Below are 144,179 nucleotides of genomic sequence, written 5' to 3' on the forward strand. Positions count from 1 at the left end.
CGCCGTATCCGGTCGGCAAAACTCCGAACACATCTTCCCTGTTTAAGAATGACTTCAGTGCCGTTCTTTTCTCAGAGAAAAGCTTAACTCCTAGTCTTCCAGAGTCACGGTCAAAGCTGATTCGAAAGACCGCCGTTTGCCAGTTTCTGTGTTTACTAGAAGCACACAAACGCAACTTGGCCGTCGTCATTATGGCCCTGCCCACCGACTCTATACACGATGTGATTGGCCCGGCAAGAGTTAGGCGAATACAGCTCAGAAGGGTAATGAGAGTTGCTAGACGACTCTCGCGGGGGGATTAAATTTGCTGCCGCTAGGGTGCGTCTAGATTTCTAGGCTAGTTATTATCATCTTCAGGGCATAATATTATCCAAAGATTCAGCGAATCTGGAACAATCTCTGTGCGTTAAGGTCAAGGCTGGAAAACTATATTGGATGCCTGTGATCTTCGGGCCCTTAAGCCATATTCGGATGGTAATTGTTTCTCATGTGGACGGCCGTAAAAATACATTTGCATGCCACCTCCGTGATAAAACTTGTGCATTTGGAGTGCATATAAGTTTATGAGATTTGTAAATTATTCCATTCCTTTTTTATTCACAATTTGTACAGCGTCCCAACTTTGTATAGCATGTATAAAGAAAATAGAACAGGACCCAGGATGGAGCCCTGCGGAAGCCTATACAAAACCGGTGGACGAGATGATGAGTAATTGCCCATCTCTACTGAGGAAGATCCTTTAAATAGAAGGCAAACCAATTAAAAACACAACCTTGGATCCTAATTTGCTTTAACTGATTTAAAAGCCATGAGAGTGTTAAATGGCACACTAAGATCTAGCAGTATTAAAACAGGACATTTACCAGACTCAAGAATCAGAAATAAGTAATTTAAATCTTTAAGCAATGCAGACTCTGTACTGAGCTGTGATCTGAAACCAGACTGATATTTATCCAAAATATAATTTTCCTGAAATGGTAATTAAGAGATGGGACTCTAGAATGATGAATAGGAAAAAAGAAGAATATTGTTAACTTCTGATTGTGTAAAACTCTTTGTCTCTACCGTTTCAGGGAAAAGACAGTTCACTGCAACTTGGGGAAGAGGTATGTGTGTGTGTGTTGATCTGTCTCATTCTTTGTCCTTCATAGGATCTGGACTCATAGCAGCAAGGCGGGAGACAAAACAACTGTGAAGGAGTCAAAAGACCCATATGAGAGGACTGAATATGAATATGCGGTTGCGTAAGCATCTGTGGGATGTGCCAAAAAAACAAATCCGATCCCTGGGGACCCATGCTTCGATGGGCCAGGGCTGTTTTGGCAGCAAAAGGGGGACCAACACAATATTAGGAGATAATGTTATGTCTGATACCGCTGTCTATACCAGTGCAAGTTGCTTTCAGATAAAAACAAAAACAAAACACAAACGTGCATTTTATTCTGGGACACAACTAAAAAAAAAAACATTTTAATTTAAGTAGTACTAACGGGTATGTTTTGTCACAAACTGACACTTGTCAATCAGCATTTCATATAATTGTAAACCAGCATGAGAAAAAATGCCACAAACCATTATAAAGTGGCATATTGAATTATGAAATTAATTATGAAGTGTGTGCTGGACCTTGACACTGGCTCTTCACAAAGCAGAGTAATGTAGGTCTGGGGATAATATTAAACTGGATGTCTATAAATGATTTGCCTACCGCAAGTCAATTCATTATCAAAACATTTAGGCATCTTCAGAAGGAATGCATGTTTACACTGTTAAAAAAATGGTTGTATTTATTTCTTAAAATGATTTGCAAAATATCTAAGACATAGACGAGAACCCCTAATCACAAATTAAATCTTATTTATTTAGATCAATGTCAGATTACTTTGTGTTTTTGCTATAGTGATATATTTATTCTGTGTTTCCTAGAATGGGCAGTTTGTGTGATAAACAACATACAGTAGCATTGATGTTACAAAACATTCAGTGACTTATCAGCAATATCTTATCAATAGCCCCTTTAAAATTAAGTCAAGTAAATGTAAGGAATATTACCTTTTTTATATGTTTGGTTTACTGATCAGTAAACACTTATGGGGGAAATTGCAGGATGTTGAGAATTGTATTTATATTATTGGATATTTAACATATTTCCAGTCATTGTCTCATCCCAAACTACCTGGTAAAAACAAAGGACTTTCACTATTCATCAGTGATCTGTAACTGACTTCACATTTACTCGCCTGCTTTGTCTCTCAATACCTGTTTGGGTTTGACAGTAGTAATCCTGTCTCTGAGTCTGGTGTTTCTTTACAAATTCGGCCTACTTATTTCTTCTTCAGAAATTGCGTGGAAAAAAATCCATTCGCTGCAGTATAATAGCCTTTCGTTTCATAGTTGAGTAAAAAAGATGAGATTAACCAATTAAATATTTAAAATATATACCATCGTTGTTTAATTTAGAAAATTATATAAAATATGTAGCTCATGTACTTCCAATATATGAAATATATTAACACATCCTCGTGCATATTGCCTATATAGGTTAATGGTTATTCATTTAATCAATTAAAATGTATTATTATTTAAAAGTACTAAACGTTCAAATGAAAATAAATGTAATATCAGATAAAATACATAACCAAATTATGTTTTTTTTGTCAGTAACTAATAAATTAAGTGTAATATAGGTAAAAATATATATCTTTCTGTATTTCTCTCTCTCTAATAAAGTATCACGCAGACCTTTTTGATAAAGTTAAGTGTTGAAAAACGTGAACGTCGACAACAGTATTTTAGAGCATGCATTTTCTGTTAAACATGCGTATTGGGCAAACCATTTACAAGGATTAATTTATATATTATATATATATGTATAGGACCATTATACGTTAGTATTTTTATAATGTTGTTGAAATAAATATAGTAAATTATTGTGTGCGCCTTAAAAACATTATGGCACGATTTTCAAACTATATGTGAATGTGACATTACAAACGAAACACTATATCAGTACACAAAGCATCATCGACCTGTACAAAATATAAGACGAACGACCGAGCAAGAAAAGAGCTATCTGCTACTGCTTGTTTGCCTGCAGCCTGTGTCCTGTCCTCCCTGAGATATCCGAAATAACGCGAGAAGAGAGATGATTTGCATCACGTGAGCTTGATCATATGACACAGTCACTGCAAACGCGGCCACTGGGAGGAGTTTACGCGAAAACAACATTAATCTAACGAGGCCATAAAAAAGGTTTTCCTCGCGGAGCCTATTTTTTAATTTATGAAATAAACATTATTTTTTATTGCATTGGACCAAGTTATCACGTAAAAACTGACGCCCCCCAGTAACAACTATCGTAAGTAGCTGCCGTGCCTGCGCGAGCTGTTACTGCTAAACAATTGGCTTCCCATAAGTTAACCAATAGAGCTGCTTTGGCATTCTTCTGAGTAAATGCATGATTTCGCTGCTGGATATGTCAGCAGCAAGTAAATATGGCCATAAAAATATAGCCATATAAGCCGAGCTCCAAGGGGCTCAGGCTTAAATTTGATAACAGTAAACTCTCAATATTAACAAATAAAGTGCACTGTAACTCTCAAACAAACCGATAAAAAGAGCACGTCACTGAAGAAGAAGCAGATATGAGTTTAAACAGTAAGTACGTGGTTAACAGTATAAACAAATAAGACTTGGCTCACACAAAATGTCAAAATTGCTTTGTTGATGAGTTATGATTTTTAAATGTGAACGTTTTAAGAAATGTTGCATGAGAAAATGTATTCTTTTGTTTCTGTTTTTTGTACGTACACTTGCATACATTCTATATATATATATATATATATATATATATATATATATATATATATATATATATATATATATATATATATTGAGAGAGAGAGAGAGAATTTTGTTGACTTGTCTTGTGTACTAACATTGTCCCAAATGTTTCCAAGAATGTTTAAATCCAGAGAAATAAGCCATTTTAACCAATACATAGACCAAGCGTCAGTATATCAATGACTTCACCCACGTAATCCTCAATTTCTGTTTTATTTAGTAGAAACCATGGAAAGACCTAAGATGCTTTAATATATTACATGTTTTATTAGACAAGGGAACAACTGTTTAGAGACATTTATAGACAGAAAACTAATTATTGTACAGTAATACAGCATTTTCTCTGTCATACAACATTTACCAACATAAGCCATCACACATTTATTATTATGATATAATATGATCTAATATTGATCTAGCTTACTGCAGTGTGCAACAAGTGTCTCATAGTAGGTGTGAAGCAAATACACAAAGTAACAATATAACAATGTTCAACACACTCAGATGTTTGTAATATGATAAAACACTGCTGCGTTACCCCACATACACTTGACCGGAAGGAACGGAAACGGCGACTAATATAATAAGTTATGCTGCTGTCAGTGACAACTCCCAGTATTCCATGCTCAATCTCGCTATCATCAAGCTACGACTTTGTCTTGAATAGTTTGTTGGATCTGTCTAATTTCATTTTGTTAAGCATGTTATTAACTGTGAGGGCAAAAAAAAGGGGGTAAATAAATGGATAAAACTTAATATTGAAATAAAAACAGCTAATGTAAATAACGGTGTGCTTGCCCTGTGTAAATTCAAAAACTTTTTTTTGTGTGTTTTCCTTAGGTCTGACACCTCAAGTGCAATTCACCAGTAAATGTCGAATAGTTTTACCACCCTTTAAAAAATGATGAAGTGTGTCCAGTCAACCAGGAAAAACTAGGTGTAACAAATGAGCTCTTCATAGTGTAATATTGTAAAGTTGGTGTTTATTAAAAAGGAGACTGAAGATATGAGCGATCCGGAGCCATCGCAAATAGAGAAAGATGACGACGATGAGGAACAAAAGGGTTTGTGTCCAGACTTCATTTGTTTGCTGCAGAGTAATGTTATGGAAGCTTTTTGTCCTGTGCACAACGGAATGATTATCACGCACACTTAACGGCAGCATTTTTTGGCACGCCTTTGTGTTCACACCCCAGCAATTTTTCACTGGCGATGCACCACTTTATACTGAAGAAGAGAGACGGTATTTACGTGCTTGCAAAAACCATTCACACACTTTTTGCTAACTGGCAAGCAGCATTAGCAGCTCATCTTCTTCTTTGTCTACTTCCTCTTCGCTGTATCAGTGTGTGCTTGGCAAAACCATTTTGTACTTTGAGCCCCACCAAGTCGTATTTTAATGTAACTTCAGCAGCTCCAGGCAGGTGAACAAAAGTGTTGATCTTATAGGTCGGCCAGTTTTTAATGCACCACGTCAAAACAAAAAAACAAACCCAAGGCGTTTTTTTTTTTAAACGGCGCTTTTACGACTGCCGTCGGTGTGCACACTTACATTGGCGCCCTTTGTTTAGTCACAAGGCATTAAACACGCACGAAAATGTTCCCTGTGTGGAGCTCTGAACAGGCCTTTACTGCCAGTTTTTATCTCCCATGTTTATCTTCTTACCCCTAGGGCGTCCAAGATGTAGGTGTTTTTTTTTTTTTTTAGTAGAACACAAATGAAGATTTTTAACTCCAAAAGTTGCTTGTATAATGCATGTCAATGGGGTGTATTTCTATGAGAGTAAAAAACACAGACGTACGAATCCATACCCTGCAGCTCGTGGCAACACATTGATGTCTTAAGACACGAAACGATCGGTTTCTGCAAGAAAGCGACGAGTATTTGTTTGTTTTTTACCTCATATCAGACGAATCTCATCCAGTATTCCCTATGCCACTATTTTTGCCGAAGGTCAAAACAACGGCACGATTATAGATATGTGTACAAAGATTCCTCATTCGACCGATCCGCGCAGGCACTAATGATATATACATATATGATTGCGCCAGATTTTGACCTTTTCCAGCGGAAGTAATGTCTTTGGGAATATTAGATGAGATTCGTCTGCTATGAGGTAAAAAACAAAAACAAGATACGCAGAAACCGATTGTTTCATGCCTTAAGACATCAATGTATCGTCACAAGCCACAGGGTTTAATATGGATTTCTTCATATTAAAAATCTTCATTTGTGTTCTACTGAAGAAAAAAAAACCTTTATCTTAAAGCAGATAAATAGAACATTTTAATTTTTGGGTGGACTATGCCTTTAACTTTAACTTCAGATGTGTCCCTCTTTTACTGAATTTTGACTATCCATTTGTTCATTATAGATACAGTTGAAATAACAGAGGAAAGCCAAGAATCGGATGAAGAGGCGTGTAACCATGAATCGGACCATCAGTATCAGAAACCTCAGAATGCCACAGATGGAGAAAAATCATTGAGTTCATCACCGAACACTGACAAAGACAGAACTAAGAGAAGCGAAGCCAGGCCGTTCACTTGCCTTCAGTGCGGGAAGACTTTCAAACGGGCCACGGATGTCAAAGGTCACCTTCGCTATCACTCCGGCGAAAGGCCATTTACCTGTGATCAGTGCGGTAAAAAGTTTATTTTGGCATCGCACTTAAAAACGCACCTGTCGATTCACTCGAACGAGAAGCCCTTCTTGTGTTCCATCTGCGGCAAGAGCTTTTCGCGCCTCTGCACTTTCAAGGATCACGAGAACATACACACCGGGGTGAGAGATCACGTGTGCTCTGAGTGTGGCAGCACCTTCATTACAGCAAACGCACTGAAAATGCACCAGCGAGTTCATACTGGAGAGAAACCGTACAAATGCTCACACTGCGGGAGGAGATTCAGTCACTCGGGAGCCCTGAAGAGACACGAGCGAGTGCACACCGGAGAGAGGCCGTATCACTGCCCGCTCTGCGGGAGGAAATTCACACAGTCCAGCAATCTTCTGACTCACGTCAAAAGACATTGTCCAAAGTCACGCTGATCAGTGTAAATTAGGGCAACTGTAAATAGAGTTAAATTAAGAAATACAAGAATCACAGACAGAAAAACTCCAGATGTGCCATTAGTCAATGTCAGTTTTTATATTTCTGATTACCTGTTGTCGATTATTGCTGATTAAACTTGTGAAGAAATCAACAAGAGTATGTCTGATTAATTAAACCAAATTTTGATCAATCTTATTGATAGTCATCAGAAACATTGACCGGTCTCTCTGCATGATTAATGGCACTTTTAACAAATCAGTTTCACACCGCAGAACACTGAAGTCAAGTCACCTTTATTAATACTTTATACTTTATAATACTATATATAATAAAGCTTTATACAATACTGATTGTTTCAAAGACGCTTTACAATGATAAATAGGAAAATAATGATTTAATAACTAGGTTTCCATCCACCTATTTTTATATGCATTTTGGGATATCACATATAAAAATCTGGATTGAAACACCAAGATGAACATCAATTGTAAAAATTTACATAAACTACAATGGGAACGCATTTATTGAATCCCTCAATGTGCAGGAAAAAAAGTCTGATTTTGCCTCAATACAGGCTGTGATTGGGTAACGACCATCCAATGGAAGCGAATCCGAGGCCAATTTGATAAGGTTAAATTACTCATCATTTAAATAGTACAACCACAAGACATAAATGTAACACTTTACACTCATGTCAGGGATCTCTCCTCAACCACCACCACCAGTGTGCAGCATCAACTTAGATGAAGCGACGGCAGCCACAGTACAATGGCGCTCATCACACACCAGCGATAGGTGGAGAGGAGAGAGGGTGACAGAGCCAATTCAGTGGATGGGGATTATTAGGAGGCCATGATTGGTAAGGGCTAATCGAGGGAATTTGGCCAGGACACCAGGGTTACACCCCTACGCTTCACGAGAAGTGCTGTGGGATTTTTAATGACCACAGAGAGTCAGGACCTCGGTTTAACGTCTCATCCGAAGGACGGTGCTCTTTGAAAGTGCAGTGTCCCCATCACTATACTGGGCTGTTAGGACCCACACACACCACAGGGTGAGCACCCCCTGCTGGCCTCACTAACACCTCTACCAGCAGCTACCTAGTTTTCCCAGTTGGTCTCCCATGCTCTGGCTCAGCCCTGCTTAGCTTCAGTGGGAAACCAGTCTTGGGATACAGGGTGATATTCCTATAGCTCAGGGTGATATTCCTATTGGCTTTCCTTTAGCTCAAACAGAAGAGCATGGCGCTAGCAATGCCAAGTTCATGGGTTCGATTCCCAGGGAAAGCAAGAATTGACAATTGACAATAATGTAAAATGAGTACCTTGAATGCAATGTAAGTCACTTTGGATAAAAGAGTCTGGCAAATGCATAAATGTACATGTGATATGCCTGCTGGAATTGTTATATGTAGTTCCTATAGTAATAACACTTATATAAATTATAAATCATAAACTATGCTTAATTACATGCAACAGAACCAACTAACCCTATAGTAATGCTGTGTTCCAGGCAGTTTTTTGAGACTGTAAGTTACGACTTCAAACCACGACTTACGACTGTGTAGCATTCCAGACAGTCATGCCAAACTGCCTGAGCATGAGGGTGAGTCAAATATAAGGAAATGTTCAGTTTGAAGTGAACTAATCCTTTAAAATAAAGTGTAACCAGAATGAACAAACATGTGTAACTACTACTGTACCATCTCAGTGTAAAGTACAACTTTGTTACAATGACAGTGTTACAACACCTCAAATCAAATGTATAAACAATTATTTAAAGGGTTAGTTGATGAAAAAATTAAAATTTGATGTTTATCTGCTTACCCCCAGTGCATCCAACATGTAGGTGTATTTGTCTCTTTAGTAGAATACAAATGAAGATTTTTAACTCCAACCGTTGCCGTATGATGCATGTCATTGGCTTTTTTTATATCAGAGTAAAAAACACATACATACGAATCCTTATTAAACCCTGCAGCTCGTGATGATACATTGACTTCTACGAGAAACCGAACAGTATTTTATTTTTTTTACCTCATAGCAGACAACTTTGATCTAGTGTTCCCATCCGTCAGTACTTCCGTCGAAGAAGGTAAAAACCCGGTGTGATTTTATATATATATATATATATATATATATATATATATATATATATATATATATATATATATATATATATATATATATATATATATATATATATATATTTATGCCTCATTAGTGCATGCGTGGATCGGTCGAATGAGGCATCTACATACACATTTCTATGATCGCTATATAATTCTATATATAAAAAAAACTGACATGCATTTGATGGCAACGGTTGGAGTTAAAAATCTTCATTTGTGTTCTACTGAAGAAACAAAGAAACCTACATGTTGCAGATAAACATCAAATGTTTATTTTTGGGTGAACTAACCTTTTAATAGCTTTACAGCTCAGGCAGTTTAACACTATTTTAATAAAACAATTATTGTACGTGTTTTTATATAATAATAATTATCATGTTTTTTGCTTTCAAATCATCCATAGGTTCCATTTACTGCCAGTGTAAAGGCCTTACCTTAACTTAGATTTTTCGCTTCTTCATTTTTTGAGCTTAACTTATTAACGTATTGAACCTGTGGACCCACTTTATATTCACATCAGAATCAGAAACATTGCCAAAACAAATATTACCATTAGGACATCAATGTTCACACACAAACATTTAAAGAAAGGATTTAAATATATAATTTTAATAGGTTTCACTTTTGTTACTTTGTCACCCTTGGTACAAATCCTTATGAACTTGATACAGTCCAGATGTGAACAGATAGAGTTGAGTTGTTTTACACCACATACAGTAGGCTACTTCAACCTGGATGGACCATTTTCCATCTTCCTATTTTGGGAAGTGGGTTCTTGTGGCGCAAATTGGAACGCAAAAAAATATATATTATCGTCTCCCATTCCCCCATTAAGAATTATACAGTTAAGCAGTAAATAATGAGAAATGTATGCAGTTTTTTACTTTTCTCTAAATGGGTGAACAACACCATAAATAATAAAAACTTGTTAGTTTATGCAAAAGACTACAAAACAATGAACCTGAACACGGTTAATATAAAACTTAAGGTCATCACAACATCCAAGATAGTCCAGCAGAGACTAGCTCAGTTTCAGAGGCTTCTTTGTGTCTTCACAGCTTCACAGAGAGACGGTCATCATTACCCATCTTCTCATCTGCTTCAGATTGCTGATGTATTGGCACCTGAATGTAGAGCTTTCCGTCAGCCGTGGAACAGCAGGTCACGTCCTCAGGATTCACTCCTTCAGGCAGGTCAAACACCCGTCTGAACTCTCGGATTCTGCATGAGTACGAGCCCTTTCCATCATCCTCCTGCTTCTTCTGGCTTTTCCCGCTGACCTGCAGCTTCCTGCCCACCTGCCTGACTGACAGCTCTTCTGGGGAAAAGTCTCGAGTGTCCAGTGTCAAAGCAAAGCTGCTTCCCCCATTCTCCATTGTGCAGGGGATCTCCTTCTGTTGGAACTCCTCAAAGATCTCATGCTGGAGTTTCTCCAGACTGCTCCTCGCCTCCAGCAGGACATCTGTGATGTCCCCATCCATAATCCCTTTGAATGGACTGAGGGAAGGCTGGAATCCATGCAGGCTCAACATTTTCAGTGGCTTTCGTATTTCCTCTTAGGTGGCGCTGTCGTTGTGGCTTTTAGCTTTGACTGGAGCACTGTGAGTCTCTCCTCTTTATACTGTGTGTTCATCAGTGCCAGGCAGTTCATGAACTTTCCAGGTAGTTCTGGATTCGTCCACTGGTGGGCAGTGTAGAGTCAGCTGAATGATGTCACATCCTCATTCAGACACATGCACTGCCTTGCCAGGCATTTTACATTTAGGGCCAGTTGTTCAAAAGTAATCGGATCGGATTTTGTCTATCGGCTATGATCAAATCTTGAAAAAGAGTTAAAAGGCGTTTTTAATTTAAAGTGTTTTTTTTCCCCACACAATAAGACCCTGTCAAAAGTTCTTTGCGTGAACCAACTTACATGAACCTTTTCTTAGAGAGCGCAAACGTACTGAAATGTTGTTGTTTTTTTCCATCTCAAATTTTTTCCATCCCGATGTCCCTTTAGGGGCTCCGTAGGGCACTAGTAATCTAGATTTGGTAATCTAAAGAAATGTGTATCTGGATCAGGTTGATCCAATCCAATTTGCTTTAAAAACCAGAACAAAAGTAAAATGGATTACCTGATCCTGGAAAGCAAAACATGGGATTTCCAAATCCAGATCATTCTGATTCAGATAAAATTTATTTGAACAACTGGCCCTAAATGACCATTTATTTGTATTTATTAATATGTTTAATATGTTATTTTTTCATTTAATAGTTAGTGTAAGAGCCATACATTTTCCCTCTCTATTTAATTATTTTGAATGTAAATATAATATTTAATGGAAGTGCAATATTAATTATTTTTTAAAAACTTTCCAATTAAAACTGATGCCATTGATACTTTTTTTTTTTTTAAATAATTTATATAATTATAATTTAATCTTTATATAAGATTGGAGCAATGTAGTTTTTTGACCATGTAACATTTCGTTTCCAGTTAATTTTGTTAAAACTTTCTTAAAATAAGTGACTGTATTAGATGTTATTCACACTCACATATTACAGTAGTGCAAATAATTGAAAATCGGATGGATTAATGCCATAATTAGTATAGAAGAGCATGAGAGTTGAAGCACCGTTACTGAGGAATGTGACTAGACTTAACAACTTTCCTAAATAATTTATATAAACTATCTACATCCCGGATCAGAACAAAATATTTTAAAGGGGTTGTGGTGTGCATTTTTAAAAATGATTATATTCCTTGAGTTTCATTTATAATGTTTACTTAGTATTCAGGGTCATAACAAATTTATTAAAACTCAGTATGGCAACCAAAGAAAACATATCTAGTCAAAATGTTATGTTGGACTAGTGAACCTCCACTGTTGTGACTGTGTTGAACTCAATGAAATACTATTCAGTTCCATTTCCCGTGATTCCAATTAATTCCAAAAATGTACAATTATGAATTAGTAAAATATATAGAATACACAGACAATATATACATAGTTAGAATTATTGGTAACCCTGGTAAATATAATTAATGATCTTTCCCCCAACCTTTAATTGAAGTGTGAAATGAATTAATAAAAGGAGAAAATCACATTATGAAATATATGTTTTCTCTAATACATGTTTGCCACAAATCTTGACCCATAGAAACTCTTAAATACCTTTGAAGCATATTCCCTTCATATGTACATGTTTCCTTTTTTTTTTTTAGCACATCAGGGTGACTAGGAACATAAAATTGTCCAGCTATGATTTCCTGTTCCACAGGAGCAGAAATATGAGGAATCACAAGGGCCAAATTCACTTAATCATTCATCACAATGAGTAAAACCAGAATATGGTTCTGATGTGCAGCAAAAGATTGTTGAGCTTCACAAAACAGAAAGTGGCTGTATAGCTAAAGCATCAAAAGTTTTCATTTCACCCATCAGGACAATTATTAAGTTCCAATCAACTAAAGACGTTATGAATCTGCCTGAAAGAGGACGTGTGTCTATATTGTCTCAATGCATGGCGAGGAGGAGAGTTTGAGTGGCCAAAGACTCTCCAAGATCACAGATGAAGAATTGCAGAGATTATTTGATATATAATAATTCCTAATCTAAAGTGTGACCATATATATCACTGAAATAAGGCATTAGCTATATTGATAAACCGAAGAAGGGCGCTTTTCCTATGTAGAACTAAAGACTATAAACAGAAAATGATTTCATAATAGAAAAAAAAAACATTTTAATAAAACATTAGATATACCTTTTTTAAAAACATACAGATGGGTGACAAATCTGAAAAAACAGAAAGAAAAAGAATCCCACATTTTTTCTTGAGTTTCGGTTCATTTATCGGATGCGCTCTAGTCCTTGATTAGCGCCATTATTATATTGTCTGTTATATTTGCATATTATTTATTAAATCTAGGCAATTGGTCGGGAAAAAAAAATCTAAATGAAGATACACTTTATACAAAAAAAAAGTCACTTTAAAGAAAGACTTTCTACAAAACTTAGGGTGGATCTGAACATTTTTTGACCACTTTATGTCTTACAACATATTGTGCATCTTGTGTGTCCTTTACTCATGCTGTTCACTTTTCATAATCAAAAGATTAAATTATATAAAAACAATATTTAAACATACATATATAATTGTTTTTTAATGGCTACAATTTCATGTCGGAGCGGGATTTGAGGGACTGTCGCTTTGCCAGTGACCGTTCGCTTGGGCCTTGAGCGATTAAGTGAAGCACGCTGGTATAGAGCGGAATATTGAGCCGAGTGTCACACCACTCCGCTTCGCTCAGCATGCTGCACATGATCACAGCCGTTGAGCTCAGTAAAGCTGCAGTTTCCTCCTAATCTCCTCCATATTACTTTAAAATACTAGCCTATATATCTAGACGCACCCTAGCAGCAGCAAATTTAATTTGCCCGCAAGTGTGGTCTAGCAACTCTCAATTCCTATCTGAGCTGTATTCCTCAGAATCTGGACGGCCCAATCACATCGTGTATAGAGTCGGCGGGCGGGGCCATACATGCTCTTGAGTAGGTTGGGGATGGTGGGATGGGGGGTTCGTACGTATAATATGCCATAAAGTGCGTATCATAAGCACGTGAAAAACTGTGTACCATATGCACACCAAAACTCATTTTAGCATATACATTCCACAAGATTGCACACTTATTTATACTTATACGAATTTTCATGAGATCGGCTGTCTGCACAAATTTGAAAGGCGGGACATGTTTACTTCCATGCAATCCAGCTAAAATAGAGCTCTTGGCTGGATTTTGAGGGATCTCATTAATTCAGAAAAACAGAACAAAATTTTTTTTTTCAAGAAAGAATTAAGTCATTAATTCAGAAAAACAGCAAAAAAAAATGATTCATGAAAAATTATCTCATAATTCTGAGATAATTAAGTCATTAATTCAGAAAAACAATAAGCTTCCGTACCTATTGGCTTTCCTTTAGCTCAAACAGTAGAGCATGGCGCTAGCAATGCCAAGTTCATGGGTTCGATTCCCAGGGAAAGCAAGAATTGACAATTGACAATAATGTAAAATGAGTACCTTGAATGCAATGTAAGTCACTTCGGATAAAAGAGTCTGGCAAATGCATAAATGTACATGTGATATGCCTGCTGGAATTGTTACATGTAGTTCCTATGGTATTAACACTTATATAAATTATAAATCATAAACTATGCTTAATTACATGCAACAGAACCAACTAACCCTATAGTAATGCTGTGTTCCAGGCAGGTTTTTGAGACTGTAAGTTACGACTTCAAACCACGACTTACAACTGTGTAGCATTCCAGACAGTCATGCCAAACTGCCTGAGCATGAGGGTGAGTCAAATATAAGGAAATGTTCAGTTTGAAGTGAACTAATCCTTTAAAATAAAGTGTAACCAGAATGAACAAACATGTGTAACTACTACTGTACCATCTCAGTGTAAAGTACAACTTTGTTACAATGACAGTGTTACAACACCTCAAATCAAATGTATAAACAATTATTTAAAGGGTTAGTTGATGAAAAAATTAAAATTTGATGTTTATCTGCTTACCCCAAGTGCATCCAACATGAAGGTGTATTTGTCTCTTTAGTAGAATACAAATGAAGATTTTTAACTCCAACCGTTGCCGTATGATGCATGTCATTGGCTTTTTTTATATCAGAGTAAAAAACACATACATACGAATCCTTATTAAACCCTGCAGCTCGTGATGATACATTGACTTCTACGAGAAACCGAACAGTATTTTTTTTTTTTTTTACCTCATAGCAGACAACTTGATCTAGTGTTCCCATCCGTCAGTACTTCCGTCGAAGAAGGTAAAAACCCGGTGTGATTTTATATATATATATTTATGCCTCATTAGTGCATGCGTGGATCGGTCGAATGAGGCATCTACGTACACATTTCTATGATCGCTATATAATTCTATATAAAAAAAAACTGACATGCATTTTATGGCAACGGTTGGAGTTAAAAATCTTCATTTGTGTTCTACTGAAGAAACAAAGAAACCTACATGTTGCAGATAAACATCAAATGTTTATTTTTGGGTGAACTAACCTTTTAACAGCTTTACAGCTCAGGCAGTTTAACACTATTTTAATAAAACAATTATTGTACGTGTTTTTATATAATAATAATTATCATGTTTTTTGCTTTCAAATCATCCATAGGTTCCATTTACTGCCAGTGTAAAGGCCTTACCTTAACTTAGATTTTTCGCTTCTTCATTTTTTGAGCTTAACTTATTAACGTATTGAACCTGTGGACCCACTTTATATTCACATCAGAATCAGAAACATTGCCAAAACAAATATTACCATTAGGACATCAATGTTCACACACAAACATTTAAAGAAAGGATTTAAATATATAATTTTAATAGGTTTCACATTTGTTACTTTGTCACCCTTGGTACAAATCCTTATGAACTTGATACAGTCCAGGGGCCTGTACCATGAAGCTGGTTTAGCAGGTTATCCAGATAAGTTTAAGCTTAGTTTGTGCTAATCCTGGGTTTTAGGTACCATTAAAGTGGTTTGGCTTTTAGCTGTGTTCATCGCCATAGTAACTTACACTCCACGGCTAACCTGCTCCAGGGCAGGTTATGTTCTGGATAAGAGATCTCAATCTGAAATTGGGCCAATCAGCTGTGAGTAAATTGACACAACTCTGATGCAATAAAGTCACTCCCCCTGTTTCTACTTCAAATTAAAGGTCACTACATAGCAAATGTTTTTAAAGACTAAAGCGTCTGGCTTTTACCCATGCTTATTTATAAAAATGATAATTTTTAATGATTTAGATATAATTTATGTAATTATTATACCCTTACTTAATTACACATTTATCATTTTAGTTAATCAATCATTAATAGGCACTTTGTTAAAATTAATATAAATAGCCTACATAAAGTCATACAAATATGATTAAAATCAATAAATAAAGCTATTTAAAAAAAGAAGTTTACTGAGCTTAAATGTTCAATTTTCTTTATCAACTATACTAACTTCATAACTTTTTTATCAACTAAACTAACTTGTATTGACATATAATATTGTTTCTTTAGTTGTCCTCTTTCATAGACAGCTCTTTTCTTCTTGCTGTGTAATTTTTTTTTTAAATTCTTAATATTTTTCAATCATGTAATAATCTGCAGAAGAGAGAAATGAATCTCAGTTTCGCTGATCCACAGCGTGTGATTGGCTGTCCCCTGCTGATGTCACAGCTAAACTCCTGAACTCAGGATCAAAGCCTGACTTGACAGAGCGAGCTGATGATCAGCATCATGGGACCAACAAAGCCAGAATAGATTGGTTTGGTTTTGTCAACTCAAAACTAATCCTGTAACCCTGAGTTTGTTAAACTACCATCATGGTACAGGCCCCAGATGTGAACAGATAGAGTTGAGTTGTTTTACACCACATACAGTAGGCTATTTCAACCTGGATGGACCATTTTCCATCTTCCTATTTTGGGAAGTGGGTTCTTGTGGCGCAAATTGGAACGCAAAAAAATATATATTATCGTCTCCCATTCCCCCATTAAGAATTATACAGTTAAGCAGTAAATAATGAGAAATGTATGCAGTTTTTTACTTTTCTCTAAATGGGTGAACAACACCATAAATAATAAAAACTTGTTAGTTTATGCAAAACACTACAAAACAATGAAACTGAACACGGTTAATATAAAACTAAAGGTCATCACAACATCCAAGATAGTCCAGCAGAGACTAGCTCAGTTTCAGAGGCTTCTTTGTGTCTTCACAGCTTCACAGAGAGACGGTCATCATTACCCATCTTCTCATCTACTTCAGATTGCTGATGTATTGGCGCCTGAATGTAGAGCTTTCCGTCAGCCGTGGAACAGCAGGTCACGTCCTCAGGATTCACTCCTTCAGGCAGGTCAAACACCCGTCTGAACTCTCGGATTCTGCATGAGTACGAGCCCTTTCCATCATCCTCCTGCTTCTTCTGGCTCTTCCCGCTGACCTGCAGCTTCCTGCCCACCTGCCTGACTGACAGCTCTTCTGGGGAAAAGTCTCGAGTGTCCAGTGTCAAAGCAAAGCTGCTTCCCCCATTCTCCATTGTGCAGGGGATCTCCTTCTGCTGGAACTCCTCAAAGATCTCATGCTGGAGTTCCTCCAGACTGCTCCTCGCCTCCAGCAGGACATCTGTGATGTCCCGCTCCTCAATCCCTTTGAATGGAATGAGGGAAGGCTGGAATCCATGCAGGCTCAACATTTTCAGTGGCTTTCGTATTTCCTCTTAGGTGGCGCTGTCGTTGTGGCTTTTAGCTTTGACTGGAGCACTGTGAGTCTCTCCTCTTTATACTGTGTGTTCATCAGTGCCAGGCAGTTCATGAACTTTCCAGGTAGTTCTGGATTCGTCCACTGGTGGGCAGTGTAGAGTCAGCTGAATGATGTCACATCCTCATGCACTACCTTGCCAGGCATTTTACATTTAGGGCCAGTTGTTCAAAAGTAATCGGATCGGATTTTGTCTATCGCCTATGATCAAATCTTGAAAAAGAGTTAAAAGGCGTTTTTAATTTAAAGTGTTTTTTTTCCCCCACAATAAGACCCTGTCAAAAGTTCTTTGCGTGAACCAACTTACATGAACCTTTTCTTAGAGAGCGCAAACGTACTGAAATGTTGTTGTTTTTTTCCATCTCAAATTTTGTACATCCCGATGTCCCTTTAGGGGCTCCGTAGGGCACTAGTAATCTAGATTTGGTAATCTAAAGAAATGTGTATCTGGATCAGGTTGATCCAATCCAATTTGCTTTAAAAACCAGAACAAAAGTAAAATGGATTACCTGATCCTGGAAAGCAAAACATGGGATTTCCAAATCCAGATCATTCTGATTCAGATAAAATTTATTTGAACAACTGGCCCTAAATGACCATTTATTTGTATTTATTAATATGTTATTTTTTCATTTAATAGTTAGTGTAAGAGCCATACATTTTCCCTCTCTATTTAATTATTTTGAATGTAAATATAATATTTAATGGAAGTGCAATATTTAATTATTTTTTAAAATTTTCCAATTAAAACTGATGCCATTGATACGTTTTTTGTTTTTGTTTTGTTTTTTCAAATATAAGATTAGAGCAATGTAGTTTTTTGACCATGTAACATTTCGTTTCCAGTTAATTTTGTTAAAACTTTCTTAAAATAAGTTAATGTATTAGATGTTATTCACACTCACATATTACAGTAGTGCAAATAATTGAAAATCGGGATGGATTAATGCCATAAGTTGGAGCACCGTTACTGAGGAATGTGACTAGACTAAACAACTTTCCAAAATAATTTATATAAACTATCTACATCCCGGATCAAAACAAAATATTTTAAAGGGGTTGTGGTGTGCATTTTTAAAAATGATTATATTCCTTGAGTTTCATTTATAATGTTTACTTAGTATTCAGGGTCATAACAAATTTATTAAAACTCAGTATGGCAACCAAAGAAAACATATCTAGTCAAAATGTTATGTTGGACTAGTGAACCTCCACTGTTGTGACTGTGTTGAACTCAATGAAATACTATTCAGTTCCATTTCCCGTGATTCCAATTAATTCCAAAAATGTACAATTATGAATTAGTAAAATATATAGAATACACAGACAATATATACATAGTTAGAATTATTGGTAACCCTGGTAAATATAATTAATGATCTTTCCCCCAACCTTTAATTGAAGTGTGAAATGAATTAATAAAAGGAGAAAATCACATTATGAAATATATGTTTTCTCTAATACATGTTTGCCACAAATCTTGACCCATAGAAACTCTTAAATACCTTTGAAGCATATTCCCTTCATATGTACATGTTTCCTTTTTTTTTTTTTTAGCACATCAGGGTGACTAGGAACATAAAATTGTCCAGCTATGATTTCCTGTTCCACAGGAGCAGAAATATGAGGAATCACAAGGGCCAAATTCACTTAATCATTCATCACAATGAGTAAAACCAGAATATGGTTCTGATGTGCAGCAAAAGATTGTTGAGCTTCACAAAACAGAAAGTGGCTGTATAGCTAAAGCATTAAAAGTTTTCATTTCACCCATCAGGACAATTATTAAGTTCCAATCAACTAAAGACGTTATGAATCTGCCTGAAAGAGGACGTGTGTCTATATTGTCTCAATGCATGGCGAGGAGGAGAGTTTGAGTGGCCAAAGACTCTCCAAGAAGAATTGCAGAGATTATTTGATATATAATAATTCCTAATCTAAAGTGTGACCATATATATCACTGAAATAAGGCATTAGCTATATTGATAAACCAAAGAAGGGCGCTTTTCCTATGTAGAACTAAAGACTATAAACAGAAAATGATTTCATAATAGAAAAAAAAAAACATTTTAATAAAACATTAGATATACCTTTTTTAAAAACATACAGATGGGTGACAAATCTGAAAAAACAGAAAGAAAAATAATCCCACATTTTTTCTTGAGTTTCGGTTCATTTATCGGATGCGCTCTAGTCCTTGATTAGCGCCATTATTATATTGTCTGTTATATTTGCATATTATTTATTAAATCTAGGCAATTGGTCGGGAAAAAAAATCTAAATGAAGATACACTTTATACAAAAAAAAGTCACTTTAAAGAAAGACTTTCTACAAAACTTAAAGTGGTCAAAAAATGTTCAGATCCACCCTATGTCTTACAACATATTGTGCATCTTGTGTGTCCTTAACTCATGCTGTTCACTTTTCATAATCAAAAGATTAAATTATATAAAAACAATATTTAAACATACATATATAATTGTTTTTTAATGGCTACAATTTCATGTCGGAGCGGGATTTGATGGACTGTCGCTTTGCCAGTGACCGTTCGCTTGGGCCTTGAGCGATTAAGTGAAGCACGCTGGTATAGAGCGGAATATTGAGCCGAGTGTCACACCACTCCGCTTCGCTCAGCATGCTGCACATGATCACAGCCGTTGAGCTCAGTAAAGCTGCAGTTTCCTCCTAATCTCCTCCATATTACTTTAAAACACTAGCCTAGAAATCTAGACGCACCCTAGCGGCAGCAAATTTAAAATTTATTTGCCCGCAAGTGTGGTCTAGCAACTCTTAATTCCTATCTGAGCTGTATTCCTCAGAATCTGGACGGCCCAATCACATCGTGTATAGAGTCGGCGGGCGGGGCCATGATGACGACGGCCGAGTTGCGTTTGCGTGCTTCTAGTAACACAGAAACTGGCGAACGGCGGCGGTCTTTCGAATCAGCTCTGCCCGCGCCTTCGGAAGACTTGGAGTTAAGCTTTCCTCTGAGAAAAGAACAAAGAGCGGCACTGAAGTCATTCTTAAAAAGGGAAGATGTGTTCGGAGTTTAGCCGACCGGATATGGCGAATGTTTAATCAGTCAGCGAGCTTCCCTTCACCGTCGTTGCTCCGGTTGGTGTAGCGCTATCCTATCGCGTGCAGAGGGAGTTTGAAAGACAACCGTTTATCCCGCCCCTTGGATTGAGCCCTGTCTATGGTGAGTTTCCAGACCAAACATCTTGATCTGGGTCTGGCTTGTCAGGCTATTAAAATACAGTATTCTGTGTAGAATTCAAAAGGATCATATGATCCTCTCTTTGTCCCTGGAACGACTAGATCACATTATCCTCTCTGTGCTATCATGTCTCTAGACCGACTAGATCACATTATCCTCTCTGTGCTATCATGTCTCTAGACCGACTAGATCACATTATCCTCTCTGTGATATCATGTCTCTAGACCGACTAGATCACATTATCCTCTCTGTGCTATCATGTCTCTAGACCGACTAGATCACATTATCCTCTCTGTGCTATCATGTCTCTAGACCGACTAGATCACATTATCCTCTCTGTGCTATCATGTCTCTAGACCGACTAGATCACATTATCCTCTCTGTGCTATCATGTCTCTAGACCGACTAGATCACATTATCCTCTCTGTGATATCATGTCTCTAGACCGACTAGATCACATTATCCTCTCTGTGATATCATGTCTCTAGACCGACTAGATCACATTATCCTCTCTGTGCTATCATGTCTCTAGACCGACTAGATCACATTATCCTCTCTGTGCTATCATGTCTCTAGACCGACTAGATCACATTATCCTCTCTGTGATATCATGTCTCTAGACCGACTAGATCACATTATCCTCTCTGTGATATCATGTCTCTAGACCGACTAGATCACATTATCCTCTCTGTGCTATCATGTCTCTAGACCGACTAGATCACATTATCCTCTCTGTGCTATCATGTCTCTAGACCGACTAGATCACATTATCCTCTCTGTGCTATCATGTCTCTAGACCGACTAGATCACATTATCCTCTCTGTGCTATCATGTCTCTAGACCGACTAGATCACATTATCCTCTCTGTGCTATCATGTCTCTAGACCGACTAGATCACATTATCCTCTCTGTGCTATCATGTCTCTGGACTGGAGCTGCATCAGTTTAATGACACTAACGTGAAACCAGACTTCATTTCACACCAATGGAAAGCTTATTTACACTGTTTGATCATTCAATATCCCCTATATAGTGCACTATGTTTCATTCAGCATGTAGAAAATAGTATTTGTGTGAAAAAGTGACTAATTTCAACCTCAGATTCAGCGTCTGTTTATAATCTATGGGGCGGGGCTTCAGATTGTAGAGAATATTTGATTGGACAGAAAAGCTGATGTTTTGAATGCTTATATCATTATCATTTTGGAGAACACTAGATTATAGATAACAGTAAGACTAACATTTAACATATTAAAAGCCAAAAAACCTCAGGGGGACTTATTTACTTATCTCACTACATTAATGAGAGTGGCATATTTAATATAAATGTGTATCAAATGGAAAATAGTTAAAAATAGGGCTGGAACTAACAATAATCCCCCACCCCACCATCGGCATCATTGGGCAACCTAAACAGCACAACAAATCAACGTATTCCACGCAAATCGACTAATTTGCATCATCAACGTAAACTTTTACACCGGCTTGCCATTCTAGCCCAAGTTAAAAATAAATTTATTTACTCCATTAATTCATTCACATAAGATTAACGTGCGTCAAAATGGTCTAGAGTGCGCACAGTTTATTTTTTATAGAGCTCTATATGTGTGTAGAAAATTGTGTATGCATATTTCAATGCCCATTTTGTACGTATGCAACATCAGGCCCCAGATCTCCGGTCGAATGGACACAGTGCAACCACCTCCACCAAAACACCACATGAAGAAAGAAAGGCGTTTCCTCTAAAGGTCTTCTGGAGAAACTTGCTGACTCACTGTATTACTACTTCTATCCTGGTTTTTCATTTCATTTGTCACCCGTCTGTATACCAGCATTTAATTAGAAACAAACCCCTAATAGACAAATCATCATACAATCATAACATATGATCCTTGAAAATAAGGCTGAGACAACTGATCAAGTTCAGGAAAATATCAGTTGCCATAAACAGTCAGTAGGAGTCCATTATGAACTCGAATGAAATGGCAGAAAGACGTGATATGTGTTTACAGTATTATAAAAAAAATTGTAATCATCCATTATGCTGTAGCATCCAACGCATCCAATCCAGTAAAAAAATAATACACTGTGCAACAGTGATGGATGCTAATATAGCTAAAATATTGCACGGCTTTGTATTGGTTCACCTTTTGATGAAGGTTGGGAGGGTTGTACAGACACCCCATTGAAGAACATAATTATGACTCTCATATGGCGGTGTTTCAGGGGACAGCAGCAGCGCCTTGAGGCTTCTCCAGCAGCTCCAGGAGGACGCTAGATTTGATGCAGCCCTCCAGCGCACGGCACAGGTTACCCACGGTGATGCCCAGCAGACCCTCCTTCATCTTCCAGCGCTCTAGAGTCTGGTGCACCTTCTCGGCCAAGCCATCGCGGTCATAGTCGTGCTCAATGGTGTCGACGTCTATGTCGGTCAGCCCCAGTTTACGAGCCACTTGCTTCCATTTGCCACCAACGTTCTGACGAACAAGGTCCAGGTGATCTTCAGTGACGGGGAGGTCCTCTGTTCATCACATCACGGACAAATGGAAACATTTATCAAATGTGGAAATTGAAAATTTAAAAATCTCTTTTATTGGTTTCCCTAAATCTGTGGTTGTCTTTAAAAAAAATTCTAGATTGTGTTTTTGGTGTAATTCAATTGAAATGATCAATAAGAATGTCTAGTTAATTGAATTCATAAAACTTTAATGGGTCACAACTTTAGTTTAGGGTCCAGCTCTTACAAAAAACTAACTAATACCTTTCCCTCAATAAACTCCTAATTATTGCTTATTAATAATTAGTAAGGTTGAGTTTAGGTATTGAGTAGGATTAGAGTTGTAGAATATAGTCATGCAGAATAAGGCATTAATAAGTACTTATAAACAGCCAATATCCTAGTAATAAGCATGCTAATAAGCAACTTGTTAATAGTGAGAATTGGACCCTAAACTAAAGTGTTGCCCTTAAATTAAATAATTTATTAAAATTGTAAGAAAAGTCATATAAAGCAATAGGATTTAGGCATGTAAATTAGACAAAAAAGACAAACCTGCATTTTTTTTTATTAATAAAGAAATACTGCAAAATACTATACTATTTCAGCAATACATTGTTGTACTGCAAATTTAAAAGTTTTTGATAATAATAATAATGATCATATTATAATACAATGTTTTAATAAAAATATTAATTAAATTGTTAAATCATATTACTGATTTTATTATTATAATTTATTACAAGAATATAATTAATTAGTATTATATTACTGCTTATTTCTATTCTATTTTACAGAACAACAGCAACATGACAACACTAATAGGGTTATACTAATTTCTTTGCTTTCAAACGTTAAACCATTGAGCTTTTACTTTGGTGGAAAACTGAAGGGAGACCTTAACGCTTCTCTTTGTTGACATGATGAATTTCGGAAGATGGCTGGCACGTGCTTTGTTTCCAAAAGTAAATTAAGCTCAAACACACAGCAACTGCAGAGAAGCATTTACTGCGAATCGAAACTGAGAATGAACAGTGCTGTGCTTTACTCTGAAACATGCAGCGCATCTGACTATATATATATTTATATAATTACATCACAACTTTTGCGATTTGATGATTGGACTAAGCCACATCACATCCTCACAACCAAATATTGTGAAAATTAATTTAAAAAAAGTTACCGGGCCAATTCAACACCGATTTTAAATCGCATTTAGCTCTATTGGACCCATTTTAGATATCTGGCTAACATGCTACGGGTGTCCCTCAGATGTCGGCACAAACAAATGTATACGTTTATTTAGTAATTGTTTACGCTTTTCACGATTTCAATCATCATACACATTAGTGCTCAGATTACTGAAGCAAATCATTCTAAGTCTGTGATTGTGCATGAGCAGTCTTTGCACAAATCTCAAAACAAGTCGTTCTTGAGAGGACTTTGATATTTTACAATAAATGGTAATAGTTATTTTCCCTGCTTATTTGTTGTATTACCCTATTCTGAAGAGCTGTGCTTAGAGTCCATATATTCCTGCATCCGAGTTGGTGGACCTGATGCAACTTAACTAGTTATACAGGACTCCCTCAACACTGACAATAGCTGCGTTTGCACCGCAGGAACCTACTCCATGTCTTTGGGATGGTACTCTGTGTCTTTTGGCTGCAGGGACCAGGGTCTAAATTAATTTCCGGGTAAAAATTCCCCACTCAGAAAGTCCCTGCTTGCGAGGTAGTACTTTTACAAAGTTCAGGAACTTTTGCGGGTTGGACTTGGGTGCTGAATAGCAGCATTTTTATTGGTTGACTCCACACAGCATTTTATTTCAAGCACCATTTTAAAAGTCTGTTGCGGTGTGTGCAGTAAGAGTTGTTTGCTATTCAAATCAACAATGGAGTTTAAAAAAAATGACCAATGCATCGACAGTGAGGTTCAGGCTTTATTAAGCTTATATGTAGAGGACGAAATCCAGCGCAAACTAGAAAGTTGCATGTGGCCCTACGTCACCGGACAAATCTTCAGGGTACATTAAACCGTAAAGGAAAAAACGTTGCTGGGTGATTTCGGTAAAAACGCAGCTTATGACAATTCAGATGTTTGCACAAAACTAATAGTAAATACATTTGACCAAAAAACATAAAAAGATAAACCTACTAAAGAAGCAACACTAGAAAATTCTTACAAAAAATATACCAGTTTTGGAGAAGTATTTCACAGTATTTAGATTGTTACTCAAGTAATCTAATGAAATGTGTTACAGATTTATGTAATCTGCAGTGGAATACATTTTAAAAGTAACTCTCCCAACCACAAAATTTACACAGGTATGAAGCAGAGTGAGAATGTCTTACCGTGCTTCAAAAGCAGCTCATTATATCTGGCTCTGTTGGCAGATCCAGAGGACGATGAGCTGAAGAGGCTGCTATCAGACAATCGCAAATTCATTGTGTTCCAACTCCCGATTTGAATTGCACTGGCATTCGAGATGTTGACAGGCCATGCTAAAGGAAAAGCAAACAAAGCAGGAGAAAAGTTCAACATTACGGTTCCAGTAAGGAAGGTGAAAGGTAAAGATTTCAGCCTAATTAATATTTCAGTATGCTATATAAAACTGGTCTAGACCAAAAATGGCAGACGTGTTGAACGAAAATGCTAATTTACTCTCTGACAGTAGGTGACGCTTACGCAAAAGCATAAATACAGCGGTTACGCCTGCTTATAAACACTACTTTATTAGGCATCATGTGGATGTTAGATGAAAAGAAAATGCATTTTATTTAATATGACTAAAACATGAACTAAAATTAAAGTGAAAACACAAAATAAAATCCAATTCTAAGTATTTGCAAAAGATTAATAAAATGTTAAACTTTAAGGTGTCCTTTTTACAGTGTAATAATGTAGTAATATGTTATGTAGTTAAAGTGTAAGTACTAAGTAATATTAATTAACTACAGGACTTACTATAGGGTTAGGATTACATTTGGTCTAGGATTCGTTACATGTATGTGTATATGTAATGTGTAACAAGGACATTAACTGTGATTAAGTGTTACCAAATAATATTACATCAATGATACTAAAATAACACTACCTTGGATTTGCACATCACAAAAATGTATATTTGCTTGTATGAGCTGTTAATTGTTAGTTGTACCCGAGTCAGATGGAGGACATATGACAGGTGAGTTAAAACGCAGGCCAGGGTTTGAATCCAGCCTCAGAGACTCTGCTGTAGATCCATCTGGGCAGGACTTGAAACGGTCATACGGTAGATGATGAGGATGATGAGTTCTGTCGTACTCTGAATGCGGGACTGATAGCTGACTTGCCAATCCTTGCCTTTGAAAACCGTCAAATGAACTTGCAGCAGGTTTCGGATAGAGATTGTCCGGTGGTATTGGGTAAGTGGTGGGTTTCACAGAGGACATCTGAGAAGAAACATCTCCGGCCCACTTGCTACTGGATGGTTGCTGTGGGAGCGGATTATAGACGCTGTATGAGGCCATGTCTGGCTGATCGACTATAGGATGACCATATTTGTGATAGTTGTACTCTTGTGCCAGTTTCAGCTCCAGGTGGGGAGAGCTGGGAGGTGCTGCGTCAATCTCTAGAAAAGACTCTTCAGATGACCTGAGGTCTTCAATGCTGGCCTCCACCGGCCCGATATCTGAGCTCCTCAAGGGCCCTGGAGAGTCTCTAGAAGATGGCGAAGGGTCTGCGGACACAAGAATCATTGCATTCAGGGCTTGGCATTCACTTTTTCCCCCACCAGCTGCTGTGGCTACTGGTTTTCTAAAGTTACTAGCCACTCAGCATTTAATGAAAGAAGCGTTATTAAGTATAGGATCTATTCTAAGCCTTCACTTTGAAATTACAAGAGCAAATTGTCCTATTTTACTATTCTCACACACACAAACACACACACAGACACACACACACACACACACAATTATATATATATATTATATATATATATATATATATATATATATATATATATATAATTTAATTATTTACCATGCTGTTGATTTCCTATAAGGCTTGGCTTAGAATTATAAACATTGTTCCATAAATCAGTGTATTGATTCATGATTCAGATCGCGTGCCAAACTGTTGAAATCGCGTGACACTGACGATCCAAATCATTGATCGATTCACTGATTCATAACCATTTGAATCTTTATTTGAGGATTGAACACAAACAAAGAAGAGAAGACAATGCTGAATGAAGTTGTAGTTTTTGTTATTTTTGGACCAAAATGTATTTTTGATTCTTCAAGAGATTCTAATTAACTAACTGAGGTCCAACATGATGGACTACTTTGATGATGTTTTTATTCCCTTTCTGGACGTGGACAATATAGTGTGCATACACTTGGATACGCTCTCGGACTAAATATAAAGCATCTTAAACTGTGTTCTGAAGATGAACGGAGGTCTTAGGGGAACGTCATTAGGGTGAGTCATTAAAGACATCAATACAATTTTTGGGTGAACTAACCCTTTAAGCCTCTTAAAAGTCCTTTTCCGTGCTCCTAACAAATTTGACCTTTTAAGATGCTTTCTGAATTACTTTTTTCTTTACTAGGATTTTTGTGTTAATTTTAAAAATAAACGCTGACATGTCTAAGAATTTTCTTAGAACTTTGTCACTAGGAACTACTCTTTGCATTAAGATTCTTCATGAAAAACGGGCTTGATGATGCCCAATTCCGATTTGTTGACCATATCTGAATTTTATTTATTTTTTATGACCAGCTTACATCATCTTTTAAAAGTGACTTTTAGCCAATATTTTCACTTACATTATTCACTTGGCGAAACAACCCAAAGTAGATGTACTGACCCAGAAAAGCTTAGGGTGGAAATGAAGGAAAAACGGCATGATTTGCAAAGGACACAAACAAAATGATCATTCAAGCTTTTGTACACCATCCACATCATCTTTAATTGTCAGCAAATCATTAGGCTGAGCCTCTGACCTTGACTGATCATTGAAATGTGATCGTGGTTGGTGTAATTCGGACTCGCATTTGGGAATATCTGATCTGTCCGCTTACATGGACACAAATGCAAATATACAATTCATATCAGATTTATTTCCACAAATGAGAATATCAGAATGTTCTTTTTTCCTGCTTTTAGGTTCGTAGGTCATATCTGATCTGTGCCACATGGGAGGGAAAACAATCTAAATCGTGTGAGCTAAAGGAATTGATTTATTAAAGGTCCTGTTCTTCGTGATTCCATCTTTCAAACTTTAGTTAGTGTGTAATGTTGCTGTTGGAGCATAAATAATACCTGTAAAATTATAAATTTCAAAGTTCAATGCCAAGCAAGATATTTTATTTAACAGAAGTTCCCTTTCAAAGCCTACAGCGAACGGCCGGTTTGGACTACACCCCTGCACTTCCTTCAGGAATGACGTCACTAGAACCGTTTGTTGACTAACCCTCCGCCCACAAGAACACGCAAAATAGGGGGCGTGGTCTCGTCGCTCTCCCACGTGGAGAAGAGCGCGAATTCAGCGCTTGCATCTCCCCGTTATGATAAGAGGCGGGACCCTCCTGGGCAAAGTGCGCTAAGCTGCTGTCAGTGGTGGAGGAAGTACTGAATCTCAGTACTTAAGTAAAAGTACAAGTAACCAGAAATATATTTACTTTAGTAAAAGTAGAAGTACTACAACGACAACCCTACTTAAGTAAAAAGTAAAAAGTACCTGATTTTAAATGTACTTTAAGTATTAAAAGTACTTGCATAAAAATGTATTCTCTTAATGTCTAGTTCTAATAATTAAAAAGAAGAAAACAGTATGAGCGGTGGCATTTTAATTTAGTTAGTTTTGGGTTAATGTAATTGTTCTTACCATCTGTTGCCTAGTTTACATTCTGACTTACAATTCTGGTTATCTGCAAAGTTATATGTCATTTTTCTGAAGCAACATTCTCATCAGCTTTAATGTATTTAAATCTTCATATTTATAATATTTTTACCTTTTATAAAGGACATTTTCTCCTAATCTTATTAAATATAGGCTTTGCTTCAGCTTTCCCTTTATATTCTTAAATTTAATTAATAAATTAAATTAGAATAAGATACAATAGGGTTGTTACCAATCAAATTAAATAATTAACACTGAAAAATTACAACTGCACTAAATAATGCTGAGATTGTTTTAACTAAAAAAAGTTAACTAAACCACCAGTAGATGGCGGCAGGTGAATCCTTATGAGAGAGTCATTGAGTCGATTCGTTCAAACGGCTGATTCGTTCATAAATGAGGCAGTCGTTTATAAATAGGGCATTGAATCTTTGATTCAGTAACGCAACAATACGTTATGGTTCGGATGTGGAAATCTGATCTTGGAAATATTTTCGCTGCTGAAATAGAACAAAAGCAATAAAGCAATCAATCAAATTTAAGTGACTTGATGTTAATTAATTGTTTGTGGAACTGTCAAATGAAATCAGTGTCACATTTTCTGTCGTGATGGTATTCAGGAAAACTACACTCGTTGGTCGCGTTTTTTTAACTGTTATAAAATATAAAAACTAAACATTTTGAATTTTTAATATAGTATATTACTGAGTTTCTTTGTGTGAGCTGGGCTGATTTGTTTCCATTTCTCCTCAAGGGCTGCGCGAGCCTCAACAGCGCAACCGTCAATTCATTAGCCTATAACGTACATCATATATTATTATCCGGGCAAGCCTTAATCTCGAGCCCTGAAACTGATCAGAAAATGTAACGAAACGTTGTAGAAATGTAGTGGAGTAGAAAGTATAATAATTGCTGCAAAATGTAACGAAGTAAAAGTAAAAAGTATGCACTATTTATTCTACTTAAGTAAAGTACATATACGTGAAAAATGTACTTAAGTAAAGTAACGAAGTATTTGTACTTCGTTACATTCCACCACTGGCTGCTGTCCAATCACAACACAGGAAGCGCTGGCCCAATCAGAACTCGTTACTTATTTCTGAAGGACGGACTTCATAGAACAAGGAAATCATCAGGCCGTTTTTAGGACAGAGAAGATAGCGGTGTACAGATAAGTAAAGTGTGTGAAACATACTGTGTTTTTTTACACGCGAAACATGAACTCATGCTATATTGCACACTGTAAACTTAATCAAAGCTTCGAAAACACGCAAAGAACGGGACCTTTAATTTAATGTTAAATGTAATCTGCCTCCTAATCTGAGTTAGTGCTGTGAGACTCACGCGGCGACTCGATCATTATATTGAACAGACATGTTCAGTATTTTAATTATAGTGTCTGTTCTCTAACTCAGTCACTGTAATCCAGTAGGTGGCTTTGGGAATGGCCTCACAGGGCAGCGAAGCATTCTGGGAATTGTAGTCTTTCATCCCCATGAGACAAAAATAGTCTTTTCTCAGTCTAGAAGTTCAAAAATAATTTCTACTACATTAATGACCCAGTTTAAATATTGATTTATCTTTCCAGCACTGAAGTACCCCTTTAAAGGGAAACATACACAGTGTCCACAAATGCCTACTTCCATACTATAAAGTACGCTAAAAACAGTATGTGGACAATTTACAATTCCATGAGGCCACGGGAAGGGATTTGTGGATGTAGCATTAAACTACTCAACAAATAAAATCACAAACCTCTATCATTCAGTGCACATAGATGTCACAATGATAAACAAGAAAAAATGGCACTTCATGTCAAATGGTTGCTGATTACCAGTGTAAGTAAAACAAATCAACAACATGAATGTCATTTTATTAATATATTTGCTTACCTTCAGGAGTGAGTGAGTCTGTTGTGAGGGATTTCATCTTTTCTACAAGATCCTCAGGGCCCTCATACAATTTCTGTGCAAAAAAAGGCAATGTCATGAAATAATACTAGCACAACTGTCCTGTTTCAGGCATCCTGTCTAACACAAAACATTATTTAACATTGCAAATGCCAAAAATATAGTAACAACTAATTTATGATTGAACCATACTGAGTCTGTTCTTTTCAAATACCCGTGTTTGCATGGACCCTAACAATCCGATTATAATCGGACAATTAGCACAGTTAGAAATGAAAATGTCCCGACAACTAGAATTAATTTGCCAAATTTAATTAATAATATTTGCATTGTAAGGGGTAGTTTAAACCTTTTCTAATATGATCGAGAGGACACGCTTGATCAGACTGAGAACCAAAACGGGAAAGTGCTGCGCATGTGCAATGATGTGGAAATGGTGTAACAACGTATTACAAACAGAACAAGCAGTTGTTGTTAAATAAAGTGTCATACATGACTGTCAAGTATTGTCAACTAAGCCACTTTTCAGACCCCTTTAGCGACTTTTTTTCCAATAGAGCGCCTAGTAACAAATCTAGTGACATCTTAAGACAAACCTTTTTGTTTCTAAGACTCGCCAGTGCTGCTGATTGAGCTCAAGGTCTTGTTTTTTTCTTTTATTGCTGCACACACGTATGACGCCATCTAACATTTAGCGATTTTTCGAGTAGGCTTTAGCGACTTTCCATTGAAAGAAGCCAGCAACAAATTCTCCTTCCACTTATCGTCTGTGAAGTGGAGCAGGAATATCATTCCTCGCTTTGGACTGTCATTCAGCTGGTTTTGGGCTCGGAAAGGGCTAGGGCTGTAACGATATGCGATATGAAATCGAAATCGCAATACGCAGGTCCACGAACCTGTATCGCGATCTAAGAAGGCAGAATCGCGACACACCCCTTCCAACTCCCAGAATTATCCTTCCTGTCCAGGTCCAACTTTTAAGTCAGCAGTATGGCAACATTTCAGCTACCCGGTGGAGAACAAAGATGGCAATCGTGTAGTTGACAAGACCCACACAATTTGCCGTAAATGTTTCAAGAAGCTTCCCCAACCGGCTGGCAAAGTGGTGTGAGCGTGGCGTTTCTGTTGCGTGTCATCCGCGGGGCGGCTGCGTGGCGTTTTCTCTTTCTTTGCACACCAGAAGCGTGTCTGACACGGCGCTTCTGTTGGTATTGATGTACAGGAGGCCCTATACTTCATGTTAAATATATATTGCCTATTGGTACCGCAAAGAAAAAGTCGGCAGTAGCCTATTGACCATACAGATATATGGTATTGACGGCAAAATAGGCTACAGAATACTGTACAGAATAAAACTGTTTTGTCCCCCCCATATCGAGGTTTGTATCGTACCGTGGGTCAAAAAACGTGATACGAACCGAATCGTGGGTTTGGTGTATCGTTACAGCCCTAGAAAGGGCCCTTTTTTTACTGTTTGATAAATATTAGCACCACGGGACAAAACTTCAAGTGCTCATTGCTTCCTAAATTAGGACCCAAAATAGATAAATATCAAGCCTCTTTAAAACAAAGAAAAGAATTTAGGAGAATGGTTAGTATGTGCAAACAGCGGGGAAACTCAATGCGGTGCAGTGTGCCTATGTCAAAAAATCAAGTCAGATTTTTGAAGCTTGTGACATAAATACACACATCAACCCGATCACTTTAATTAACGTTCATGTAAACACTATGTTGGGATTCCTCAACAAAATGTGCCCATGTAAACGTAGCTAATAAATCAGTTTGCGAATCAGAGTGACTCCACTGGAAGGGCACTCAGTTAACTCACTTACTTAATGAATTAATATTTTGGTCATATCCAACTCTAAAAGAGCAAAGAACTGGTGAAAGAAATGATCATGCTTATGTTCCTCTATTGTAAGTTACACTGGATGCAAGCAAAATTTGACTGTGTTACTATAATGCAGAGAGAAGCAAACACATACAGACAACAATATCATAGAACAGTTTTGTCAGTGTACAAAAAAATGAAAGTAAAATAAATAAATAAACATGTCTTACATCAGAGAGTATTGTATTTGTAACAAACAAACAAATAATGTCTAAGTCAAATAATGGCTTCTATGAAAAGGTGAGTTGCTTAATTCTTATAATTGCTTGTATTCTTATAATGTAAGGAGTTGAAAACTGATGGATATGAATTGATTTCATTTGAATAAAGGCTTACATTTTGGTCATCATACAAAGTTTAGAGGGTGAGTAAATAATGACAGACTTTTCATTTGTGGGTGAACTAGCACTTTATGACACAAATACAAAATATATAAGATTTTTAAATCTTAAATTTTAAATGCTTTACTTTAGTTAAAAAAACATAATACAAGCAACATGTAGAACTGTGATGATTATGAGATTTTAGCAGGTAATTAACTGCTTTGTATTGTTCATGTCAGTTACAGTTTAATACACACACTTTAAGAAATTATATAAATTTCTTAAAGCAATAAAAGGTTTGATTTCTAAAAAGCCTCTAAAAGGACATGGTGATGAAAAAATAAATAAGATGGGAGGGAAATTATATGTTAATGCATTTGTGTTGAGTTTAGTAAACAAACGCAGTTTCCCATGCAGGGGAACGCAAATGTTTTGAGAGAAAATGCAAAAGCACTGAAATGTATTTTTTCCTCCTACCCCATATTTTTTCCACCACCGTAGATTTCCTTTAACAATCATAAAACAAATATTTAATTGCAGAGGTTAGAATAAATAGTATACTATTACAATGTTTTATTATATGGTAAGTATAAATACATATACATAGATACCTTTATTTAGTATAAAATAGCTTAAAATATTAAAAATATATATTTAAGTATGTATTTATTATGTACATTTTTGTGCATTTCTGTCCTCAGGCAATTATGTAATAATCTCAGCATTCCTAGTAACATGTTTAAGACCTAATCAGTTACAATAATTGATTAATACAATAATTGATATTAATTACAATTTATACAAACATTTCATTTTATAATAGCAATAAATCAAATAGTCTGTGATGAGCGATTGGGTAAAAGAATAAATCAGTCAACTTTTGGACATCCCAACAATGAGAGATCCACCCGACACAAGCTGAGAGAAAACAAACCAACAACAACAAAAAACCTCACCATAAGTTGTTCCAAATCCACTTTTACATTTGGTTCCAGCTTCTCTTGGTAAAAAGGTAAAAATCTATTATAGCTATCTGTAAAAAAAGAAAGAAAAGGAAACAAACAAACAAATAAACAAACACATTTATAATCAGTTCAGTAGCTTACATAGATTCTGGATACAAAATTACTCCAATGTGATCCAGGCCCAAAATTAACAGTCAACAGGTGCCAAATAAAAAGTGGCTTTTGCAAGCAAATAAAATAGAATTTAGGCCCTTTACACTATGAACAATAATTATAATGAGAACTATATAAGCATCCATACCAAGGAATGATCCTTCAACATCAGTGCAGCATATACTTCTTTAAGATATCTTTTTTTGCCTTTTTGAAAAATCCAGGACAGTTAAACAAAAAGGAAAAAGGCGCACAAGAGTTACTGTACATAATAAGCTTTTCTTTTTGACACTACCAAAATTGTCAACCAATTCAAAATGTATTATATGCTAAGCTAATTAATGAATCGCAATTAACCCCATGTATCAGCATTTGCTAGTCCCCCCGTTAATGAAGACTTACTGTATTGTTTTTTTTACATCTTCAGCTATCTTTAGTGTATAATGTTCCTGTTTAAGCATTAAAAAGGTCTGCAAAGTCCCTCCAGAAGGACTTTTTCGCTATATCAGTGTCACTGTTTCTGAACGCCCAGAAACGCCTCCATTTTAGTCTCAAGTTTTCTTCCGGGAATGAACACGTCACAATATTCATATATCCTTTAAATAATTCCTGCCCAAGGCCCAAAATAAAGGGGCGGGGCCTGGTTGAATGCGTTAGTAGTGTTGAAACTTTTCGGCAAGGGGCGGACATTTCCCGAACACGCTGGAAATGCTTGACCAATCACAACACACTGATCCAGCTGACCAATCAGATCAGACTGTGCTTTTCGTAAGGAGGGGCTTCATAGAGACAGGAACTAAACAGAGCGTTACTGACAGACTGGAAAAAGAGGGGTTGCAATAAAATCAAATTTGTCAATAATAATGTGTATTTGAACATTCAAGCATGAAAATGTCTTGGATTGCATATGCAACCCAGTTTCCTGAGAAGGGGAACAAGAAACTGCATCTGGTAGTCACGCTATGGGGAACGCCACCGTTGTGAAATAAAAACCAATAATCATTGGAAGACGCAGTCTATAATGTCACATGTGGAGCACCCGTAAGTATAAAAGGTACAGGTCATTAACATTGTCTGAGGGTGACAAAAGAGGGAACCGGGTTCTCAGGGAACAGGGTTGCATATGCAACCAAAGAAATTCCCTTTTGAGGTGGAACTTTGACACTCCATCTGGTATGGATGCTATAAAGAACCAATACCCACAATGCCATGCAGAGGGAACGCCTGCTTCAAAAGGCTGTGAATATGCACAACATAGTGGGCATAGCATAAATTGACTCTACAGTAGAGGTCTGTGTGGGACTGTTTTTTTTACATCCCGCACCCACTAGGTTCTATTCAGCAATTGTTACAATTCACTCTGTGCTCACCCACTTACCGCTTAGAATGATTTTCATTCGGATCCCACTAAATTTAGATCTCATTTCCAGATTTGAAAAAAAAGTGACTGGGATAACAAATATAAAATTTTGTCTATACATTAATTTTATTTGTTATTTTTGTCATGATACTATCAACATCAACTATCAATTTCACAGAGAAAAATAGGCTAAATCAAATACGACATGTCACTAAAAATTATAAGCCAAAAATACAATAATATAAATGAAAACTGTCGCTTAGAATAGAAAGGGAACCTATTCTAGTAGAGCCCCCCCCCCCCCCCCCCAAAAAAAAATCAAGACTTAGAAAAAGGGCATAAAAAGGTTTTAAAAATGTACTTTTTTTTTTTTTTTTTACAGTGATGCAACAGAAGAACCATTGTTGGCTCCCCATTGTACTGTTTTCAAAATAACCATTATTTTCTTAGTGTAAATAAAATTTGAATAATCTAAATAGCCCTTTTCTACTATAGAGAAACTTTTACGCAATGGAAAGGTTTCATGGATGTTAAAGGTTCATGGAACCATCGATGCCAATAAAGAATCTTTATGAATATTTTAAGAGTGTAAATGAACGGGTTAAATTGATATAAATACTGTGAAATATGTATCACATTATATATATATATGTATTTATTTATCTTTTTTTTATTTTTTTATCACCGGTGGTAAAGATTTTTGGTTGGTAAATATTCTCAATTCACTCACATTGGCAAGTGTGACAAAACATTAAATTTAATACTTAATATGTTTCTACCTTTAAATGTGGGACGGTTATGAGACTCCTTATTCCAGCATTTCTTCATGAGTTCTATGATCTCTTGAGGCGTGTCACGCGGGATTTCTGCCTCACTGGGCCGTTCCCCTCGACACACACAGTGGCAGATTTGTTCCTCACTTCTGGCATCTGAAGTAACAGAAAAAAAACACTTTCTGGTTAAATACTGGTCGTGAGCAGAGGTGTCAAGTAACAAAGTACAAATACTTTGTTACCTTACTTAAGTAGGGGTATCTATACTTTACTGGAGTAATTCTTTTTCAGACTACTTTTTACTTCTACTCCTTACATTTTCACGCAATTATCTGTACTTTCTACTCCTTACTTTTTAAAAATAGCCTTGTTACTCCTCTTTCATTTCAGTTCGTTTAAAAAAAACTATGCAGATAAATCGTGTCATCCGGATAGTGTGAATTTGATTGTGGTTGGATGAGACTGCAATATAAGAAAAAGCCTGCTAAGCACTGGAAAGATCATTTAGTCTCATTCATTTTATTGAAGATGAATATGGGTGCGTCTCAATCAGCTCCCTAGTTCAGTAGTCAGGGTACTGATCAGGGATCAGCCCATTGACTTGTGTCCTGATCAGTGCTCTGATTACCAAACTAGGGAGCTGATTTGAGACGCATCTAAGACCCTATTTTTAGTTTCACTATGGCTGTTTGCGTGTTGGCTTGCTTTAGCCTAGGCTACTCATTCATTTTCAATGGGTATATATGCGGCTGAAACAGGTAGCCTAGTGCATCCCAAATTTTTCAACATTAACATATTAATATAACATTATAGTCATTATAGCCTTTAGAAAAATGTTTTTTGAGGAGGAGGGGTAGTGCACTATAGGCCCCTGTGGTGTGGCCTAAGCTTTTGTCTTTAATGGCATTTTTTTCCTTTAATTACTTTTACTTTTATACTTTAAGTAGTTTTGAAACCAGTACTTTTACACTTTTACTTAAGTAAAAAGCATGAGTTGATACTTCAACTTGTACAGAAGTATTTTTAAACCCTAGTATCTATACTTCCACTTGAGTAATGAATGAGAGTACTTTTGACACCTCTGGTCTTGAGTTTGTTATAATCACAAATGGGGCAAATGTTAACTATTCCAGCAGTGTTTTGGTCATTTTCACAAAAATAGTCATGGCCCTCAGAATATTTTATCTGAGCATGCAATATATCAAAAGAAAGAACAGCTTAAAAAAATGTTAATGTTTAAATTCTAGCTTGATGCATTCCTTTTTTAAATCAACACTTGAATGTGGGCAAGTTTCATTTAAAAAAAAGAAACATTTTGAGCAAAAAGCTGAGAAAGACTACATCTGGATCAGATTCAGAATGATCAAAACACAGATGGAGTCGATCAAGCTCATCAACACCCCCAAAGCTTCACACAGTCCTGTAGCTTGTCCTGGGTCGACATTTCATTTAGTAACATTAGGCTGTTTTGATTTATATGCTGTTTAATATTGATGATTGATCACATAATTTTTTATATGCATCTGCTTACATATGAGATCACTCGTTTCTGCTGCTTTTTTTCCTATGATTTGATCTGGAGATATTGTACTCGTTTAGGATATCCCTAATAGTGCCCCCAACCTTATAACAGTGATAACAAGGAAAGCCATAAAATCACATCAATGGCATAGAATCGTTTTCTCATAAAAGACACGGTAACTTCGTCAATGGCGGGGGAAAGGTTAAAGAGTTAGTTCACCCAAAAATTTAAATTATTTCATTAATTACTCACCCTCATGTCGTTGGACACCCGTAACACCTTCGTTCATCTTTGGAACACAAATGAAGATATTTTTGTTGAAAGCTGATGGCTTTGAAAGGCTTCAGAAAGGCCTCCATTGGCATTCAGTATATTTCCACTGACCCACTCACAGGACCCATAAAACGCACTAAAGACGTCGTTACAAAGTCCATCTCACTACAGTGGCTGTACAATAATCCTACGAAACGACGAGAATTGTTTTTGTGCAGGAAAAAAAATCAAAATTATGACTTTATCCGCCAAGTTATTGTCTTCCGTGTAGGTCTCGGACGTGAACTCACATGGAAATCACGCGATAGCGGCACTCCTCCTCTTCCGGGTCATGTATTCAAACGGTGGATCTGCGTCATATTCTCGCACATGCGTCGAGTTCACGTCAATAACTTGGCGGATAAAGTCAGTAGTTCATATACTATAGCAAGTGTCAAAATGATTGATGGTGACCTTTGACCTACCACGCCCCCTTCGTCCCCCTCCCCCCACAGACCACCCAGGTTGTTCCCCTCCCCCACCGACCACCCACGTTGTCGTCACCTTTGACCTTATGTATACTCTGGGGGTCAATATGACCTTTGAGGTTAAATGTTTGAAATTCCGGTGATGACTTCTGACCTGTGATTGTTTTCGGTAGTGATCAAATGAAAGACTGATGGTTTTGAACTTTGACTCTGCAATTTGAGCTTTGATTTCAGGGAGGTCCAGACCACGTGAGGTGCTTTTGCATTCCATGGCAAGTGACAATACGATTGTATAATCATAGGACGACAGGCTTTTCCTCTCTCTCTCTCTCTTTCTGACACACACACACACACACACACACACACACACACACACACATACACACACACACACACGAAATTGGTTTTATAAAGGGAAATGCATTTCTATTTTAAATGTACTGGAAACAAAATATATATTATTTATAATACCATTTATTTTACTAAAATATACTGAAAATAGAAAACAAATTTCATTTTTTCAGAGAGCAGACAAAAACTGGTCCTTTTACATTCATGTATATACATTAGATGTTTTACAAGACAAAAACAAACATTATTTTACTAAAATGTAATGAAACATTGTGAATCAAATATTAGTGTAGCTGTATGAATATATAAAAAAAATTCAGAGAGCGGACAAAAGTGGTACTTTTACATTCATGTACATTAAATGATTGTATTACAAAGAAAATACAGGTTTTAAAGTTGAAAAATCATTCTCTCCCTCTCACTGACCAAGACACCAAGACGTGTTGAGGGAGGTGTCACAGCCACAGCAGACGGGGGAGGTAGCATTCTATGGACAAGACAAAGTCTAAGACTTTTGCCAGAAATGCTTGTTTCAGTCAAAGCATTATATGGCCACAGTCTATGTAAGGCTTTAACTTTAAAATTCAGCATATTTTCATAACAGTTTAAATATGTTCTTTTAAAATGAAACGTTTTAAATAAATTCATATTTTTAATCTAACAGTTGTAATCATTTAGATGATTACATTCATTATGCATACAGACATCTGTATAAAGAAATACACCCCTTTATAAATGGGTTTATAAAGCTTAAACCTAAAGTCTATCAATTACACCGTTTGTTCCATTTTTTACTTTTACATTTATACAAAACCTTCAAGCAAGATTTTAAATACATCTTTATATATGGTTTTAGATCAAATATCTTTGACAACAACATTGCTTTAGTCTAGGAAAATCATCACACTCAATAACAATGATAAACCCATCACTAAAATTCACTGAAACATTGTGAATATTTATAAACATTACAAATATTGATTCTATATATATTTTGTGTACAAAAGTGATACTTTTACATACATGTATATTGAATGAATATATTACAAAGAAAAATACTGTTTAGTTGAAATGTTGAAAATCATTCTCTCTCGTAAAACGCTGGTGAAATTGGAGCAAACTCTGGGGCACTTCCACATGTTTGGTTTCCTACATGTTTTATGGAGGCTTTCCATGGACATGATGACTTTTTTACTGTAACTGTGCATCCCAGGCAGACATCTAAACACAGGGCATTTTTGACATTTTCAAAAATGTAATAATAAATCATTTCATGTAATTTATAAGCTGTTTTGTACATGGGTCAAATTTTATTAGGGGAATACCTGAACCACACACACACGCACACACACGCACACGGTAATTGGTTCTAAAAAAGGAACTTATCTCTATTTTAAATGAATTGTTTATAAATAAAATTAAATACACAATGAATAATAACAAATATGTTACTACAATTATTTGAACACTTTATAGTTCTAGTTTTAGCTAAATATAAAAATAAAAATACCTTACATTTTCAAAGAGTTGAAGAAGATAAAAAGCAAATAGTTTAAGTTGAAACCCCCTGAGATCCTCCAGGGTACTCCAGTATGAAATGAATGCTTCAGACCCTCTCTGGACGGGAGGGGTTACAGCTGAGACTCTGAGCATCATGTTAAGTTAGTCTGCCAATGCCTTTCCAGAGCCATTATTTTGTTCATACTCATTTTTTTTTTTCAAAGTATAATCTTCAAAGTTTAAATTACATCTAAATCAAATCTTAAAAGTTTGAATAAAGTCTTCTAAAGTAATCTTCTTAACCTTCCTATAAGACAACTGTGTAACATCTGATGCCACATTGTAGGAATGATTTCCTTAAATTCCACCTAAAGTATATTCTTACTAAAATTGTCTGTTCTAAAACTTCAGCTCGTTTAAAATTGTAAATCTTAGATCTTATTTTTACAAATATTCAAGTATGTCTTGATTAATAACCATTAACAATGGATGAACCCGTGCAATGAAACATGTTTGTCACAAATCTGTTGTTTAAAGATAAAAATAAAGTAGAAATATGTCATTTGTTTTAAATAGATTCCTATTATGAAGGAATTTGAACGACACACAGTCATTAATGGCAGCTTCAGGCTGTAGGTGATGTGGTGATTTGAAGACCAGATGTTTCTCTTTGGTCAATGGAAACTTGAGTAAAGTCCGTCTTGAGTAAATATTTGACTCTAGTGCTTTTGCAGGGTGTTAAAGACCCTACAAGGTTTGTTTTGTTGTTGTTTTTTGTTTTCAACCAGAATGATTCAAAAATGTGAGGTCTTCAGAAATCGTGACTTCTGGGGTCAATGGGTCTCCTGGGAATACTTATTTGACCTTAAAACCAAATATTTAGCTGGTGGCTTCTGACACAGTTATTCGGTACTTTTATAAATGTCATAGGTTCATGCTACTTTTATCAGCCTGATAAACCTGCAGTTAATACATTATGACTATCATGCTACCAAATACGTTTGACTCAATGATTTTAAGAAAAAGCGATGTTTTAAAAATACAACTAAACCAGATTATTTTCTCTTTCGACATTTTAGAAAATCAAGAATAAGATCTGTTAAGAAAAAATATTTTCTCTGTGGTGTTGGAATAGGCCTAGGTATTTTTTAACTATCATATCAGGCATGTTACAATCATGCAGTACAAGGATTCAGATGAAGCTTCTTATCAAACAAAGAAAATAATATTTATTTTTCACTTGTGAATATGTTTCAACATGAGTTATACATTTGCACGCTAGTATCACACTTGCCGTTTTAATAGTCTTTACTATAATTGCCTTATGCATCCCAATCCAGCTAAGTTATCAGTTGTTTCAGCTGTTTATCACCAATGTCTTTTTACTTAGTTTTCCTTTATTATTATCGTCTCAATTAAATAGATATCGATTAAAGCTCATTGGCATTGCTTCTTCCCTATACAGATACAATCCAAACATGTTCTTTGTAGGAATTATGTGGGCACACAACTCTGCGTAAATTCAAGGAAGAAAGCAGTGACATTGGATAAGAAAAAGTGTTCACTTTATTGTTATATGCATTTTCCTCCCATTGCCTATTCTTAGTCGTATGATCAAGATTACTGTTTACACTTTATTCATCCATCTGTATATGTTTTTAGGTAAAGAGTCCTATCTGGTTGTTGTCAGTGCAAGTCTGTGCAAATCATTTTAAGCTTCTTTATTAAATGTAAGACCAAACTTATTTGATTTATTTTGAAAAACCTACATTTCAAACGATTTACCTCCAATGTTCCACAACCACAGGGAAAACACATTGTTTGTAGAACTCATGAAGCCTAGTCGTGGTGAATTTTTCTCACCAAGAACACAAAACTTTGTGCTTACCAAACAAGTGCTGTTTTTTCTACATTTTGACTATTTTTGTAAGTATCGTGTAATTTTAGAGGATTTACTAAAATATAATACCCAATGTTTGTAATTTTTACTACTCCAGATTGATCGTATTTAGTCAAATTTCAGATGACCATTTTGTTTGTTGGACTTTTGTTTGAGAACCATCAACATTATAGGAATAAATGAAACTTAAGAAATGACATGACAGTCTTTCTATTTGAGAGTGTTTGACTAAAGTAATATTTCTTTTAGTGTCACTACAGTTTCGGTCTCATCTGCGATGAGGAATCACATGAACCATCAACATGAAAAGTAAGTCTTGCTGTTCTAGACTTACAAACACACTTGGGGACACTAAAATTATGATCCAAGTTATTCAACTAAATATACAAACAAAATTTATGAATTAGGGTCTTATTTAATTCTATAAACTATAATACTGATCTGCCAACATTGACGCTATATAATAAATTAAAATAAGCTGATAACATCACTGTTTACTCCACAACGACTGTACAGCCGAATCAGATTTTGTTGCAAAATTGTCCTGTTTGACACTGTGGAGCTGCTTTGACACAATCGTGATTGTAAAAGCGAAATAAATGAAGGTGATTGATTGATTGTTCTGCAGCTGAACCATATACGCCTGTTACATTCATTAAAGTTTGCTCTTGTTAAACCAAGTTACACTCCTCTCGTACAGGTTATAAATAAATTTTGAACATTAGCCTTATACTTAGCCTATTATCTAGGCAAAAAAATCAAGAAGTACATTTACGAAAGTAGCATTTTATAATCAATTTAGGAAAAAACATTCACAAGCAACTGTGAAAATGTGCCAATTTTGGATTTGTAAATAATGATTTTTACTACTCCACTGGATAGTCAACAAATTTAGATGATTTCAAATGTGTGACCAAACTCTTCTTTTGACAAACCAACATTTAACGAATCGTTTCTTTCAACAGCCCAACTGACATTAAAGATTAAGACATGTTGTCAACTATCATTAACAACTGAGCCTGACGTACTACACATTGGTTGTAGTAAACAAGATCTGTCCGATTTGTTAGTGGGATTGTACCACATCAACATAACCTGCTCCTTGTTTTAGGTTATAGATACATTCAAGCATAATCTTTATGCAACAATTAGTACGCGTGTACAATTTACAACAAATATTTACCACGGATAACATTTAGCTATAATGAAATCATAATACAGAAATCCTTTCTTCTGATCTATTGTAAAAGTTTGTAAAGTAGATTTTTTCCCTGCCAGTAGATGACAGTTTTATATGTTGTTTCTTTGTACAGTTTTTAGATGAAGACTCTTTGAGCACAGTCAAACAGAAATATGATGATCGCAAGCCTCATAATGCGTCAACATGAAAAGCAAGTCTTGATGTTTTTTCTGACATTTACACTTATTGCACTTAAATCATGTCCATCTATTACACTGTTACAACATGTTGCATTTGATAATGCGTCTCTAAATGCATTTCTGATAAAAAATAAACAATTTTAGTAGTTATTTTAAGTGAGTAGTTGGTTGATTCAGGCCGTTTTATTTTCCCCCGTGCCAGTCTTTTAGGCATCTGCCTTTTCATTTGAATCCATGAAACAATGTGTCTTCATGTTTGTCTCAATAATTTGTTCTACATTTAGGAAACGGTTTTTGTCCTTCATCACCATCTCTTAATTTATGTTTTTTTTTTTTTTTTTTACAATTTTAAATATTTGTTCAACTTAAATATTAGTCATTTACAAAGCTTTCAGGCAGGATATCTTATTATGATACTGGTACACGTCCTTGGTAGTCGGGTATCTGTAAAAACAGTAAATGAGCGACGTGATTAGATCGTTGTCCATTAATAAAACACTTCATCGTCATTAGGACAAACTCAGTTTGTTTTCATAGTATTCATAAATACTGTCAAACAGATGTAGCCATGCAAAACTTTATGGTAATGAATAGGCTAAATAAACACAAATGATCATTCTAACTCTTTCAAACACCAGACTGATCCCAGGTTAGTAAACCTCAAATCACACAATAGTTATCTTGACTTTAACGGCGCTACTGTTTTTGTTCTTGTGCACACATGCACCGTAAAAATTTTCATCGCAGTAGACTGACCAAACCAATTTTATGCTTGATTTTGTTAAAAGTGTTTCACCATGGTTACAATTTTTTTAAAACATCACCATTCTTTTTCGTCTGTAATTTTAATTATGTGCATGTTTGTTTTTCTTTTGTTTTTCCCCCTTTCCACTTTGTCTGAACACCAAGCGAACGCTATGTTTTCTCGACATCTCTTTGTTCGCATACAGCATTTGGTTGATTTAATAAAACAATGCATTATACCACATTATTCACTTGAATAATTTACAATCTATATTATCCTATTTTATACTACCATAATTATGTTTTTGGAGGGGGAAAGAATGCGCCTCAAGGTTATTTTAAACATTTTATTTTGGGTAGTAATACTATTTTTAACTAGCTCAGACACAACAATAAAACAACATCAGGTTAAGTGATTCAGCCTTTTATTTCATCAATATGTTGTTAAATATACATTGAAGTAGTGAAGAAAATGATAAAATGACATAGCATCCATAAAGCAAAACAATAAATATGCCATTACAGGTGGTCCAACCAGAAAAGAAAATCTCTGCACGCTATCATGTTTTGGTCTAGTATGTAGTTGACCATCATTTCAACTATTTCATCAATGACAGTTTTCTCATTTTTTAACACCAGTGACATACATACATCTGATACATATGTACAAATACAGAGTATTTCTGTTACTCCTAGCTCGTCGCTACAATCACACATCACATCGAAAACTTTTCTGAGGAATACACAGAAAGGCTCTTTAGTACTATGACACACACGAGTCATATCAGGCCATGAATTTGTCAGGTCTCTTATGTTTTCCATTTTATGTTTGAGATTTTTTACACGTGTACCTTGAGCAGTCATTATCCGGTTCACGTACGGATTCGATAATCTTTTGCATCAATCCGACCATCTGGCCTCTGTAAAGGTCTTTAAACATTGAATCAATGGAGTTCTTTTGACTGCATACAGCCCCCATATTATTGGGGTCTTGGTTACAGTCCAAAAGCTTTTGTGCAGCCATTTCAGAAATCCACTGTGTTGTAGACGCCCTCTTCAGAATTCAACTTTGTGCACGGTATAAACTTTGTTCCCTATTTGATGCTGAAAGATTTTATTAGTTCCTGGAATCTCCTCTGATTGAGTCTTCTGTCCACAATTGTCCAGGCCTTGCACTTGCTCTCAAGTTTGGGTTTTGGGTCTGATTCCTCAAACTGTTAAATCGAAGAAGAACAGTATTCATCAGGCTCAGACAAACAGGAATGTTGACTTTGTAGGTCAGTAGATTGTATTCCTTCAACTTTTGACATTGCAGTAGCTCAACCGCTCGCACCGATGCAGTCGTCCAACCTGATATGAGAGTTGCTCTAGATCCCTTCGGTTAGGTACCCAGGTTTGTTGCCATAACTGAGCTCTGCGCAGAGTTTATCAAGACGACCGATTGGGGACCCGCCCCCACCCCCTGCTGTGTGGGTGTATGGGATACTCTTCAGAAAGTAATAAAATCAAGGCAAAGCATGTTTATTTATATAGCACATTTCATACACAATGTTAATTCAAAGTGCTTTACATAGAAATCAATTAAAATAATGATAACATATGCATAAGAAATAAGAATACCGTGTGTCAGAATTAATATATATATATATATATATATTAATTAGAATAGAATGAATATATATTAATTAATATATATATATATATATATATATATATATATATATATATATATTATATATATATATATATATATAAAATGATGATAGTAGATTCTCTAAAGTCAGGGTACCCCTATCTGAGGTGGAGCAAGTTCGCAATGTCTCCTGGACCTTACGTTCAAGGACGGGCTCCTGTAGGGGATATGACCTATGCCTGCAGGGCTTCCTCTTTCTTGAGTCCGCTTCTTTACACGGTCTGACACCATTTTACCCATGCCTTTAGCACGTTGCGACGCTGTCAGCGACGACTTGTACCATTAACCCTTAGAATAATTATGCCTCACTCTTCACAAGTGGAATGAAGTTAAGCACACTGCTCTCCTTTTCCAATCTCTAAATAACTAATACTCACAATGAACCAGAAGCTACATGAATACGTCTGCATATGTCAACACTATTATTTTACATACATATTATTTATTATTATTTAATATATATTATCACTCAATCCAGTTGGTGACTTTTTCATTAAAGATTACGAGATCAAAAACAAAAATACTGGTGAATTGTTCATAATGAAAAGAATTTGTTCTTAAGTTCCATAATATATAGAGAGTAGATTTGATTTTATTGTAATTCTTGATAATAAAATGATTTAAAGGTAACTTCTATACTTAAGATAATGTTAAGATGTTTAGATAGTTGATGTCAATATCTTATGTATGATTAAAACACAATGTATTGCACAAAACACATTAATAATAATTTTTCTAAACATACAAACAATATTCTACCATCAAAATAATGGCGGTAACATACAGATTCTAGTTTTCAGATGCAGTTCGTATTAAACAAAATAATGATAATGTCTAGTAAGACGAAAACAGAAGGGCTCATTACGATATTACGGAAATAGAGTTAGTTTTTGCTATGTTCCTATTCAACTCAAATTGAGGCTTATCACCACGACTTAAAATGAATTAAACTCAACTCTGCTGTTTTGGGGCCCCTTTATAAGCTTTGACATGCTCTGAAATTTGTGCTTTTTAAGTTGTTTATAACACATTAATGGCTTTTTAGAAATATATTGGACATGCGTCTATTCAGAATAACTTGCGAGCAGCAGCCTTTTTTTTGGGCCCAACTTGCCAAAGTTGGGGTGACAGGCAAAAGGTTAAATACCAAAATCAGTAGGTAGGGCCTGTAGCTTTGAGGTGACTAAAGATAGTGTGACGCCTTCAATAGTCATAAAAACATGAGATTAATCATTTCACAGTTTTTAGTATTCTTAATGGTAAAACGTGTAAAATAAAATGTTTAAAAGAACCTTGAGGCGCATTCTTTCCCCCTCCAAAACATAATTATGGTAGTATAAAATAGGATAATATAGATTGTAAATTATTCAAGTGAATAATGTGGTATAATGCATTGTTTTATTAAATCAACCAAATGCTGTATGCGAACAAAGAGATGTCGTGAGCACATAGCGTTCGCTTGGTGTTCAGACAAAGTGGAAAGGGGGAAAAACAAAAGAAAAACAAACATGCACATAATTAAAATTACAGACGAAAAAGAATGGTGATGTTTTAAAAAAAATTGTAACCATGGTGAAACACTTTTAACAAAATCAAGCATAAAATTGGTTTGGTCAGTCTACTGCGATGAAAATTTTTACGGTGCATGTGTGCACAAGAACAAAAACAGTAGCGCCGTTAAAGTCAAGATAACTATTGTGTGATTTGAGGTTTACTAACCTGGGATCAGTCTGGTGTTTGAAAGAGTTAGAATGATCATTTGTGTTTATTTAGCCTATTCATTACCATAAAGTTTTGCATGGCTACATCTGTTTGACAGTATTTATGAATACTATGAAAACAAACTGAGTTTGTCCTAATGACGATGAAGTGTTTTATTAATGGACAACGATCTAATCACGTCGCTCATTTACTGTTTTTACAGATACCCGACTACCAAGGACGTGTACCAGTATCATAATAAGATATCCTGCCTGAAAGCTTTGTAAATGACTAATATTTAAGTTGAACAAATATTTAAAATTGTAAAAAAAAAAAAAAAAACATAAATTAAGAGATGGTGATGAAGGACAAAAACCGTTTCCTAAATGTAGAACAAATTATTGAGACAAACATGAAGACACATTGTTTCATGGATTCAAATGAAAAGGCAGATGCCTAAAAGACTGGCACGGGGGAAAATAAAACGGCCTGAATCAACCAACTACTCACTTAAAATAACTACTAAAATTGTTTATTTTTTATCAGAAATGCATTTAGAGACGCATTATCAAATGCAACATGTTGTAACAGTGTAATAGATGGACATGATTTAAGTGCAATAAGTGTAAATGTCAGAAAAAACATCAAGACTTGCTTTTCATGTTGACGCATTATGAGGCTTGCGATCATCATATTTCTGTTTGACTGTGCTCAAAGAGTCTTCATCTAAAAACTGTACAAAGAAACAACATATAAAACTGTCATCTACTGGCAGGGAAAAAATCTACTTTACAAACTTTTACAATAGATCAGAAGAAAGGATTTCTGTATTATGATTTCATTATAGCTAAATGTTATCCGTGGTAAATATTTGTTGTAAATTGTACACGCGTACTAATTGTTGCATAAAGATTATGCTTGAATGTATCTATAACCTAAAACAAGGAGCAGGTTATGTTGATGTGGTACAATCCCACTAACAAATCGGACAGATCTTGTTTACTACAACCAATGTGTAGTACGTCAGGCTCAGTTGTTAATGATAGTTGACAACATGTCTTAATCTTTAATGTCAGTTGGGCTGTTGAAAGAAACGATTCGTTAAATGTTGGTTTGTCAAAAGAAGAGTTTGGTCACACATTTGAAATCATCTAAATTTGTTGACTATCCAGTGGAGTAGTAAAAATCATTATTTACAAATCCAAAATTGGCACATTTTCACAGTTGCTTGTGAATGTTTTTTCCTAAATTGATTATAAAATGCTACTTTCGTAAATGTACTTCTTGATTTTTTTGCCTAGATAATAGGCTAAGTATAAGGCTAATGTTCAAAATTTATTTATAACCTGTACGAGAGGAGTGTAACTTGGTTTAACAAGAGCAAACTTTAATGAATGTAACAGGCGTATATGGTTCAGCTGCAGAACAATCAATCAATCACCTTCATTTATTTCGCTTTTACAATCACGATTGTGTCAAAGCAGCTCCACAGTGTCAAACAGGACAATTTTGCAACAAAATCTGATTCGGCTGTACAGTCGTTGTGGAGTAAACAGTGATGTTATCAGCTTATTTTAATTTATTATATAGCGTCAATGTTGGCAGATCAGTATTATAGTTTATAGAATTAAATAAGACCCTAATTCATAAATTTTGTTTGTATATTTAGTTGAATAACTTGGATCATAATTTTAGTGTCCCCAAGTGTGTTTGTAAGTCTAGAACAGCAAGACTTACTTTTCATGTTGATGGTTCATGTGATTCCTCATCGCAGATGAGACCGAAACTGTAGTGACACTAAAAGAAATATTACTTTAGTCAAACACTCTCAAATAGAAAGACTGTCATGTCATTTCTTAAGTTTCATTTATTCCTATAATGTTGATGGTTCTCAAACAAAAGTCCAACAAACAAAATGGTCATCTGAAATTTGACTAAATACGATCAATCTGGAGTAGTAAAAATTACAAACATTGGGTATTATATTTTAGTAAATCCTCTAAAATTACACGATACTTACAAAAATAGTCAAAATGTAGAAAAAACAGCACTTGTTTGGTAAGCACAAAGTTTTGTGTTCTTGGTGAGAAAAATTCACCACGACTAGGCTTCATGAGTTCTACAAACAATGTGTTTTCCCTGTGGTTGTGGAACATTGGAGGTAAATCGTTTGAAATGTAGGTTTTTCAAAATAAATCAAATAAGTTTGGTCTTACATTTAATAAAGAAGCTTAAAATGATTTGCACAGACTTGCACTGACAACAACCAGATAGGACTCTTTACCTAAAAACATATACAGATGGATGAATAAAGTGTAAACAGTAATCTTGATCATACGACTAAGAATAGGCAATGGGAGGAAAATGCATATAACAATAAAGTGAACACTTTTTCTTATCCAATGTCACTGCTTTCTTCCTTGAATTTACGCAGAGTTGTGTGCCCACATAATTCCTACAAAGAACATGTTTGGATTGTATCTGTATAGGGAAGAAGCAATGCCAATGAGCTTTAATCGATATCTATTTAATTGAGACGATAATAATAAAGGAAAACTAAGTAAAAAGACATTGGTGATAAACAGCTGAAACAACTGATAACTTAGCTGGATTGGGATGCATAAGGCAATTATAGTAAAGACTATTAAAACGGCAAGTGTGATACTAGCGTGCAAATGTATAACTCATGTTGAAACATATTCACAAGTGAAAAATAAATATTATTTTCTTTGTTTGATAAGAAGCTTCATCTGAATCCTTGTACTGCATGATTGTAACATGCCTGATATGATAGTTAAAAAATACCTAGGCCTATTCCAACACCACAGAGAAAATATTTTTTCTTAACAGATCTTATTCTTGATTTTCTAAAATGTCGAAAGAGAAAATAATCTGGTTTAGTTGTATTTTTAAAACATCGCTTTTTCTTAAAATCATTGAGTCAAACGTATTTGGTAGCATGATAGTCATAATGTATTAACTGCAGGTTTATCAGGCTGATAAAAGTAGCATGAACCTATGACATTTATAAAAGTACCGAATAACTGTGTCAGAAGCCACCAGCTAAATATTTGGTTTTAAGGTCAAATAAGTATTCCCAGGAGACCCATTGACCCCAGAAGTCACGATTTCTGAAGACCTCACATTTTTGAATCATTCTGGTTGAAAACAAAAAACAACAACAAAACAAACCTTGTAGGGTCTTTAACACCCTGCAAAAGCACTAGAGTCAAATATTTACTCAAGACGGACTTTACTCAAGTTTCCATTGACCAAAGAGAAACATCTGGTCTTCAAATCACCACATCACCTACAGCCTGAAGCTGCCATTAATGACTGTGTGTCGTTCAAATTCCTTCATAATAGGAATCTATTTAAAACAAATGACATATTTCTACTTTATTTTTATCTTTAAACAACAGATTTGTGACAAACATGTTTCATTGCACGGGTTCATCCATTGTTAATGGTTATTAATCAAGACATACTTGAATATTTGTAAAAATAAGATCTAAGATTTACAATTTTAAACGAGCTGAAGTTTTAGAACAGACAATTTTAGTAAGAATATACTTTAGGTGGAATTTAAGGAAATCATTCCTACAATGTGGCATCAGATGTTACACAGTTGTCTTATAGGAAGGTTAAGAAGATTACTTTAGAAGACTTTATTCAAACTTTTAAGATTTGATTTAGATGTAATTTAAACTTTGAAGATTATACTTTGAAAAAAAAAAATGAGTATGAACAAAATAATGGCTCTGGAAAGGCATTGGCAGACTAACTTAACATGATGCTCAGAGTCTCAGCTGTAACCCCTCCCGTCCAGAGAGGGTCTGAAGCATTCATTTCATACTGGAGTACCCTGGAGGATCTCAGGGGGTTTCAACTTAAACTATTTGCTTTTTATCTTCTTCAACTCTTTGAAAATGTAAGGTATTTTTATTTTTATATTTAGCTAAAACTAGAACTATAAAGTGTTCAAATAATTGTAGTAACATATTTGTTATTATTCATTGTGTATTTAATTTTATTTATAAACAATTCATTTAAAATAGAGATAAGTTCCTTTTTTAGAACCAATTACCGTGTGCGTGTGTGTGCGTGTGTGTGTGGTTCAGGTATTCCCCTAATAAAATTTGACCCATGTACAAAACAGCTTATAAATTACATGAAATGATTTATTATTACATTTTTGAAAATGTCAAAAATGCCCTGTGTTTAGATGTCTGCCTGGGATGCACAGTTACAGTAAAAAAGTCATCATGTCCATGGAAAGCCTCCATAAAACATGTAGGAAACCAAACATGTGGAAGTGCCCCAGAGTTTGCTCCAATTTCACCAGCGTTTTACGAGAGAGAATGATTTTCAACATTTCAACTAAACAGTATTTTTCTTTGTAATATATTCATTCAATATACATGTATGTAAAAGTATCACTTTTGTACACAAAATATATATAGAATCAATATTTGTAATGTTTATAAATATTCACAATGTTTCAGTGAATTTTAGTGATGGGTTTATCATTGTTATTGAGTGTGATGATTTTCCTAGACTAAAGCAATGTTGTTGTCAAAGATATTTGATCTAAAACCATATATAAAGATGTATTTAAAATCTTGCTTGAAGGTTTTGTATAAATGTAAAAGTAAAAAATGGAACAAACGGTGTAATTGATAGACTTTAGGTTTAAGCTTTATAAACCCATTTATAAAGGGGTGTATTTCTTTATACAGATGTCTGTATGCATAATGAATGTAATCATCTAAATGATTACAACTGTTAGATTAAAAATATGAATTTATTTAAAACGTTTCATTTTAAAAGAACATATTTAAACTGTTATGAAAATATGCTGAATTTTAAAGTTAAAGCCTTACATAGACTGTGGCCATATAATGCTTTGACTGAAACAAGCATTTCTGGCAAAAGTCTTAGACTTTGTCTTGTCCATAGAATGCTACCTCCCCCGTCTGCTGTGGCTGTGACACCTCCCTCAACACGTCTTGGTGTCTTGGTCAGTGAGAGGGAGAGAATGATTTTTCAACTTTAAAACCTGTATTTTCTTTGTAATACAATCATTTAATGTACATGAATGTAAAAGTACCACTTTTGTCCGCTCTCTGAATTTTTTTTATATATTCATACAGCTACACTAATATTTGATTCACAATGTTTCATTACATTTTAGTAAAATAATGTTTGTTTTTGTCTTGTAAAACATCTAATGTATATACATGAATGTAAAAGGACCAGTTTTTGTCTGCTCTCTGAAAAAATGAAATTTGTTTTCTATTTTCAGTATATTTTAGTAAAATAAATGGTATTATAAATAATATATATTTTGTTTCCAGTACATTTAAAATAGAAATGCATTTCCCTTTATAAAACCAATTTCGTGTGTGTGTGTGTGTATGTGTGTGTGTGTGTGTGTGTGTGTGTGTGTGTGTGTGTGTCAGAAAGAGAGAGAGAGAGAGGAAAAGCCTGTCGTCCTATGATTATACAATCGTATTGTCACTTGCCATGGAATGCAAAAGCACCTCACGTGGTCTGGACCTCCCTGAAATCAAAGCTCAAATTGCAGAGTCAAAGTTCAAAACCATCAGTCTTTCATTTGATCACTACCGAAAACAATCACAGGTCAGAAGTCATCACCGGAATTTCAAACATTTAACCTCAAAGGTCATATTGACCCCCAGAGTATACATAAGGTCAAAGGTGACGACAACTTGGGTGGTCGGTGGGGGAGGGGAACAACCTGGGTGGTCTGTGGGGGGAGGGGGACGAAGGGGGCGTGGTAGGTCAAAGGTCACCATCAATCATTTTGACACTTGCTATAGTATATGAACTACTAAAGTCATTATTTAGATTTTTTTTTGCGCACAAAAACTATTCTCGTCAATTCATCAAATTATTGTACAACCCCTGTAGTGAGATGGACTTTGTATCAATGTTTTTAGTGCCTTTATGGGTCTTGTGAGTGGAAATATACTGAATGCCAATGGAGGCCTTTCTGAAGCCTTTCTCAGCCATCAGCTTTCAACAAAAATATCTTCATGTGTGTTCCGAAGATGAACGTAGGTCTTACGGATGTTCAACGACATGAAGGTGAGTAATTAATTAAATAATTTTCATTTTTAGGTGAACTAACCCTTTAAGACAGTTGAGCAACTAGAAGCCTGTATTAGACAAGAATAGGACAACATTCCTATTCCTAAACTTGTCTCCTCAATCCCCAGACGTTTGCAGACTGTTATAAAAAGAGGGGATGCCACACATTGGTAAACATTGCCCTGTCCCAACTTTTGAGATACGTTAATACCATGAAATTTAAAAATCTATGTATTTTTCCCTTGAAATTATACATTTTCTCAGTTTAAATATTTGATATGTCATCTATGTTATATTCTGAATAAAATATTGAAATTTGAAACTTCCACATCATTGCATTGTTTTTATTCCCAACTTTTTTGGAATCGGTTTTGTAATTATATGTTGCTTCAATGTCCTTTATTAACTAAACAGCTCTAGTACACTTTCGATTTTATGTCAAGGCAAAGAGCAGCATTATGTCCTTCAAAAGAAGAAAAATAAGTGGTTCTGAAACTCAACTCACTTTCATAAGGCTCACGGCCCGTGAGGATGACCCAAACTACAATGGCAAAACTGTAGACGTCAGATTTTTCGGTGGAGCGGGTGTGGATGCTCTCGAGGTGCTCCGGGGCCATATAGCACAGTGTTCCAGCGCCGCGCACACACGACTTCTTGGCCAGGTGACTTTGTCTGCGAGACTCCTCTTTCGTCAGCTTGCTCCACATCTCAGATGTGGCCAGACCGAGATCTGCTATCTGATGCAAAACAAAACCAGTGCAGATGATGCATGACATTTCTTGTGTCTTTGGGCACAGGTCACATCAAGTCAAATATATTCAGCACTATTCACAATACACAGTAGCTTAGTTTCCATCAAATTCTTTGAATTTTAACTTATGTGCAATATTGGAACATATATTGGAACACATAAATTATTTGTAAATAAAGCACAGGTTTTATCCCATGTGTTCAAGAGAACAAAACTGTGACTTCCTGGGAAATCGGCGCAAAATAGCTGTAGTAAAAATGGAGCCACTGGGGCTCTTCTTTTCCCCCATCAAAAATGACTTGCTTCTCACATTACATTTTATCATTTTACACACGTTTTACACATTAAACAAATTACAAACTCTAATAACACTGCATTATGCCAAGAAGTAAGGTTTGCATAGACTGGGTAAACCCAGCCTGATCTGCCGGCGTTTTGATTTTGCCCTGCAACTCTGTCTGGAAACCTGTACATTAATTTCTACTGCTTCTGTTACACTTTTGCAGGAACCAATCACAGACTGGCTTATCCACCTGGCATGCTATTGGTGGGTTTAACACGATGATGGACAGAGAAGCGATGGGTCGCTGCCAGTTGATCACGCCTCTTGTGGTCTGATTGGTTGGTAGAAGGACTATACAATTGCGTACAGAGTCATTTGAGTAATGCTTGTTTATCACGCCTCTTGTGCAGTAGAAAATACAGAGCAGACTCCCAAGACCAATGTTCAATCTTAAATTGAGCTTGGTCTGGTGATTTCCAGACAAAGGTTTGCAGCCTCTCACCTGAAAACAAGGAACTGCAAATATTCAAAATTATATAGATAAAGAGTGTTTTAATGTGTGCCAATGACTTGGAATAATGTGAAATGAAAAACGAAATATGAAAGGTTTTTTGTCTCAGCACTAGCAGTGCCTTCAACAAGTCTGCATAGTTGTCAGTTGCAATGTATTAAACACAAGTTCATTCATCGAACTGTGACTATTTTTTAAAGCCTAGAAATCTAGACTTGAATACAGACTTGAATTTTATAGACTTGAAAAACCAAACTCTAGTCAGGCCAATCACATCGTGTACGTCGAGTTGGAGGGTGGGATTAACTTAATGATGGCAGAGTTGTGATGCGTGAATTTCCTGCTACTTCCCTGCCAACAAAAAACGGAACTGAAGTCATTCTAAGAAATAAGGAAGATATGTGTTCTGAGTTCTGCTGACCGGATACGGCAAAACTCGAATCTATCAACTAGCTCCGCTGGTGGGAAAACGCATGGGACTCAGCCACAACCCGCTTGTGATTCTCTCACCACTGACAGTGCTCTGGTTGGCTATAACGCTATCCTATTACGTGCAGAGGGAATTTGAAAGACAGCCGTTTATCCCGCCCCTCAAGTTTGAGCCCTGCCAATGGTGAGTTCCCAGACCCAACATCCTGATGTGGGTCTGGCTTGTCAGGCTAACTTCCTTACAATTGCTACAGGTGTTATGTTTCTTATCTTTGCTATTTCTTTATTTTTTGATATTACAATTACAAGATATTGCAGGAAGATACTACAGATTTTATCAGCTGCTTGAAGAGCCACATTGGCAAAATATTAAGTTGAAAATTACAAAAAGCTAAAGTTGTAGTTCAAAGCAACAAGATATACACTAGCAATTATGATTATGGTCATCATTTTGTCTCAATTGTATGTGGTTGGTTCTCAGGACTACATAACACCATAATCTAAACTATTAATAATTATTTTCATTCGAGGCAAGACACCCCAGGTCAACAGGGTAAAAAATATTAACTAATAGTCATCACCATACTTACCCAGATTATTGATTACATTAAGAAGTTAAGAAATTATATGAATATTGGAACATTATCCAATGATCAGATTTCTGTTCTGGGAATGAATGTAAATTAGATAAAGTCAGGTTCAAAACTGTTGAACTGTCAACAGACAGAAAAAAAATGTTTTTAGGAATAAAATACTGTATAAATCAGGCAAATGATAAATTATGAAACTGTTAAGTGTGATACCTGCCGCTGAAGTGAAGATTTTTGCATGAAGAAAAACTCTTTTTGACCCCCCCAATATTTAACTATTGCACAACTTCTAAAAATGCCCTTTCTTTGGGGAATTAAAATATATATTTCATACTTTTATATGGAAATGCTCGTCCACCAGGATGTTATCGGGTTTTAGATCTTTGTGAATAACTTGGTTCTCCATGAGATAAACCATTCCCTCCAAGATTTCCAGAATGATCCTTCCTTTCACAGATACTGGAACGGTGACCTGGAACAAAAATATGAGGAAATGAATCAAGAAGTGTTGTATTTTTATAGAATATTGCAGCATATATTAAATTATTTATCTGTGCACATCATTGTTTTGTTGATCATGAAAATAAAATCACGAACCACAGTGGGTATTTCGTACAGCTGTAGTACAACATTTATAGAATAATTCTGAAATATAATAAAGCAATATCAAAAAATGTTGAAAAAGCAACATATTAAACCATTTTTACATTTTAATTCAAGTAGAGCAAGATTTTCTCAATGGAAAGCACTCAAATACAAAGATCTACATCTGTACCTTTCATTGGTTTCATATGGATTACATAAATATTTTCACATTTCATTTTTTTTTTTTTTACCAAAGCATAACGATTACATGTTATTATTAGTGAATACAAATATATATATATATATATATATATATATATATATATATATATATATATATATATATATATATATATATATATATATATATATAAATATATATATTTAAAAAAAATTATATATATATTATTTTTTTTTAATTACTAAATGATTTTTGTTTTACTTTGATGTTTTGTGAATAGAACTTTAACTGGTTCTTTCATTAAACAACAAAAAATTATGAATGTTAAAGATAAAAAAAAAAAAAATCTATATGATATACTGTACTGGTCAAAGGTTTTTAAACAGGATGTCTTACTCTTCTCTGTATGACCAAAAATGAGGGAGCGTTTTACCTTTTTTCTGCTTTTATGAGAAAAAAATCCCAGTGTGATCGCTATCATGTTATTCAACATGTTAGAATTAAAATTCGATTTTAGAACAATGAAGGCTATAGTGACACTCGGCCAGGTGAGCCAAAACACTAATTTATCAACTTCAATATTTCATCACAAAATGCAAAAGCCCAATGTACTGTCAGTATAAAAAACAGACTATATGCCCCACATCGCTTGCGTCAGCATAAGCATGCAAATTCACCACCATTCTTCTTACACAGTGGCTCCTGTAATTCTATTCCCAGTTGTAATATTTTTATGATTTTGTAGTGAGGGTCCTGTCAAATACGCTGACATGCTTCTCTGAATCATTTTCAATTGCCTTTAATTTGGCTAGCTGTAACATGTTTTCATGTTGAAATAGACTATAACGTGACTATTGGGCTCCATTATATAATATAAGTGTGTGTGTGTGTGTGTGTGTGTGTGTGTGTGTGTGTGTGTGTGTGTGTGTGTGTGTGTGTGTGTGTGTGTGTGTGTGTGTGTGTGTGTGTGGTATAATGATGTATTCTCCCTGCAATTATCCCACCTGATTCAACTCATCAGACTGCAAGAACTAAATTGGGTGTGTCTGATAAGGGATACATACAAAATGTGCAGAGCTGGGGTGCCTACAGGACAGGTCTGAAAACCCCTGCTGTAGAACACGAGATCAAGGGGGGGGGCAGAAACAGGTAGGTTTAGGGTAGGGGTGACAAGTCTCCTCTCGATGCATCCTCAATAAAAGGGGCGGATCAAGGGCACATCTGGGGATTTGAACTGTACTTGACTAGATGAGAACTTTTAATTGGAACTACTTGGGCAGGGACTGATGATGATTCACAAGTTCATGAGAACACAAGTACAGACAAGAACACATATTGAGAAACGGCTACAGTCCTGCAGAGTTTTTCTTTAATCCTAATCAAACACACTTGAACAAGTTAGTCAAGGTTCTGAACGGTTTGGAAGCTACAGACAGTTTCTTTTATAAGGGTTGGAGCTGAACTCTGCAAGACTGTAGCCGCTTCTCAATATGCGTTCTTGTACCCGTGTTCTCATAAACTTGTGAATCATCATCAGTCACTGCCCAAGTACTGTTCCAATTCAAATTTCACATCTAGTCAAGTACAGTTAAAATCCCCAGATGTGTCTATGATCCGCCCCTTTTATTGAGGATACATCGAGCAGAGACTTGTGTGGACTTCAGACAGACTTTTATCCCAGAATGCATATCACACCGACCAACAAGCAACAGTAGTGGATGAGAAAAACCCACGTAATGTAATAATACTATTGTTATTGTGTCACAAAATGTAGTTTTAAGACTTTTTCAGAGGAGAATGTACTTGTTTAAATAAAGCGTCTGCCCTTTTTGAACCAGTTACAGAGAGCAGCCTTTCCTCGGCTAGACCTTCTGACGTTTGCCGCTGACTCTAATGTCTCTATAGTTGTTTAACATGAGATTTAATTTGTCTTTTTTAGATCTAACGGGCGGTCTTTGGTCACATTGTTCCCTGGCTATTTGTTTTGGCTAAGGGCAGAGTGAAGTTTCATTTATTTCTTTGATCATTAAAACGGACATCTAACAAAAAGAGATTGGGTTGTGTTTTATGTCATATTTAATTTTATTAAAGAGAAGAAGAATAAATATACATGTATTGCATTGACCACATATTAATAGCCTATGTTTATTTTTTTTTCTGGTATCTAAACCAGAGGAGGCAGGGTTGTGTTTTATATTTTGTTTAGTTATAAATATATGCAGTGAAGATAATCAATGTACTTGTTGCCTGCATTTGTGTGGCTATTAATATGTTAAAGATTTTTTTAAATGAAAACAAAAAGTGGCAGAGTGGAATTAACATTTTATTTCGCCTAAAATATACATAAAGAGATAACCGGAGTAGCCAGAGCGAGCTGAGTGAAGAATGCTGCTGTTCCATTTGCAGAATTACCAGACTTCCTTTGGAGTTCATTCTCCTGAGTCAAACTTGGCATTGGCAAACTTGGTTTTGAGAATTTCAGACTTGCATTCTTATTAGATCAGACATCTAATAAGAATGCAAGTCTGAAATTCTCAAAACCAAGTACGCCAAACTGCCTTAGGCCCTCCAGGAGCAGAGTTCGCCACCCCTGGTTTAGGGATATGTAAAGTGGGAGGAGTTCTGGATCCAACCTCACTCTCGTGTTCTGCAGTGGAAATCCCCCTATCCCCTGGCACATGGCACCCTGGATATACGCCACAGCTAGGGTAAAACATTTCCAGAGCTGGGGAATTTTGGAAATATTCCAAGTTGAAAACTTAAGAGGAATTTATGGGAATTAATTGGAAATTTGGGATAATTTATCAAATAAAACAAATGACAGTTTTGACTTTGATTAGAAGTTAATTGATTCTTTCATTGAACAACAAAAAAGCATGAATGTTGAAGATCAATATATTCTCTGATATGCTTCACTGGTCAAAACAGCATTAAGAAATTTGGAAGCATTATGTTTTTTATGTTTTTGAAAGTAGTCTCTTAATCTCTCCTAGGCTGCCTTTATTTATCATGAATATTGTGAAATATTATTACAATTTAAAAATACTGGTTTCTGTTGTAATATATTATAAAATATATTTTATTTCTGTGATGTGAAGCTGAATTTTTAGCATCATTACTCAAGTCTTTGGTGTCACATTGTCCTTCAGATATCATTCTGATATGATGATTTGATGCTCTAGAAATGATGATTTCTCATTATTATAAATGTTAAATACAGTTGTGCTGCTTCATATTTTTGTGGAAAATGTGATTTGTTTCATCTCAAGATTCTTTAATGAATTGAAAGATTAAAAAAAAACAGCATTTAGAACTTTTTTGTAATATTTATTAATTTCATAAATATCTTTATTTCACGTGGTTTTGTCTGTATTGTAAAAGCTCTAAAATGTCTTTTTTTAAGAAATGATCTTAGACTGATTTCTGAAAGATCATGTGACACTGAAGACTGGAGTAATGATAAAAAATATAAAAGATACGTTTTTCAGGTTTATGAAAAATTTAAAAAGCCTTTATTTCATTACGGCGACTTAGGCATTAAAAACAAGCAGAAAGACCGCATGCTGTGGTTAATACGCCTTCATCAGGGTGTGGGTAACAAACAACTTCCTTTTAATGTTGTGTGGGTAACAAACAACAGTCCTTTTAAACAACACTTCATTATCACTGTCAACAGATTTCAGAGTAGTCACGTGAGAGAAATTTTAGATATTCTTACCATTCTATAATTAAATCGACCACAGTATGTTCACAAAAAGTACATATTACAGGTACATAACCATTTGCAAATGGAATGAAAATCAGACTACACAAATCCACAATATTTTCTCTATTCTAAAACAGATTTTGGGAAGACAAAAAACAAATATAAAGCAGCATAAACTGTTTTCCACATTGATGATAATAAGAAATGATCTTAGAATAATTTCTGAAGGATCATGTGACACTGAAGACTGGAGTAATAATGCTGAAAATGCAGCTTTGATCAAAGGAACAAATTACATTTTAAAATATATTACAACAGAAACCAGTAGCCTATATTTCACAGAATTGCAGTTTTTAATGCATTTTTTTATCAAATAAAAAGTATTTGGTGAGATTAAGAGACTTCTTTCAAAAACATTTTTAAACTTATATATATATCCGTCAATTCCCATGGAAAGTTTCCAACTTTGAAAATTCACGGAATTTTGCAACCCTAGTCACAATAGGGAAGAAAAGACTAGCACAACTTCTATTTCATGCAGACTTAAAAGGATTAGTTCACTTATAAATGAACACAATCTGAGTTAAATTAATAAATATCCTGATGTTTCCAAGCTTTATAAATGGCAGTGATGGGGTCCATTGAGTTTGAAGCTCAAAAAAGCACATCCATTCATCATAAACGTACTCCACATGGCTCCAAGGGTTAATAAAGTCCTTCGGCAGGGAATTGATGGAGTTTTGTAAGAAAAATATAAATATATAAAACTTTTTAGTAAAATATCTAGTAAAAGTAAAATATCTAGCTTCCGTCAGACCAACTTGTGTATTCAACTTGCAGAGAAAGTGTAACTGACGCTATGAATGATGTTGGACGTAGTGTAAGCATTTTGAACTGCGAGAGGCGTTACACTTTCTGCATAAGTTGAATACGGAAAGCGGGCTGGTGAAAACTACACTCTAAAAAATGCTGTGTTAAAAACAACCCAAATTGGGTTGAAAATGGACAGACCCAGAAATTGGGTTTTTTGAACCCAGTGAATGGACCCATTCCAACAACCCAATTTCTGGGTCTGTCCATTTTCAACCCAACTTGGGTTGTTTTTAACCCAGAATTTTTAGAGTGTATAGATATTTTACTTTATAAAGTTTTAAATATGGATATTTTTCTTTTTAAAAAAAACTCCACCGATTGACTTCAGAAGGTCTTTATGAACCCCTCGAAGCCATGTGGAGTACGTTTATGATGGATGTATGCACTTTTCTGAGCTCCGTTATAAAGCTTGGAAGCTTCGGGATATTTATTAATATAATACTTAAATTGTGTTCAGCAAAAAGAAGAAAGTCATATAAACCTAGGATGGCTTCAGGGAATGTAAATCACAGTAATTTTAATTTTAAAGTGAATTCTTTTAATGTTTCCAAACATTAAAAATATTGCAAACCTAGTCACACAATAGGGAAGAAAAGACTTGGCACAGCTTCAGTTTCATGCCGACTTAAAAGGAGTCAACTCAGATATAGATTTTTGCACATTGCACATTAAAGGCAACATGATCTGATGCTGCATCTATTTTATTTTATTGTTTTACTTTTTATTTATGCACTTTTACATTTTTACAAAGAACAAGATAACGTGTAGGGTACGAAAAGTACAAGTCTCCCATTTGTTTCATACATTTAAGTGAGTTACGTAATAAGACCATTTCCACCATCTTAGTTTCCATTTATGTGCTTCCAATCTCAGGTCTAAGTATTTTTTTCCATTACAAAGATTTCCTCCTTGATATTTTCCATTGGTCCAGTCTCAAGGGCTAATTTTTCAACCAATTCCTTTTCATACCTTTCTTGTTGGTTATCAGCATCACTTTGAATAGGTAAATGTCTTTTACTCTAATAATATCGGTAACACTTTAGAATAATGGTCATTAGTTAACAACATTACTTAATGTATTAATTAAATAACATGAACTAATCATGAGCAGTACATGTGTTACTTTATTTGTTCATATTGGTTAACTTTAGTTAATAAAAATCCAGCTGTTCATGGTTTGTTCATGTTAGTTCACAGTGCATTAACTAATGTTATCAATATTTGAATAATGTATTAGTAAATGTTGAAATTAACATTAACGAAGATAAATAAATACTTTATAAGTGCAGTTCATTATTATTTCATGTTAACTAATGTAGTTAACTAATGACCATTATTCTAAAGTGTTAACATTTTTAGTTAACAGGCCTAAATACAGAGTCTGTGGATCATTCAGCATTTTGTAACCCAAACTTTTCCCAAAAAGAAAAGTTTCCCAAATAATAGATTCCCAAATAGTGAGGAACTTTTGACATGAGAATGAGAATGCTTGGCAGTGACATCCTTGCAGTCTCCAACACTGTTTATTGATTTTTAACTGTTTGCTTTTAATGTGAGGAGTAATAAAGTACCTCATTAGATTCTTCCAACCAAATTCTCTCCATTGTCTGAAGCTAGTAGATGTTTGTCATTCTCTGACAGTTTAGGCTGCAGTTCTGCTTCCCATTTCCCTTCCCGTTTTATGTCAAATGAATCAGACCTATTACAATTTCAATTTTGAAAACAAATACAATTGAGGGTAATTGTCTGTATGCCCAGTGATCATATCCATTAATCCACTGCCCTTTTGAGAAAGGTGCTTTTCAATGTCTGTATTGTAAAAAAATTACTTTGAGTTTTCCCCATCTATTAATTACACACTGCAGTGCTTCCCTTGTCAGTCCATCTTGTAAATGTGCTATCCACCTGACCACTTCTGAGGGTGTACTCATACTAGGCACGGTTTACATGAACCGGGCCCGAGTACGATTGTCCCCCCTCCCCACTCCCCTCTGGCCTGCACTCACATAGGGTTTCAGCATTCGTGCCGGAGCACGCTTACGTCATTATGGTGCGACGGTTTCGGGTTTCAGCATCAAGGGGGTAATCTAGCACTCGGAAAGCGTTCCACCCCTAGGGGCTGCCATTGCTAACCAAGCCATCACCTGCTGTTAGCATCCCATTGACTCCAATTCATTTTTGAGTCACTTTGACAGTGAATAACTTTACATCTGAGGCGTTTAAAGACTCCATTTGTCCATTGTTTATTTCTAAAGAAACACGACAATGCATCAAAGGCTCCGTTACCTTGTATCTTACACTATCGCCCCGTAGAAGCTGTTTTTGTAAAAATAGGCTAACTATTGCGTCATAACCAACGCGACTCTGTCGCACAGTTGAGAAATTACCGTATAGACCTGAGGAGACGCTCGCAGGCAATCTTTTACTGTCTATGAGACAGTCGGGGGGACGTGGAGACATAAAGTCTGATAAAGTCAAGGGGGAAGAATGGGGAGAAGCCCGTAGTGAGCCAAAAGCAACGGGAGAAAATATTTAAACAACGCGATTCAGCTTTCACTTTCCACAACTACTAGAAGACCTAAAGCTGTCAGACAGGAGGCTCACGTCACATCTACGTCGTCAAGCTCAGTCTGAGCCTGCGCAGTTCGCTCAGCCATCAGGAAGTGAGTGCTCCTATACTGACATCACTTAACGCCGTAGAAGGCAATGGGATCCCTCCGTCCATTTCTTTTACTGTCTATGTTCAGCATTCGTGCCGGAGCACGCTTACGTCATTATGGTGCGACGGTTTCGGGATAAACAGGAAGAGCGGCGCTCTGAACATAATGGAGTCCATCGCTCTGTTTTCTTTGTGGATAATTTTGTGTCGTTTGGTCCACAGCCCTCTCACAGCCTGTTGTTAAACTGATGTGTCGCCTTAGTGGCGCGAAAATTTTCACGTAATCGTGCTGCTCGTATGAGGAGGTTTGCAAGGTACCAGCTGAAGTGCAGCAAGGACTTTGCAGCTTTGATTACGGACTCCAGCACGGTTAGTGCTCACACTGCATGCGAACCGCGCCCGAGTCCAACTGAACCGTGCTCTGGCCCACCTCTTCCAAGCGGAAGCCGTATCGAGCCGTGCCCGGGCAAGGTTCGGAGCACTTACACTAGTCAAACGAACCGAGCTTTGGTGGTCAAACGCACTCGGGCACGGTTCAAACTGGCTAGTGTGAGTACACCCTGAAGAGAGTGCAATGGCCAGATCAACAATTAACATTCCCCCTCAATTTTGTAATTATTCACTAAATCCTACCATATCTTGATTGTTGTATCTACTATAGGATTTGGTTCTATCGGTTGGGTAGAGGTTCTCTCATCCAGTCTCGTTTGTGGTTGGCATGCTCCATAGTTAAGCTCAATGCGTTTCAATTTGGAGTGATATTCTGATGAACACCAATAAACTATACATCTCAACTGGGCAACTAGGAAATATTCTTTAAAATTCAAAAGAGCAAGTCCTCTTTTTCCCCCCTAGCTATAGAGTTTTGAGCTTTACCCTTGGTCTTGCCCCCTTCTAAATAAATCTACTCACTTATCCCATTTACCAAATTGAGTATTTTGTATACAAATTGGCAGTTATATGAATAAATACAGTAATCTGGGCAACACATTCCTTTTTATCACCCCATCCTTGAACTTAGATCCATTACTAGTGTTGGCCATTTTGTCAAATCTTTTTGTATAGCTTCATTAATCTTACTACAATTAGCCTCATATAATGTATTTAGTTCTCTAGTCAGATAAACACCTTAATATTAAATGTTTCCTGAATCCCATTTTAATTTGTATTTTCGTCTAATTAAGTCAGCTGCTCTATATTTTATACAAATGACTTGGGTCTTTGAAATATTTAACTTATATCCAGCTTTCCCTCCAAAATCTTTTAGCCATGTTAAAAGATTAGGCAACGTATAGTCTGGATTGCTGAGGTATATTATGATATCGTCTGCAAAGAGACCTGTCTTATGTTCATTCTTAGCAACTGTGATTCCTTTGAATTCTTTACTTTGTCTTATACAGCGAGCCAAAGGCTCTATAATCAAGGTAAATAGGGAGGGGCTCAGACAACACCCTTGCCGTGTCCCTCTGAAGAGCTCCAATCTGTCTGTTAAATCACAATTTATTTTAATTCTAGCCACTGGTTTATCATCCTGTATACATTTAATGATAGTTTTACCAAAACCCATTGTTTTCAGAACCGCAAAAAGAAAGTTCCAGCTGACTCTATCAAAAGCCTTTTCCATATCGAGACTTACTAGGCTGTAGGGGTGCTCTGATTATTGACTTAATTGTTGTTATTTTGCGTTTGGCGACCTTTTATAAAACCTGTCTGGTCCTCATCCAGCAAGTCTGAGTGGAAGGTTTCTAATCTTCTGGCGATTACAGATGTGAATAATTTATAGTCAACATTTAAAAAGGAGATTGGATGATAGGACTCACCTAACTTTATTTTCGCCTTCTTTTGGTATAACTGTTATCACAGCCTCTTTCCATGAGGGCGGACATTTGAGTGTCTAGTTGAATGATTCCAACAATAAAGTGGTAAGGTCTTCTTTTTAGAAATCTTTGTATCATTCGTTAGGATAGTCATCATTCCCTGGACTTGTATTGCTTTTCAATCTGTTGATGGCCTTTTTAAGCTCTTTTTGGGTAATGGGTGTATTTAATGTTTTATTTTGAATAGTTCCTATGGAGGGTTCCTATCACTGTGAAGCTGCTTTGAAACAATTGTCATTGTAAAAGCGCTTTATAAATAAAGTTGATTGATTAATTGATTGATTGATTGAGGGGAGATCTAATTCAGCTAAATAATCTTCAACTTCTTTTCTATCTACTTCTGAATGATTATACAGAGATTTATAATAGTTGTAAAATATATTTTTGGATTTTCTCAGGTTTATATTTTATTAGGAACTGAGTTCCTTATTTGCTGTGATCTTAATCGTTTAGCCAATATTTTAGTAGCTTTAGGGCCTGATTCATAAAATGTTTTGTGAATCTCAGTTTCTTTCCAGTCTCCTCATTTGCCCTATTAGATATTTGGTTTCTAATTCCTCATATAATGCCAGCCAATGTTTCCGCCTTGCATGTTGTTGTTTTTCTAGTTCTTTCTAATTCAGCCTGTAATAACGTTTTCCTATTTATTTTTATTTTTTTTACGTGGGCTAACTTTAATATTAGGTTTCCTCTTATCACTGCTTTGACAGTGTCCTCTATTTGTTCATCCTTATTATTGGCTATACAGCCCTGAATCTCTTGTTTGATTTCTTGCACCGTGGTTTCATGATTAAAAATATTAACATTCATTTTCCAAAATGTTGTTTTGTTTAGACTATCATGGTGTATGGTTAGGTATAAAGCATTGTGGTCTGACACATCTGCTATTATGGTTTCACAGTCTATTACCCATATTAATCAGAAAGTAGTCAATCCTAGAATGTACCTTATGAGCAGCTGAATAATGCAGTCCCTCTCTGATAGATGCAGATCTCTCCAGACATTACACAGGCCTGCATCCATTAGAATATTAAGATTCTTAGATTTAATGTTTTTATATCTTTTAGTAACTTTTGTGTCTTTAGTATAATTAAACATTTTATTCCAATCACCTCCATATATCCAAATTCCCTCACCCATTATTATTTTGTTAAACGATAAGTTAAAAAATGTTTTATCTTCCTCAGGGGTGTATACACATTAACTATGTGACAAAAAGTATTGTCAATCCTCCCTTTAACAATCACATATCTGCTGTATTTATCAGAACATTCATCATTTCAAAGTTAACAGTGTTCGAAATTAGGGTAAGAACACCTCTCCTTCTGCTATTCTTGTAAGAGCTATAAAAAGAATTTGTGAGCAGGTTTTTTAAATTTCTCATAAATGTGACTTCAACTGAGTGGGGAAATTGTCTCTCCCAACTGGGCCCCATGGTAGGCCTAGGTTAGTGTCTCCCGTAAGGGGAGGGCCCTAATGTAAGGTCCTTCTCTGGTGCCTCTCCTCCAGTCCTGTGAATTGCTGAGGCAATGGCGCAAACGCTAATAATCAGTAATTTTTTCCTGCTTCTCTGAAACTTCATCAATTTCTCTTTAGCCCTCAGCACAGTAGAGGGGAACACGCCTCCCGCTGCCATCCCAGGGATTTCTGTAGTCGAGTCTCAATAAAGACTTCTTCCATGGCCGTTACCAGTGTTGTGCCGAATTCCGACCCTGCCAGATAACTACCCCCTAGTATCGGTAGGTTTAGAGTTAGTTGTGGGGGAGGGGTTAGGATTAGGGGTGGGGTTAGGATTAGGCAATCAAGTAGTGACTACAATGAGGGGGGTAGTAATTTGGCAGGGGGTCGAAATTCGGCACAACACCACTCTGCAACTCCACTTCCATCCCCCGCTTCCGCAAATCCAGCTCAGCTTGATGTGCTTGTGTAGGGTGTTTGGAAACGTACACCTTTTTCCTTCAGCACTTTCTTAATCTCTTGATACCCCATGTGTTTTTGGACGATCACAGTAGCATAGTTGTGGTCAAAATAAATGTTTCTCCCGTTTGACTAAATACGTCCCTTTTTCCACGCTTCTTTAAGGATTAGATCTTTAGTAGTGTATTCTTGAAAATGTACTATTATTTGTATCGGGTTTGCATTGGGTCAAGGCTTGGTTGCAAAGACTCATGTGGGCTGGGCTCGCTGAATTTTGAAAAGATGAAAGATCTAAGTCTGCGGGCAAAAGTAACTCAGGCTTAAGGAAGTCTGTCACAAATTGCGCCACCGACTTCCCTTACTCTTAGTCTCCTTCCCCGAAAATGAATTTTGAATACTCCTCTGTCGCTTAATGCTCTCAATCAGTGCTTCGGTCCTCAACATGACCCACGGGAATCTCTGCTTCTTCCATTCTTTCAGTCAGTCCTCTCATTTTCTCCGTCAAGCTGTCAAGATTATTAACCGTCTCCTGGCGTAGGGTGTTGATATCTTTTCTCAGTTTGTCATTGTCCTCCTTCAGTTCGGATTTAAGTGTTTCTATTGCTTCCAATATAGCGCTCAAGGTTTTGCTAGCTCTGACCGAGCTCATGAAAGCTTGTTCTACTACGTTGCTAGCTTTTGTCGTAGATTTGTGATTTGTCTCCTTTAGGCATTTTGCATCTTTTTGGCGTTTACTGTTTTGAACCCCACTCAAATACTTTACACTAAAAATTAATAATATATCCTCGAGTTCTGTTGGGTATTTCCATCAATCTCGTTAGATCCCCTAAAGTCTGCATTTATTTTTTTATTATAAATTCTAAAATGTATTTTTATTATTATTATTATTATTATTATTATTATTATGTAATTATTTTTTAAACCAAATCCATGGTAAAGAGGAGCATAGTTTTAGCTGTGACTACTATGATCTTATCAGTAGCCCCTCACTGCAGAACATGAGATCCAGGGAATGAAGATAGGTAGGTTTAGGGTCCAGGGGGCAGAGACGAGTAGGTTTAGGGATATGTAAAGTGGGTGGAGTTGGATCTGGATCTCGTGTTCTGCAATGGAAATCCCCCTATCCCCCTGACACATGGCACCCATAAGTCACAGCTAGGGTGAACATTTCCAGAAACTTTTCATGGGAATTTAAGCTGGGGAATTTTGGAAGTATTCCAAGTTGGACACTTAATAGGAATTAATAGGAAATTTGGGATAATTTATACAAACATAAAAATAAACAGTTTGTTTGGTCATAATCAGACATGCGTGCAACTTAATACATTTTTTTAATTTGTATTTTTTTTCCTTTGATTAGAAGTGCATCGATTCTTTCACTGAACAACAAAAAAGCATGAATGTTGAAGACCAATATATTCTCTCTGATATACTTTAATGGTCAAAAGTTTGGAAGCATTAAGGTTTTTTTATGTTTTTGAACGTTTTTGACATCTGTCCAAGGCTGCATTTATTTTATCATGAATATTGTGAATATTGTAATATTATTACAATTTAAAAGAACTGGTTTCTGTTGTAATATATTGGAAATTATAATTTATTTCTGAAATGCATATATGAATTTTCAGCACCATAACTTCAGTATTCAGTGTCACATTATCCTTCAGAAATCATTCTGATATAATAATTTGATGCCCAATAAACATTTCTCATTACTATAAATGTTAAACAGTTGTGCTGCTTCATATTTTTGTTGAAACTGTGATTTAGTTTATTTCAGGATTTTTTTGATGATCAAAAGAACAAAATTTAGAACTTTTTTGTAATATTTCTTGAATTCATATCAATTAATGTATTAATGTAATCTTTTTTTTTTTTTTTTTTTACCAATTTAATGTGCCTATAAATAAAAGTTTTTATTTTAATTCTTACTTAATCTTACTTACTTAATGGCAGTGTAGCCTATCATGAATTATTTTATTTATGATCGACAGAAAGAAAGTCATATATAGGTTTTGAATGACGTTAGGGTGAGCAGTAAGTTTAGCTACTTTAAAACCAGTGCTTTATTGTCAAGTGCATGTAACAAAGATTAAATATTAATGAAATATTAATATATTTGCACTAAATATACGGATTTGTCCAGGGCTAAATTTGATCCCTTTTGGAAACTCAATGACATGCTGGTCACATTCAGTGTTTGACCAACAGAAATGCAAAACGTTAGTGTAAAAGTTCTACAACGGAGTCTGCTCTTACCGTCTCCAGCATGGTGAGCAGGTTTCCTTTAGGAATGAGCTCCATTACAAGAGAATAGTCTCTATCATCCAGAATCACACCCAGTAGCTTGACCACTCGCTGATGGTTCAGTCTGCTCATTAGGCTGCCTTCTTCCAGAAGAGACTGCTTCTGCCGGCTGACAGTAAGGCATATTAGACAGAATTAATTAAAGTCAACACAGCAGAGAATCAAAGTTATGCCTTTTACTGACCCATTGCGTGGCGGTCCTGTGTAGACGGTCTTGAGCACCACCTGGCCTAGTGTTTTGTGGTAACACAGGTAAACTTCCCCAAACCCTCCATAATCCAAAGGCTCTTTCTTGATCAGATCAGTCGACTTCATGAGACTCAGGTTCGATGCTGTAGCCATAGTTCCTCTATTCTAAAAGAGCACCCTTAGACAAACACAAATATACAACTTTATGTGCTCTTTATGGATTGTTGCGGAAGTGGAGAAGGTTCAACAAATCGTCCAAAAGTGATACTTGACATTAAAAGCTACAGAAAAAAAAGTATTTAAGAGAAACGTGTACACATCAGATACAAAATAATAATTCGTAATGTTACATTTGTTCGCGCTGTACATTTCTTTGGAAAAACTTTTCCATCGGTTAGTTAACGTACACGTCGGTCGCGACTCTTGCTCTGTTCCTTTGTTGACTGAATACATCCATTAAACTTCACATACTACCGAAAAAAACACACATTTAAAACTGACTAGAAACACAGCGGTAACCGGTAACCTACCGTGTGTCATTCCGCTCTTCTCCTCTGCTTCCGGGAGATTGGTTTACAAAGCGAAAGTAAACTTCAGGTAGACAAACATAATCAACAGCAGAAAACCTGATCACGAGACCATACTAAAAAATAGTGATGCCAGTTTACTAAATGCTTGTGGATACTGGTGTTTACCAATTCAGCAATTATTGTTACATAAGTAAATAAACAGCGAACGTAGACTTGTAAACGCTGAAGGCATTAAAATGGGAAAATCAAAGAAAGGGTGATGGGGCAAATTGAAGATAGCTCAGATAGAGCGCATCAGCAATGAGTTACAATTGACCGATCAGAAAACTTTCCAGAAAACTGTTATAAATTTGAAATGTCCTCTTTATTGTTCTCGACCAGCGTAATATTTAAATAAATAGCCTATAAATACATAAATTAATTGGAATTATTTTATTTTTAGAGACAGTGACAGTTACACAACACCATGGATTGACCAATCAAGCTTTCCAGAAAACGTTTATAAATGTAAAATGGCATCTTTGTTATCTCCAAAATCACTGTGATATATTTAAATAAATAAATAAATAAAGAAAGAAACAAACAAATACATTCAAATTATTTTATTGGCTTAAGAGACAGTGCGTTTTAACCCAACACTGATTACAATTTATTGACCAGAATCAATTGATTCTGCTTAAGCTTTTCAGAAAACGATTAGGCTAAAAGTAAAAAAAAAATGTCCTCTTTTGTTATCGTTCTCCAAGATCAGTGTAATATATTTAAATAAATAAATAAAATTGGAATTATTTTATTGGCTTAATTACTTGTAGAGAGTGCAGTGACAACACTGACAATGAATTCAATCAGAAGCTACCCAGAAAACGGTTAAAAATGATTAATTGATGTATGATTTAAAATTGATGATTTTAGTCTATAATGCATTTGTGTGTGTGTGTGTGTGTGTGTGTGTGTGTGTGTGTGTGTGTGTGTGTGTGTGTGTGTGTGTGTGTGTGTGTGTGTGTGTGTGTGTGTGTGTGTGTGTGTGTGTTATTTTAACAGCCCGGATAGCATAAAGAGTACATGCACATAATTCGTGTCTGTTAGTTGTGTACTGTGCCTTTAAGAGAGGCTCGTCCAGGAACTCGACACATTTGAGTGTGTGTGTGCATGACAAGTTGGATATTAGGCTTTTTGAGCGCTTGTAGCGATTAAAACTGTATATTCAAGCCTCGTTCAAGCGGACTCCTGAAATACTAGCCACTGCAAACAAACACCGTGGCATGGGAAACGGAATAAACAAGGTATATGGACATAATGCTTCCCTCTTCTTCTTCTGCAGGGCTTTACGTCTGTGAATTTGAGAGGGATTATCGATGTGACAAGAATCGTTGCGCCTCCAACACAACAAAAGACACTGCCTTTGACGTGTTTATTAACGTTAGTGGTATTGTATTGTTTATTAGTGGTGTTGGCTGAGGAAAGCGTCACTGCTCATACTTTGGACTAGTGATTTGAACAAACCACTAAGTATGAAACTTTGTGCCAGTTGTTCCCCTTGAGTTATTCCTCAAAACTTTGTTTTGTTGAGGAGTGCGGTTACTCTCGATTACGATAAAACGGATAGGAAAAAAAAAAAACAATCACACATAATATCACTTAAAGGTGGACTGTTTTTACTTGGGCCAATAAGCAACTAAATAAACTACCAACGACACTAGCAACCGCTAGGAACATTTGGAACACCTTAGCAACGTGCTGACAACCACCCAGAATACCGTACCATAGCAACCATTTAGCAGCGTGCTAGCAACTAGAACACCTTACCAACCACATAACACTGCTCAAGCAACAGCCCACTCCATATCCAGACAGTGACAAGCTAACAACCACTCTAAACATCTGCACAACATTGTGCTAACAATCAGCTCCACAGCAATATAGCAACTCCACGTGAACACCTTAGCAACGCACAGCATTGCTAAGTCATTCAATTCCTCATTGATCATTCATGACACATTCTATTTGATATTAAATCATGCACAGCTTCCAGGAAGAATGTGCTATTCAACAAAACAGCAGATCATTTTAAACAGCCTAGTTTGTGCAAGGTGATTTGATCAAATTGAAATGGAATCAGGGTCGGATTTATTTCTGGTCATATGTATTTGCAAAATCAGAATAGTCATGTCCATGTTTCCTTCCCTGCTGTTGCAAAATATCTGAGTGAAATGACTTCTTATTGAGGGGAAACAAATGTAGGGTGGGATTTGACTGTATCCAATGTTATTTTTTCCTGTGAGTGATGGGTTGGGGTGCGCTAATGTTTAGGGTTTCGTGGTGACTTTAAAGGTGCAGTGTGTAGTATGAGGATGCAATATAATACAGTGGAGTATAAAGACCTTACATAATATACTGTTATGTTTTTATTACCTTAGCAATTTCGTTCTACATACACCGCATGTCCCCTTACTGTACGTTCACACCAGGCACGACTTGTGCGGATAAATCACGCTTTTCGCATGTAGTTGGACGCTTGAACATTTTGAGTTTACTCACTTCATTTGCGCATGACATTCACTTCACAGCAAATTTGCATCATGGAAGGGGCAATGCCTGGCGGCTCCAGTCTCGTTGTGAAATGGCTGACATGGATTGTTTTAAAATAAGATGAATAAGCTCAATTTGCCAGCTTTAGCTAGCTTGTAGTCTCAATATGTATAGCTTAAATTGACTAAAGAGCGTTTTAAACAATTTATCAGATTGTCCGACTCAGGCTTGTGCAAAATTCAGATTTTCAGTGCAGAGGGAGTTTGAAAGACAACCGTTTATCCCGCCCCTCGGATTAAGCCCTGTCAATAATGAGTTTCCAGACCAAACATCTTGCTGTGGGTCTAGATTGTCAGGCTAATTAAATTCATGACAATTCAAAGAAATTCCACACAGTCACACAACAGAAAGAATGTGTTGAATCTCACATTCAGTGCTAGGAAGGTTACTTTGGAAATGTAATTGCTTACTGTTATAAGTTACTCATTATAAATGTGGTTTGGATTACTTTATCATTGCAAAGCAATTTCCTTTTAATATAATTAATAATTGAATTGCACATTTGACCTCAGTATAATACAACTAAATACAATAACATTAATTTTGTAATTTAATAACAATTTCATTAAACTAACTACACTGCAAAAAATATTACACACTATATACTTAAAAAAAATTGTTAACAATATTACACATAATATAGTAGTTTTTATGGTTTGTTTTTTAGTGGAATCTACCTGAATAAATTAAGTAAATTATATAAGTAAAGAATAAGTATATAAATTGTTTAGTTTATAGCACATGATGAATTTAATATTATTAGTAGAATGTGCTTTTTTAATTTAAGATTTAAAAAAGGGTATAACTTAGAACAAATTGAAATTACCTGTTTATATTTGACTTTGAGTTATGTTATACAATTAAAAGACTGCTTGCTGCTAGCACAAGTAGAAACAAACGTGTTAATGCACTAGCATTAGCAAAGATATTGTTCAGTGAACAATAGTCAAAACTTCAACATAACAGAAATTCATTCAAATGTCAAACTTACCTGAAAATTAAACATTAACAGATGTTTCCCTTCACTCAAAAAACAAAAAAACAATAATTTAATTAAACTTAATTTCTTTATTAACTTCATTTTCAGCCATATGCAAAGCATGCTGGGAACTAACTATGTTGTCTCTAAATAAAACTTCATAATTGAGCTAATCCTCTTAAAATACATAGGTAACCTTATTTTCCTTAATTGTACCAGCTTGTTTTTTTTTTTTTGATTGAAGGCTCAAGATTGCTTACATTTCCTTAAAAAAAAATAGGAAAATGTATCTCTTGGTTTTATTAGTCAAATGTGAATTTCATTGAGCCCCATGTAAAATTCCCAACTTTACAGCAGAAAAAAAACATGTTTACAGCCTGGTACAAATTGTGGTTTTGGCCTAAATAGCTAATTTTGACCTTCATGATAACTGTGAGGGGAGGGGAGGGGGGAGGCATTTTTTTATAACTCATTTATTGACATTATAAAAAGTCTTAAAGCTCTGCATAATTAAAGGCGTGGTTACTTTGAGTGACAGGTGGATAGCCGTTTATCTGCCATCTCATTGCGTCACCTAAGTTCCGCCCACATCCCGCCTCTGCCCATTTTCTGTCATCCGGGAGGGACACGCGATGACGTGCTTGCAAGATGGCGACAGCCGGCTCGTCTTTACGCTTCAGAGCGGCTTATCGGTAAATGGACTGCATTTATATAGCGCCTTTATCCAAAGCGCTTTACATTTTTGCCTCACATTCACCCATTCATACACCGACGGCGATGTCAGCCATGCAAGGCGCCATCCAGCTCATCGGGAGCAGCTGGGGTTAGGTGTCTTGCTCATGGACACTTCGACACTTGGTCAGGTGGAACCGGGGATCGAACCACCAACCTTTCGGTTTGTAGACAACCTACATGAACCACTGAGCCACTGCCGCCCTTTGTGAAATAGTAGGATTATCGGAATCCTATGGGTGACGTCACGGACACTACGTCCATATTTTTTTTACAGTCTATGGTGTGAACGCACCCTTACAGTGAAATCACTATTTTGTGCCGTCATGTTTCTACAGTAGCAGTAAACGGACAGACTGAGCTCTAGTCACTCTCTGCTCTCTCTAACGACGACATTTTTGTCCTGTGTCGGCCACCGTAGCTACTCTATGTGCTTCAAAAGGGAGGGGTGAGCAGTGGGTGATTGCAATTCACAACCTCGCCACTAGTCGCTAAAACTCTCACACTGGCTCCTTTAAATTCAACATGAAATGGGTCTTTTTTTCCCACTATTGTGACGTACATCCAAGTGAAGCAGCTTTTGGAACAAGGGGAGAAAATATAGGGTGGGGCTTGATTTTTGTCTGTGGGGAATTGATTGGATGGTTGTGGTTTACTATTGGTGGATCTCATGTGATTGACAGGTTGCCTCGCCATCAGAGAAGAGAAGAGATGTCACTGCAAGAGGGAGGGGAAGTTATTCTGATTCAAGAGGCACATGAGTTTAAAAAGAAAATGAAGTGCACGGATAATAAATACTGGAATATTCCAAGTAAAAAAACAAGTCCATTTTGATTTCATGGTGACTGTAAAAACATAAGTTTTCTATTTTTGGAGTGCTGTAAAATGTGGTTTTGTATTGTTCTTGTTTGACTGTGACTGATCAAACCTTTTTGTGTCGTCCCAGGTTCTGTCAGACCTGTACTTGGGTAACTTCAAAGGTAAGAATGGACAACGCTGGAATCGACAGCACTGTTTTTAATAAGGTGCATGCTTAGGAAAGATGAAAATATGTTTTTATTTTTTTACAGATGCCAGAGACAGGGAGCAGTTAGCAAGGAACAACATCACGCACATCCTCTCCATCCATGACACCGCCGCACCCATTTTACAGGTAGTTGGACACATTATTTCCTGTCTTTAAAATATAAAGCAGCTTCTCTGTTCCGCACATACGATCACAGTGTCATGTCAGCTGAATGATGTTCAGCTCATTCCAGGTTTTTTGGAATCGACTCCAACTCCCACTGTCGACGACTCAGCTTCATTTACTTCACAACAAAACAGGGTTAGACATGATAATTCCCCTTATTAAAACAACACTTTTAGCATGACTATCCAAATTATTTCAATTTAGCGATGACGGGTTGCGCTATCAACATTGCTATAGCTATTGCCGAAACCTAATTTTACAGAGGGAAAAGTCACAAAAACAGCCGTGGTCAAATATTATGTCTGAATGACATAAATGAGAAAGAAGGTGTTTTTTTAAATAATATATATTATATTTATACGGTGATGGTGCTAAAATCACATAATCGTTGTCTTAAAAGGTGTTTGGACAGGAGAGTTAAAGATACTAAAAATGAATACAATAATATACACTTTATACTCTTGATGTTATTTTTTTATGATTTATGGTTAACAAGTATGAACACAATGTTAACCATGGAAAACAAAATCTAATATACCATCAATTAAATTAAAGCTAGCATGGATGTATGTATAATTACAAACGAAAGACACTATGACTATCTGTTTCTAAAATGTGCTGCACATAGGAGGATAAATGTATGTGACAAAGTTTCTACGTAATTCCTTGCTTTATTTCGTTCTCTCCTTGCTTATATAGTGCACTCAACTGCCATGCTGGGGATCTGAGAATCAGTAATCAAGTGTCTGAAATCGTTTACTTGATTACTGAATCTTCTATATTTATACATACCACGTTTATAATAATGTACAGTAATGTAATTATAATAACCCTGTTTTTAGCCCTGATAAAGGCCTGTGCGCTGAAACGTGTCAGCAAAATAAAATAGCATTATTTTTTCAGCACTATCTTTGTATGTTCTGACCCTTGACATTAGAAATGTGGCTGGTTTTGTCCAAAATTATTATTATTAATTGTATTTCCACGCACCTTATTGATATCGTGCAGCTGCACCACAAGAATTACAGGACGCAGCAACAGAGTCGACACCAAGAGTCGATTGCTGTGCTGGAAGTCGGGGACTCAACTGTTTTGGAGTCGACTTCCCATCACTATATGATGTTGCAGGCTGTATATCTGTAGCTGTCTCTGCGTCCACCATTTTTCCCTTTCTCGTGTCCACTAGTAAGACATGCTGTATGACCAGGGCTTGACATTAACACCTGCTTACCCACCAAATGCGTTTTATGGATTTCCATTTTGCATTAAAGCGCGTCAGTCTGCAATAAACTTCAAATTTTACTGAACGAACGAGCGGCGGGTGCGTGTCAAACAGACTGAACGCAGTCGAATATATGGTCAAGAGGGAGACAATTAATATTCAGCACAAAAACATTAATTTAGCTAAAATATCTGCTGTTGGATGCTAAATTTAGGATTAAACATCAACATTTAATTCAAGTATTTTATGAGAGTAGTAACTGTAAAGGGATAGGCCTGAAATTACATATAAATGTACAATGTTTCTTATAGTTTATTTACAGGATAAAGAAATGACAGTTATAGGTAGCCGTGTGTGTGTGTGTGTGTGTGTGTGTGTGTGTGTGTGTGTGTGTGTGTGTGTGTGTGTGTGTGTGTGTGTGTGTGTGTGTGTGTGTGTGTGTGTGTGTGTGTGTGTGTGTGTGTGTGTCTGTTTCTTTAATATAATTTAATGTGGGGTTTAAACTCCTTTTGCTTAGTAACTTTTATAGCACATATACACTTAACCATGGTACTATTAGATAGTAAAACCCATGTTTTTTATTATAATAAAGCCATGCTTTTGCCGTATTGATTACCATTTGTATAACCACACAATTGCCATATATTTAACTATGGATTTAAAACAAAACTATGGTTAATTTTTGATTACCATTGAATAACTACAATAAACCTGTTATGTATGTATTCTTATTGTTTTTGTTCATTGTAAAATATTGTATGTGTATGTGTATAAATTTATTTATACACACAATATTATATAATATATAATTAATAAATATATATATATCTATATATATCTATCTATATATATCTATCTATATATATCTATATATATATATATATATATATATATATATATATATATATATATATAATATATTTGTAATATATTACAAATGGGATTACAGATGGGATTAAATGCAAGATGGGTTTAAATGGATTTATAACGTTTTGGAAAAGAGCTCCTCATTTGTTTTACCCTTAACTCGACAAAGAACAGAATTGTGTAATTTATTATACATATATAAATATAAATAAAAGATTGTAGATATATTCACTATGTATATTTTTATAGCACTCAGCTGACACGTTTGTTTGAAGAACAGCATTGGGCAGGAAGTTGAATAGCGTGTTTTGTCAGTAAAGTTAAAAACGGCCTTTTTAAACAGATTAATCGATTATTCTGAAATTTTATCGCCCAACTAATCGATTATCAAAATAATTGTTAGTTGCACCCCTACATGTTTCTAATTTTCTCTCTAATATTATCAATTTTGGACGTAAAGAAGTTCATAAAGTCACTACTGCTGTGCTGTTTGGAAACATCTGGTGAATGATACTTTTCATTTGTTAAATATTTGCTAAACTCATTTAAAGACGCGCATGGCACAGGTTCACTTGGGGCGTGTCTGAATCCACTTTTGCTAGTTTAATGCCTAAAAAACAGTCGGCACACACGGCACATGGTCCGAAAGGGTTGTACCTAGTCTCTTTTAATGAGTAATGGGTTTTTGGGCCGTAACATGCAATAAGCCATTCCCTTTTTCAAATCAGTCTTATTTCCCATTCCCTTTAAAAGCCAGTTGTGCTTGCACCATTGCAGATTCGCGGAATTTGCAAGCTGAGACTGGATACTTCTCCAGAGAGGATTCCTTTTATTTTTAATATTGAAAAATGTTTGTGTGCTGCTTGTGCACCCGCCTATAGGCGCATATTACTAATAGACCCTTTTAAATAACACAAAAAATACTGTGCGCAGGTCAGTCATTTTCAGTTGCCTCAAAATAGCAACGCGCCAACCTGAACGCACCTCGTTTTTAAACCAGCAACGCGGCTCTGGACGTAAAAATTATAACTTCGTCAGGCTGCAAAAAACACTTGCGTTGTGTATGATAGGGCCTATGAAGGCTGACCAATAGTAATGATTTATGTGAAAAAATGTAATGACAAAATATGGAGATAAAAGGTTTCTGCCCCACAGTGACAATATATTAAGCATTTATGCATCTATGAGAGTGCTATGTTTTGAGTTTATTATTGAAAATGTACACATTGTGAGCATGTGCCACAAAAAGGTTTGGATTTTACATGGAACAAAAGGTTTACACTCTGTCTTTCATACTTGCACTTTGCTCTATCACATGTGATTTTGAGAAATATTAAAGCACATTATCTGTCTTCCCTCCGTTTCTTTAGGAGATGACTTATCTTTGTATCCCAGCAGCAGATTCGCCCACGCAAAACCTGTGAGTAGGCTCCATGCATTTCTGATGGGCATGTTTGCTAATAGCTAGCCGGCCGCCAGTGGGCAGCATGAGTAACTGTGGCAACCTGAAGGTGTAAATATTCTTCATAAGCAAACCTTTTTATAAGTTCTGCATTTATAGCTGTTCCCTTCATTACACTTAAGTCTGTGATGTTGGTTTGTCATGCCATGTCAAACTACTTACACACTTGAGCGCGCATGCATTTACAGACACACACACAAACACACACACACGAGCACACAGAGACCCGCACATACGCACACTTCCTCTTGTGGCCCTCTTGGTGCAGGAAGGAAGTTATGAGCTGGGTTCTGCAGTGATGCCTTGGTCTCAATACGCCTTTATTTTTATCCCCCCTTTACCATCAGCCCTCTTGTCACCCTTACGAGCCTGTGAAACCCGGCCATGCGTAATGTGAAACTGACCCTCTTTAACCAAACTGGACAAACCCAGCCCTTTCTCATCCTGGTCCTGTCAAAAGGATGGATGTTCTGGAGGAAACGCTACCATACCTTACTGTGTTGTTAATGCTTAAAAGAAACCACAGTCAGATTTCTGGATTTCTTGACAGCCGCTATCTGGACAGATTTGAGCAAAAAATGTCTGTTTTGTTGCTAGTAGGATATTCAAAAAGTAAGATAATGCAAAAAAAGATCTAGGTTATTGGAACAATATGTTCAGTGTATGTTAGTATTCTTAAACACTTTCAACATGTGAACAGTCCTCTGGTGCACTGAAAAAACATTAAGTAAATTTACTTAATTTTTTTTGCACGTTTTTGCACACATATTTTAAAGTAAATTTTACATGTGGAATTATGTAAAATCTACTTAAAGGTTTAGTTCACCCAAAAATGAAAATTTGATGTTTATCTGCTTACCCCCAGTGCATCCAGCATGTGTGTTTGTTTCTTCAGTAGAACACAAATTAAGATTTTTAACTCCAACTGTTGCTGTGTCCCAGTCATATAATGGTGTGAATAAGTAACAATTCTATGAGAGCAAAACAAACAAACAAAAAAAACATGCTTAGACAACATGCACAAAAACCCTGCTGCTCCTGACGACACATTGATGTCTTAAGACACGAACCGATCGGTTTCTGTGAGAAACTGAACAGTATTAATGTTGTTGTTTTTTTTACCTCATATCCCGACGAGTCTCATCAAGTTTTCCCATCGGCTATTACTTCTGTCTTGTAAGGTCAAACTAGTGCGATTATAGATATATATTTTGTAGATGCCTCATTCAACCGATCCGTGCATGCTCAAATGAGGCATCTATATGTATACATTCTATATTTCATACAAACAAACTGGTACCAAAGAGATTTTGCCACCTTGGGTGCTACCAAATTCTGGCTTGGCCAATGGAGTAATCGGCAGGCCCTTGTCCACAGCAGAGCTTTTCATATGTCCATCGGATGCATGTACTGTAGACGGTTTTGATGATAAATCTGCTGTTTTTTTTAGTTTTTTTATTATTATAGGCTCTCACTTGTTATTAAAGGTGTCATGAACTGGCTTTTTTATTTTTTTATACTGTTGTCTGAGGTCAACTAATGACGTTTGTGTAGTTTTTACATTCAAAAACTTCTTAACTAATAAGAAATAGGCTTTTTTTCTACTTTTTTTCTAGGTTTTGAGGCTGTCTTCTGAACACTGAGTTTTGATGGGCGTGCCACAGTGGAGACTTGGAAGTAAATGCCCACGGTTAGGATTGGATAAGAGTAGCATATTTAATGAGCTTCAGCTCCCCTTCTCAGTTCAGTTTACATGAGGGAGGGATTGCTTTGAAAGCGGCAACCGGGATGATTCTCTCACAGGGCTCGTAAACGTCTTTATCTAACAAACACAATGATTTATTTCTCATCCACCCGCGACTGATTTGAATATTATTTCTGTATTACATGGCCTGCGCGATCTGTGGATATAACCGTGAACACACACACACACGTGTGTGCGTGCGGCCAGATCAAGAAAATTATATTTTTGCCGACGAGTGTACTTTTTGGTAGCCCGTCTGGAAAACACACAGCCCCAGGGCTACTATTACATATAAAAAATATGTTTAACTCACAAAAGTTTGTTGCACTATTCCTGTCGGATCCAATATAGAAGGCACAACATTCTGTCTGCAAATCCAGCACCACCTGAGACTTGTTTACAAACGATTCCGCAGTGAAATGAAGCGAACACACTAACCTTCTTCCCCACGTGAGCTGGAACTTCATTAAAAATAAATGTAGTATCACACATTTCTAATATTAGTATCCAAATGAGGCTTATGCAGCAACTGTGTTCTTCCACAATATCTTGCTATCTTCTTCGACGTGTTTATTGCTGCTGGCTAGCGTGATCCGATGAGTCGGTGGGTGGGGCTACTGAATTACACGTGCTTATTATTCTCTAGAGGCGTGTTTCGCCACTAGATGACGTCAGCATGAAGCACATGATCGTTTTCTAGGCCTGGTGTCTATAAAAGCTTTTCTTTGACTAACAAGGAAGTTTTCAGTTCTGAAACTTGCAGGATAATCGTATATTACCATAACCTTTTATATATCAAAAGCTCAAGGGAAAGTTCATTTCTCAATTCATCACCCTTTTAATAATCATAAGATAAGATAAGAGTCTAGAATAAAGTAATAAGCTCCATGAAGCCATGGTTTACAGTGAGTTTAGTGGAGTACCCAAAACCCCCTCAGGGGGTTTATTGCCTTTTATAAAACAGTTAGTCCATAAATATATTTATTTTAATATTTGGGTGAATGACAGATAAGGATCATTCTAGGACTTTCTACTTATTAGATGCTGTGTATGTAATACAATGACATGTACTCATTTTAAGAATGTAATTAACTATTTTCTTTTTCAAAATTTTGAAATATATATATTTTTTTACATTTGTTGTCATATACAAAAACATACAAAAAGCTCCACAAAAAATTAATGCTCAGAAAACTACATTTAAATCACAATATAACCAATTTGGGATTTTATAGACATGGGCTTATTTTTGCCTGCTTAACTCAAAATTCAGAACCAAATTGAGAAATAAAACTGTAAAATAAAAGTATTCCAATAAAGTAAATAAGACTTGAAGAGCTCTTTTCCAAAACGGGAGTTTGAGTCTGTCATGCTATTTTGCTGTGTACTGAACCTATTCTCTGCTTCATCAATCTCTGATTGCATATCGCTATATTTCCTTTTTTAAATGCAAGATGGATTTAAATGGATTTATAACGTTTTGGAAAAGAGCTCCTCATTTGTTTTACCCTTAACTCGACAAAGAACAGAATTGTGTAATCGAATACACAAATATGAGTTAAATTAATTCCCCGTGTCATTGTGAGCCGGAATGACATACTGTTAGACGGAAAGACATTCTACAATCAAGCGACGAGAATAGTTTTTGTGTGCAAAAAAAATCTAAATAACGTTTTTAATCCAATGTATTCTTGTCTTTCGTCTGGTCCTCTGACGTGAACTGACGAAGCACCACAACGCATGTGCAAGAATATGACGTCGAGCCCAGATGGATTTTTTTCCGCACAAAAACTTCTCGTCGCTTCATAAAATAATTGTAGAGCCACTGTAGTGAGATGGACTTTTTAACAACGTCTTTAGTGCCTTTTATGGGTCTTAAGAGAGGAAATGACATTGCTGCCAATGGAGGCCTTTCTGAGCCATCGGATTTCAACAAAAATATCTTGATTTGTGTTCCGAGGATGAACAAAGGTCTTACGGCTGTTGAACGACATGAGGGTAAGTAGTTAATGACAGAATTTTCATTTTTGGGTGAACTAACCCTTTAAGTAAATGTACAGATAACTTACAGCAAAAATTATTCTGTTACAAGTTTTAAGTCTCCAATTAGTTCAATTAGGTAATAGCTTTTATAAATGTGCCTTAATAAAAAATAAAAATAAAACTTTACTGGTGTGGATCTTGAGACAAAACAATGGCACTGACATATTTTAAGAAATGCTAGTGCAAGTTGTTGTTAAAACAGACTATAGCCGTGTTTCCACTGCAGAAATTTTCTCCAGGAACTTAAATCACTTTAGGGTGGTACTCTGTGTGTTTCGACCGCAGGGACTGGGGTCTAAGTAAAGTTCCGGGTAAAAATGTCCCCCTTCAAAACTGCCCTGCTTGCGAGGTAGTACTTTTTCAAAGTGCAGGAACTTCTGGGACTTGGGCCCTGAACATGCTGATTGTTCGAGTTCTCGCTGCATTTTATTTCAACCTAAAAGTCTGTTGCGGTGCGTGCAGGAGTTGTTTCCTATTCGAATCAACAGTAGAGTTTAAAAAATATGGCTGATGGACCAACGACGAGGTTGAGGTTTATTTGTGGAGGACAAAATCCAGCAGCCTTAATATTAAAACGCCTGCGATTCAGCAACTACCTGCTAATGCACTCACATTCACGTAAAGTAGCCTTGTTGACAAGTTGAGGTGAGTAAAGGCAAAATGCTCAAGATATAGTGCCTTCAATGCCCTGTAGATGGTGATCACTTTTTTTGTAGCAGAAACAAACTGTTGCAGAAAAAGGTGCCATGCAAAATGTAACCAGTTAATCATCACAGTAGTACTGGAGTAAAGAGTGAATATACTTAATCAAAAATGTAGTCCTCCTGTTGAGAAATTTGTTAATCCCTTTGATACTCAGTAAAACTACAAAATAGCCAACAAGTTACCCTAGTACAGTAACTAATTACATTTACTCAAATACTTTATATTGAATATCTCTTTAGTGTTTGTTTGTAGTGAGGGTTTCATTTACAGTGGCTTCGAATGCAACTCAACCAATCAGAATCAAGGACTATCCGGAACTAAACGGAACTATCAGTTTTATAATAGCTAATTAACATATTGTATATTTAGTCCAGTGTTTTAAAGCTGTTTCACACACAATACTGACTCCGCTTGAAATCCTCACTGAAATGTTTTGAGCATTTCAATACACACTCATTTGAGTATCAGTATCAAGCCTACATAAACTTTTGACAGGAACTGTGAAGGCAGTAAATATTGAAGTAAGAAAAAAATATGTATTGTAGACTGGTTGGCCACTGTGAGCGATCTGCGTCTGGAAAACATCATGTATACAGGATGTCTCGTAATTCTGTGTTTACTGTTACGGTTACGACCTTCCCGTCACTGGAGGAACAGCTCTGTCAACGTCATTGTCTGAACACAGACCTCTACCACATGTAGAAGAATGTAACGGGATAGTTCAGGCCAAAAGGAATATTCTGTCATCATTTACTCACCCTTATGTTGTTCCAAACCTGTATGGCTTTTTTCTTCTTCTGTGGAACACAAAATAAGATATTTGGAAAAATGCATCAGTGTTTTATTTTTTTTCTCCATACAGCAAAAGTTGTTCTGGTGAAATCCTTTTCAGTCACACTTAATCCCTGAATGTCAATGCATTAAATAACAAAAATGGCATTAATACATAAAGGGCCGCAATACCGTATACACTCGGCACAATGCGACATGTTTTTTGCTAGTTTCAGCCTGTGGTGAGGTGGATGAGCGACAGACGTGGGAGGAACGAGGGAGACCGGTGCGTTATTGCAACGGTCTTCCTCGGTCCTCCCACTTCTCTGGCTCCTCCACCTCGCCACGCAGCCTGACACGGTTATCCTTTTTATGTCTAGCGCCACGTTGCTTAAATAGCGAATGCATTGGTGCCCATCTGTTTGCCCATGAGTGTGCTAGTCTGAAAACGAAGTGTGTTCAGGTGTGTTGTTGGCACGTTGCTATTTTGAGGCAACAGAAAATTAATTGAAATTGCAGTATTTTTTGTGTTATTCAAAGGTGCCCTAGAATGAGTTGAAACAACATGTTAAATTGTTCTCTGATATCTACATAGAGTGTATGTGGCTTATTTAAGGGCAAAAATTGTCCAGATACAGTTTTACAGGTCCATTTACAACCCTATAAATTGTCCCTAGGATGTAATGCTCTGTTTTTGCCTTATTTGGAAGAGTCATTAATATTAATGTTGCACTCTGCTCTGATTGGCTTATTTCAGCAGCTCACAGCAGTTCAGTTGTTCAGCAAAGCGGCTTGTGAGTCCTGACAGAACACAGACCAACTGAATGACATTTTAAGCAGAACCAGTGAATTTAGACTCGTCTTTTTTCGGCAACGATATTGCATGTTTATATAACGTTAGTCACAATGTAATACACAGTATGATGTGATGTACTCTGAAATACAAGCATGCAAAAACATCATAATTAAGCTCTTAAATTTTTTATATATATATATATATATATATATATATATATATATATATATATATATATATATATATATATATATATATATATATATATATATATTTAATTTTACAAAATGAATAGCCTTGTCAAATGACTATCATTTTAACTTATATGGTGGAAAAAGTGACGTTTGCTAGAAGGATCGAGTGAATGATCCGTAAGCAACGTAAGCAAGATGGCCAGAGCTGAAGGGACGAGTCCACAGATGCTTGAACTCTCTGCCGGGAGAGGCTCAGCCGCGCGAGTCAAGCGCTGTGTGAATCATTCTCGCCTGCATATTTTACTACATACCCTAATCGTGCAGGCGCCCTCGCGGCCACTCGCGTTGCTCGTGAACTGGAGCGCATCTCATCCTAATTTAACGAAACTCAGCGTACGCCTCGCAGACATGAAATAGATCTTAAGAAACTTGAAATGTCTTTTAACAATTTAAAACGAAAAGAAATAGGCTACTCTCTGATTATGTAATCCATGATGTGCATTTCTCTATATAGGCGTGTTCACTACGGAGATGGTGGTCGTCAAATTAATAAGCTAAAAATAATAACCCTGACGCACACTATGGTTAACCGAGTATTAACCGCTAAGGGCCTCGGTTAACGGTTAATGAAAAACTTGAAAACGTGCAGCCCTAGTATCTACGATTGTATTTTGTAATACAAAATAATATTAATCTTTGTCATTAGACACACTATTTAGTTTTGTATGGTACTTGGTGTGTCCTATTGTTACTGTACTAGCATCTTGCGTTATCTAGACAATGCTGTCTCTCTAAAAAACTTTCAATTTAATCAGAAATTGTTTAAACAGTCAATAAGTGAATAAAATCACTACTTGCTGCTTGCAGGAATACAGTTGTAATTGCCACTTTCTTCAGTTTAAGACACTGAGCAAAGCTTGCTTGAAATGTGCTGAACAAACGAACGTTCTTGAATTAAATTGTTGTGGTATCTGACCATGACTGTTGACATGTTTTATCTCTGGAAAGGGGAGAAAAGTCCTCACGTCTCCTGCACATCCTGCAACATGACATATGTGTCCTTGATAGCTGCTGTTTTTGCTATCCTCCAATGTCTTGTTTACCTGCAGTCCCGATGATTCGGCTCCGTCAGTTCCGCCTGACAATGAACATGTTCGGACAGATGCAAATGTTGTACATGTAAATTAGAGATGCTCCGATCAGCATTTTTGGGGACGATTACCGATCACCAAGATCTGCCGATTGCGATCACAGAATGGAAGGGGAATGGGAATCTTTTATCTATAATCTTGCAGAGTTTGCACCATTTAAATAAAGCAGAGTAAAGTAAAATGATTCCAAACAGAGGGGTTAGGCAGACCAACACACATCAGATCAGCCTAATGGGATGTAGCCTTTTAAAACACTGATTACATTTAAAGGGTTAGTTCACCCTAAAATGAAATTGATGTCATTAAGGACTCACCCTAATGTTGTTCCCGTAAGACCTCCGGTCATCTTCAGAACACAGTTTAAGATATTTTATATTTAGTCCCACAGCGTATCTGAGTGTAGGCACACTATACTGCCCATGTCTAGAAAGGGAATAAAAACATCATCAAAGTAGTCCATATGTGACATCAGTTAGTTAATTAGAATCTCTTGAAGCATAGAAAATACATTTTGGTGCAAAAATAACAAAAACAACGACTTTATTCAGCATTGTCTTCTCTTCCGCGTTTGTGTTCAAACCTCAAATAAAGATTCAAACGGTTGTGAATCAGTGAATCAATCAGTGATGAATGGGTCTTACGGGTGTGGAATGACATTAGGGTGAGTTATTAATGACATCAATTTCATTTTTGTGTGAACTAACCCTTTAATAATTGCCAGCTATATGTAAAACTTGTTACACCAAAACTTCCTACTGTCACAAAGGACAAAACTATGGCAAGTTTTTTTTGTTTTTTCTGTTATTATTATGAACATAAATTATGAACAAAAAATAAAATAATGTAAGCTACTGTATGCCAATGCCATCCTTTCTAAATAATAAGGGTGCTCTGATCAGGATTTTTGGAGCTGATCGCTGATCACATGAAGCAGTATCTGCCGATCTGATCACAGATACCGACCTATTTGAAGCCTTCTTTTTATCATATAGAATTATTTATAGGGAATTTTACAGACATTCATTCAGGGAATTGATTATTTCTGAAATTGGGCGAATTCCCCCCTTATAGAGGAATGGCCAGCAGCCATATCACCCTGTAGCCCAAGACTGTTTTCCCACTGAAGCTAAGCAGGGCTGAGCCTGGTCAGTACCTGGATGGGAGACCAACTGGGAAAACCAGGTAGCTGCTGGTAGAGGTGTTAGTGAGGCCAGCAGGGGGTGCTCACCCTGTGGTCTGTGTGGGTCCTAACAGCCCAGTATAGTAATGGGGACACTGTACTGTCAAAGAGCACCGTCTTTCGGATGAGACGTTAAACCGAGGTCCTGACTCTCTGTGGTCATTAAAAATCCCAGGATGTCCTTCGATAAAGAGTAGGGGTGTAACCCCGGCATCCTGGCAAAATTTGCCCATTGGCCTCTGTCCATCATGACCTGCTAAAAATCCCCATATCCTAATTGGCTTCATCACTCGGTCTCCTCTCCACCAATCAGCTGGTGTGTGGTGAGCGTTCTGGCGCAATATGGCTGCCGTCGCATCATCCAGATGGATGCTGCACATTGGTGGTGGTTGAGGAGATTCCCCCTTCTATGTAAAGCGCTTTGAGTGCCTTGAAAAGCGCTATATAAATCGAACGCATTATTATTATTATTATTATAGATGACTCTTGTTATATGTTATCTCAGCTAAATCTTTGATTATGCAGTGCATTTGTTTTTAGAGACAATTTTTTTTTCAGGTAGTTCTAACATTAGTATTGAGGTAAGAAATACTGAAGAAATGTAATAAATAATCAAATGTAAATTGGTCTTCCCTGAATAAATTAGATGAATCCTTGCAAAAGTTGCAAAAGTTAGCCATTCAAGAGCAGTGAGTTTCATTAAGGTTCATCAAAAAACAAGACAGAGAAACGGAGAGGCAGCAGCAGTTTATTCTACTGCTTTCACTTTAAGAGCGAATACACAGAGATGGCTAGGCTACATGCAGTTAGACAAAATGTTAATGTTCACTCGCGAGTCACGACGGGGTTTACGTGCAAACTCGTCAAGAGTAGACATTAATTTAGTACATACATTTTGTGTGTATTTGACCATTGCAGCGCAATTTGTACTCGCAAGCTTTTTGTGAGATGGGCTGTTGTGGGTCAGGTGTGTGTGATAGATTGCGGTCTTTTGGAGAGCGTGCGAGTGCTGAGTGAACACTGGTGGCAATACTTAACAATAAATGCAAATGATAAACTTCAGTGAAAATACGACACTGCCTCGATTGTGCAAGTGGCAAATCCTGTGTCAACTGTGCAGCTCGATTTTAGTTGCAGATGCGATGCGCTGATGTGATGCCATTTGAGCACTTTGAGAGAGAGAGAGAGAGAGAGAGAGAGAGAGAGAGAGAGAGAGAGAGAGAGACTCGCTCTGTTTGTGAACTCAATTCTCAGAAAGTTCACAGAAATCTCACAAAGTTTTCATATGAATTGTACCTCACCTTCAGCATTATAATTATTTTATCCGCGCCGGAAAGAGAATGGGTGCATTTCATGCGCTCTCACGGCAGGCGCGCGTCCTTGTGACGTTAGCATTAGACCGTTTATGAGGTCGGAGTTTTTAGAGACTGCCAATCAATCATCCAAAGCAATTATCGGCCGATTGAGATCGGTTGCCAATCGATCGGAGCACCCTTAATATAAATGATCCCCAAGGATTTACATATGAAGTAGGAGGCAATGGTGTTTGAGACTCACAGTATGTGATGTCCATGTACTGAAATCTTATTATTTCACTATGGCAAGGTTAATTCAATTTTTCATTCTACGGCACCTTTAAAGGGCGCGTTAGTAATATGTGCCTAATGGCGGGTGCACAACGAGGGTACACTCTGCTTATTACACACACAGGGATGCGCAGAAGCACACAGATATTTTTACATTTTAAAAATAAAAGGATTCACTTTTGGAGAAACATTCAGTCTTTTCACTGGCAAATCTCACCATGTAAATAGCGACTCAACTAGCTTTTAAAGGGAATGAAAGATGAGACTAAATGGTTTATTGCATGTTATGCCCAAAAACACAGACACTCATTAAGAGACTAGGTACAACCCCTTTGAACCATGCGATGACCTTTTTTTGTTTGTGTGTGTTGTTAAACTAGCAAAAGTGGATTTGGACACACCCTAAGTGCACCTTTAGACCATGCGCTCAGATCATTAAAATAGGGCCCAAAGTGTGTCTTTGGTACCCAAATATGACATCATTGCATTAAAATAGGCTATATTTCATTTGCGTATCATTCACATTAGTGTCACATCTGTATAGACCTATATATGGTTGAAAAAAATTGTCTCTTTTTTCCTCCACAGCATTCAGCATTTTAAGAAGAGCATCATGTTCATGCACGAGTCCCGACTGAAAGGCGAGGGCTGTCTAGTTCACTGGTAAGTGAAGGTTGTGTACGCAGGGCTTAACGTTAACACCCACCAACACCCACTGTGTATTTCAGCAGTTGTGTGTAACATATTCACTTCTACTAGCCACTTTAGCGGTTTGAATTTTATATATAATATATAATTTTTTTCAATTGTAGTCATTATTTCAAAAGTTTTAGTATTTTCCCGTGAAATATCCCGCAGTTTTACGCTCTGATTGTGTTAACAGAACACGCAACTATCTATGTCTGTGAAGTGGCTTGCACTTGTTGCTAGACCAACACACCTGGTGATAGTGTATGTGAATATTAAACAGCAAAAAGATTATTTAGGCTTCGAATCCTGCATGTGTGCGTATGAATGGCGTGACCCACAGTTTACCTCAAACACATAAGCCTACATAGAATTACGCGACAATCAAGCGTTTCTATCTCATACGAGGACATAAACGCATGTCCATCTTCTCCAGAGCCGCTCTGAGAGTCGCTTCACGAGCATTTTACCGTTTAATTTGAGAAAAACCACCATCATGTCATAAACACAAAGAAACTTAAAGGTATTCATGGCAACCCATCAAAGTAAAAGTTTGGTTTTACTTGAGAAATATATCACTGGGTGCATTTACATGAACATCAGTAAGCTGATAATTTCAAAAAACCACGTTTACATGACTATTAATAAACCGGGTTATTTCCATGTAGTGACGTCAAAAATAATAATGTCCGTATATCTGACTCAGAGTTTTTCAAATGTTACGTCAGTTATGTTAAATAAAGTGTGCACCGTGTCTTCGGGAGATTTACGGCACATATTATCCCTCATGATGTTACAGATGCAGCGTTTTGACTGAACATCTTCTACTTCTGCTGCATTAGAAGAGAAGAGAATTTTCTTTATAATTTCCTGGGTCTCTTGATCTTAACTCCGTTAAGAGTCTGCGTTTGTGATGTCCTTATTTCATGCAAAATAGCATTTCATGCTAGCTCGCTTTGTCTGGATGCGTTTAAATCTGTTCTAAGTTTGTGTTTTTGTCACTTATCACACATACGCACATCAATAAGCCGACAGAAAGTAAGTTAATGTGTTTACATGCAGCACGAAATTGAGGTAAAAGTACATACATTTATATTCCATAATATAAATCGTGTAATTATAAACTCTGATTGTTATAATTAGTGATTTTTATTTTTTAAAGTTTGTGGGTAAGAATCGTGTAAAAAAAAAAAAAAAAATCCCTTAATTTGTGGATGGAGACCGGGAAATCTCCCTTATTTTCAATGTTGACAGCTATGAATCGAGCTTTCCTGCTGTTGTTGATAGGCTCATTTTCCTTGCAAAGAATGTTTAAAATGCAATTACATTTTTTGTGGCGAATAGTGTTACTGTTTACATGTTCAATAAAAGAGTTACCTCAGGATTTTTTGTTGTTTATTAGCTCAATCCAAATACGGTATAAATAATTTGGATGTTTAACAATCTTTGTTGCACACCGCACAGTGACTTTTCAGTTAGATAAAGCGCTTGCCTTTGCAATTTTATGTTGATGTACTTTAATTAAATATAATAAATATTAATTATTATTAATGTGTTTATTGTGCTTAAACAGAATTAAAAAACAGTTGGTTATGTTTTAAGTGAACATAAACAGTTGAGAAAGAAAATGCATGTGTAACAGTGTAATGGATCTGTGCGTCAGGTCTTAAAGTGACAGCAGCCTAATATACTTCCTGCAAATTATGAGATAATATTAAAAATATATATATATATGGCAGTTTTTACCCATGGTATCGATGTCAAAATTGTGGCCAGCTAAAAAAAGTTTGGAAACCACTAGCCACACCGGTGAGCAAAAAAGTTAATCATAAGCTCTGTTTGTATGCACCAATATACAAGAACCTACCTTAAGAGGAAGCATAATGTGCACACAAGCAAGATACCAGCCCTAATCGAGCCCAGTGTGACAATGTGAACAGCTGATAAAAGGGTGTCAAGGGGGGTGGGCTATTTTTGAACTTCCCAAAAACCATTAAACACAAGCCTCTCTATTTGAAATGAGAATATAATGGAACGTGGGTACAGTGCTTCATTCTAGAAACTTTCTTTGAAATGTGAAAGTTTTTCCTCTTGCAACAACAACAAAGTTGAAAGCTTAGTGTTTGAAGCTCATTCTCATCCTTAACCTAAACACTAAAAAACATTATGTCCTGTAGTTATTTTAATGGCAAAGAAAATTGTGAGGGTGAGGGTCAAGCACGCATTTATACGTTATTTAAAAACTCCAAATTTTGAAAGCGACTCCCTGACGCATGCAAATATCCCAATATGAAAGCTATCTTTGGCTGGGCTGTGCAGTTGTAACCATATTTTAGTTCTGCATCATGATTTACGAGATCTCTATTTGCACTTTAAATAGTACTTTAATTATGGTTGCACTTGTTTGTACTTTATAAGGCGGTTTTTAATAAAACTGTTATTCATTTTTATTTATACTGTTTTTTATTTCTGTGATTAATTTGTGGAAAGGAGCTCAGTTAGGAGGTCAAAAGTTGTAGAAGCTCATAAATCATGTGCAGTTCGAAGTTCTGAAGAGACCTTTTACAATGCTTGTATATTGTTGTCTTTAAAGGGTTAGTTCACCCAACAATAAAAATTCTGTCAATAATTACTTGCCCTAATGTTGTTCGACACCCATAAGTAGAGCATAAATCGGGCTCAAAAAATCAAGCTCGACCCTACCCGAGCCTGTGCACGTTGTGTCCGAGCATGGCCCGACACATTAACTGTAATTATGAGCCCGAGCCCGATTTAAACCCAGCCATTTTTAATATGTAGGCTTTCTGGCGAGAACGAGCCTGTAATGAGCTGAGTGCAGTGAAGCGGACCGGTGTCACTCATGTTAAAGCTAACATTGATAAACTGAAATGGGTTGATAATGGGTTCATGATTTGGATCGCCAATGTCAGGTGATTTCAGCAGTTTGGCAGTTTGACATGCGATCCGAATCATGAATCAATATGCTGATTCATAACGGTTCAAAACTTTGTTTTGAAATCGGCCCACCACTATATGCCGTTATTTCTTTTTGTTTTTTTTGCACAAAAACTATTCTCGTCGCTTCATAAAATTATTGTAGAATCCCTGTAGTGAGATGGGCTTTGTAACGCCGCCTTTAGTGCCTTTTATGGGTATTGAGAGAGGAAATGACATTGGTATCAATGAAGGCCTTTCCGAGCCATCGGATTTCAACAAAAAATATCTTCATTTGTGTTCCGAAGACGGAGGGCTTACGGGTGTCGAACGACATTGGGTTAAGTAATTAATGACAGAATTTTCATTTTGGGGTGAACTAAACCTTAAAAGTTATATGATCCATTCTGAAAATAGATCTGAAATTACATTCATTGTATGAGTGTATGAGATGATGAGTTAAAACATTTCAAATGCACCTGCAGACTATTTTTCTTGGCATGAGGATTTCATAAAATGTAAAAATCTTGTCTCGTCTCGTGAGCTTACTGTCTTGTCACACCCCATGAAAATATAGAGTCAAATAAGTAAAATAAACTTTATGAATGACTTGATTTTGATTTTTGATTTCATTAATCCAGTCTTGCTGGCGTGTCGCGCAGCGTGACTCTGGTGGTGGCGTACGTTATGACCGTGACTACTCTGGGATGGCAGGAAGCTCTGGCTGCGGTGAAGGTGGCGAGACCTTGTGCTTCACCCAATGTGGGCTTCCAGACCCAGCTGCAGGAGTTTGAGAGCACGCAACTACAGCAGGTGATTCCATCACATATGATGACTGAAATTACATTGTCATTGTCAGTGTCAGCACATGTAATTTGGTGCTGATGCTGATATTTTTATGGGGAAAAAGTATGATGAAATTCTGAATGTAATGTAAATCAATGAGGTCTTTATAACAGTATAGCGACAACTCAAGTAAAATCATATAAATATCAGTCATCACTCTAGCCTAGAAATCTAGACGCACCCTAGCGGCAGCAAATCTAATCTGCCGCGAGTATCGTCTAGCAACTCTCATTAACCTTCTGAGCTCTAAAAGCCAAACTCTGATCGGGCCAATCACATTTGGTGTGTATAGAGTCGGTGGGTGGGCCTTAACATAATGAAGACTGAGTTGCGCTTGCGTGCTTCTAGTAAACAGAGAAACTGGCGAACGCTGGTCTTTCGAATCAGCTTTGACCGTGACTCTGGATGACATGGAGTTAAGCTTTTCTTTGAGAAAAGAACAAAGAACGGCACTGAAGTCATTCTTAAACAGGGAAGATGTGTTCAGAGTTTTGCCGACCGGATACGGCGAAAGTTTAATCTGTCAATGAGCTCTGCTTCACCTTCGTGGCTCTGGTTGGTTGTAGCGCTATCCTATCGCGTGCAAAGGGAGTTCGAAAGACAACCGTTTATCCCGCCCCTCGGATTGAGCCCTGTCAATGGTGAGTTTCCAGACCAAACATCTTGATGTGGGTCTGGCTTGTCAGGCTATCATCACTCTAGATCTGCCAATAACTTAGTAAGATGGTAGTTGAATGCTTAGTTTTATGAACAAAACTCAGTAGTTTTAAAACATAATACAATGGAGAAATAAACAAATAAACCTTACTCAAAAACCTGATAATTATATTTGATGATTTCCAAATATATCATATATATAAATTGCTTCAGTCCAGCAAGTTCATCTTTACATATTACTAAAATGATAAAAGTGATTGTTTTCTTTGTAAAAACAGTACATTTTGAGCCCGATCACGCACAAATGTGTATCAATAAACGAGTGTGCAATGTCGTGGAATGTATATGGTACGCAGTTTTTCGCGTGCATATGATACGCACTTTATGGTGTATTATACACACAACCCACCACCCCCATCCTGCCTAAGAGCGTGTCATATACACACCATAAAGTGCATATCATATGCACCTGTGAAAAACTGCGTACCATATGCATGCAAAACCTCATTTTGTCGTATACATTCCATGGCGTTGCACACTCGTAGTATTGATACGCATTCTCATGTGATCGTGTTGGAAATTTTACTGAAAGGCCTTTTACTTACTTAAAACGTTTAAAATGTTGTAGATTATGTGGTTTTCTGCGTGTTGATCATTTAGAGGCCTTAGAAATTTGCATATCAAATATGACACAGTAGCTTTATAGGGTTAATATGTTTGTCATGTAAATGCGTGATCCAGATTTCCAAAAACTGATTTCTAGAAATCTCAATACAGCTGGCATTAATGGTAGCATTAATCAGATTCTAAGTCGTACTCAACCCTTCTGTGCGTGCCCTGAATGAAGCACTGCATTATAATTGTTCGTATGTTCAGTTCAGAGAGTGGCTGAAGGAGGAGTACAAGGAAAACCCCTTGAATGACGAGGAGGAAATCCGCAACCTGCTCGCACAGATGACTGACAACACCTCCACGCCGGAGGAGAGCGATCTTCAGGACTTCTGACGCCGTTCCTCCAATGACTGTTCTCTCCGATAGAAACATGGGTTGACATCTTACATGCTGATGGTGGTTATGGCACAGCACTGTTTATTAATCCAAGGACTAAATATAAATATAAATGTGTAAATATGCAAGGTTTTAATGTTTACTACTGATGCAATGACGCAATGTTAAAGGCAAATTTTGCTTTTGATATAAAAATTGATTTAAAACTCTGGTCTCAAACTGAGCGTTTGTATTTTCCCTCTGCACTTGTTGGGACTGTGAGAAGCTGGATTACCAAAGCGTACCGCAGGGCTGTTTTAATGTGGAAGTCACGTGAAAAATGTGTAGAAATCTTAGGTTTGAAAAAGAGTAAATGCACATGTTGTTTAATATGGGTTTTTTGTAGTGGTGACCATGCCTTCATTTTCTTCTCCTGACCATAGATGACACACAATCTCCTCTCAGCACTTTTGATAAATGGATACGCTCGCTATTTTAATTGTGATTTCATCTGATTATCAGCATTTGTGAGATTCAGTCAGTCAACAGTTTTGATGTTAATTGATCTAATTTTGTGTTTCTGGAAAATGGTGATCTATCTATGGCACTGTATTATGGTGAATATATTAAAAAAAATTGTTTCTATTAGTTAATGAGGGATTTATTATTTAATATTTCAATGAATTTGATGTACCTTTCAGACATCTCCGCTTACATTAAAACCTATAGGTTAATTGAGTAAAATATTTAATAATACATTTTTATAAACATATATATTTGTAGACAACGGTTTCAGCTAATGAACCATGTCAGGGAACAGGTTTTTCTGGAAATTATTCACTTCACAATGTAATTTGTGTCAACTCTGCCAGACGCTTTAAGAAACATCGGCTCCATCCAACAACATTCTAAAGATTGTTCAATAGAAAGTTCAAAAGAACAGAATTTATCTGAAATAAAAATATTTTTTTCGGGAAAGAACTTAAAGAAATGAATACATTTATTTAGCAGAGATGCATTAAATTGATCAAGTGACAGTATAGACATTTATAATTTTTCAAAAGCTTTATATTTCAGTTAAATGCTGTTCTTTTGAACTTTCTAAAAAAACTGTTTTAACATTGATAATGATCATAAATGTTTCTTGAGCAGTAAATCATCATATCAGAATGATTTCTGAAGGATCATGTGACAATGAAGACTGGAGTAATGATGCTCAAAATTCAGCTTTGCATCACAGGAATAAATTACATTTTAAAATGCATTCAAATAGAAAATAGTTGTTTTATATTTTAATAATACACTCTAAAAAATTCTGCGTAAAAAACAACAACCCAATATTGGGTCAAATATGGACTAACCCAGCAGTTTGGTTGTTTTAACCCAGCGACTGGGTTGTCTTGAGCAAATATTTAACCCAACCGCAGGATTAAAACAATCCAGCCTTTTTTAGAGTGTATTTCACAATATTACAGCTTTTTTGTATTTCTAATAACAAAAATGCAGCCTTGGTGAGCAGAAGAGACTTCTTTAAAAACATTTTAAAAATGGTACAGTTTTTTTAAACCTTTTGACCGGTAGTGTATCAAAAATGTATTATTAGTAGTAATATGCGATGCTAAGGTCTTTGGACAACTTTAAAGGAGATTTTCTCAATATTTAGACTTTTTGCACCCTCTGATTCCAGATTTTCATATATTTGTATCTCGTCTGAATATTGACTTTATCCTAACAAACTTATAAAAGCTGATTTACTCAGCTTTTTTTGAGCTGGTTTAATGGTCCAGGGTCACATATAACCAGTGTTCTTAGATTTATCTGACAGTATCATTTAGTTTGGTTGATGTTTTAATAAACACAATAATAAAAAAAAAAAAAATATATATATATATATATATATATATATATATATATATATATATATATATATATATATATATATATAATTCAAAATGAACAGAAACCTTCATCTGACGGTGTTAAATATGGAGCTGGCAAAGGTCCAACTAAAAGTTAAAAACTGATTGACATGACAACAAATTTAGACAAAAATTTTTTTAACTAATTAATTTAATACTGCAATCCTTCCAGTGGTTTGTTTTTCTCCTTTTAGCGGTACAGGGCGTCTCATTCTGGGTCTCCAGTAACTCACAGAATACAAGAAGTGCATATATTAGGTTGAGTGTAATGGTACGCATTATTATGTGCTGTCTTTAAAGGTGCAGTATACATTTTATCAGTGACTCACCCCTCTCTATCGAAGCACATAGACAAGCTACAGGGGCTGACAGGACAAAAATGTTGTCTTCGGAGAGAGCAGAGAGTGACTAGCCAGAGAAGACGTTTGCAGTTGTAGAGAAGTTTGTCCGTTTAGGGCTACTGTAGAAACATGGCGGCGCAAAATGGCGTTTTCACTGTAATGGGACCCGCGGTGTATGGAGATAGAAATGGATCATTCTAAGGTATTAAAAACATAACGGTACATTATGTAAGGTCACCACAATAATCCATAATATACTCCACTGAAAACAGTTGTGTATATTATATTGCATTTCTGTCAATAGATCATCATCTACACACTGCGCCTTTAAACCGCATCAATTACGTACATTTTATTTGTGCCGACCCGCATGACTGAAGCAGTGTGAAACTGGCATTTTCGCTCTCTATGAAGTCCATTACACCAGGGTTTGCTATTGCTGTGATCTCATGTGACAGGTTTAAAAAAAAAAAAAATGAGTACAAATTATTTATTTGTAATAAGAACGGCAATATTTCATAAAACAAATAAGAATATTTATTTTTGTTATCATGGTGACAGTAGATGTAACTTGCTAAGGCATGTAGATCAGAGTAAAATCTATATGGAAATAAAACCATGAAACAACAGAATAATTTCCTATATGTAAAAAAGAAGAAGAAAACAGCAGTTTTGTGAGCACTTGTCAACTCCATCAGCTTGCAAGTTTAATCTCTGTCAGTAAAAACACAAGTACAAAGCACAAGTCAAAACCTGATGGAGTTGTCAAAACTAAATATTTTTCCACCATAACCACGTGCTGTACACTATGAGCAAATTTGTTTCTTTCCTCAGTTGTAGCTACTTAAAAAAAACACAGAAAAAATGATTTATCCCACAACTATTTACAGAAACTATTACACTAGGATGACAAAGGCAAAGGCTTCAAAATTGTTTGTATAAAAGAAATAAAAAATAAAAACCTTCCAGGACTGTCCTACTGTGTGTTCCATGATCAGGAAATAGGAATGGGTACTCAGAGTTAAAGATGACCATGACACATGCCTGATTTATTCAGAATTATAAAAGATTCTGACAGAGTTGATGTAAAGTGAGGAGACTTTTGATAGCCATTTGTTTATGGAAAATATAATTCAAGACTTACTTATTGTATTGTTTGTTGATCTCTGCCTTAAATGTTTTTTTATTTTTTTATTTGTTGCATTTTTATACACTCTTTGGCAGTTTTACATTGTAACCTCATGCTGAGGACAGGTAAAAGTACATGGGTTTTCCAATCAAAGAGCATGTATTTAAAACAATACTAACACAATTATTTAAACAAATTAAATAAAAAAAATACATGTCCAGATTTTCTTTAGATGTTTGTTTAATCTTTTTTTTTTAATTATTAATTTCTTTATTTTTTAACACGAACAGGGCTTATGTGTGTAGGACAAGTTTTGTCCCTTATCCATGAACTTTAATGACATCCTGTTCTTAATTTATAGGGTTTAATATGGAGTTGGCCCACCCTTTGTAGCTATAGCAGCTTCAACTCTTCTGGGAAGGCTTTCCACAAGATTTAGTGTGTTAATGTGCATTTTTGACCATTCTTCTAGAAGCACATTTGTGAGGTGAGGCACTGATGTTGGACGAGAAGGCCTGGCTCTCAGTCTCCACTCTAATTTATCCCAAAAGTGTTCTATTGAGTGCAGGCCAGTCAAGTTCCTCCACACCAAACATGCTCACCCATGTCTTTATTGACCTTGCTTTTTGCACTGTTGTTCAGTCGTGTTGGAACAGGTCATCCCTAAACTGTTCCCACAAATGAAATTGTCCAAATATCTTGGTATTCTGAAGCAGAGTTTATTTAGGGGCGAAGCTCAACCCTTGAAAACAACCCCACACCATAATCTCCCCTCCACCAGACTTTACACTTGGCACAATGCACTTAGGTATTGTCAAGTTAACTTGCCTGTCACGCTAAAAAAGATGGTTCTTTAAAGGTTCTTTACACATCGTAACGGTTTTATTTAGAACCTTATTATCCTGAAGAACTCGTTTCCTACCAATCATGTCTTTTTCTCTTTAGTTTAACTTAATATGTAAATGTGAGTAGCCCTGTTCAGTTAAGGATACTCATCTTCTCTTAACGAAGTAACAGAGACATTGAATTTATGATCCATATTCTTAGATTTTTTTAGATTGTTAGATTACTTTGAATGCCTAAACATACCCAGTCACACACACAAAAAAAACAGCAACTTAAAACTATTCCATGACATTATATCACTTTTTCCTTTTAACAAGGCAAAGGGCTCACATACTGTTATATTTTTGCTAATTGTGGCCATTTTATATATATATAAAAACTGTTATATTTTTGCTAATTGTGGCCATTTTATATATATATATATAAAATGGCCACAATTAGCAAAAATATAACAGTATGTGAGCCCTTTGCCTTGTTAAAAGGAAAAAGTGATATAATGTCATGGAATAGTTTTAAGTTGCTGTTTTTTTTGTGTTTTTAATCATGGTTCTGTATGGAACCTTATAAAAAGGGTTCTATTTAGGACCAAAAAGGGTTCTGCTATTGTTACAGGCCGAATAACCCAAATATATTGTATAAATGCGTATAAATAGTACGAGTGTGCAATGTCGTGGAATGTATGGGATGTATGTATGGGAACCAAATGTCGCCTTAAAGATAGTAAAACCTGAGGTCACCTACACTGTGGGGACCAGCCTTTTCAAAAGGCTTATAAATGGTCCCCACTTTTCAAAAGGCTTAAATTAGGCTTATAAATATATAAAAAAGTTTTTTTGAGAAAGTAAAAATACAGAATGTTTTTGTGAAATATGAGGACACAAATGTGTATAATGACATGTGCCACAGGTATTACAGGGAGAGGATGAAATATAAGGACATTGGCCATGTCCCCATTTTTGAAAATGCTGGAATGTCCCCATGTTTCACAAAAAACAAACGCGTGTGTTTCTGTGTCAGTAAGAATAATATAAAAGCTATACATCCATGAACAGCCTCTTTTAATATTTGAAATGTCCTATAACAACCAAATGAGCAAATGTTTAATTAATTTCCTATAATAACATTGGCTGATGCATCGTCAACCTGAACATGCTTCTTTCTAAATATGTCACTGTTAAAAGTAAATCCGCTGAGGCTGTTATTTCGTTGGCAGACAGCAGGTGGAAGCATTCAACACTCGGAACACGTTGACAGCAGATTTGAAATTACTTGATATGAAACGCTTGACGAGTTTCATATTTAGTTATACGATTGGCTTCTATTATTGTGTCGCTTAAATTGACCCCGAGCAGTGTACGACACTGCGACATTTCAAAATACTTACAGAAAGACACAAGCTTTGACCCAATAAGCCTCTTTTGACGGGACACTCGCTCTCTCTGATAATAAGTCTTGTTCCGTGACTGCGACGGCTGTGAATTTCCTCAAAGCAAACCTACATAAACAAACATCAAACACCAGGATAACTCTGATGACGAGTGCTGGGAGATTTTCTGGCATATTTTATCGACAGATTTTTGTTCCATCGTGTGTGCATGTGTGTCTCGGAGGGATTTCCCGTATGCTGGATGTTTATTCTTGCGGTTCTGTCGTGTTTCTGTGAAGTCTTCGGCTCTTAATGCTGCTGGAGGGAGAAAGGCGCTTCCACGTAACGCTCCACCCATCTCTCCACCTTGCGCACTTTACATTAGGCTATTTAAGAATAGAAGCACCTTCCTCTGACATGACTTGAGAAGTGCCGGTTGTGAAAGTGAAGTCAAGCTGTCTGCATTCACTAAGGTAAGACATTATCCGACAATTAGCCTTAATGAGCTCAATGTGACTTGATTTAAAAGCAAATAAACTTGCAAGTGCCGTATAGCCTGTAGTCATGCTTATGCTTCATAAGGTATTATTTTCGCACACATATAGCGTATATATATATATATATATATATATATATATATATATATATATATATATATATATATATATATATATATATATATATATATGCATGTTTAGCTTGCATGTAAACTTGAAGCTTCATTTTGTTATGCTCATGCTTTTTATAGTCTACTAGAGTGTCTGTTGGTTTCACCTGAACGCCTGCAGTACACGTTCTTATATTTTGTTTGTTTTTGAGGAATGAATATATGCATGCATGAACTCATTTGAAACACTCTTCTGCTCACTGCATGTGCACCTGCTCTCGCGTGCCTCCTGGACAGACATGAACTTAGATGGGGACTGCAGCATGTCAGTCAGTTGTGGGAATGGCAAACTTAGACAGTGGCTCATCGATCAGATTGACAGCGGGGAGTATCCCGGCTTGGTTTGGGAAAATGACGAGAAAACCATTTTCAGGATTCCCTGGAAGCACGCGGGGAAACAGGACTACAACCGCGACGAGGACGCGGCGCTCTTCAAGGTGATTGATTGAGGAGGAGGAGGAGGAGGAGGAGGGTGGACCGCGATGACATGACAGAGGATGTGCTTTATTCAGTTTTACACCTTGTTCAAAATTGTATAGTTGCACCTCCCCAAAAAAGCATTTTTTTTTTAGAAAATGTCTTATCAAACCAATAAGTGTCTTTTTTTCAAGCAAGACATTTGACCCACATAAGTTGGTTAGCTTTTAAATGGCAAACAATAGAGCTAGTGTTTAAAAAAAGAAGAAGAGAGAAGTGGTTACAAAACATATAGTTGATGTGATGGGATACCAGTGTGAACATGAAGAGAACTGACTTCATAAATCAACCAAAAAACACATAAGGGAAAGAATGATGAAGAAAGGTGCAGTTTGTTCCGAGAAAAACGCATTTGTTTGCAGCCACGTGGTTTGATATTTTGTTATCTGATGCGATGTCTAAGTGGCCTCAGTGTCCACATCCCGTTTTGGGGCGACTGTATAATGTATAGGCATAGTACTATACATTGAGGCACATAGGCTGTGAAAACCATTTTTAATTTTTTTTTTACATCATATTGAGTAACACTTTATTTTAAGGTGATGTGGTTACACGTTTCTACATGTAGGCTACTTCTTACCAAAGTAATACCAGTAAATGATGCATAATTACAAGTAACTATGACCCGAAACCAAATCCTAACTGTAAATCTACAGTAAGTACATTGTTAATTATTATTATTACTCTGTACTTATTTAAGTAAGTACAATGTAACTACATCTCCTAAAAATAAAGTGTAACCTCATTCTATAGGATGAATTATTATCAGTGAGCTAAAAAAGACCATTTTTTGTATTAACACAGTATTTTTTTCTTTCTTTCTATATTTCCAATTATGTTGTTGTAGAAACAGCATTGACAGTTCAATCAATCAATAAACAGACAAAACCATTTTATTAATTACCTCATTATATTATTATCATTAACAAGAATCATAATGACTCCATTCTGACATTAATTTTCTCATACACATTATATACAGGGTTCATATCTGTTAATAATATGTAGATGTGAGCATTAAAGTTCTTCTCCTTCGTGGCTTGTGCTCATCTCATCTTCATGGTTGTTGTAGGCATGGGCTCTGTTCAAAGGCAAATACAGGGAAGGCTTGGACAAACCAGACCCTCCAACGTGGAAGACGAGACTCCGCTGCGCCCTGAACAAAAGCAATGACTTCGATGAACTGGTGGAGCGAAGCCAGTTGGACATATCGGATCCTTACAAGGTCTACAGGATAATACCAGAAGGAGCAAAGAGAGGTAATTCCCATTCTTGGATGCTTGTTTTCTCTCGTTTAGATAAGGATAGCAATAATTAATAATAATAAATATATCACAGGTATATTGTTACCAGTGCATTGGGTGCCTTCTAATGCACAAATATACTTTTTGTGCATTGTTGAAGTCACTTATTTTGCATTGTTTGTTCTTGATTTGATGCATTGGAGCTTACCAGCTCTTGCTAAATAGTAAGCGCAATTTTGAGCCGAGCTAATTTGCCACACAAAGGTGAATGCATGCTATGCATTCACATTTAATATCGCTACTTGCACTCAGTATGTGTAGCAGGAAGCTAAGAGGAAGCCACTACATGTGCTAAAATCCCTCAAGCTTTTTATAGAGATCTTCGGTTACCAAGTGCACAGTACTAAGCAACAAAATCACCCCTCAGAACTTGCATAATACGAGCTTGTGCTTTTGAGATGTAGGGTCAGGACCGTGAAGACCTCTGGTTGGAAGTGTCCAAGTATTTTGTGCAAGAGCAAGAGCAAGAATTTCATAAAAGGTGGCCAAAAAAAAAGATTCACACTTCAATGTAGTTGCTATTCTTAGAGCTTGTGAACTACCTGTTAAGTGGAGGCAATTTAAAAATGTAAATTTTAATATTATCAAATATTAATACTTAATATTAATACTCTCAAGAATGAAAATGTCAAGTAGCAAATCACGACTGTGATTGACCGGACAAGCTTTTTTTAAAGAAAGGAATTCTGCAGTTGTGGTAACTATTTTACATCTTGGCAAATTGGTGGTAAATGCATATGTTCTCGTACCCTCCGGTTTAAAAACCTCACAAATCTAATTTTTTTAATTCACACGAATTCGCTAACTTGTAAAAGAGTTTTCTCCTGAGCTCGGGTTGGCTGTTTAACACCTTCCTGAAATCTATGCTTGCTCTCTAGGTGAGCCAACCAAAATAAAAGTCAGATTTAAAGTCTGCATGAAATTAAAGTGTTTTCTCCTCTATTGTGATGTATAGCCGAGTGAAACGGCTTCTCGGACAAGAACAAATGTAGGGTTGGGTTTGATTTTGTCCCTGGGAAAATGTTTAGATGGTAGTGGTTTGCTATTGGCCGATCTCATGTGAGTGACAGGTTGCCTGTTGAGAAAATAATGTGCAGGTTTTGCAGCTATAGATTCATAAACATTGTTGTGCAGTTATACTCTGCAAAGGGCATGAAGAGTTGTTATTTTTGCATTTTAGGCTCTAAGGCCAGTAGTATGGAGGACAGCACGGCACACGTGACTCCTATTAGTTATCCCATGCATTCTTCTTATCCAACTCTACAGCCTCAGGTAAGATGCAGTGATGTCACAGTTTCCTCAAAATATTAATATCCATGAAAGACATCTCATGTGAAGAGCTATTTCCTGTCATAGTCAGTGTCTTATTAGCATTGCATCTACATCTACTACATTAACTGCTTTTTTTCCCTAGCAGATACTTTCCAAGAGAAACAGTTATTTTAGTATCATTGAGAGTTTTTATTATTATTTATAATTAGCTTTTAATTATACATATTTTTTATAATTAAAAATTATAAATTTAATTATTAATTTAAAATTATTTCTATACAGTTTTAAATGTTTAATATTTTTATAAATATTTCTATATAGTTTTTAATTTTAATCACAGCTGTTTTAGTTAAACGAGTGAATTAATTAGAATAAACAATATTTCTTTAGCTTAATATGTTTTTTTTTTTTTTTTCAAGCAGTGAAAGTTTTTTTTTTTCTATGGTTTTAGTTTTTGTTCCAGTTTTGGTTTACTATAATAACTGTGAAGTGAAAGTTCGCAACCAGCTGGTACAAGACTGCGTTTCCCAAAACCATTTGTGGCAGTGATTTTACAATGCTTTTGGGAAACTGGCTATTGCTGGTGAACATTATTGCCATATGAAACATGACTGGTGAAGCTGGTCGTCCAAGTAGATCTCGCTGGTTAAGCTCAGCGAAGTCAAGTGATATGACTTTAGAAACCTCCCCATTGTCCCCTGCAGATTCCGGGATATATGCTCCCCCAGGAGAGACGTGACTGGAGGGAATATAGTGCAGACCAGCCTCATGGCCAGACACCTCACGCAGAGTTACCGTACGGCCAGTGTCCGTATCCACCTACGCGCTCCTTACCCTGGCATGCATCGCCATGTGACAACGGTAATGGCTCCCAGCTTCTCTAATAGTACAAACATTTGGCGACAACATGACATTTGCTCATTGGCAAACAACTAATTATCTTAACTCTTTCCCCACCAGAGTTTCTGAAAGAAAATTACATGGCCCCCATAATATTTTGTTGTATGAATATCTGAACATGCATTATATCAAAAAAGAAAGAACAGAGTCTCTGCTTTTAAACATAACCTGTTATATTCTAGCTTCATGCATAGTTTTTTTAAAATCAACACTTAAATGTGGGTAAGTTTCATAAAAAAGCAACAAACACAAATTCGTGTTTTTGTCAAAGACTACATCCAGATCAGATTCAGAACGATGATCAAAACACAAATGGAGTAGATCGAGTCCATCAGGACTCCTAAAGCTTCACAGTCCTGTAGCTCTCCCTGTCAGCATTTCATTCAGTAACATAAGGCCGTTTTGATTTATATGCTGTTTAACCCTTAAAGACCTAGAACATTTTTGGGGCGCCTGATGTGCCTCTACTTTTCTTTGTTTTTCTCCCCCATTCTAGCAGTTAGCATCAAGTGCTATATATTATTTTAAACAGGAGAACCTGAAGTTTCCATCTAGCTCATTTGATGTCCCAATTTTACATTTATTTATTCTGAGAATGGATTCAATTAATATAATTTCAAGAAAAATGGCAGCAAAAATGTGATGTTTTTACTGTGAACTCGAACAGAACTTCATGAAGTTTGGATTTTTTCCTTTAGAAAGTTAGACTTGGTTGTTTTACACTTCCAGATGAAATTTTGTCTACATGTAACAATCCCTCAGCAAGTTATAGCCATTTATTATAACATTATTCTAGGCGTTTCTAGGTTTTTGAGTGAAAACAGGTGTATTTTATTGACTGATAATGTGTCCTAAAAAGTTCAATTAATAAAGTAAATAGAAAGATTGTTATATAATAACAACACTGAAACAAACATTTTTCTTCAGAGAAATTTATTATAATTTGGGCATGAAAAACAAACGCAAACAATACATCAAGTTGTGACAAGAAACCGTGAAATAAAATATACTGAGGCTACTTTTACATGTGGGCGGCTATTTTCATAAACGGACATTTCAACTTCTCTGCACATAATCTTCTCAAACACAAATTGGGGAAAATATAAGAGTGAAAATGTGTAAAACACAAACTACATACAAATAGAGAAATATACTGACTGTGTGCTGTGATCTGAGAGAGAGCGCTTTGCACGCGTTTATTACTGTTTGGTTTCATGATACATGCAAATTCACACCCACGTTCATTTTTCAGAGAAACGTGATTCGTGGTTCAAAAGACCAAACACTGTGTTTATTGGTTGAGTTGATGAAAGTTTCAACGAATCTGGGCACAGGGGGGTGGGACTAGACTTCTGTTTGGCTCAGGGGAACAACCCACGTGTGTTTCTTGGACAAATCAATGCTGCATATTTTGATGACGCATCCACGCTGACTATGGAGCCTCTGAATGATCAATCGCGAAACATATTATACCTATGGAAAGGGGAGATTCTCCTCTTTACTGTGCAGTTTACAGCATACAGATTGGATCAGCGATTAAAAAGTTATTAAACATTTTGGAACGATAGTTATTTTTAGTCAATGCTGCATATTTTGATGACGCATCCACGCTGACTATGGAGCCTCTGAATGATCAATCGCGAAACATATTATACCTATGGAAAGCGGAGATTCTCCTCTTTACTGTGCAGTTTACAGCATACAGATTGGATTAGCGGTTAAAAAGTTATTAAACATTTTAGAACGATAGTTATTTTTAGCCGCGGGCGGCTGTCTCGGTCTTTAAGGGTTAATGTTGATGATCGTATTTACGTAGACAATCGCTTGTTTCTACTTCTTCTTCCCCTGTGTTTTGATTAGGAGATTCTGTACTCTTTCAGAAGTTGCGTAATAGTGTCCCCTACCTTATAACTGTGAAAACACAGAAAGCAGGAAATTTCCGTCAATGGTGGGGAAAGAGTTAAGTAACCCAAAATAATTTTAGGCCATATATAAAGGTTGTGTACCGTATTAAAGGAACTGTATGTAAGAAATGTATTTCAATTAATCATAAAATGACCCTGAAAAGTTGTTGTTGCAGCCCTCAATTGATGTTGATGTTGTCATGTTGTGTTTTGGCCTGCAGCCCCATCCTCCACCAATCGACCAATCACAAAGTCAGTAATGTTTCAGCATCAGGTTACCAGATCTGCTCTAGTTACCACAGCCTATCTGGCAACCTCGAGTCAGGGGGAGGGGGAGGGGGAGAGGGGATAGTTATTGCAGTAGCAGTTTTTGCAAAAATCTTACATACACTTCCTTTAAGCTTTTATTTTACTGTTAATGTTATGTGACAAGCAACATGTTAAATATGTTAGCATCATGCTAGCAACATGCTAATTGTGTTAGAAAATTGGGTTAAAATATGCTATTCATGCTAGAAATAGCATACATAATGGCTCACCATAAATAGCATACAGCATTTACATAAATTACATAGAAAATTTATGTAAAGGCCCAGATGGATATCTTTGCAACACACTGTCATAGAGACAAAGGGGTGGGGTTATTTTACTCAGACAACCAATCAGTCTATCAGGATCTCCATGAAGCTCTCAAGCCATGCCCAAACAAGCATTTAGAGCACCCTAGCAACAAATTACAGACTTTCATTCAAAGTGATGTCCTTTTTTCTAGCTAGATGCTATTCTTGGTGCTAGGTGCTTTTACTTGTTTGCTTGTTCCCGTAATGATTGAGAAGAGTGTTTATCAAAGGCGAGCAACTTAAAAAGAAAGAGGAAATCCATATTTAAATGATACGCTCTGTCTGTATTAAAGGTTGTTTATTAATGTCTCTTCTCACTCTGTAAAGCGGCAAACTCAAGGTGTACCAAGGAATTTGCATCACAGACCTAAAAAGCCCCTTTATTAGAAATAAATAAATAATAAACGCTTAAAGCAGATACATATGGAGTTTTACTTTCTGCTACTTTTTTATTGGATTCTTGGTCCTGAGGACTCAAGATGACGCAAGCAGTGCCGTCAAATCTCAAAATGTGGAGTCTTTGTCCAGATCTAGATTTTATCATTGTAAATTTCAGGGATAATTGTTTACCTCAGAATTCTTACAGAATTTACAAGAACGGCATGGTCAAAATGTTTAAAATGAAGATAGCAGAAATAAATGTGTTAAATATGAAAACCTGGTTCTTGGACTGACAATTCTTGATCTGGGTTTCTGTTTTTTATCTGGGCCTGAGCATAGCAGGTCCAGTCGTGGTCTAGGTCTGGTCTCCACTCTGACTCTGATTGTGGAAGGCTTGCTATGAAAGAAAGTGGAAAAACCAAACATCCCAGCTAACTTCTCAGAACTTTAGCTCAAAGTTATGAACACATGTTCTTCCAGTAACGTTAAAAGAGCATTCGTTTAGAGTTATCTGGTCTTTAATAATGTTCGTAAAATGTTTTTGGTTAAAGCAACCCAGCATTTTTTAGAGTGTATAATTAACTTTTTAGGCACCTTTGTCTTCACGTTCTATAATTATTTTTGATGACATTTAAAAAAATATTTGTGTCAGCTGGGTAAAATCAGCTATTTTAATTCTTGTACACTTTTCAGGATACCAGATATCTGGCTCTTTCTACACCTACTCACCTACAGAAACCCATCCAGTGGCAATGGACCCCAGTATGAGATCCGCTGAAGCCATGGCCATTTCAGGTAAATGAACATGGCCCACACACATAGAGCAATATATGATGTTATAAGCGATTTATATCATAAAAAACTGTTGAGGGATTTCAAAATTTCGTAGGTTTGGTGGAGTCTTTGGTATTAGGCCAATTAGAAACCAACTAGAAACCACTTGAATTGTGGCAGCGAGTTTTGCTTAAAAAATGTAAAATCAGTCATTAAACTCGAAACCGCTCTATGTTCTTTAGACTGTCGCCTGCACGTCTCCCTGTACTATCGTGAGTCACTTGTTAAGGAAGTGACCACCAGCAGCCCTGAAGGCTGTCGAATCTCCTCCTCTTCGTCCCCGGGATCCCCTTCATCCCCTTCTTCTCCTTGCCCAGAGGAAAGGCTCTATGGTGGAGCAGAGCCCGTGCTTTTTCCCTTCCCATACCCTCAGTCCCAGCGGCGGGGAGCAGAGAAGCTGCCTAACATCTTGGAGCGTGGCGTTCTGCTGTGGTTGGCACCGGACGGGCTGTACGCCAAGCGGCTGTGCCAAGGAAGGGTGTATTGGGAAGGTCCGCTGGCACCATATTCAGACAAGCCAAACAAGCTGGAGAAAGAGCAGACCTGCAAGCTGATGGACACGCAGCAGTTCCTCTCAGGTTAGAGGAGATTTCAGTCTTCACTTCAACATTACTAGACAAATGCTTGGTTTAGATGATATGGCCCTGCCTCTGACTTGAGTTACTTTCAGGCCAGTGGTGTTTTGTCTTTAGTCCAAGAACTAGTCCAGTTTAACTTAAGTCCCTTTAATTAAGATGACCTTTTGAACTCAATTATGGGCTGTTAGATATATATTGTGTGACTGTCCATGTTGGCAATGTGGCGCACATGCTTGCTTCCACACATATCTAATTTATGAAACATGTGCAGAATTAATTTCTCTGTAGTTTGTTCGTAAAACTTTATACGTAAGATGTTTAATGCAACCATTAAAGGAAGTACTACTGTATGAATGATTCACAATGTAGAAACTGAGCAGTCTTTTTGAATTCAGTCCATTGAGTCCATGTTGATTTACTTCTCACACTCTTTGAAGAAAAAGTTCTTTAAAGAACCTTAAAGAGTTGTTTCAGGCGCTTCATATATAGAACCTTTTAGGGATTCCCAATCATTGGATCATTTTCTGGAATTATTTTTAATTAATTAATTACTTTTAATTAAACTTTATGAATAAAACAGCTTGTAAACATACTTATCACTAGAAAATAATGAAATAACCCATTAAATATGTAAGTATTGTGCAATCATTGAAGACATGTTTCCTTCACTAATAGTTCTTTATTGGCATTTATTGTTCAAAGATTAACCTGCACGAAAACCTTTCATTCCACAAGTTCCATATTCCCAAGATTCTTTATGGTGAAAGAGGTTCTTCAGATTGTTAAAAAGTTGACACACTTGGGAAAAAATAATAATTTTAAGAACTGTTCACTGAAAGGTTCTTTGGGGAATGGTTCTTCTGTGGCAGTGGTCTCCAAACTGGGTCCTGGAGGGCCACTGTCCTGCAGAGTTTCTGCGTCTTACTAGGCCCTAGTAAGATCTTAATTAGCTGGTTCAGGTGTGCTTAATTGGCATAGGAGCAAAATTCTGTATACAGTGGCCCTCCAGGACCGAGTTTGGAGACCCCTGCTCTATGGTATCTGCAAAAAAAAGGGTCCTTTTGAAACCTTTATAGTGTTGTATAGAAAACGGTGGCTTTTAGAAACGCTGCAGATCCCATTTTAGTTTGAAAACTCTGGGGTTGCGTTTCAGTGTAGACAGACCAAAACAGAGACTTAAAAAACGAAGGCATTTCTGCCCACATTCGCTCTCTGAATAGGTTTTCTGGATCATTGCATATCCTTCTCCGATTCGTCAAGCCCCTATCATATGACCCTTACACTACCAAAACGCAATCGCAGCTGCCTACATGTGCAAGAGGCAAGCTATTATTAGAGCAATTAACAACTGTTTGCATAAAATATAAACGGTGTGCATGAGTGGTCATGTGACGTGTGGACAGAGATCGTTTCGCAGTGGGAACGCCAGTACAGGCAATAATCGTTTTCATTTTAAAACGCAATAGTGTAAACAGGGCCTAAAACAAAGTCAAAATTAATAGGGTTCTATAAAGAACTTTTGACATTTTTTCTATGAATGTAGCAATGCAATAGATCAGAGGTATCCAATCCTGCTTATGTAGGGCCACTGTCCTGCAGAGTTCAGCTCCGACCCCAATTAAACACACCTGGACCAGCCAAACAAGGTCTTACTAGGCAGGTATGTTGAGACAAGTTGGAGCTTAACTCTGCCAGACACCCCTGCAATAGAAGAACCAATTTTGAAACCATCAATAAAGAACCTTTTTGTGTTTTTTGTTTTAAAGAAAAAGAGTGTAGACTTAAGAGTCAATGGGACGCAATGTAACATTAATAATCTTTATTGGCACACCCCTGTTTTCTTATCTGAAGACATACTGAATAAGTGTTTTGATGTGTTTTTAACTTGATCAAGTGAGCCTCTTTTAGCCGATATTCAGATTTTTTGTCAAATCAGGGGAAAAGCCTGTCATTTAACTTGTGGCAGTGAAGCGGTGTGTATATGAAACCATGTTCATTAACCTATGTGTGGTGTGCCACATGTTATGATTAGGTCTGTCTCTAATGTCACACATTTCACTTGGTCTTTAACACTGTGGGATTTTCCAGCGACTGTTCCTGACCATCAGACACATGTATTCAGACTGAAGTTGTTAAAGATCATTTACAATCTTAGCTTTCAACTAGTCATCAGTTTATGTGATTATGCTAAGAGGGGGTCTTGTGTTCACATTATTGCTCATCGGGAGTTTTTTCTTATCTTTGATTGGAAGAGTAATGACTGTAAAGAATTAAAATGACCTATCAGTCATTTTTAACATGTTTTACTAATTTTGTACGGCATATTAAATTTAATTGTTTCTTAAATGACATTTAAATCTATTTAAAATGTATTCAGTCTGGCACTACTGTTATAAAAAATATATTTAACACCTTCCACCCCCTCATAATTGTTATTGCTGCATTAATAAAATGCAAAATGCTGCTATTTGAAAAATTATTTAAATTAAGCATTTATACATCATAGTTGTTGTACGTCCTTTTATTCATACTGAATTGAATGTAAAAATGTGCAGTGAAAATGGACACAGCAAATTTCACACTTAATTGCAAGAATTCAGTTGTAGAAATAGTATTTTCTTGTATAGTGTACTCCAATAATTTGTATACAAACTTCTAAAACAATTTTTTTTCAGTGTATTATAGTAATATAATTTAAGGAGAATTACGATTGATAAATAATTACAATATGTAAACGTGCATTTCAGTAATGAAAATTTAGGGGAATAAGAATTTATTTCATAATAATTGCAAAATGAGAAAAAAAACCTAAATGATCCAAAATGGCTTCATATTCTTCATGCTAATTTTTTTGTGTTATTATCTGCTTAATGATGATATGATCTATTGTTCTTCTCAATACAGAATTGCAGGGTTTCATTCACCATGGCCGCCCCATGCCACGATCTCAGGTGGTGCTGTGCTTTGGAGATGAGTTCCCGGACCCTCAACGGCAGAGCAAAATGATCACAGCTCAGGTAAAACCAACCACCAGATGTATTAGTGTGAACTCAGGGGATGCATTTTTCTACAAAACACTGTATTCAGATACGTATGCCTATGTTTAGCACTGTCAACCCAAATAAGTTGAAAAAACAGGTACAATTAGAAAAATTCTAAATTTAAGTAAGCAGAACTGGCATTTAACATGTATTTTTTTTTTTTTTTTTATTCATGCATTTGAGTTACTCTTAACATGACATATTTGAGTAGATAATTCATACATTTAACTTAAAATTGTCATGTAATAACTTAAATAAATTTAGTAGTAGAAACTGGGCTAGATTTAACTAGCTAATTCAACAAATTGTTATTTCTACCTTGTTAATTGGTTTCACAATGCTTTTGTAGCATTAGCCTAGCATAGCAATTGCTGAATGAGTGCAGTATAAAACGTTTAACATAAACTTTATAGAAATCCCATTTCTCATAGAAATCCCAGCACAGTGAAACAGTGCTTTCATGATTTATCACAGCTTTTAATTTTTTGTCAAATCAACTTAAATACTCAATGTGGTTCAAACAACATCATATTTTGAGTTTCTATTTATTAAACAAATCAATTACAATGAACTCCACATTTTAAGGCAACCAGGTAACTTACTTTTTTACAGTGAACTTTTTTTGAGTTTTTGTAAAATAGTAATTAGTCCAAATGAAAATAAACACTATTTAAAAACTCAAAACAATGAAACAAATATAATTTTAATATAAATAACAAATAAATAATAAATATAAATAACAAATATATTCAATTTTGTGAACTCTAAAGAAAAAGAAAGTTCTAAATACTAATAAAAAGTCATTTGACCTGATGTGATGTTTAGAATGAAATATATTTGGTAACAGTACAAAGTTGCTTTATGATGCACAAGAGGTACAGGACATCTTAATTTGATGAGTAGGAAGATTTGTTTTCCACATAATCATGTTTAACAGCACAATTTGTGGTGAATACTATATTCCGACTGATGGAATTTTCTGTACAGCATCATGGTTAAAGTCAAAGATATATATATACATATAGGTATAACCTCATTAACGGATGTTGCTAAGGGCCGCTTTATGTAATCCGTCGGCCATATTGGAACGGTCAAAGCTAGTCCGTGAATATTAGGGAGCAAGTTGACTGAACATCTGAAACAATAATTAGACGCATGTATGAATATCTATATCTGCAATAGACTTCAGCAGATTATTTGACTAAACTAACACAATACAACAAGCCGGAAGCATCAGGTAACACAACATTAAGAAGTTACTACAGTAAAACTAAAAACATAAAGAGTAACATTTCTTCGGGAATGACGAAATCTCGACTGAATCTTCAGAATCTGTGCAGTGTTGTGGCATTATTGAATTTTACTGTAAGTGATGACATGCTAACTATTCCAAGATGTCTGGAGTGGTTGAATGTGGGATCTATACATACAGTATCTATGGTCGTGATAAGCAAAAAGCACCAAAAGAGCTCATATGCTGTTCGCAATGCTTCATGGGATTGTAGTTATTTTTGTACCACACCAAAAGCCATAACTATAAAGATAACTATATTAGTCTCCACATTAACATATGATAGTGCGCTGTTTATTCTAGGTGTGCTGCAGTCTTGTCGTTTGCTCCTTTAAATGCTCAAGCTCTTTAAGGCACAATGGATTCTGTTTGGCTGTCAGTGTTTTTATTGTTCATCAGCTGAAAAAAAAAAACATTCTGAAAGCGATTCCAATGATACTGTTTCTCTGTGCCGTTATATTTATGTTGTGGTGTGGACTCTGCTGTTCTTTTCATCTGGTGTAGTCCAAACCGATGTGTCCGGTGAGATGTTTTGAGCATGTCTCGTCCTGTTTCACAGGTGGAGCCCATGTTTGCCAGACAGCTCCTGTATTTTGCAGGCCAGACCAACGGTCACTACTTGCGCGGATACGAGCTTCAGAGTCAAGGTGCTTTACCTATAGAAGAGTATCAGAGGAGCATCCAACACTTGCAAGAGTAACCGTCACACAAAATGGCTCGTGTCTCCAGAGCCAGCGGAGACTAATGAAACCAAATGGAGGATCGTTAACATCGTAATGAAGACTTGAAATCATATTGCAATTGCCTGACCAAGTGCCCACTTTCACATCCCACAAGCTACAATCCACATCTAAACCTGCTTTAAAAGAAGCTCCTGCTCTCCGGACACAACGGTCATACAGTCATTTTCTATGAAATCGTTCATGGTCATCAAAGTTTCTGATCAAAGTGAATTATGTCTCAATATAATGTGAGGTCCAAAAGACTGAATATCCCAGCTTTAGGATTTTGAAAAATGTATAACAAAGACAGGTTATAATGTCATATATAATAGTACAAATGTGACATAAGTGTTATACAGATGGTCAGATTGCTTATGTTCAGAAGATGTTCATCAGGTTTTGTCCTCTGAAAAAGTGAAACAACCAAATGTTAAGACAAGTTCGACTTTTTACCCAAATTGTCATGCTGATGTTGTAATAAATTAGAAAAGAAGCAGGTTTTACTTTTGGACCCTGCTGGACTGCTTAATGTTTTAAATGGAAATTTTCAGAAAGAAGCTAACCGAAAGTAACAACTACATACTATTTTTCTGACAAAATATAGTAAAATTGTTTGTTGGGTAAAATATTTTTATGTTGATAAATTGCTGTATATTTGCATAGATTTTCTTTTTTCCAGTCTGTGTTCCTCTGCTTTTCTAACACAATTCTCCATTTTTCTCATTGTTTTTAACTCGGCGACATGTGAGTATTTATATTGCATGCATGCAGGTGTCTAAATGCAAAGCCAAATGTACTGTATAGGTGTATAGATATCTTGAATGTAATCAAAGTAATTATTTCTCTGAAGGGCATCTGACAAGAAGTTATATAATGCTAAATACTAAGAACCAGTTTGTGGTTTTGTGTGTGTGTGTGTGTGTGTGTGTGTGTGTGTGTGTGTGTGTGTGTGATTGATATCTGCACACGAGTAAAGATCTAAGTTGCAAAAGTTATCATAACAAAATCTGCTTCTCCCGTGTGTGTGTGTGTGTGTGTGTGTGTGTGTGTGTGTGTGAACAAGAGCAGGTAACTGCCCACAAAACTGTAATGATGTCACATGTGTGAATGAAAGGCATGAAGAGAAAAAAACTTTTAAATTTTTTGTTTTGTTTCCAGCTTTAACTGTTTTTATCGTCTTTCCGTTGTTGGTATTGTTTTGTCTATTTTATTTCAAATCTGGATGTTTTTTTAAGGTCAAATAAAGATATTTTTCTTATTATCCCAGTTTTGTATTCTTTGCTTCGTCTTAGCCCTAGAATTCTGCTGATTTTTTCCCCCTTTCACATTCACTGTTATCTAAGAGTTTTCTAATTCAGGAATATGACTAAATCATTGTTTGAATTCTGCACAGAATGCTGTATTTTAAAGTGGTATGGAGATGATTAAAAGGAGAAACGTTTAGAGATTAGGGCGAAACTGCAGCTTTACTGAGCTCAACGGCTCTGGAAAGAGCTGTGATATAAACTAAACTCTATTGGTTGTTTTAGAAAAGGGGGAGGAACTGCTCGATACATTTGGATACGATTCAGTGGGACTTTAAAGGAATGAATTAATGAAAGTGTTAAAGTGCTTTTTCACTTTTTTCAACTTTAGTGTGTAATGTTGCTGTTTGAGCATAAAAATTACACAAAGCTCAAAGTCCACTCCAAAGGGAGATATTTTATTTAACAGAATCCACTTTCCAAGAACTACAATGAACGGCTCATTTGGACTACAGCATGATTTTTCTGGATCTTGTGAAGACATAGTATTTCTCATTTAAATAATCCTCGCCCACAGAATATGCAAAAAAGTTGCGAGGCCTGGCTGAGCTATTGCCGCTGTCAAAGAGATGCTTGTTTGTTTGACCTTTGTAAGACTGACAAACTTAGAGTGGTTAAAATAATTTTTTATAACCCAAACGTTTATCTGTGTGCTGCACATTTTATGGAGAGTAACTTGTTTACTGTAGCGTTTGTAACCTCTTGCTTTTATTAGATGGTTCAGCGCTCTTTAGGAAAATTACCATGGTTTTGTGATCGATTACTGTGTGTATTACCTTAGTTTACAGACAAATATCACAATTAAATGGTGGAAAACATTGTATCTATAATTTTGAAGAAAAACATACCACTCTTAAACATCCTGGGAAAATTGTGCTTGCTAAGTCCTCTTGTTTTGTCTGGATATCACCAGACCAAGCTCAATTTGACATTGAGCATTGGCTTAGGAAGTCTGCTCTGTATTTTCTACTGCACAAGAGGCATGATCAACTGGCATTATTCGAACTCTGTACGCAATTGGATAGTCCTTCAACCAATTATGACCAAATGAGGCGTGATCACCGGGCAATGACCCATCGTTTCTCTATCTGTCATCGTGTTAGACCCGCCAATAGCGTGCCAGGTGGACAAGACAGTCTGTGATTGGTTCTTGCAAAAGTGCAACAGAAGCAGTTGAAATTAATGTATAGGTTTCCAGACTGATTTGCCGGGCAAAATCAATTTGCCGGCAGATCAGGCTGGGTTTACCCAGTCTACTTCTTGTTTGTTAACATCATTGAAATTGAAGCCATCCTTAATTCTTATATCTGAGTAGAGCTCACAGTTGTGGAGGGGCGGGACATTTCCCAGACAAGTGCTAAATCACAATGCTCTGACCAGCCATCCAATCACAGCACATTTCATATTTCAGAAGGAGGGGTGTCATCAAAATGTGTCGAAATGGGTGTTCGAGCCAGAGTTGGGAGAGAGGGGATGTAATAATGTAAAATATGTGAAAAATAATGTTTTTTTTTTTTAAAACAATCAAGAATGAAAGCATATTCTAGTACAACCCAAAAACAAAATCAAGACTTCATTAAAAAGGTCAGAATAGGACCCCTTTAAAAGTGGGAATAATTTAAGGGAATAAAGAAAAATAAATCTCTCATTGTATTTGTGAAGAAAGGTCTTGTTGTATTTGTGAAGTAATCAATTTAAAGTATTTGCAAATCTTTTTTTTTTTAAGTATGCACACATTTACTCTTAGGGTACGTTTACATGACAACGATGTACTAAACACAGAAAAGTGTTTCCTTTGCGTTTTCACGTAGAGAAAGTTTGTTCGGAGCGTTTGACTGCGGATGGTTTTGTAAATGAGGCACAGTATATTGGAGAGATCATATGAAAGATAAACTGTATTGGATCTGACACAGCTGTATTACAAACCACAATTATTGGTCATTTGAATTTTATTCATAATGCTTTGTTTGATGTTTTCATACTTACTCACATGCATTAGCGAGTGGGTGTTAATACTGTTTCCTATGAAATGTTAGCCAATCATAACTTTGGCCATTCTTTTCATATGTGATCTGGCATCTGGGTAATGCGAACTTTAGCCTACTAGCATTGAAAGCATACCCACCCTCCCTGCAAATCACGGTCTAAAGCCACGCCTCCTTCAAAACACATGAATGTGCACAGACCAGGGGCCTAGAGAGCAGAGGTTTAACCAACTGTGCATTAAAACTTGAACTATGAGTTGACTTACTCTGAGATGGGAAACTCTGGGTTTTTAGTTTCAGAACAGATGAATTGAGTTAGCTCAATTAATTCTGAGTAGGTTGACTCCTACTCAGCCACGACTATGAAAAGTCATGATCAATGGAGCTCTGAAAATTACGATTCACCATGGCAACAGCACCTGACAGTCCGCATACTTCTGAGTCAGTAGTATATGAAATCAAAATGTGTAAGTTTAATTCTGAATGCGATGATGGGAATATGCATCATCAATGCATCCAAACACATTAATGATTAGTTTACTTCCACAGGTCGCAGCAAGATGTTATCAAGTGATGGTCCTTTATCAGATTAGCCTAATTTTACCGATTTCCACAGCACTGACCTAGCCTGGATGCCAGCCGAATTTAGCCCGGCCCGCAAAATTTTTAGGTCGGGCAATTTGGTCTGGCCTTGCTCCATAGAGGAGTAATTATCCCCGAACAGAAACTGTTCGGACCAATGAAATCATCAGGACGGGCTTTAGACAATGACGGACCGATGATAAACAGTAACGTAATCATGCACGTCATCAAAGGGGCTTGGATTATATTTGTTTGAATCCTAAACGGAGAGCTTGTTGGTATATGCATTCACCTTCACAATTTCTCTCAGAAATGATGATCATGTTGGGTAAGTACTCTGTGTATCATTAAATTATTTTACAACACTGGCAAAGATCGTGTATTCCAGCCTGATTTCAGCGCGCGTGCAGACAGGGTTGCCATGTTTTTACAACAAAACGCGGCAACTTCTAGGGGTAACTACAGCGTTTGGGGGGTAAAAGGTGTCTTATTTTGGCAAGGTTGCCTGCTAAAATTCGCACTCATGGGTCTATATATCACATAATAGTCGCATCAACCCGCGGACATAGAAAAGATCCCGCGGAAAAAACGCGGACTTGGCAAGTGCAGTTGAACTCTGTTGACATTTGACAATGCGTCGCTTCGTTGCTCTGATTGGTTGTAGGTCTATCCAATTGATGTCTTTCCTGGTTCGGTTGAAACACGCCTCATAATCACAGCCCAATGGTGCAGTTTCAGACTCATATTCTGACTAGAATTGAGTATGAACATGTCAGGCTAGCACTGACCTGCAATCCTGTGAAAATCCTCAATTTTGATTTTGACTCGCCGACAGGTTTTGCGGAACATCAGTGAAAGAGGACACCTGAGGACACCAATAACGTATCTACCCTCCCATATTTGGTGATATATAAGTACCTGCAAATATCAAGATCAATTATTTGTTACATGCTCGTACATAAAGTATGTTTACATCTCGTCCTGTGTTTAAAAACAAAAGAATCTTAAATCAAGATGCATTTTCTACATAAGGTATTTAGCCTTGTTTTCTGGGGAAAGAAACTCTAGGTTTACCAAAGAAGACTTGATCCAGACCAGCTTAGGGTCACAGAGTATGTTACCATGGTAAGTAACTCTGGGTATAAGGTACTATGTTATTGTGAAATCACTCCAGAAGTTGATCTGTTGGCATACAGGAAAGAATGCACTGTATTTCAGCTTCATTCATATGTTTTCAGGACATAGCGGCAATGCCGTTGAATCTCTGCAAAGGGCACATTATCTGAATAGGGCAAAGCCAGCAGTAAATAGAACTGTACTGTCCAGCTTGAAATGTAGATACCTGCCACTTCTTGTCAGTTCAGAAGGAAAGTTAGGTTGTTTGTTGTTGGTGTTGCCTGGCATTCTCGATCTGTCTGGACAGCGTACGTGAAACTTTCTGATGACGTATGATGCCTGGTTGAACAGGCTGCGCAGTGGTATGCAAACACATGTTGAGTGACTTCCAGACAACATACATTTATAAAAATACATTTAGACTGCTTAAAGGGGGGATGAAACACTCAGTTTCAGTCAGTCTCATGTCAATCTTGAGTACCTATAGAGTAGTATTGCATCCTTTATATCGCCGAAAAGTCTTTAGTTTTATCATATTTATAAAAGAAATATAGGCTGTACCGAGTCTTTCCGGAAAAAACCGAGCGCCTGGAGGCGTATAGAGTGGGCGGAGCTAAAGAATGACGAGCGCGCAGCGACTGCACGAGAGCTTCTGAAAGCTGACATCCTCAAGCGTGGAGATGAAAACGTTATCCCTAAATAAACCATGGCTATCAGATTCAACTAATACATATATGATCCAGAATAAGATCCAGAGGCTGAAATAAATTGAACAGGAGAAGCAACAACAGCAGGACGTCCGTCTCTGTGGTATGTACTGTATTTAGTGGCCTGTCAACATTTGTGTGTCTTTACTCGCAGTTTATGAGGACATGATTCGGTTTATGGACTTTTGTATGCGACTAAACATTAGCCGTAGCAAGCGAAACGGTTTTGCACGTCAGACTAGTGTAACGTTATACAGAGAACAACAATGGAGTAACCGCATTTGAATGACGAAGCACACTTTGTGAGAACGCTAGGTTTATGTTTGGGTGGTTTTCTAATAAACAAACTGACACCTAGTGGTCAGCTAAACAAATGTATTTAAACACACACCATAGATCGCATGCTCCATTGATAAATTAAGGGGGGGGGGGGGGGGGTGAAATGCTGTTTCATGCATACTGAGCTTTTTACACTGTTAAAGACTTGGATTCCCATCCTAAACATAGATGGGAATCTATGCTTCAAAAACTAATGTTGGACGTTTGATGGAGTATTTCTGTGTCAAAAATACTCCTTCCGGTTTCTCACAAGTTTCGGAGAGTTTTTTTCGAGTATGGGTCGACTTGACGTTAATAGAACGGAAGGTCCTTGTATGGGCCGTACGGGCTCTTCTCCCGGTAGGGTGCGCGCGTGCGTGACTAGAGCGAGAGAAGAAATGCACGCCCGTAAACACTCTCTCAGGTGCAGATCCAGTCGTCCGTGAACACTTATGACGCGCCGCGCTCCACTTTATTCCTATGAGTGACATCAAGCGACTTCAACGCTTCAGCACAGCATTCCGGGAAGGCAGCGCTGCATTTGAACCGATTTGAACGCAGAAATGATGGGAAGCTTCACACCATCCCTTCAGTCGCGTCTCAAAGTGGATTTCCATGCCACTGCTGTCACAGGACTTCACCAAATCATACCAAAGAAGTGTGTTTTTGACGGAGCGGTCGCAGCGATAAAGGTTCGGTCCTGCTTTGGAAGCCGCCGGTTAGTAAAACTGCTTCAAATGTCTCTGCTATTGGCTACTGTAGCATGAGTAAACATCAGTAACGTTAAACGACACGATCGCGCTTCGTCATTCAAATGCGCTAACGGTTACTCCATTGCTGTTCTTTGTATAACGTTACACTAGTCTGACGTGCAAAACCGTTTTTTGCTTGCTAATTCTAAGGTCTAGTCGCATACAATAGTCCATAAACCGAATCATGTCCTCATAAACTGTGAGTAAAGACACACAAATGTTGACAGGCCACTAAATACAGTACATACCACAGAGACGGACGTCCTGCTGTTGCTGTTTCTCCTGTTCAATTTATTTCTGCCTCAGATTTGATTCTGGATCATTATCTGTATTAGCTGAGATAGCCATGGGTTTCTCCACGCTTGACGACGTCACCGCTTTGTTCGCGATCATCATTCTTTAGCTCCGCCCACACGATACGCCTCCAGCCACTCGTTTTTTTCTGGAAATACTCGGTACAGCCTATATTTCTTTTATAAATATAATAAAACTTAAGACTTTTCGGAGATATGAAGGATGCAATACTTCTCTATAGGTACTCAAGATTGACATGAGACTGACTGAAACTGAGTGTTTAACCCCCCCTCCCCCCCTTTAACTAACATTATACACGATCGTGTTGTTTACTGATGTTTACTTGCGCGACGATAGCCAACAACAGACATTTGAAGCAGTTTTACTCACCGCCTGTTTCCAAAGCAGGACCGTGAACCTTTATCGCTGGGACCGCTCAGTCAAATTTCGAGTCAATTTTACCTCGTACATTCTGTGCAAGCACTTATTTGAATGTAGTCATTTAACTTAACTGTGCACATGCATTTTAGACATGTCATGTAGTTTTAAACATGCAATAAATGCACATCCATGAATAATGTGCTATCCTTTTGATTTATTAGGCTAAATCGCATTTACTTCTGGGCTATATGGGCCATTTCAGGAGAATCCATCATTTAAAATTCATCAGAGTTATGGAAATGTATCATCATTTTACAAATAAAGTTTCGGAGATGGATACTTTCTACATCCTTGTATCCTGCGGTCACTCCGGAACTAGGTTCACCATCGATTTTGTTAAAAAAAGAAGAATCGAAAAGGAATCGAAAACAACAGTGCGGAATCGATTCTTGGAATCGACTCTGTCGATTCCGGAAACAGGAATTGGAATCGGAATCGATTCCCAAAATTTCGGAATCGACCAGCCCTACGTGGAGATCCACTTTTGCAACTGAAGCAATGTTGTGACGCTTCCCGTCATTTCTGCGTTCAAATCGGTTCAAATGCAGCACTGCCTTCCCGGAATGCTGTGCTGAAGCGTTGAAGTCGCTCGACGTCACCCATAGGAATAAAGTGGAGCGCGGCGCGCAGTATGCATGAAACAGCATTTCACCCCCCCTTTAACATAGTGATTGTTACATGAGTAGACTCAACCAGAATAAAACAAAAAAATATCTGTAGAGAATCACCTATTGCACCATTATAGGTGCGGCCTCTTAAAAAACACATATACATACAAACACAATTACAATTAAGACCCTGTACAAATTGTGAATAAAAACAGAATTCAAATTTCAATATTTTATTCAGAATACAATCTAGATGACATATCAAATGTTTAAACTGAGAAAATATAAAATTATAGGGGGAAAATAAGTTGATTTTAAAATTCATGGCATAAAAACATCTAAAAAAATGTGGGACTAGGCCATGTTTAGCCAAGGCAAGGCAAGTTTATTTGTATAGCACATTTCATACCCAATGGCAATTCAATTTTTACAGAAAAAAGAATACTATGTGGACGAATAGAAAATTAAAAACAAGCATAGTTAAAACAGTTGTAAAGATAATAATAATAAAAAATAAATAAAAATATACAATAAAATAAAAGGGTCAGATCCACAATAGTGGTCTGATATAAAAAATAAAACATTCTTCAGTTTACAGCCTACATACATGTACCATCTTTATTAGAACACCTCTCCATCATTTTTTTCTCAAACACGTTCATAACATCCATTTTAATCACTATTCCCTGATTTTTACTCAGGAACCTTCTTCTTAAACCGATTCTCACTCATCATACCCTCCACAGATTTACACATACTCAAACCTTATTGTCACACTTACTATTTCCATCAAACCCAGTTTTCACTCATCATATTTAACTCAAATGAACATATAAAATAACAATAACCAAAGATAAAAACAAAGGTAAACTAAAACAATTTGTATGTATTTGAATGTAGCTACTGTTGGAGCACATCTGATCTGTTCAGGAAGCTGGTTCCAACTGCGGCTGGCATAATAGCTAAAAGCAGACTCTCCTTGCTTTGAGTGAACTCTTGGTATTTCTAACTGACTTGATCCTGTTGATCTGAGTGATCTGTTGGGTTTGTATTTAATCAGCATATCTGCGATGTATTGAGGTCCTAGCTCATTGAGTGATTTATAAACAAGTAATAGTACTTTAAAATTGATCCTAAATGTAACTGGAAGCCAGTGTAAAGCCCTGAGGACTGGTGTGATATGGTCATATTTTCTGGTTCTGCTCACAATCCTGGCAGCAGCGTTCTGTATGAGCTGCAGCTGTCTAATGGTCTTTTTGGGAAGGCCGGAGAGAAGACCTTTACAATAGTCCACCCTACTGGTTATGAAAACATGAACGAGTTTCTCTAAGTCTTGCCTGGAGACAAAACATCTAATTCTTGCAATATTTTTCAGATGATAGTATGCTGATTTAGTTATTGCTTTGACATGACTACTGAAACTCAGGTCTGACTCCAAAATCACACCAAGATTCCTGACTTGATTTTTTGTTATCAGACCTTTAGCCTCAAGATATGCGTTCACCTTTCTTTCCAAATGTACCTTTGTTTCCAAATGTAGTGATTTCGGTTTTGTCTTTGTTTAACTGAAGATAGTTTTGGCACATCCAGTTGTTAACTTCATCAATGCATTTGCACAGGGAGTCAATGGGGCTGTAGTCATTAGGTGACAGTGCTAATTAGATCTGGGTATCGTCAGCATAGCTGTGGTAAGCAATATTGTTCTTTTTCATTATTTGAAATGTTTACCACTGTGTGGCATCCCAGCCAGATCTCACAAAAATGCGTATAAATAGTACTAGTGTGCAATGTCGTGGAATGGTCTTCCCAGGAAGAGACGGCGTCTAGATGGGATAATATGTTGTTCTAGAACTTGGATATACCTTTCAGCATTGATGGTGCCTTTCCAGATGTGTAAGCTGCCCATGCCACACGCACTCATGCAACCCCATACCATCAGAGATGCAGGCTTCTGAACTGAGTGTTGATAACAACTTGGGTTGTCCTTGTCCTCTTTAGTCCGGATGACATGGCATCCCAGTTTTCCAAAAATAACTTACATTTTTGATTCGTCTAACTACAGACCAGTTTTCCACTTTGCCACAGTTCATTTCAATGAGCCTTGGCCCAGAGAAAACACCTGCGCTTCTGGATCATGTTTAGATGTGGCTTCTTTTTTGACCTTTAGTGTTTTAGCCGACAATGGCGAATGGCACGGTGGATTGTGTTCACCGGCAATGTTTTCTGGAAGTGTTCCTGAGCCCATGTTTTGATTTTCATTACAGTAGCCTTCCTGTATGTGATGCAGTGCTGTCTAAGGGCCCAAAGATCACGGGCATGCAGTATGGTTTTCCGGCCTTGACCCTCACGCACAGAGATTGTTCCAGATTCTTTGAATCTTTGGATGATATTATGCACTGTAGATGATGATAACTTCAAACTCTTTGCAATTTTTCTCTGAGAAACTAATTCTGATATTGCTCCACTATTTTTCGCCGCAGCATTGGGGGAATTGGTGATCCTCTGCCCATCTTGACTTCTGAGAGACACACATTCCCACTCTGAGAGGCTCTTTTTATACGCTATCATGTTGCCAATTGACCTAATAATTTGCAAATTCATCCTCCAGCTGTTCCTTATTTGTACATTTAACTTTTCCAGCCTCTTGTTGCTACCTGTCCCAACTTTTTTGGAATGTGTAGCTCTCATGAAATCCAAAATGAGCCAATATTTGGCATGACATTTCAAAATGTCTCACTTTCAACATTTGATATGTTATCTACATTCTACTGTGAAAAAAAAAAAAAAAAAAGTTTATGAGATTTGTATTGCATTGCTTTTTTACTTATTTTTTACATTGTCCCAACTTTTTTGGAATCAGGTTGTACCGGTATATGTTTTTGTGCAAAAACATTATTTACATTATAACAAGGGAAGGAACAAGGGAACAAGGAAATAAAATAATCCATGTCGTAACCCATTTAAAGGTGAATGTGTAATTTCTCATGGAAGCTTGTTTCTGGCATTAAATGTTTTTTTTTTTTTAAGATCATTGTTAAAAGTTTATATCTCACATTTCTGACTTTGTAACTCTATATTGTGACCATTTTTCCTCACAATTTTGAGTAAGAAACTTGCAATTGCTAATTAGTTGTCATATAGTATAAATAGTATATATAATATAGCAGTTGGGAAGAAATAAAGTAGTAATTTTTTTTAAAGCCATTTGCATAATGTGAAAAAAAGCCCCGTTTCCACCAAAATTACCCGGAACAATTTGTACCAGGAACTTTTTTAATAATAATAATAACTTTTCTTCCCCCCCACACCTGCTACCATAGACAGTATAAGAAATGACAGAGCTATCCCATTGACTTCAACGGCGGAAAAATGAAGCCAATCAGAGGCACTCACTTCCTGATAGCTGAGCGAACTGCGCAGGCTCAGACTGAGCTTGACGATGTAGATGTGACGTGAGCCTCCTGTCTGACAGTTGTAGGTCTTCTAGTAGTTGTGGAAAGTGAAATCTGAATCACGTTGTTTAAATATTTTCTCCCGTTACTTTTGGCTCACTATGGGCTTCTCCCCATTCTTCTCCCTTGACTTTATCAGACTTCCACGACCCCCGACTGCCTCATAGACAGTAAAATATTGTTTCTGAGCGTCTCCTCCTGTCTATACGGTAATTTCTCAACTGTGTGACAGAGTCGCATTGGTTATGACGCAATCGTTAGCCTATTTTTACAAAAACAGCTTCTACGGGGCGATAGTGTAAGATACAAGGTAATGGAGCCTTTTATGCATTGTCGTGTTTCTTTATAAATAAACAATGGACAAATGGAGTCTTTAAGATGTAAAGTTATTTACTGTCAAAGTGACTCAAAAATGAATGGGAGTCAATGGGATGCTAACAGCAGGTGATGGCTTGGTTAGCAATGGCCGCCCCTATGGGTGGAACGCTTTCCGAGTGCTAGATTACCCCCTTGCCTGCTACTGTCTGCGTTTCCACCGCAATTTAAAGTTCCATGAAGATTAGGCAAATTAGTCCGGTGATGTAGGATTGCGCGCGACTGCTCCTCCAAGTCAGTGACGGACAGTAATAATTTTTGCGCGATACTATATCCACGTTTACAAGCTACCTTTTTTTGTCATTCAGATTGAAAGATTTAGTGGACTGTTTACATGAGATGTTATCTAAACCGATCTGGTGTTTTCATGTGATGACTTTCAATCGCAATCATTTTGTGACATGCAGTTAGTCTGCCACATCAAAAATGTCAACGCTGTTTTCTCCAGCAGCTGGAAAGTGTATTAACTGTAGCCATAGCAACTCTTAAAGGCCACCAGGACTAATACAGTATTATATAAGCTATTTATTTGTTGTAAAGTGTAATAATCATCTCAGAAAAAAAAAAAAAATTCTGTCAGGCGCAGTTAAAGTAAAAACTGCCTGGGGCAGTTCCATTATTCCAACGTTATCTTCATAACTTACGAAATAAAAAGTTTACCCCACAGAAAAATGATCTTTCCTCTCTTGTCAACATAAGCGCTGCACGCGCTGTCACGTCATGTAAGGACGCACACTTAAAAGTAATCGGTCAGGTCGTTTACAATAGCCCCTTTCACACTGCACGTCGGACCTGCAATATTCCCGGAACATTGCCGGGTCGCCTTCTGTGTGAAAGCAACCACGTCCCGGAATTGATTACCGAATTGAACCCGGGTCGGGGACCTAGTAACATTGCGGGATTCGACCCGAGACGAGCGCTGTGTGAACAAAAGCCAAAACTAATGCCGCAATGTGTACGTAGTTATCGTGCGACTCCTAGAGCTTGTTTTTTCAATAATACAACCCTGCAGTGCCAGGAGAGCTAGTCTGTGTTTTAAATGCAGAGAGTGTTCGTATACAAAAGAAACTAAAATTAAACAAGCAGAAACGTGCACAAACTGGACACAAGTCGAGACCACGGAGCTCCTTACTATCCGTGCTGAATCTGAGATCGCTCGCCGTTACACGTCACATCAGGATGCCACGTGTCAACTTGTTCCAGGACCGTTACGGGTTGTGTGTGAAAGCGCACATATTACGGTATTTCGCTGGCAGTGTGAATAAACAAAATATAGCGGCCGGGAACAAATGCCGGGTCACATTATCCGTGTATTTGCCGGAATGGCAGTGTGAAAGGGGCTATGGTGAAAAATAGACTGTAAAAAAATGTATAACGAGTATGGAAGAGATACAAGCTGTGCTGCTTTTGCTGGTTTACTAAAGAGCTAATTAACAACGACAGAAAAGAGCACTAGCATATTCAGAAAGCTTGTAAAGCTAGATTTATAATGGCAATGTATATTATTATCAGCTATTACGGACATTGCACGTGAGACGAACACGCGCCATCAGACAGAGAGCAAGACTGATATTTACTGAACACAGAACGAACCTCGCAAAAGACTTTTAAAGGGGGGGTGAGTTTTTTACACTGTTAAAGACTTGGATTCCCATCCTAAACATAGACAAAGTTTCAAAAACTAATGTTGGACGTTTGATGGAGTATTTCTGTGTCAAAAATACTCCTTCCGGTTTCTCACAAGTTTCGGAGAGTTTTTTTCGAGTATGGCTCGGCTTGACGTTAATAGAGCGGAAGGTCCTTGTATGGGCCGTACGGGCTCTTCTCCCGGTAGGGTGCGCGTGCGCGTGACTAGAGCGAGATAGGAAATGCACGCCCATAAACACTCTCTCAGATGCAGATCCAGTCGTCCGTGAACACTTATGACGCGCCACGTTCCACTTTATTCCTATGAGTGACATCAAGCGACTTCAACGCTTCAGCACAGCATTCCGGGAAGGCAGCGCTGCATTTGAACTGATTTGAACACAGAAATGACGGGAAGCTTCACAACATCGTGGATTTCCACGGTCACTGCTGTCACAGGACTTCACCAAATCATGCCAAAGAAGTGTGTTTTTGACGGAGCGGTCCCAGCGATAAAGGTTCGGTCCTGCTTTGGAAGCCGCCGGTGAGTAAAACTGCTTCAAATGTCTGTTGGCTATCGTTGCTTAAATAAACATCAGTAAACGACACGACCACGTGCTTCGTCATTCAAATGCGATAAAGGTTACTCCATTGTTGTTCTATGTATAACGTTACACTAGTCTGACGTGCTAAACCGTTTTGCTTGCTACTGCTAATGTTTAGTCGCATACAATAGTCCATAAACTGAATCATGTCCTCATAAACTGTGAGTAAAGACACACAAATGTTGACAGGCCACTAAGTACAGTACATACCACAGAGACGGACATCCTGCTGTTGCTGTTTCTCCTGTTCAATTTATTTCTGCCTCAGATTGGATTCTGGATTATATCTATTAGCTGAGAATCGATAGCCATGGGTTTCTCCAAGCTTGAGGACGTCACCGCTTTGTGCGCTCGTCATTCTTCAGCTCCGCCCACACGATACGCCTCCAGGCGCTCGTTTTTTTCCGGATACATAGTACAGCCTATATTTCTTTTATAAATATAATAAAACTAAAAACTTTTCAGAGATATGAAGAATGCAATACTACTCTATAGGTACTCAAGATTGACATGAGATTGACTGAAACTGAGTGTTTCACCCCCCCTTTAAAAATGCCGGTTGAAATAAAATGCTGCGTGAGCTCAACCAATCAGCATGTTCAGCGCCCAAGTCCCACCCTCGAAAGTTCTTGAACTTTGAAAAAGTACTACCTCGCGAGCACGGCCGTTTGGAGGGGGAAATATTTACCCGGAACTTCATTTAGACCCTGGTTCCTGCAGTCAAAACACACCGAGTACCACCCCAAAGTTCCTGGTTCCTGGGGTGGAAACGCGGCTAAAGTCTTCATAACATTTTGTGCTCTAATGTGATATTTATGCTATCCACAAACATGCATTTTTTCGTAAATGAAACTTTATAATTTCAGTGGACAAAATGTGACTTTTTTTTTCTTATTTCTGTGTACAAAACACATTGAAGCATAGCAGAATTTTGTCATGCAATACAGCATTTCGTCTCAAAATGAATTTTTGTCCACAAAATTAGGCAGGTCACACTTGGTGCCCCATGCAAAACCATATGTGTGTGGTTGTGTGTTGATATGAACTGTAGTGCTACTGTCTGTGTGCTTACACAACTAGTAGGCTTTTAGTTACGCTTGAGCGATAGCAGTCGAGAGCAGAGTGGTTTTAAGGGACAGTGTGAGTGCAGAGAGAAAGACACAGGAAGCTTGATTCACAGGTGCACAGGAAGACGGGCCCACAAGAAAAACAATGAGACGAAGAGAAGCGGGTGGGGGGCTGCAGGGTGGAGGGAGGGACACAGTTCAACCTGAAGGGGACTATTTTACATTTTCAGATATCTGGATTACTACATGAAAAAATTCATATTCACAATTCCATTCAAATAATTTTCTAATGTTGGGCCGTATATTGTAAAAATGTCAAAGCATTCAATTGTAATACTTACAATTGAAAACTTCAGATGCAAAAGCCTCTAAATCCGTCTGACGTTATTCTTTAAAATAAGCATTTTTGTCAGGCTTCCATGTATAGGTTTCTACCTAAGTACTGGTACTTCTGAATGAGCTGAGGCTGGGATTTAGTGAAAGTATTTTATGAACGTATACTATATGCGGAGAGCATTCACTCAGAATCGTTACCTCTTGACCGAAGTGGCTTTTAGAGGCTTTTGCATCTCTTCAATTGCTTTTTTTTTAAGGTTAAGATGAAACCCAAATTGGTCCTATTTACTTTCCTACTCTTACAAACACGTCAGTAGCTATTTTTTTAAGTGTCATATTCATATAAATTCGTACAACCTCATTTGAATGATTTTCCTTTTAGGGATAGAACATCATACTACATTTTTCAACGTATGAAATTGTAATAAATTGCACATTCATTAATGCTGTCTTTTTGATTTGGTGGAATCGGTGAACATTTTTATCAAATGTGTTCATTTCTGAAAGGATTTTCCTGTTCAGCTGACATCGTTAATCCATTTTAGAGTTTGTTTGTTTTAAGAGCCAATGAATTCTTCATGGATAAATCATGAGTAGAAATTAGAGAATTTATAGATCTTATATAGTATATAGATACTATAAAATATCTGTATGTCTTAGGGTATGCGTTTAAATCTTTAAACACTTAACTTTAAACACATCTGGGAATTTGAAATGCCATTGACTGAGAAAATGTCAAAGCGAGGGGGAATCCTTATTTTATCTGCCTCTTTCTCTCTGTCAAGGTTGAGTAAACTGAATGGTTAAAGAACACCGAGAGACAGCACTCGTGATCACTCTTTGAGTCTGCAGCATCAACCCACAGCTCAGTAGAAATATTTATCAGGAAACAAAGCATTTCAAAGAAACTTTCTGAGCACTACAACATCTAGATTTTTCTCTCTCAAAGAAGAATACGCTTTGGTCTTCTGAAATGCGAAATGAGATACAAATATCTAAATATGCACTACGAAATGTTAAAGAGCAGATAAAAAAATATTGCAGGTTGCGTATAAGGGATTAACCCTATGGTAGCTGTTGCCACTTCTTTTTTTCATTTTTCATCTTTTTTAATGTCAAAACTCTAATTAAATAATCCTCCTGGGACATCCCCAAATACTGTGCAGGCGTTATTGATTGTAAGAGTTTCTACTCTCCCAATGTTTAACCTTTTGCATGCGTCGACCATGCAAATGAGAGGTGACACTGGTTTTTCAAATGTTAAAACAGGACTTATTTTACACTACAAGTCCCAATCCTAACATGTCTTAAATTCTTCACTTTCAAATGTTACAGATTCAAGCTTTTATTTGGAAGGAAAGTGTATCGGTTACGTATGTAACCCTCGTTCCCTGAAGAAGGGAATGGGGACGTTATCTCGGCGTCATCGTCGTATTGGGATCGCAACACATCGTCTGTGTTTAGTATAAAAACAAACATATAACACTGCATTTATTAAAATATATTCTCTTATGTTTCATAGAGGGAAATAAATGTTGGTTGCTGTAGGAGGAGTTCCTGTTGGATGCTCTATTGTTATTAACTGGCTTTTAAAAACCTGATCAAAAATTAAATACATTACAGAGATGGTCTTATGATTCGGTGTTGGGATGACGTTTAGAGATGATGGGATGATAAGTTAGCCTCACCCTGGCTTCTCGACAAAAACCCAATAGGATTTTTCCATTGTTTGATTATTGCTGAAAAGTTCATGAATCAGCGGATTGATTCATGATTCAGATCGCGTGTCAAACTGCCAAAATCACGTGACATTGGTGATCTGAATCATGAATCAAACCGCTGATTCACAACCGTTAGAATCTTTATTTGAGGATTAAAAAAAACAAAACTGTTTTCAATCCTGTTGATTTCTAATTCTCTAAACAACTCTAAACACCTGCAAAAGATTCCTGAGGCTTTTAAAAACTCCCTGCCTGGTTCATTACTCAAAACCACAATCATGGGTAAGACTGCCGACCCGACCCTGTCCAGAAGGCCATCATTGACACCCTCAAGTGAGAAGGTAAGACACAGAAAGAAATTTCTGAATGAATAGGCTGTTCCCAGAGTGCTGTATCAAGGCACCTCAGTGGACCCTGAGAAAGATCCAGACCTTGGGGGACCTGCGGAAGCAGTGGACTGAGTCTGGAGTAGAAACATCCAGAGCCACTGTGCACAGGCGTGTGCAGGAAATGGGCTACAGGTGCCGCATTCCCCAGGTCAAGCCACTTTTGAACCAGAAACAGCGACAGAAGTGCTTGACCTGGGCTACAGAGAAGCAGCACTGGACTGTTGCTCAAATTTTGCATGTCATTCGGAAATCAAGGTGCCAGAGTCTGGAGGAAGACTTGGGAGAAGGAAATGCCAAAATGCCTGAAGTCCAGTGTCAAGTACCCACAGTCACTGATGGTCTGGGGTGCCATGTCAGCTGCTGGTGTTGGTCCACTGTGTTTTATCAAGGACAGAGTCAATGCAGCTAGCTATCAGGAGATTTTGGAGCACTTCATGCTTCCATCTGCTGAAAAGCTTTATGGAGATGAAGATTTCGTTTTTCAGCACGACCTGGCACCTGCTCACAGTGCCAAAACCCCTGGTAAATGGTTTACTGACCATGGTATTACTGTACTCAATTGGCCTGCCAACTCTCCTGACCTGAACCCCATAGAGAATCTGTGGGAAATGTGAAGAGAAAGTTGAGAGACGCAAGACCCAACACTCTGGATGAGCTTAAGGCCGCTATCGAAGCATCCTGGGCCTCCATAACACCTCAGCAGTGCCACAGGCTGATCGCCTCCATGCCACGCCGCATTGAAGCAGTCATTTCTGCAAAAGGATTCCCGACCAAGTATGAGTGCATAACTGAACATCATTATTTGAAGGTTGACTTTTTTTGTATTAAAAACACTTTTCTTTTATTGTTCGGATGAAATATATAAGTTTAATTTTGATCATTACATTATGGAAAATAATGAACTTTTATCACATATGCTATTTTTTTTGAAGGACCTGTAAACCTTTAACATTAACTTTTTTTTTGAAGCATAAATACAATCTGCAGAAGTCAAAAGCTAGACATAGGCTATAAACAAACTACAACACAGTCAGGATTTTCAGGGTTATGTTCAAATCTGGTTAGTTTCATTGTGTTTTAGTTTAGTGTTCTCTGTTCTCTGGTTTTGAGAGTTGTCACAGCTTGCTCTCGACACATCAGCTAAGCAGAACTTTTTTTCTTGTGGATGTCAGAGAACTATTGTGTGAATGGTCAGAAATTTTAAATGGGTGGGGTTAATGCAGGACTCCCCAGTAGTTCGGCAACTGCTCTTTTTCTCGTGAAGTGTGGAATGTCCTTGCCAGAACGAACTTTGTTCTTGTTCTTGCCACCTTGAGAAAACAAACAAATTTCTTTGTTCTTGCAGAGTAGGTAGCAAGCTTTAGTCTCCCTGGTTCTTAATTTAACTGTTCTGTTTCAGTCAGTCATCCTCTGTGTATTTAGAGCCTCTGTTTCCTGAGTCTCGTTGTCTGGTCTCATTTTGTTAAATCTTGTGGTTGTGTATATTTCTCCTGAGTTTTCTTTTGTGGAGAATCTTTACAGAATCTTTACAGATTGTCTTGTCTTTAAAACCTCAAACATGCACAAACTACGAGTTTTGAAAATTGTGGGGCATCACATACATCACATAGTTTCCTTAGTTTCCAGCAGCTGCTCCAAGCTGTGCAGTGCTGTACCAGGTGAAGTACCGTGCAAGTTTACCATGCCAGATATACTAAATACACTATACTTCCAAAAGTTTAGGGAAGTCTGCCAGCATGCACGTGAACTTTAATAATGGTTTAATTTGGAGTTGGCCCACCCTTTGCTGCTATAACAGCTTCAAATCTTCAACTCTTTCCACAAGATTTAGGAGTGTGTTTATGGGAATTTTTGACCATTCTTCTAGAAGCGGATTTGTGAGGTCAGGTACTGATGTTGGACAAGAAGGCCTGGCTCGCAGTCTCCACTCTAATTCATCCAAAAGGTGTTCTATTTGATTGAGGTCAGGACTCTGTGAAGGCCAGTCCAGTTCCTTCACACCAAACTTGCTCATCCATGTCTTTATGGATCTTGGAACTTTATGGATCATGTTGGAATAGAAAGGGGCCATCCCCAAACTGTTCCCACAAAGTTGGAAGCATGACATTTTCTCAAATGTATTGGTATGCTGAAGCATTAAGAGATCTTTTCACTGAAACTCAGGGGTCGAGACAACCCCACACCATAATCCCCCTCCACCAAACTTTACACTTGGCACAATGCAGTCAGGCAAGTACCGTTCTCCAGGAAACCCAGACTCATACATCGGATTGCCAGACAGAGAAGGGTAATTTGTCACTCAAGAGAACATGTCTTCACTACTCTAGAGTCCAGTGGCGGTGAGCTTTACACCACTGCATCTGGCGCTTTGCATTGCACTTGGTGATGTAAGGCTTGGATGCAGCTGCTCGGCCATGGAAACCCCTTTTATGAAGCTCTCTACACACACTGTTCTTTAGCTAATCTGAAGGACACATTCAAAAAGGTTTGGAGGTCTGTAGCTATTGACTCTGCAGAATGTTGGCGACTTCTGTGCAGTGGCAGAGCCAGAGGGGTGTCCAGGGTGGTTCATGTATTAACGTGGAAAATTAAGAGAATATTAATGTTAGTTGCCTAACTAGCATAAGTGCAGAGTTGTTCAAAATCCCGAAGCGCCATTCACATTATTATTTTCCCTTAAACTACACAATTTGTCTCAAAAAGTTGTTAATGTATAATGATTTAACCCTAGGCTGGATCAGTGTGTACAGATATTTTTTCAGTATTTTTTTTTTATGTCTAAAGTCTGTGCTTATGAAAAGATATAATATAGATTGCCCTTTTTGTTTCCGTTGAGCAGTTCTAAAAGCAAAACACATCAATACCACTTCTTTTATTCTTGAAGTAAACTTTTTTGTCTATATGGTGATTAGAGTCACCGTTTTCCATTGCCCCCTTGAACATGAGAACGCGTGAACACAATACAGACAGCACACAAAATCTGTTTACCACTTTCACTAAGATTATATGGGCACACAAACTCGTGAACTCGTTTATACAGTAAATATTATGCAATGTTATTTTACGTTTGATTCAGTTTCTGTACCTGAATTACCTGCACTATGCCTAATTTATTGCTTACTGTTCACTTATGTTCAATAATGTTTTAAATGTATATTATCAGGCTTATATTAGTATTTTTTGCTGTAGAATATCAGATGGAATGGAGATTTGTGAAATTTCCCTAGTATCTACAATTTTGGTAGCTTATTTATTAGAATACAATGTTACATTGGTCAAAACAATGAAAACAAATATTACACAATAATATTCCTTCATGGTCTATGGACCTCTTAAAGTAGCCTTGTACACCCCCTGGCCACCCCATGTATAAAAGTCTAGTTCCGCCACTGCTTCCTTCTGCCCACTGTGTGCCTCAGCATGGGCTGACCCCAATCTATGATTTTATGTGGCCTACCACTTTGTTGCTGAGGGGCGTAGGTGCTTGATTTTATACATCTGTGGCCATGGAAGTGATTGGAACATCTGAATTTAATGATTTGGAGGAATGTCCCAATACTTTTGGCAATATATACAGCTGCTTATATGATACAAACGTCAAAACCTATATGTTTACAGATCACGCACTATGATGGTTTGAGGAAATAACATATTATTGTGCAAGAAACTTGTGAAAATTGGTGAATAAGAAATAAAATAATCAATTTGAATATTTTGCCACTGTAGTTTGTGTAAAAAGGAGTAAAAGTTGTCTGTGTTTTACTGCCACTAGTAGTTATTTCAGCAAAAATGTTGGAAGAGGCATGTTTTTACAATGACTCTGGTTGTAAATGGAGCTGGTTATGTAATGCAAATGTCAAACTGTGTTACACATCATGCACTCTGGTAAGTGTTTTGAGGTCATAACAGAACTGTGCAAAGTCTTTAGTAATCGATAATCTGCCCTATGTAATCATAATTTATTTGATAAAGGAATACAAAAACATGTAGCCTAGTGTTTTCTTCAGCTGGGTACTGTATAGTGATTCGCAGGTCATGTTTTTCCAATGATCCTATGTTGCTCAAACATGGCTTCTTCATATTAGGATGTAGTAATATAGCTAACCAATATATATTGGTTTCCAAATGACAGGTTTGGCTTCAAAATATCACATCTCATGTCATAACAGATTATGACAGCTATATGTCACATGAATAATTCTCATTTTAAGGAACATGAGACAACATCTGTACAGCATTTTATGTAATCGGTAATACTCGCTAACGGTAAAGCTTGTAAATGTGAAACTACAAATCCGTGTTTGTACTGGTGAACCTGATTTACCAGGTGTTTCACATCCACTTTCCCACAACCTCTTTCTGCATCTCCATAGAGACTCAATACACCACAAACCTTCTTCCATTGGATGTCCTGTTGACTCTTGTCATGTTATATGCAACTTGTAAAAGGTTGAGGTGAGTCTCTGAACAACAGAACAATACCTGTGCAGTGACAGTGAGAGACACTATCGCACCGACAAGGTTCAGTAATGTATGCTTATCACTTGAAGACTGTTTGCACACAGTCAGGAAAACCTTTCTAGACAACAAGACATTTCTAAAACATGTTATGAGTGTTGTCAGTGGACTAAAAATGCAAGCATCAAAAGACCGTACCGCATGGCTGGATATCCTGTTTTAAATATGAATACATTATATTTGACCCCTAAAGTATTGGTAGATGACAATTGTGTCAAGGGTATTTGGTCTTGGAACATTCCTAAAATCATTATTATAGTCCTCACTCCTCATTCATTTTTTCTTTATGTAAACTAGTTTAATTTTTGACTTGTGAAATAAGACCTGGACATATTCCCGACAGATTCCAGAATAAATTAAAATCAGTGCAATGTAGTTATGAATACAACTGCAAGATAAAGTCACTTTTATTTAAATAGTTTCAAAGCAGCTTTACAGTGTTAAAAGAAAAAATATGCAAAAGAATTAGATCAGCTGTACAGACAAACAGAGTACAATAAAATGTCCAGTGTCTGGTAAATAGCAGAAACGCCGTTCTCTTACGGTCCATATTCAGAAGTATCTGCTTACTCAATACACACTTCCCCAGACACACCAGAAAGATGAAGCACTAATGTGCCATCTTTAGAGCTTCTCACTGATTTATAGATTTTTGTGGGATTTGTAATGACATGTATTCACACAATTGATCCTAACATTTCAGCCGTTTTTAGGTGGCGTTCGTTGCTTGGTTGCATCAAGAGGTCATTGGACCCACAAGAGCAATGCATTGAGTTTCACTGACCTTTCATTAAAAGTGCCAAACATTTCGAGTTCAAAGAACAGGTTCTGAATAAAATAGTATATATATAGAATAAATCAAAATGAATCATGTATATAGACTGTGGTTTGAAAACTCTCTGGATTGTTAACATTGGCCTTAATAAGTGAGAAGTGACTTTACCAGGTTTCACTTCATTCACTGAAACGTTAAATGTGCATTGACCTCTCTCTCTCTCTCTCTCTCTCTCTCTCTCTCTCTCTCTCTCTCTCTCTCTCTCTCTCTCTCTCTCTCTCTCTCTCTCTCTCTCTCACACACGCACACACACACTTTGTGGGGACTCTCCATAGACGTAAGGGTTTTTATACTGTACTGTGTATATTCTCTCCCTTTACACTAAGCCTACCCATCATCAACCCTTTTGAAACCCAGCTGATCTTAGTTTGTTCAAAGCTTTACCACACTTTTAAAGTTTCTCAGCCTCATCTTGTTCCTCAGGTGGTTTTGGGACAACACTGAACTATTTTAGTTCACAAAGACGGTGAAGTTTATGCTAATCAATTTGTGCAATCAGTTAAACAGATGGATTTTAACTAAACATGTTCATTTCAAGTATTGCTCAGATATGATTCTTCATCAAATAAAACACTCCCAGTTAACAAAAATATGTAATAAGAACAATATGCTGATGTTCCCATTAAAAACATTATTTCGGAATGTTCAAATGGTTTAAAATTCAATGGTCTTGGTTCTTTTAATGTTAAAGGAACATTCCGTTTTATTATTTTGCAAACATTATGTAAATGTAACTTTTTATATGTTCTCTGAACGTTCTGAAATACACCGCATTTTATTTTTTACAAACATCCAACTAAAATAAAGTTCTAAAAAACATTTCCATGAATGATGTATATATATATCATTCATATCATATATGTATCATATCATATCATTATATATTTTACATATTATTAAAGACCAGATTTAGAATTAACATTCTATTATTGTTACTGGAGGAATGTTTCTTTATAATTAACCTTGCCAGAACTTAAGCTAAAGTTCTCAGAACATTCCTTGTTAGAGGAGTTACTTCATTAACATAAAAATAAATAATTTCTACCTAAACATGCAATACCTCGTCTTTGCAACAAAGAAAGAATAACCATTGCTGATGAATACTTTCTGAATGAAGTTAGGAATCAAAGTCAGGTTTTTTTTCTGTCTAGACACACTAAAAGAAGATATCAGGTAAAGCTTTACTGTGACCTGAACTCTACATTCCAGTTTCATTCTTTACCATTTAAAGAAGTTCCCAACTTTAGTTTTTTTTTGTACATCTCTGTCCCCAGCATTGTTTAAACCACAAAACTTTCACTCTGACCTCCAACAAAACCAAATGCTGTGTGTGTGTGTGTGTGTGTGTGTGTGTGTGTTTGTGTGTGTGTGTGTGTGTGTGTGTGTGTGTGTGTGTGTGTGTGTGTGTGTGTGTGTGTGTGTGTGTGTGTGTGCGCGCGTTTCTACAAGCTCATAGCTCAACACTAACTCACTCTACAGCCTGAATAAGAAACATGGTCCTGATTTACTGTCAGAGTAAATACTTTGAGTCATCGCCTCATATGTGTGTATGTACACTCATGTGTTTCCGTTCATGTGAGGCAGTGATAAATGAGATATATTGACACACAGAGAGGAGAAGAGAATGTAGTGTATATACATGTTGACTGGGCTTTATTGACATTTGAGAAGACATGTGCCTCCCCCACCCACGCCTGATAACCCGGTTAGCTGCCTTGCTGTCTGACTAATGAGCTGTCTCTCAAATGCACACATTCACATTTACTGAAAATGATTCATTGCTCATCAATTAGTACCTTTACTTTTCTGTAACAGCTACTTATCAACAACAAGAGACCACAGAATATCTTGCTGCATAATTCACAGCAAGATAATTCACATCACTAAATCTTTGTGCCTGATCCTTGTGTTGACTTACTGCTCTCATTAGAATAGAATAGAATAGAATAGAATAGAATAGAATAGAATAGAATAGAATAGAATAGAATAGAATAGAATATGAAAAGGTGATTTGTCAGGTAACCTATATGACATATATCCTGTTCTTCGCGATTCCATCCTTCAAACTTTAGTTAGTGTGAAATGTTGCTGTTGGAGCATAAATAATACCTGTAAAATTATAAAGCTCAAAGTTCAATGCCAAGCGAGTCTTGCACCGATCAACACTACGACTACTGGCCACTTACCTAAATCCTTACATGCCCGTCGTCATCTTCGTCATCCCCATCATCCTTGTGTTCAACCTTTGAGTTCAAGCTGTGTCCGTTACCTCTGTTTAATAAACTGTACACTGCACTGACCATCTATGTCATCGTCTGTGTCTGACAGTGGTGGTCTCGTGAATGCAAATAGTGTTTTTAATCTTTACACTATATAATCCTGAAGACAAATTCACCATTCACATTTATGCTCTCATCCAAAGTGACTTTCTGTTATTGACAGTTGTTTAAAAAGGTCATCAGAAATTATTCAGTTCATCTTTCATTTGTTCTGGGTTTTACAAATGACCAAATCTGGATTAACAGTGCTCTAAATGGGACTAATGCTATCACATTATAAGAAAAAGTGAAGCTGCCTGATAATAATATTGTAATATTTGACCAGCAGGTATCCAGGTATCCAGTATCCAGCAGGAACGTTTGTAGCTGCAGCTGTGGTAAGTAGAGCAGATCTGCCAACCCGAATAATGAAACATTATTACTTTATTACTTTGTGATTGGTCGGAGGGGGAAGCTTCAGGCCAAAACACAACATGACAACATCAACATCAGGTGAGGGCTGCAACAACAACTTTTAAATGACAATATCCTGGCCAGACTACTGTTGTTAGTGATTATAAGTATTTGAAATTAACATGATTTCTTACTGTCTAGTGACATAGGGTCATTTTATGATTAATTGAAATACATTTCTTACATACAGCTCCTTTAATTTTTACTAAACGTATCCCAAAATGTATACTGAATATTTGCTCCAGATCAAAACCAAGACTATGATTATGCGATCTAATTCAGTTTCAGAATCCTGATTTTTTTTTAAATCTGATTATTTGAGCTAAAATTCAATACAATTACTTTTGGACAATTGGGCCCAAGATATTAAATCCATGAGGTTTGATGTTCTTCAGTTTGATCAAGAGGAAAACTTCAGGCACAAAAGTAATAAAGTAAATTATCAAGTACACTACAGTAATGTTTTTAGGTATTATAACTCGTTTAACTCAAATAACTTGTTTAAAAGAACAATACTAACTAACTGAAGATTTTACAATGTATATACTATATATTTGGGTATTTTTGACTATTCGCCATAAACTTTACATGTACACAAACGCTCAAATGTTTTGGGTTAATGAGTTTTTTTGGGTTGATGGGTCTCTTAGGCTGCATTTTTTTTTTCAAAAATACAGAAATATTGTGGTGTTAGCCTAGTAAAGTGTTCTAATTTAGGCAAACTGATGACCATTACATTTTGATGCACTATGTACCTTAATGGGGTACTTCAGCGCTGGGAAGATGAATCTGTATTTAAACTGGGTCGTCAATGTAATAGATATGTAAAATTATTTTTGAATTTGGTGCCTTCTGAGAAAAGACAGAAAATGTATTTTTGTCTCATGGGGATGAAAGACTACAATTCCCAGAATGCTTCGCTGCCCTATAAGGCCTTTCCCAAAGCCACCGCTACTAGATTACTGTGACTGAGTTGGAGAAGACACTACAATTAAAAACTGAACGTGTCTGTTCAATATAATGAGTGAGTCACCCCACGAGTGTCACAGCACTGAGCACTAACTGCAGGAGTGAAATAAATGAGCTGATGAGCTCTTGTGATAAGGGCTGAGGTAATCGCGACTACACTCGCGGCATACATTCACAACGCAAGTTCAGTCTGGCGCATTTCAGTTCATGCCTTTGCAAGCTTAACTTTCAAAGAAATTAATTTGAGAAGTTAAAAGATTTACATTGCTCACCATAGCTCCGTTTAAATGAGTGCCTGTAGCTGCAAGCTGAGCTCTCCCTGAGCTGAGTGTAATCTCCCATCCCCCATGCGCGGGTTCAAAACATGCAGAAATGGCTCCCTCTGCTGGCTGTAGTATTTAGCCTTTGGCCAAACATTTCTCCTACGATGCAAATATCGTCAATTCGTATCATAGGAGGATTTTTTCCAGAAATAAAATGCATAAACCTCTTGTCTCAGGGGGATATGAGGGGGGAAAGCACAATAATTTGAATATACTCCAGGGTTTCTACTGATACAAAGCCATTTGCTAATCGCTGAAGTAACCCTTTAGTAGTAATAGTCAATGCCTGACATTGTCACTTTTTACCCTGCCATCCAATCACAGTGGAGGAGGGGCTGGGCAAATACTACACTGACAATTATTGGTACTTCTTGTACAATGACTGAGCAACAGTGGAGGAGTTACTGGTTACTGCATTTTTATATTCATAAATATTCTACAAAATGAAATACTAATAAGACATTACTGCCATGAGTATTCTGTATCATAGCAACCAAAGTATCTTTAACTCATGGGCGGGGATTATGCTAATTATGAATGAATAATCAATTTATACAATGTATATGCATTTTATATTGATTCTCTGATTGTAATCTATGATTTACATAGCTGCACTTATATTTGCACTGTGGTTAATGACTGATCCCATCATTTACAGTGCTTCATGTGCATAGTCACACTGAGAAGCATGTTTTGAATGAAGTTATTATGTGTAATTTCATGTGTTATACAGATGTAATAACAAGGCCAAGCTGATGAATGACAGTGAGGTTCAGTCATTCCAGCAGAACAGTCTTGCGGCTTGATCTGCTTTCCAAAACAGGTAACTGACTTGCAAT

The 144,179-nt window shown here is 36.7% G+C and overlaps 6 protein-coding genes across 7 annotated transcripts; 3 read left to right on the forward strand and 3 right to left on the reverse strand.

Annotated features, from left to right (window-relative positions):
- The first annotated feature begins 3,181 nt into the window (after positions 1-3,181).
- On the forward strand, positions 3,182-7,142 carry LOC137088851 (zinc finger protein 135). 2 transcript variants are annotated; one of them, XM_067452201.1, is made up of 3 exons: positions 3,182-3,657; positions 4,684-4,907; positions 6,219-7,142. In XM_067452201.1, exons 2-3 carry the CDS (start codon positions 4,850-4,852, stop codon positions 6,890-6,892), a joined length of 732 nt encoding a protein of 243 aa, XP_067308302.1. In that variant the 5' UTR covers positions 3,182-3,657; positions 4,684-4,849; the 3' UTR covers positions 6,893-7,142. The 2 variants fall into 2 exon arrangements, with proteins under 2 accessions (XP_067308302.1, XP_067308303.1); XM_067452202.1 differs by having other exon boundaries at positions 3,182-3,358.
- A 2,376-nt stretch (positions 7,143-9,518) lies between these two features.
- On the reverse strand, positions 9,519-10,559 carry LOC137089638 (heat shock protein 30-like). Its single transcript, XM_067453209.1, has one exon. It carries the CDS (start codon positions 10,557-10,559, stop codon positions 10,080-10,082), a length of 480 nt encoding a protein of 159 aa, XP_067309310.1. The 3' UTR covers positions 9,519-10,079.
- A 6,179-nt stretch (positions 10,560-16,738) lies between these two features.
- Positions 16,739-21,056, reverse strand: LOC137088841 (heat shock protein 30-like). Its single transcript, XM_067452192.1, has one exon. The coding sequence runs from the start codon at positions 17,292-17,294 to the stop codon at positions 16,815-16,817; it is 480 nt and encodes a 159-aa protein (XP_067308293.1). The 5' UTR covers positions 17,295-21,056; the 3' UTR covers positions 16,739-16,814.
- Positions 21,057-21,204: 148 nt separating this feature from the next.
- Positions 21,205-71,359, reverse strand: ripk1l (receptor (TNFRSF)-interacting serine-threonine kinase 1, like). Its single transcript, XM_067452191.1, has 10 exons — positions 70,835-71,359; positions 70,603-70,759; positions 56,880-57,017; positions 54,487-54,718; positions 36,343-36,492; positions 34,042-34,118; positions 30,854-30,926; positions 26,235-26,795; positions 25,429-25,578; positions 21,205-23,098 (listed from the first exon to the last, which is right to left on the reverse strand). The coding sequence occupies exons 1-10, from the start codon at positions 70,990-70,992 to the stop codon at positions 22,800-22,802; spliced, it is 1,995 nt and encodes a 664-aa protein (XP_067308292.1). The 5' UTR covers positions 70,993-71,359; the 3' UTR covers positions 21,205-22,799.
- A 1,082-nt stretch (positions 71,360-72,441) lies between these two features.
- On the forward strand, positions 72,442-97,341 carry dusp22b (dual specificity phosphatase 22b). Its single transcript, XM_067452193.1, has 7 exons — positions 72,442-72,652; positions 76,616-76,649; positions 76,740-76,822; positions 80,321-80,370; positions 91,171-91,245; positions 94,845-95,016; positions 96,583-97,341. The coding sequence occupies exons 1-7, from the start codon at positions 72,632-72,634 to the stop codon at positions 96,709-96,711; spliced, it is 564 nt and encodes a 187-aa protein (XP_067308294.1). The 5' UTR covers positions 72,442-72,631; the 3' UTR covers positions 96,712-97,341.
- Positions 97,342-102,148: 4,807 nt separating this feature from the next.
- Positions 102,149-117,518, forward strand: irf4a (interferon regulatory factor 4a). Its single transcript, XM_067452194.1, has 9 exons — positions 102,149-102,767; positions 103,199-103,398; positions 104,511-104,697; positions 105,923-106,014; positions 106,719-106,875; positions 110,513-110,614; positions 110,836-111,231; positions 114,136-114,248; positions 116,123-117,518. Exons 2-9 carry the CDS (start codon positions 103,201-103,203, stop codon positions 116,261-116,263), a joined length of 1,386 nt encoding a protein of 461 aa, XP_067308295.1. The 5' UTR covers positions 102,149-102,767; positions 103,199-103,200; the 3' UTR covers positions 116,264-117,518.
- The last annotated feature ends 26,661 nt before the right edge of the window (positions 117,519-144,179 follow it).

This window comes from Pseudorasbora parva, chromosome 9 (assembly GCF_024679245.1).
Source record: "Pseudorasbora parva isolate DD20220531a chromosome 9, ASM2467924v1, whole genome shotgun sequence".
Classification (NCBI taxonomy): domain Eukaryota; kingdom Metazoa; phylum Chordata; class Actinopteri; order Cypriniformes; family Gobionidae; genus Pseudorasbora; species Pseudorasbora parva.

Excerpts from the sequence above, each read along its gene's own strand:
- LOC137088841 (XM_067452192.1), bottom strand. The coding sequence starts at position 17,294 with ATGTTGAGCCTGCATGGATTCCAGCCTTCCCTCATTCCATTCAAAGGG.
- LOC137088851 (XM_067452201.1), top strand. The coding sequence starts at position 4,850 with ATGAGCGATCCGGAGCCATCGCAAATAGAGAAAGATGACGACGATGAG. Across the intron at positions 4,908-6,218 it reads CGACGATGAGGAACAAAAGG|ATACAGTTGAAATAACAGAG; the intron begins GTTTGTGTCCAG and ends TGTTCATTATAG.
- dusp22b (XM_067452193.1), top strand. The coding sequence starts at position 72,632 with ATGGGAAACGGAATAAACAAG. Across the intron at positions 80,371-91,170 it reads GATTCGCCCACGCAAAACCT|CATTCAGCATTTTAAGAAGA; the intron begins GTGAGTAGGCTC and ends TTTCCTCCACAG. Across the intron at positions 91,246-94,844 it reads GAGGGCTGTCTAGTTCACTG|TCTTGCTGGCGTGTCGCGCA; the intron begins GTAAGTGAAGGT and ends TCATTAATCCAG.
- ripk1l (XM_067452191.1), bottom strand. The coding sequence starts at position 70,992 with ATGGCTACAGCATCGAACCTGAGTCTCATGAAGTCGACTGATCTGATC. Across the intron at positions 36,493-54,486 it reads GGGCCGTGAGCCTTATGAAA|ATGCCAGAAGTGAGGAACAA; the intron begins GTGAGTTGAGTT and ends CTGTTACTTCAG. Across the intron at positions 34,119-36,342 it reads TAACCGTCCCACATTTAAAG|ATAGCTATAATAGATTTTTA; the intron begins GTAGAAACATAT and ends CTTTTTTTACAG.
- LOC137089638 (XM_067453209.1), bottom strand. The coding sequence starts at position 10,559 with ATGTTGAGCCTGCATGGATTCCAGCCTTCCCTCAGTCCATTCAAAGGG.
- irf4a (XM_067452194.1), top strand. The coding sequence starts at position 103,201 with ATGAACTTAGATGGGGACTGCAGCATGTCAGTCAGTTGTGGGAATGGC. Across the intron at positions 104,698-105,922 it reads ACCAGAAGGAGCAAAGAGAG|GCTCTAAGGCCAGTAGTATG; the intron begins GTAATTCCCATT and ends TTTGCATTTTAG. Across the intron at positions 106,015-106,718 it reads ATCCAACTCTACAGCCTCAG|ATTCCGGGATATATGCTCCC; the intron begins GTAAGATGCAGT and ends TGTCCCCTGCAG.